Raw genomic sequence first — 144,179 nt, forward strand, 5'->3', positions numbered from 1 at the left:
CAGGTTTGAGCACCCTGCGATCTTCAATGTGCTCAGAGATCTCAACACACGCGTGTTTTCTCTTTTCGCCTCCATCCGAGAAGCAGCCACAGCGGACGGGATTGAACCCGCGTCTTCAAGCTCTACAGCCCAACGCCTTTGCCACTGAGCCACCACATCGGCTAGTGCTAAAAAACAGTAGAGGACAAGAAGTTCGACACAGATGCGTCACTCGCAACTATTTATTCCAAGGAAAAGACGGATTTTTAAACCTGCCTTCTTCGAATAAGCACAAAAATTCAACTTCACCATAAAATGTTTTATTTTTGTCATTTTTTATGATTTTGGGTTAACTTTGTTTACTACAAACGAACCTCCTTCCTTTACTGTATACAAAGAAACGGGCGGTACTTACGGCGGAAAGAGGGACAGCGACGTCTCACTCACGCAGCTGGCGCGGTTTCTTGGAATAATATACGCTTCACGCAAAGTTAGGCTCCACTCTGTCACGACTTTTTGAACGACATTTGTTTCACTCAGCTTCGGGAGGCAAACACTTTGGAGGCAGGGAAATGGCACCTCCCCCCCGATGCCATTTTTCGTAAAAATATTGTCCTCTCTTGGGTGGTCAGTTAAACATCGCCCACTTTGTCCGATGTACACTTTTCCAAGAACTAAGCCGGTTCCTTCAAAAGCATTTGCAAATGTTAAGTACAGACGGCCCGTTTGCTGTCAAGAATTCGTCTCAGGTTACAACAATAATACGTCTTTCGAAGAGGCTTTTTTTTTGTTTTCGTTGACGAAGACGTTTTATTCCTTTGCACTCCGCACGATGAATTCCTGTTATGTGTCCAAATGTTTATTGATGTGAACCTCCAATGCTTCGAAGTGCGACATGAAGCTATGTAGACGCCTTTTTTGTATCTTCTGTAATTTTACCCTAGCACTGCGGTTGTGACGTATGCTGGGGAACTATACGCCCAGAAAAAAGTAATCAATATGTGTGTGGCTCCCACTCTGTCCTCTATTTTTCTCCGGTTTTTACGGAACGTTGCACGACGAGGTGTGCTATGACATATTTATGCAGCTGTTTCGATACTTCGATGACTCTCTTAGTTTCAAGGAGGCAGAAATCTGCATGCTCCCTTTAAAGTGCGCAGCGGGTTTTAGGGTCTGTTATGACAGTGCAAGGCCATCTGAATTATGCAACGAACTTCAAACAGGGCCCAATCTTAGATTTTTGGAACTTTCCCTCTGCATACAAAAAAGCATGTTTGTTAGATGTGCTATCCACGTGCAACAAAATGGCACCTACCCCTACCCTTTGAATCCGCTCATTCGAAAACTATGAAGCGAGCGAGAGCCATCGTTTTGCTAATATTCTGTTGTCAAAAAAATTTCTCCGTCGCATGCATGCCAGTCTCGATGTGAAGAACAGACACGACATGAGAAACCCTACCATCGGCCTTTTTTGGGTCGCTATCCAGAAAACTAGGCGTTGGCGGGTAATCTTCTGGCGACCATTGAAAAAAGAGTACCGAGCTCGAAGGGGTTACCTTGTTTACACAAAGTAGCTCCTAATCTAAAGCGTGTGGCACCCCCAATTTTAACGTGCCAATTGTTTTTTCACATCATGGGAGTTCATGGGCCTATATGCCAGCGAATCAATTGGAAAATAATGGTCCTTGAGATAAAAAGCACGGTATGCAACAAGTGGACTGCCAAGTTGACGCCATTTACCAGGTGCCGCTTTCATGCGGAAAAGTGCACATCAGATAAGTGGCCGATGTGTAAATTAGCGCCTATAGGAGCAGAATATTTTTTATTATGAATAGAGCCAAGTCTCACTGGCCCTTCCCTGGCTCCAATGTAGTTGCTTCCCGCCGTTGAAGGAAGCAATTACTTTCGAAAAAAGTCGAGCCGAAGCAGCCATGTTCCGTAGAAGTAGCCAACAGCAAAATTGACACCAACAGCTGCGTATATCTGCCCACCTCAAGACGTGGAGGAAGAGAAATGAGGAAAAATAAACGTTTATTGGGAGCAGTCAAAGTGGTTTGGTTGACAAAGGGGGCCCTCTATAGGCAATTTAAAAATAACACGCGGATAAAGATAAAAAAACTATTAGAGGAAATACAACCCGATGCTGCCTATCTACAGCCCACACACCTGTCGAAATCGTTAGTAACGTTACTACAGTCACTCATTCCAGGCCATGCGTTTAGGCGTTGGGCAACGGCTTTTGGGGTTTTCTCATTTACAGGGGTTCCGTTAGCATTGAAGGGACACATTTTATTTACTTCATCGTGTGAATTTTTCCACTGCACAAGAACTACTTGCAAGACTATTGCTCTTGGCGCGTCAACACGCGGTCATATTCACTCACCAGACATTCTCGCTCGAAGGGTTCCGCACTGCTGCTAGCGATAGATTTATAATCGAGGAACAGTAAGTAGAGTTACACTGATAAAGCAGTTGGCTTCATTCAAACAAATCCAAGGTTCATTCCTTAACGCAAGAAGTGCAATGCAGGATGTTATGACCAAGACAAAATGATCTTCCCCAAGAACGTTTACTCTTTCGGCATAAGCAACCTTTATTAACAACCGTTGTAGGAGCGAAATGCTACGAAACTCTGTTACGTTTCTTGAGCTTAACCGTTGTGCCACCAAATAAAGGTGTACCTAACAAAAAAAGGCTAAGGTGGGGAAACTTTCGCATGAAGAAATGCTTCGGTGGAGCCCAGTACACATGACAGGCGGTGTAAAAACAACCATCTAATTTTTTCTGTACCAGGATCAATAAGCAGTGGCAGTAGAAAGCTGCCTCGTATGCCCCATTCATCCCTACAACTATGAACAGTTGGGTTCAGCTTGATTGATTGATTGATTGATTGATTGATTGATTGATTGATTGATTGATTGATTGATTGATTGATTGATTGATTGATTGATTGATTGATTGATTGATTGATTGATTGATTGATTGATTGATTGATTCTGGGGTTTAACGCACCGAAGCTACATTTTGGCTATGGACGCGCCGGATAGGAGGGCTCCGGATTAACTTCGACAGCCTTGGCATCTTTAATGTGCGCCGAAATATCGACACAGACGTTTTCGCATTTCGCCTCCATCTGAGCAGCAGCCACCGCGGCCGGGATCGAAACCGCGTCCTTGGGCTCACCAGCTAAACTCCTTAGCCACTGAGCCACCAAGACGAGTGGGCTCAACTTTATGCTCACGGCCTTTCACACAATGCAGTAAGCATCAGTTTATTTACAACACCAACTGTTGCTAGTGCCAGAAAACTACAGCTACCATATGTCTGCTAACTAACCTAGCATGCCCAATTGCAAAACTAGGTGTACTTGTTCTGACGTTATTCAGAACAGTTTAAGATTCGGCAAGATTGTAAGAGATATTTAGCCCCAAGTGTCGTCTTGTTCTTCTGGGCTTTGTCTTAGGGGTTTGACCGATGCTGCTAAGGTCTAGGGATATCTCGCTGTTGTCCCTGGCCCTGAGCAATGCAGACGCCGTTGTTTCCTCTGCGGTTACGTCGGTCTCGCCGGAGCGAACAGATACCTGCGCAAAGGAAAAACGGACGCAATTCAATAGGTAGAACCCAAGCAGGATTTCATATGTATACCCAACAATAATTATTTCCGGATTTATGCTTCTCTTGGCGTGTTCTGCTAAACCTATACCTTAAAGGGACCCTGCAACACTTTTTTCAGCTTGTTTTTAAAATCTTAAGTGCTAGCATAATGTAGTCCCCCAACACACCGTTACGTAGATTAGGGGGGTCGCAGAGTACTCCAGCCAAAAAATTACTGCTCTTCCCGTCAGATAACTTGGAAACTCGCTCAAAAAAGTTTTTCCCTCTTTCCCGGTATTGACGTTCTTCGACGGCTCGAATTACGTCATTAAGGTCATGTAGCAGCTGTTGGCCGGTTCTCCTTCAGTTTCAGCAATAAATTCTTTTCGATAGCAACTTTAAAAATAAAGCCACTAAAACAAAGCAGAAACGGAAAGCGTATCTGCTGCGGCGAGAAACTCACGCAGTGCCGCTCCGTGCTGGCGATAACTATAGCTTTCGTAGTGCATCCACGCACGAAGGAAAGAGTGAAAGCGGTTTTCGAAAGTGTTTCAGGGTTCCTTTAAGTTCATGCTTCTCAACCTTTTGTTATCGACAACAGCATTTTCGTGGCGAGTAGCTTTGCGACGTGACAAATTCAGAATGGTGTATGTGGAGTAGGATATGAAATACAAAGCAATATGACTTGTCAACGCCCGAAAAACACTAATTATATATTTTAAAGAAGCTTAAACATCCGTTTACCAGGAAGACTACTTTACGGAAGCAAGTTCTTGAATCAGCAGTTGAGACCCACTGGCAGTCACCGACAGTGTCTCGCGGTACGTAAGATGTCCAATTCACCAGACGATCAAATACTTCAAAGACTGCAATATTATAGGAAAATGATAGTCAAGGTGTTATACTTTCCGTTTTACCAGCAGTGCGTGGCACCCATTCCCAGAACTTCTTAACTAAAAAGGGCATTTCTTTTTAGATTCTTTGGGTACTTTCGTCAGTAACTTGGGGTTTAAGGATGTTCGGAGAAACTTTTTACCACTGCCTTCAATGCTGCAGTGATTTTTCGTAGAGTGAGAACCATTAGAGCCGCCTATGTTCTCTAAATAATGTTGCGTCTGAAGACGAAATTGCCCCAAAACTCGATCGCGAACTACTTTCAATTAGCTCGGCTTTCCCCTGTGTGGAAGACGATGTATATATAGTCAGAACATCTCCAAGCTACTACCTTTGGTAGTGCGGTTAATGCCTGTCCACACTACTTAGCGCGAAGGTATACCTGTGCGGATATCTAAGGCAATAGATAAGTATATAAACAAAACTTGCACTAATATTTCAAATAACAAGGCACAGTGCATTATTCCTAACAAAACCACATAAAGAGTACGCGTCAAAAATCGGTGGTCCAATACAGGAGAGATGAAGATTGTAAAAGAAACAAAAGACCAAACTATTCCATTTGCGCTGTCACGAGCAGTGCCGAACGCAACAAAAAAAACTGAATAAAAACGCTTCCTTGTGTTGAAAAACGACCTCGAAGAGAGGCAAGATAAATACAACAAAAACAAGTGTTCAAGAAAAGATTCTGTCGTGCGCAGTCTCAAGTGGGGCTGGACACAACGAAAACAAAACAAAATACGCTCTGTGGGTTTTAAAAACGGCGTAGGAGAAAGGCGAGAGATAACCAAAACAAGAAAGAGGTAAAGCACGTTCTGGGCTGCGCTGTCACGACAGGCGAAAAAGCCAACCCAAACTAAGAAACTTCACTTCGCCTGGCTGAAAAATTGTTTTGGGGGGCCCTACATCACACAGATCTTTACCTCGCCCGGACGACTGAAAAGAATCCGCAGAGCAGATGACTCATCTATAAATACTCCGCACTATACAGGGTGTCCCAGCTGTCATGCACCAAGATTAAAGAAAAAAGAGCAATGGCGCTACTTGAAGAAAACCTTGTGCATAATGCTTGCAGTACTGTAAAGAAGCGGGCAGTATTTTTTCGTTAATGAGGCCTAATTAATTAATTAGTAAATAATTATCTAACTCGAGAAGTACTCCCCTAATCATTAAAACGTGCCCATTAGGCACCTGTAGGTATTCACAAGAAGCATCTAACGGCGGCGTTTTCAGCGACGAACTAATTGCATACTCATTTATTCTGACTGATAAAGAAACCCCGTGAAATACGAAAAATGTCGTGTGACGGCGCTCCCGCCCGCATCATAAAGCAGTGACCTCAAACGGGCTGCCTCTGAGTTAGCCAGAATGAAATAAAGAAAAGAAAGAAAGAAGAAATCGTGACCAACTCTGTGCCTTATCTGCCACATGTGCCCCGCGAAACTTGCTGTTGCTGCTCAAAGGGACCCCTTGGCTGCTTCTTCCATGCATGCCATGATCAAGGTGATGCGCTGTCTCTTCGGGCGGGTGACAGGCGAGGCAGTTGCTTTCAATAAGCTTTTTTGAGCGCGCTGCTTTTTGAGGCGGGCAGGACAGCCGTCACATGGTATTTTTCATATTTCGCGGAGGTACTTTATCAGTCAGAATAAACGAGTACGAAATTAGCTCGTCGATTTCATGGGTGCCTACAAGGGCCTCATTGACACTTTAATGATTAAGAGAGTATTTGTAAATTTAGGTAATTAATTACAATGAATTAATTAAGTCTCAATAACGAGAAAATTTCTGTCCGCTTCTAAACAATACTGCAAAATTTATGCACTAGGTTTTCTTCGAGTAACACCATTGCTCTTTTTTTTTTAAATCTTAGTGCATGATAGCTGCGACACTTGGTATAATAATTCCCCATTAGGGATTTCTGGAAGAAATTCTGTGCAGATCTGCGCTCCATAGCGCCGATAGGGAGTGATACAAGAGACGTTCACACAATAACAGACTCACGGCTATTGTCACACATCGATAAAAGGGGCCCCCTTTAATAAACCTCCGGCAGTTGCCGCTGTAATTGACGCGGACACTGTAGGTCGCTTTTGAGAAACCGATATTAAGTAAAATATGCGGCGTGTATAAATTAATGGCGCCGTCTTCGTCATACACTGCTTGTTGCAAGCCCACTGAGTGTACGTCGGAGAAAACCCGGCATTGATCCGCACGAATATTCTTCAGCACTACGTGGACCCGGGGAATTAAATACTGCAATTAAGACCTGGATGGGAGTCCTGCGGGCAATAACTTTCGTTTTCTCTCTCTCTCTCTTTCCTACTCCTTCTCTCCCTCTCACTCTGTACGTGCGGCTAAACGTACAAGGGCGTGATCATACATACGCACAAGGCCAATTGCCGCAGGCAGGCTACCAACTTCCTCTACGCGCTTCGCTACGTCCAGGTGCGTACCTTGAAGACACGGACAGTGTAATGGGTAGGCGCCACCCTTCACTTGGCCGTCAGTGCAGACTTCGCCAATCAACGCCATAGGCTGGCACGTCGGGCGTCGGTCCTTGCCCACCTGGCAGCAGAGACCTTGTTCGCAGTGACCACTGTTGCGGCATGGTCCACCGATGGGGTTCCTCTGTAATCACAAGGAGCTTCTTTTTAGTTTTAGTGCGCAACCACTAACTGGGTGAACCACAACAAATTTGTGCTCACACTGTGGAGCCTGGCTCCCTGCAACACTTTTGTCAACCTTTTTTCGACATCTTTATTGCTTGCAGAACATAACCCACCAACATACCCAGTACTTAGATTAGGGGGGTCGAAAAGTACCTCAGCCAGAAATTACTGCTCTATGCCCATCAGATAACTTGGAAGCTTGCTCAAAAGCTTTTTTCTCTCTTCCCCGGTCTTCGTGTTCTCCTACCGGTTGAATTACATCAAGTGGCTATTGGCCGCCTTTCCTTCAAATGCAGCAATGAGCGCACTCTTGAACAGCCAAAAGAAGGCCACATACGCGAAGCAGAAACGGATGACCGAACTGCTGCCACGATCAAATTAGGCAGTGCCCCGCCGTGCTGGCGATACCAATAGCTTTCGCAGTGCTTCCAGACGCGAAGGAAATAGTGAAAGCGTTTATCGGTAATGCTACAGTCCCTTTAAGCCAATAGCATATTGCTACATAGCCACAAAGTAGCATAGGTGTGTGGGGAAGCGCTTCATAAAAAGGCTAATCAACTAAATCATCCCTGTCAGCACAGATCTATCAACTAATCAATCAATGAATCAATCAATGAATCAATCAATGAATCAATCAATCAATCAATAACTATCAATCAATCAATAACTTAAATAATTGATGGACAAGCTTTATGAGGATCGATCGTGGTGGTTAAAAGGCCTCTTAATTCAAGATACAACTTTGTTTTATTCAATACATGTGGTGCTTTATAATACTTTCGGCACAGGCACGGCAGAGAACGATGCATTATTAACTAAGGACTTTAGCATTACAGACAGCATTTTAACTATATCTTTGCCTTGCATGTTTCATGGCACCTCAGTGATGTCATAGAACGTAGTACTTAGAATGAATAGTTAGTACGTTGACTCCTTATAGCATCCGAACGCTCAAATTCGACATGAACCAAGAACAGAGGCAACTAGAAGTGCCTGTTGGTTGGCGTTGGCTTTATGGGGGACGCAGAAATTCCTGTGGCCCACTGCTCCCGTTTTCCGTTTACTTCTGATCGGATCTGTACTTGCCGTATTTTGTTACGGCTCACAGCAATCGTTTCGTGAAACATTCGGACATGACTCAATAAACACAGTCACGTTAGGGGCAGTGTCGTTTAGTTGGCCGTTGTCGTGTCAGAAACATCCTGCACCACGGAGCAATTTCTCAGTGTCGGCCGGCCGTTGTTCCGTACACGGTACGGCGGAGTAAACATATACGTTTTCACTTTAAACTTCTATTTCTTACCCCCCCCCTTCTACTGTTTAGAATGCGCACTCACTTTCAAAAGCTAAAACCTCGTTGTGCATGTTTATAAGTCCTACTTAATTTGCGTTTCAGTTTGTAGGCCTCAGCCAATCGCAGAAGCGTGCCGTAATGCGTCACAATTCTGGTGTGGCTAAGTATAGGTGGCCATGGTCGCCTGCCATCCTCTGCTCAGCTCATTATATTTATCATTTCAGTTTAGTTTGAGTTCAATGTAATATGACTATTATTCTAACTAAACATGCTTTTTAATGAACCAGTCTTGTACTTTGTAATCTGAAGCGTCACTTGCCTACTTTTGGATACCCTCGTCCTGCTCCCCCTCTATAGTGCACTTTTAACATTGAAGGTGGTTCCTATTCGCTATGTGCGATGTACGATTTTGCATCACGCAAAAATGACAGGTGAACAAGATAAAGGACGCGTAAAGATGGCAGGTAAAAAAATAAAGGCTCGGAAACGTTAGCTTGTATTATTTATTTATAATCAAACAATGCATCGTTTTCCGCCCAACAAAAGCCGCAGCAGCTTTGATAGACGTGATTTTCTAGTTAAAAGAAAAAAGGTCATTCTGCCTCAAGCCTACCAACAAAAAACCCTATGCGCGAGCAGCAAAGGGTTGAGAATTTTGGTACTTACACAATCTGGAGACCCAGAGCTCTTTCTTAGTTTCAGAAATAAATGAAATAAATACACTTTAGGGTCTATAGAGGGCGCAGCTAAGGCTGGTGTTACGTTGTACGAGACTTCTACGTATGTGTTACAAGTAATGATGACAATTGGTATCTGTTAAATTATTCCGAAGTTTGGTTGCAAAACTGTTACTGTTTTAAGTGATAGCAAAAAATACTTTTTATTTTAATCGATCAGCTGCGACGACTGAAACGTCTGAGTGAATCAGGTGCAGCGTAAGGCAAGTACATTACAGTAGCTTACAGACAGCAACACTGGTCATTCACTTTCCCCTCGCCTAGCCACACAGACAGAGCACTGTACTCCTGCGTGTTAAAATTCTCTCATGCTAGCAGCACTTTGTTTGCTTTGCTACTTATTTCCGCAAAACTGTCATAGAAAACTTCTTGCTTTCACTGCATAGCAACCATCACTGGAGACAGCAGGCAAGGCTACTGCCACCAAACATAAAGCTCCTCACATTAACTTAACAAAAGGAAAGGAGGTGGTCGATTGGGCCTCCAATCACGGCATAATTACTGGCTGTCGGATAACCTCCTTGCAGTAACTTCAAAAATTCTATGAACATGTAATGAGTAATTTTGTCTAAAAGCTGTGCCGCTATCTCCTAGCCGCAACTAGGCATTACAAAGACCGTCACTGTCTTCTTCAGCTCCGTACAAACGATGGAGGATCGCTCCGTCTTTAGGCTCAAGGCGGCGCATTGACCCCACCCCGTCTCCTGGCCCGCCTCGGCCGTGTCAACATCGCATCTAGACAAGTCTTCGCCACCACGTGACTGCTGCTTCCCTCCTCTCGCCAATTACTGCGGCGCGCCGACTAACCCACGAGCGTGTGTCCACATCCTGTCTTGCCTATTGCTGCTGTATCCTACGCTGCAATTATGTGATGACGCAAGACATACGTGCTACACTATGGCGTTCGCCGTTTGAAACCAAAAAGTTGATTTCTGGCACTTACAATGGGCTGAGCAGCTCAAAATAGTGGTACGCTTCGCCTCGTGAGAACTTTCCCAAGTAAGGCTGTCCACTCACACCCCCAAAAATTCAGGAAAAATTCCGATTTAAGTTCTAATCATTTCCGACCCACTTCGGAAATAGATGACATAGCAAGTAGTATTGCCAAGCTGCCTTTATTTTAGCGACGTCCTCAAAGTTATATACTACTTTTTTAGTCTGTCAGCTGCACTGGCAGAAACGTGAGTGTAAAGGTAATTTGTAACGCGTACATCGTGCCTAACAGTCACGCCAGGCGTCACTTTAGAAGCGCTTATTACTCACCCCAGCTCATTTTCTCGAGACGAGCGTTCTCGCTTTCATGCTGCGCGTAAATCTATGTAACGACGACGTGGCGAACCAAATCAGCTACAAACGTAATTTTTAACCATTGTAATTTCCTTGTAACGTTCTTCAAAATTTGATTTTAGCCTGCATGGATGAAAATATAGGTTTTTCGCCACTCCTGCCTCAACATTTGTTTATGTCAACAACCATTGACTGACACGGCCATACATTTTGTTCTGGTAGTTTTAGGGGTGCGTTTATGAAACTATCAGCTTCATTTGGCTTTTTAGAACTCCTAAAAATCCCCATTGTATCAAGTACAGGCTCGGGTTAATCAACTTATGGCTGTTAGCTCGCCATCCCCTTAACTCGCTTTCAGGCAACGCCTTGCTCCGACGATGACGAAAACTCAAATACACCTACCTGTCGTGCGTCCTGAGTAAAAAGAATGTCGTGCTGCTCCACAGGGGCATTCACGGTGCCAGTCGACTTCTCAGCGAAGACAGTAAAGGTAGCACAAATAAGGCACAAGAAGCTTACGCTCCACATCGTCGCCATCACTCGAGGCTGGCTGTGGCTTGACGGCTGAAAGATCACTGCACAGACTACCCGATACACAATAACGCTTGAACGGACCAGAGCCAATAAACGGTCAAAACAATTTGAGTCACCAAGTGGCTTAGTACAATGGGTACGCAGTGTGTACGTCGCTGTGGAAAAACACGACGTAGTGTGGGTGCTTGAAAGCGGCGGTGTTGCGTTTCGCCGTGCCAAGACCGAGGGAGGGGGGACGCTGTCTCGCCTCGGGGCGTCCCTCCAATCCTTTCCCGCCCGCCCCTCTTTCAACTCACCGAGCTTAAAAAGGACGCACCAGGAAGAAGGAGCAGGCGGAGCGAGATACGTAATTCCCGAGTAAACGATCCGGCCTTTTACGCGGATCGCCTTGGCACGAACAGGCTTTGGAGGCGTTGATAAAAAGTACTCATAAGAAGCAAGCTGTTTCCGGACAAGACCTCCTGACTATTGTGAAAGAGGCAATTCAACGTTTAATGGGTGTTCTTTATAGATCACACGTGTGAAATTAAGAGCCCGTACAAACAAAGCTGTTACATTCTGTTTATACATACGGATCTTTTCCTCTCTAAAGCGTGCTGCGATGCTGGTGTCCAACGCAAAAGTACAAAAAAGAAGAAATCACTTTAGTAAAATCCGTTTCCTGGCGGAGAACCAAACTGTGTACAAACAAACGCACATACACAAACACACCCACACATCAACACAGATACACACACACACATACACAGAGAAAGAGAGAGACAGAGACAATATATATATATATTGTAAGGGATATAGTTGACCCTCCGGTAGTAGACCGAACGTTGTTTATTGGCAGGAGCAGAAGCAAGGCGAGCGCAGGTACAAGCGTACTGACGATGGCCGAACACACGCGCCAAGCACCTTCAGCTGTACTTCTTCTTCCACCGCTACCAGCGTGCGCGCATACCGTCGTGCATAGATTGGCCACGATCGCATGGCACTCTTTCTTGATGTGGCGCATACCCGGATAAGCTGATGGCGTTAAGAGCTGCTCGTTATCCTTGCTACAATCGCCCCCGGTGAAAAGGAGCCATCCTGGCGACTTAGGGTGAGGACGACACCAGGGGGTCATAGTAGGGCTTCAATCGTTGAACGTGGACTGTTTCACGCCCCCGGCGGCGAAGATCAGAGGAGGGGGTGACTGGTTCCACAATGTAGTTCACGGGCGAAGTGCGGGCGATGACTTTGTAAGGGCCATGATATTTGGCGACAAGTTTAGAGGAGAGACCCGGTGTCGGGCAGGGCACCCAAAGCCAGACATGTGAGCCGGGTTCAAATGTGGGAGGGGTGGTGAAATCGTCACGGCGATGCTTCTGGCGCTGTTGGTCTGCAGTTGTAAAGGAACGGGCGAGTTGGCGACACTCTTCGGCTTGCTGCGCTAGTTGCGAAACCGGTTTAAATTCTGTGGCGTCAGGGTTGTAAGGCAGAATGGTATCCAGTGTACAGGTCGGCTCGCGTCCATAAAGTAGGAAAAACGGAGAGAATCCTGTCGTTGTCTGCGTAGCCGTGTTGTATGCATACGTTATGAACGGAAGTACGAGGTCCCAATTGGAGTGATCCGACGACACGTACATTGATAGCATATCTCCCAGGGTGCGGTTGAAGCGCTCTGTGAGCCCATTGGTTTGCGGGTGGTACGAGGAGGTCGTGCGGTGAACTACGTGACATTCGGCGAGTAGAGCTTTCACAACGTCCGATAGGAAAACGCGGCCACGATCACTCAGAAGTTCCCGAGGCGCTCCGTGACGAAGTACAAAGTGACGCAAAAGAAAACTAGCGACGTCACGAGCCGTGGATGCCGGCAAGGCAGCTGTTTCGGCGTACCTTGTGAGGTGGTCGACCGCTACAATTATCCACCGGTTACCGGCAGCCGTTAAAGGCAGGGGCCCGTACAGATCGATTCCAACGCGATCAAAGGGTTTCGAGGGGCACGGTAGTGGTTGCAACGGGGCTGTAGAGCGAATAGGCGGTGATTTGCGACGCTGACACTCCGGACATGAGCGCACGTACTTCCGCACGTAGGTATACATGCCCCTCCAATAGTAACGTAGGCGTAGTCGCTCGTACGTTTTGAGGACGCCAGCGTGCGCGCAACTCGGGTCGGCATGAAAGGCGGAGCAGATGTCGGCACGCAGATGGCGTGGGATAACCAATAGCCACTTCCGACCGTCCGAGTTGTAATTCCGACGATAAAGGAGCTCTTCACGCAGTTGGTAGTGAGAGGCTTGTCGCCGCAGTGCTCTGGGTGCGCCGGTAGCTGAAGGACCAGACAGGACGCCGATGATGGAAGCTATCCATGGGTCCTTACGCTGCTCAGCAGTCATGTTGGTGACACTGAGCGACGACAAGCTACAGTCCGCTGTGGCAAGGTGAGACACGTCAGCCGGGATTGGAGAGCGGGAGAGTGCGTCAGCATCCGAATGCTTACGGCCGGAACGGTAAACCACGCGGATATCATATTCTTGCAGGCGAAGAGCCCACCGCCCAAGACGACCTGAAGGATCCTTCAGGGAGGCGAGCCAACAAAGCGCGTGGTGATCGGTCACCACGTCAAATGGGCGGCCATACAAGTACGGGCGGAACTTCCCAAGCGCCCATATTATGGCCAAACATTCCTTCTCTGTGACGGAGTAATTTGTTTCTGCTTTCGTCAGTGCCCGACTTGCGTACGCAACAACATACTCCTCACAGCCGGATTTCCGCTGAGCGAGCACGGCACCGAGGCCAATCCCACTCGCATCAGTGTGCACTTCCGTGGGGGCCGACGGGTCGAAATGCCGTAATATAGGCGGGGATGTCAACAAACGACGCAGTGTCGCAAACGCCTCGTCGCAGGATGGTGACCAAGCAGAAATGCCGCTGTCGTTACCGAGGAGCTTGGTAAGAGGCGAAATGATGGTCGCGAAGTTGCGAACAAACCGTCGAAAATACGAACAGAGGCCAATGAAGCTCCGAAGCGCCTTCAGTGTGGTCGGCTTCGGGAACTCTGCAACGGCTCGAAGCTTTGTTGCGTCGGGGCTGATGCCGTCTTTGGAAACGACATGACCCAGGATGGTAAGCTTGCGTGCGGCGAAGCGGCATTTTTTGAGGTTTAGCTGCAGCCCAGCGTTCGCAAGGCAAGTCAGGACTTGTTCTAGGCGAATCAGGTGTGTCTCGAAATCGGGGGAGAAAACGACTACGTCGTCCAGGTAACAGAGGCACGTCTTCCACTTGAGGCCACGGAGGAGACTGTCCATCATTCTTTCGAACGTGGCGGGGGCGTTGCAAAGCCCAAACGGCATAACGTTAAATTCGTAAAGGCCGTCTGGGGTTACAAATGCCGTCTTTGCGCGATCAGCCTCGGCCATGGGAACTTGCCAGTACCCGGAGCGTAAGTCGAGTGACGAGAAAAATTCCGCTCCCTGCAGACAGTCCAGCGCATCGTCGATACGCGGAAGAGGGTACACGTCTTTTCTTGTGATAGTATTCAAGCGGCGATAATCAACGCAAAACCGAATAGAGCCGTCTTTCTTCTTAACCAGAACCACTGGTGAAGCCCACGGACTCTTCGAGGGGCGAATAACACCTCGTTGAAGCATATCTGTGACGTGGTCTTCAATGGTTCGCCGCTCTGTCGGAGACACACGATATGGGCGCTGTCGAAGTGGAGCATGTGATCCTGTGTCGACTGAGTGCGTAACAGTAGACGTGCGGCCCAGCGAGGTTTGCGTGCAATCAAAGGAGGAACGAAACTTCGAAAGCAATGAAGTAATACGTTCTCGCTGGGTTGCATCCAGATTGGCGTCGATGCAGTGGGCAAAGGCATCGGATGGCAATAGCCCGGGCGAACATGGAGAAGCACTCAGTTCACTGATCTCAACATGAGAAAGATCACCTGGTACGTCAACAACTAGACGAGCATCTACAAGCTCTGCGAAGCCAAGTGTTTCTCCCTGTAGAAGAACGCACGGGGTCGCTGACGGATTGGTCACCAACATAGTGGTGGCGCCATCACGCACAGCCAAAACGGCGGAAGGTGGTGGAAGGCATTTGCGGCGAAAGAAAATGACAGAAGGCGTAAACAAAACAGTGGCGTCGGGGACAGAGGTACAGCACAGGGGCACGATGACGGAGGAGCTGGGCGGGACGTCGGTGTCTTCAGCGACGAGTAATTTTGTAGCGGCATTACAGGAACCGTCGAAAAGAACAGAAGAAAGCTCGACTTCAGCACGGGAACAATTAATGATAGCGTTATTGTGGGCAAGGAAGTCCCACCCGAGGATGATGTCGTGAGAGCAAGCTGGCAGCACGATGAATTCAATGGTGTAGGAATTGTTCTGGATCACGACACGAACTGTGCAAGCGGCTAGCGGCTTAATGGGCTGTGAATTGGCGGTGCGTAACGAGAGTCCTGAAAGGGGCGTCATGACTTTTCGAATAGAGCGGCAGAGGTCGGCGTGGATGACCGAAACAGCGGCTCCAGTGTCGATGAGAGCAATGGTAGGGACACCTTCCACAATTACGTCGATAACATTTTTAGGCGAGAAATGAGGACTTCTAGGATTCGATGGCGACGCAGTTCTTGCCTCCGGAACTGCGGCTTTTAGTTTTCCTCTTCGGCATTAGTAGGGCGGAGACGCATGGGAGACACCGAACGGCGACGTGGAGAAGCTGAACGGCGGCCAGCGAAAGTTGGACGGTCAGTCGGCTCAGGGGGCAAATTGTACGGCGCTGGTTGAGCGGCATACGGCGAAAAGTAAGGGGTGGCGTAAAAAGGCGCCTGGGGATAGCAGGCGACGGGCGGCAATATGCGGCGGCGACAGTAGCGAGCGACATGCCCTGGCGTGCCACATGCAAAACAAATCGGACGATTGTCCTGCGTGCGCCACGCACCCGTTAGCTGGGGACTGCTCACCGGGCTTATCGGCGGTCGTGCTGGTAATGAAGCTGGAGCACGGGGTGCTGGTGGAAAGGAAGCGGCAGGAAAGGAAGCGGCAGGTGGACATACAACAGGTCGGCGAGAGAACGAAGCAGGCTGGTGCGATAGCCGTCCTGCTACCGAGGCGTAAGTCAGGGGCGCAGCTACGGGCAGGTTATGCTGAGCCGATGGTAGTGCCTCAGCGACCTCTTCCTTGATGACATTCTGAAGCGAAGGCGCCAGGGTGGAAGGCGGGTCTGAGATGTAGGGCAGGAGGGAGACTTGGCGGGCCACCTCTTCACGAATGAAATCTTTGATTCGCGCAAACAGCGCAGGGTCCCCTTCATATACTGCCTCCACACTTGATACGGGCTGCTCCCGACCACAAGCCTGCCGTGCGAGGGCTCGCTGCTTGCGCAGCTCGTCGAAACTCTGGCAAAGGCGGACGACGTCAACGACAGTTCGGGGGTCCTTGGATAGTAACATCTGGAAGGCGTCGTCATCGACTCCCTTTAAGATGTGTCGGACCTTCTCTGTTTCTGCCATGGAGGGGTCGACGCGTTTGCACAGGTCGATGACATCCTCTATATAGCTAGTGAACGTCTCCCCAGCCTGCTGTCCTCGCACACGTAAGCGCTGCTCGGCTTGAAGCTTCCTCAACGAAGGGCGCCCGAAGACTTCCATGAAGTTACAGCGGAAGGAGGACCACGTCTTGTTGCGGGATTCGTTATTATTCCACCACGTCTCCGCGAGGCCGGTGAGAGAGAAAGGGACATTGATCAATTTGTTCTTGTCATCCCATCGGTTGTGGTTACTCACACGTTCGAACATGGAAAGCCAGTCCTCAGCATCATTTCCGTCGGTGCCGTTGAACTTGGGTGGATCCCGCTCGCGCAGTGCGCCCGAGCAGATGACGGTTGGTGCCGCCGACGAAGGCTGCTGGACGGATTCGTGGTTCATCGTGGACAGCGTTCGGTTGCGTAGCTCCAGGATGGGACCGAAACACCTGACCTCCACCACTTGTAAGGGATATAGTTGACCCTCCGGTAGTAGACCGAACGTTGTTTATTGGCAGGAGCAGAAGCAAGGCGAGCGCAGGTACAAGCGTACCGACGATGGCCGAACACACGCGCCAAGCACCTTCAGCTGTACTTCTTCTTCCACCGCTACCAGCGTGCGCGCATACCGTCGTGCATAGATTGGCCACGATCGCATGGCACTCTTTCTTGATGTGGCGCATACCCGGATAAGCTGATGGCGTTAAGAGCTGCTCGTTATCCTTGCTACAATATATATATATATATATATATATATATATATATATATATATTCTCTCTGTCTCTCTCTTTCTCTGTATATGTGTATATGTGTATTTGTGGGATTGTCCCTGAGGAAGGAAGTTCCACTTCCGAAACTGTCGGACTAATTTATAATAAACAAGTTAACCGCAAAGTTGTTCTTATCTTTTACCTGACTGTATATATATATATATATATATATATATGTGTGTGTGTGTGTGTGTGTGTGTGTGTGTGTGTGTGTGTGTGTGTGTGTGTGTGTGTGTGTGTGTGTGTGTGTGTGTGTGTGTGTGTGTGTGTGTGTGTGTGTGTGTGTGTGTGCGTGTGTGTGTGTGTGTGTGTGTGTGTGTGTGTGTGTGTGTGTGTGTGTGTGTGTGTGTGTGTGTGTGTGTGTGTGTGTGTGTGTGTGTGTGTGTGTGTGTGTGTGTTTCTGTTAGCCTGGAAGCAAAAAAACCCACAAAGAGCTCGAGAAAATAAGGTAAGTAAAGACAGAGACACACGAGAAAAAGATTTAAAAAACAAAAGTTCGACGATGTTTCAGGAAGAGGACTCTCTTTCTTCAGAATGCCAGTCCTTCAAAGATCTCTTGATTTACGCCGCGCATTAGGTGCCGTAATTTCTTGTCATCGGTTATGGACGGATCGGAGGGGTGATATAAGCGGGCCATGTCCTATATTCAGGGCAATACTCTTGGTCGGACCTCGGTTTCTCGCTTGCAGCGTAGCCTCTGCCCTTTCCTTTCGATAGATACTGCATAGATGCTGCATAGATGCTGCATGTAGCTGCTGGCTAAAGTCCTCCCAAAAAAGCATTGAAACCTCGTGGTTTTCAAGGCACATTTGCGCGGATTCCTCCAGGGCGAAGTAGGAGTTGTGGAGATTACGTTGGTCATTCCACCCGTTGAAGTTGGCGACGAGCTCAAACTAGTTGAGCCAGTCCTCTGCGCCCTCAAAGGAGTCGACGTTGAAGGACCTTGGTACTCGTGGCTGCTGAACAATGTACCCAACAGGCATCGGAGCTGCGTGTGGGACGGGTGTACTGGTGTGCCGTCCCGTCATACCGGGTGTCCGATTAAGTAGTGGTCCCTACTCCAACGGCGGACCAAGTAGGCGGCGTCTAATCCGCTCGTGAACGGGGGCGGCCTCGGTGTCCTGACTCGCGCTAGAAGCCTTCCTCTAGCGTTCATCCAGTGGCTTTCTTCCTCTTGTATCCCGTCCTCGCGCTAGTACAATGTACATGGTAGCATCAAACCAACTAACCCAACTTTTCGTCCTTAATTCGTTGCCTTCCTAGGTGCGTGTATCATGTACCGCGCACCGTTCACCACTTCTGTGAAGCCCATGGTTCACATGGGCTGCACCACCACTTTGGTTGGCAATATTTACCAACCACATTGTTAGCATAAGGACATGTAGACAGGATTCAAAGCATCAAATGAACCAAAACTTTGCCTGCCTTTAATCACAACATAGTTCCGGCTGTAACTGTTGTAAGGTGTAGAGGGGAAGTGAAAGAATTTATGGTAAATGTCTCTTGAGGAGTTCTTGGTGCTGCCCAGAGCCGCGCGATGCGTTACGTTCAACCTGTCATCTGCTAACACCGTGTGTCGTCGGAATGTTACCAGATCACCTCTGCTGCAGAAGCACATTTGTTGGCTTGTTTAAATGCGGAAATGAGCGAAATGCTATTTTTTTCCTTATAGGCGGCCTATAGGCAGTGTGATACAACTTACATTCAATTACATACGTGACTCAATGGCAACATGGGCCCGCGAACCAGGGAGCACCCGTAGGTTGGGGCAAAGCAAAGGGGTGTTCTCTAGCGTGTGGCTTGCCTCCTGCGCAGAGGCTACGCGCTGCTGATGCTGAAGCTGCATCTGATCACAACCATGGAGGGGGCTTGCGGTTGACAAAGACACGGCTGCTACAATTATATTCATACATAGTTTGTCGTTACATCAAACACTGACCACTACTTCTTGCGTGGCCTGTAGCATTTCAGACGGTTCAGGCCGTCAGCCCTTAAAAAGTTGGAAGCATGAAAACAGAAACGTGGGGGCTCATGAACGCCTTACAATTCTGGCCATCAGAATTTTGGCGTCCTCGTGTATTGTTTTCGGCGCCCTTAGACGAGTTTGTAGCAGCAGGAGCTCTCGTTTTATCAGTTCATAATGGCATGCAATGCACCTGAAAATACGATAGTAGCAGATATATAAGGTTTAAATTAGTTTAGATACTCTGTGACCCTAATCAACATGGTGGCGCAGTGGTGAAGGCGTTGTGCTGCTGAACACAAATGGGTTTGATCACGGTCGGTGTTGTTGCTTTACAGATTAAAGCGAAAAGCGAACGCCATGTATATTTATCCGAACCTTCCATATACAGAGCACCTCATCTCCCAGTGGCAGCGTCTGCGCATTAAAACCTAAAATTTAAGATATACTTCTTTACCATACGTACCAGTCTTATCAATGATATACAAGCGCAACTAAACAAATCTGCTTAATCCCGGCACACAACATAACAGCTTGCATGGATTTCTATAGGCTGGTGCTTCGGTGCGTATAAAGTAAAAAAATTAAAAAAAACTGTGAAATTTGAGACGGCCACAAAAAAGGAAGGAACACAGGACTGCACCTGTCCTGTGTTCGCTCCCTTTTTGTGGACGTGTCAAATTTCGCAGTTTTTTTATGCAGCAACTCGCCCACCAAAAAGTTATTCTAAACTACAGGTGCGTAGATAATGTGTGATGTGCGCTTCTCAACGGCTATATCAAACCCGATCGGTGGCTGCACACTTGGGAATTTAGCACTTGTAGTAAAAAATGAGCCCACCGCCTTGGCCACAAAAAAATATTTGAAGTAAAAATAATAAACATTACAACGACTTTTGCGTGGGGCATATGCCCTTCATTTTCGTTTCGGTGTAGTATCTTCTTATTCCTGTAAAAGAGTCGAAAGTTGGGCGAGTTGGTATTGACGCATCTTAAAAATCAAACTGATGGTGTTATCGTCGCGGAATTATCTGTCATTCGTGTGCTTCTGAGTTTTTTATTTGTGTGTGCAGTCGATAGCGCTGAGAATGTGACGTATGTGGGGCGCCTGGGTATTTTATGTTCGAATTTTGTAACAATAAACCAGTTGTGAGTCTGCGCTTGTGGTGTCTTCAGAGTGTTCACGTCCTCGTTAATTTTGCGCGCAGTTTGATTTTTAAGATGCATCTTCTTATTCCGCAGCTGTTTCATATCTGGTCAAGTGGGGCCACTTAATCACTTTTGCGTATGACACCATAAAAGCACAGATCAGTATAGACTATGGCGTGCAACATTAGCGGCACAACCTGTGCCGGCTCGGACAGAGTCGAATTTGAAGGCGATGCATGATCAAGGAAGCCATTCATATGCGTAACTGGCGCTTATGAACTGCAAAATATAGCAGTCCATTAGTGGCTACGCTGTTTCGTGGCAACGCACGCTTGGTGGCGGACTTTGAGGGCCGCAATGCGTCGATCAAGTCAAGATGGCGTGCCTACAATCCACGAGAACAGCTACAACCCTAAGGCACCGAATGAGAGCTTTTCGCTTGACTGGCACTTTTCGGTGGCATGTTTCTAATCGTTGAATCCGATCCCCCTTAATTCACCGATTTCTTTATTTTAATATCCCCGATTTTACCTCAATCTAAGACTAGCCATGACTAGATCCCGAAGATAAGCAAGATGCATTTTTATATTTGTCCCTTGTGATTGCCCTTATCGAAACGTTCAGTTTGATACCCCACACGCCTTAGCGGTATCACTTTGAATTTTAACCCAATCTGCGCCTTACCATGACTATGCCATGATTATAACGAGGAAGCATTTTCGTTTGTTCCTCGTGATTCCCTCCATCGAGGCCTTAAATTTGATACACCACACATCCTGGCGGCATGGTTTTGAATTTTAACCAATGGATGATTCCCGATGACCATGTCAGGATTGTAACCAGAAAGAATATTTTTATTTGCCCCTCGTGATTCCCCTAATTGAGACCTTTAATTTGATACTACCCACCTGTTGTAGTCATTTCGACTTTTAATTCAATCTCTGACTCACCATGACCATGTCATAATTAAAACCAGGAAAAATGTATTTCTCCAGCGTAGTTCCCTCATCGAGGAGTTTAATTTGATACCCCACACACCGTGGCATTGCCATTTTGAATTTGACACAATCAATGACTCACCACCACCGTCATGATTATACCAAGGAAGCATTTTTTTTTAAATTGCCCCAAGTGATTCCCCTAATCGATTCCTCTAATTTCATGCCACACACAAACCCTGGCGTCATTAATTTGAATCTTCCTGCAATCTATGACTCACCCTGACTATACCATGATTATAATCAGGAGGCATTTCTTATTTCTCCAACGGGATTCCCCTCATCGAGACCTTTACTGTGATTCCACACACGTCCTTGCGGCATCTACTTCAATTTTCACTCAGTGTATTAATACTCACGATGCGACCTTTATTCGGGCTAAACTGGCGCCACCGACAACTTTTATTTAACACCTCATCTGCGTGTTGATAACTATTATTATGTGCAAATTGAGTTCGAGAAGTTTCACTTCTCCAAACTAAAGCTGATCAGCAGTGTGACTGATTCGTCCCACGTGGTGCCCCTTGCCGAGACCTGTAATTTGATAACCAACTCACCCAAACGATATCACTGCAAGGTTTAACTCAAGCTATGGCTTACCATGACTATTTTGCGAGGTCCTTAGGATAGCTAAACGCGTGCCTTCGTGTACTGTCGCTTGATGCCTCATTTGCAGGTGGGCGAACCGAAGCCTCACTGACCATGCCACAAGTACTGCGAAGCTCGAGAAAAACACACTTGGCCGACATCCCGTGCAGAACGTCGAATAAATCAACCACAACACCCGGCCATACCACTGTTCAGCGGAAGCGCACACGAGGATTTGAGGCCGAAATTGGGAACCGTACCATTCACTTGTTCACAGGTCACTCTCGCTGACAGCGCAACCGCTGCCAGACGTGTGGAAGGCGCAGCAAAATAGGAACAGCTCGATTATTGCCCGTAAGACAACAGCCTAAAGGCGCTGGCTCCCGTACCTGGAGCCCCAGCGCCATCTACAAGAAAGATTGGAAATGACGGTCTCGAGTAAGTCCACTAAAAGCAAAATTGATTTTAAAATTATGGAATGCAATTCGAATCGAACGCAAAATAGTGTGATTCGTATTTCAAATTTGTAGCGCACACACACCTCTATATTTTATCTTTTGCCAGAAGAACACAGGTGGTCCATTATAGCTTTCAATCACCCATTCATTTTTGTTCAAAAAAAAAAGAAAAAAAAGCACAAGTAAAACCTCAAGCACGTAACAACTTCGTGTTCAATAATAGTAACCATGATTTTTTCTCCTGCGGCATTGAGAAACGTACGGAATGTGCAGCATTTGCCGTTTCCAGCTTCGACAATGGCTCGATGCGCGGCCTAATTTACGCGTGGTGTGCCGGGAATTAAAAGAACACCGCATGCTCCGTGTCCGTCTTTCGCTTTCCGGCAGCTCATTCAGCCTTTCCGCTTGGCTTCAAGCACAGGCCCGCGGATGCGGTTAGGGTGAGTTGGAGATGGGAGAGTTGTAGATAACGTGAAAAATTGCCATAGATGCGTCGCTCTAATCATCTCTCACCCTCTCCACTGTCTCTGTCTCTCTTGCTTGTTTTTTTTACGTGTTGTGCACGTTGAATGATAAATGGCGCCACAATGTTATGAGAACTGAAGTAGGCATCCCGAAATTTAATCGAATGCTGTTTTCCGAAGAAAAGAGAAGCTTATTTCGCTCATGGGTTGAAATTTTCTTAAGCGGATATCGCCTATAAGGTTGGTTCCGTGCTTTTCTTTCACGTCACAAGGAAGTATTTGTGGTGTCTCCATTAGAAAACGCCAAGTTAAATCAAAGAAATCACTGGAACCGCCAGAAATTGAACCTGGACCCCAATACAGAAACGGAGCGGCAACCTGTTATCTCACCGACTAAGCTTCGCCCGCACGAGGAGGCGGGGAGACAGACGGTGTACTCAACGAGCGCAGAGGCGGGTCTACCACCTGCGCCCATTCAAAGCCCTAGAGTAAAGAGCAAACCGCATAATGTATAATAACGGCGTCTGCGAATAATGGGAAGAGCGTTCCTCCTCCCCACGTGTGTTTCACAGTAAAGATTACGGTTACGTAAGCTATATACTCAGAAGGCAAAAGTGCCAAACAGCATAGAAAACAGATAGTGCCGTCACCGCGCTTTTATGTATAAAAAGAGAGACCAGTATGGAAACTTATTCAGTTCATTCCAGGCTGCCATGTGTAGACCATCATGGGTGAATTCAAATGACGTCGCATGGATTATCGTTCTGGGTGTCGTTTACAGCTTCGCAGTCCAACCACCTTCCCAATGTGGATTAGAGTCAATTTTTTTTTTCATTTTTTTTTAAGTTTAGGTGTGCTCTTTCTTGACTTGAATTTTTTTCTTCTAGTATGATTAGCAATTTTTGTACCCCAAAAAAAGCGGCGCCTACAGATGCTTGGCGTATAAACTACTGCATACCTATAAAGTTCTGAATTATAATTATTGCTGAAAAGATGACGTGACTGACATTATACCAATTCCCTCAACACACGCAAGAAACCACAGATACCGCCATTGGTGCGGGTTGGTTCCTCATCAAAGAAACAGACAGAAAACACGCGTTCCATGTGCAAGCTTTGGGCGAGACTGGCCAGTCCTTGCTTGATGCTCCCGGGAATCTGCCAAAACAAACTTCATCAGAAGGAAAGTCATTCAGTGGATACACAAATAGTATCTGTTCCAAAAATTAAAGCCGTCCCACTGAACGTGAAAGCTGTCGGAAGTGCAAAACAGTGATTCGCCATAATGGGGCTGCAGCGCCGTTATCAGCTCACTGCTACCCCCCAATGCAATTCAAATTTCCCGCTTTCGCAGAGCTCGCGCGCCCCTTCCTGAAACTGCGCCAGCAGGAGTTCTGTTCTTTGAACTGCAGAACACTTCAGGGGCTTCCCTTGTCGTCGGAGCTCGCTCGCTGGACCAAGTAGAGCCACACGGCGTTCCCGTAGTAGCGGCTGTCGTCTCCGCGCAACCCGAAGGCTTAAAGACAAGCGGTTTCGACACTCGGGAACTACTGGCGCTTGTCATACATCTCCCCGTTATTTAGCGCAAAGAAAAAAACTGTAGGTACATTTCAGGTAAAATATGCGTAATTAACCGAAAGCGCCCGCGATCATTTAGTTACGAACGCTCGTTGGGTTGGTTTTTACGATATTAAGGGGGGGGGGGGGGGGGGGGAGTGGCAGTGCAACGCCGGCACGTGCGGGAGGAAAAGCAAGCACAAAAAGAGCAGAACTCCCGCTGGCGCTGTCTCAGGCAGGGGGCGCGCGAGCACTGCGAAGGCGGGAAATTTAAATTGCATGGGGTGGTGGCAGTAAGCGGATAACGGCAGTACAACCCATTACGGCGAATGACTGCTCTGCACTTCCGACAGCTTTCACATTGAGTGGAACGGCTGTAATTTTTGTGCTTGCTTTTTCATCTCGCACGTGCCGGCGTTGCACTGCCACTTTTTAAGCCTGCTATTGTAAAAACCAACCCAACGAGCGTTCCTAACTAAATAGACGCGGGCGCTGCCAGTAAATTACGTATATTTTGCCTAAGATGCACGTACCTAGTTTTTTTTTTTTCTTGCGCTAAACAACGGGAGCATGTATGACAAGCGTCAGAGGTTCACGAGTTTCGAATGCTTATGACTAGGTATATGAAGCGCTTGTCTTTCGAAGCCTGTGGGTTACGCCGCGACGACGGAACCCATGTGGCTCTACTTGGGTCAAGCGAGCCAGCTACGACGACAAGGCGCGCTCCTAAATCGGATGATTGGGTTCCTTATTAGCTTACCGTCTTCTTCACTGCACTCGTCCGCTGTCAAAAAAACCGTGAAGTGAAAAGGGTGCAGGGATGCTGAGGTTCATTGACTGTTCTCACACCGGTCGGGTATTCCGTTTCAACTTTTTTCCCCCCACATATTTCAGGAAAACGACTGTGGGAGTGTATTCTTCACTTTTTTATTGGTGCGGAGCCAATACAGGAGCCCTTCTTAGAATGAAAGTGAGGAGAATGTTTTATATTCTGAGGCTTTCATCCGAGATTCAGGAAACAAGCCTCGGGACTACTCTTCCTAACCCTCTTAGGAAGAATGACTCCTGGCGCCCAGCATCTATCGCGAGACATCGTAATCCCCACATTATCAGCGAGAAGGGGACGATAGGTGGAATCGTCATCCAGCTTCGTATCGGAGGAGTTCATGCGGGATGAGTTCACTGCAATGCCGTTGTACTTTTTACATGGACGGGACTTAATGGTTCCTGTCCTCCGGAGGGACCGCGAAGGTGAGCCAAGCAAGCAAGACAACGAAGGTCGACGCCCAAGCTACGGAACGCCCGCATTCTTAATTGTGTTCACGTAATTCCGACGTGAGATGCCCTCACAGAATACAAGTGTTATAGAAGCGGAGGGCTGACATAACATAAGAAAAAGTCCAGTGCTCTCTACAGGCACAATCAGTCGTCGAATTCTGAACCAAATATGAGTTGCAATATGCGCGTAATAAGCAACTGCAATTACAAAATGCGAAATGTTTACGGGTAATAACGACGCAAAATTCTACCGCAGCAGTTTAGGACATACATATGTCGAAGCTGTATTCATAGCCTCAGACACACGATATGTGTTTTTTTTTTTTTTTTTTTTTTTTTGTGGGTGACCATCCGAACTGGTACTCTCAGGGCCATTACAATTTTAATTCCCACTATTTTTGAAAACAATAAGCACAGCACATTACCAAAAAAACCTGTGACCATACGGCTGAAATAGGCGTTTAAACAGAAATATAAATAATGCGCCCAATGATTTTGTCTACTTGAGCTGATGGCTAGGTAGTCCTATTTTTTATACATTGCACGCCATTCCTCATGCACACATCTCGCTCCTCTAGCGTGCTCCGCCGAATCATTCGATGGGTGTGACGTCACGACTACGTCAAAGTGACGTCCAATTCCGAGGTGATGCGGCGAGCACTCTCCGCGATCAAGTCCAGCGCGAACTCTCTGGTTCTGGCGTAGTGCGGCATCTCTTCCAGCCAGAACAGGACGTCGTTCCACGCCCGCTGCTCAGCCTCGTCATCAGGGTCAGCGGGAAAGCGGCCCTCGTACTCTCGAACCAGCGTCCCCGTCAGCTCCTCCAGGTACGTCAGGTTGGTCCACGGGTAGAACGCCGAGGGCTCCTGGCTGAATGAGGGCATACAACGAAACTTGGGTGTACAGGCGACGTTCCGGACAATATTAATGCTTTTTTAAAGCAAAAGCTTTTTTTAGTAAGACCAATGGTGGCGTCCTGTCAAAAACTAATGCCTTTCCCCATAGACCGGTTAACGAACTAAAATCTCTCATAAGACCTGTGGACATGCAAGGCGCGTGCGTGAAACGGGGCGTCCATTGTGTCGAAGCGGTTACTTTAAAATTGCGAAAAAGGGGTGGCTCTAGATTAGACAATACAGGCATCGAGCATGTAAGAGGAGTAAATAGTATACCTCTATCTCATAAACCACGTACCGGTATACATTTACATCGTTCGCAGATGCGTTTACTTGGCGAGCGAAACATCGTCGCGTGCATTCGTTCTGCGTTTGCCATTTGGGCCTTCCAAGGTTTGACAATTGATTGGACGCACCTTTAGCTGTCGCGCTTCTCTCTACTTGATTTAGTAAGAGGGGATGGTTTTTTCTTTTCGTTTTTTTCGCTTACTGCAGGGCTATGTTCAGTGTTATTCGGGAGGGCGCAAGCTGTAATTAATCTACATATCCCCTGAGCAGAACCAAAAAGGTAATGGGGTAAATGCATCTCCGACCTTAAACTGAAAAAAAAACAATGAAGCGTTGGTCAAGTGTCCGCAACACACAAGCAGACGACCGAGAAAAATACTAAGGAGGTGCGTTTTGACAAACAGCGTAAATATTTAACGACAGCTTATGTTATATTCCCTGTAATTTATGACGTCTCTGGCACAAACGTAACTGGCGACTGGTTGATCACATGACTTAATTAGCTTTTCCCATAGCATTTATTATAATTGGTTAATTAATTTTACTTTGTTTAGCTTGATAAAATTTACATTGTTCAAGGTCACTAAACTCAGGCTAAAGGAAAACTGTTTGCAGTGTGGATTGAACATTGCTCTCATATTATTTCTATGCTCACTGAAAAAAAACTTACCTATTCGGTAAAGTTTCGCGCTCACACTACAGAGAGAGTACAAAATAACAGAAGAGAAACACGTTCAAGTAAAACGGAATGATGTCTCGCAACTGGGGACACTGCGGATGCCGTACAAGGGTATTCAAGCCACTCTGAGATTTACGCTAACCATGCTGTTAACGATAAGTGAACGTCGATTTGCTGACGTCAGCACTGATGACGCCCCAATAAGTCCATCGGAGCGACTGCTACCATGGATGCTTAACCTGTGCAACTTGTGCGTGAACCAACAGGAAGTTTATCTTAACAATGGCATGTGAAAATTAACATTTTAAGGCTGAGACGGCATGAACACTTCTCAACATATATGTGTGACCTCGTTGGGTTAGGTCCGGGTTACGGTCAAATTTCACGGCTTAAGCTGTGACATGTAACCAGAAATATGATTTGGCAAACTCAACTCAGTATACCAGTAACAGTAAGTATAAAAACAAAAATAATCTGTAAATTCAGTGTTACTCATTCTTACCAAAACTGCTCACCATTGTTAAGAGCACCTAAAAAGCTAAATTAATACTTTATGCATAAAGAAAGTTTCAACAAATATCCCTTTAAAAGGAAGGAACTCAATGATTTTTAATGGTTCATTGAACAACAACAGCCGATTATGCCTACAACAAATGCACTAGTATTTGGTCTGCTTCCGCATTATTTCCTTCGCGCGACGTATGCCCATGAAGAAAAACGTTTAACGCAGTATAACTCAACCGCTACTTATGATGTTCTGCTTACTTCTCCTCCAGTAATTAAAACAAACTACGTGTCGTACGAAGACGCTGATACAACGCAACGCACTGATTATTAGGCATATATTAGGCTGCCTGCCTAAAGGCAAACTACAAAGGATTACAAGGAACCACAGGAGAGTTACATAAAGATACCAGTGCATTTTCTTACCTCACCACCCTGCAGACGCTGGCGAAGGTGTCTTCAAAGGCGCCCATCTTCCTTCTTGGTATCTTCGCCATGTCTGCAAACACTGGCTCGGTGTCTGAACAAAGCGGTAAAATAGCGGACTAAATAACGAACACAACTGTTGCTACAAAAAGAAAGCAGTTGACATGAACGCCCACGTAATTAACAGCGCGTAGGGGAATGCGTACGTTACTTCAAAGGGCTATACAATTTTGAGCTCCGGTTATCAAACATTTGAGGTCTCACGGTGGACACCCCAGCTTCAAATTGGCTTGACTCGGTCGTATCAGACACTAAAAAGGGCCTGAAGCACCTTCACTGACGTATGGAGGGAATAGGGTACCGCACATCGCACTGACTAAATTATTCAAGCAAACATTTTGTACATTTACGGAGTTGTCGCATACCTATCGAGCGTATCTTTCTGCGCTTTCGTGTCCTCCTCCCACGAGCTGTTCTCTTTCCAACTAGCGTCAAGCCTGTGCACAACTAATCAAATATTTCGTGTCCTCCCACGAGCTGTTCTCTTTCCAACTAGCGTCAAGCCTGGGCACAACTGAGCAAATATTTCGATCTGATGTAAGTTTAGACAAGCCGGTTCTTAATTCTAAACATTCACTTGCGAAAAAATACAACACAACATATGGTACACAAGCCCCAAAATGCTTTTTGTCGTTCAACTTGACATCGGGTTTTTCTACGCAAGTGAACATTCAGTACGACTTGCACGCGCTACATTAGCAGCGGCGACTTCCAATGACCTGAATCTTGCACCAGGGTCGAATAGTTAGAACTCATGATTTCTGGCGCCATGTAGGGGCAACTTCTGCGCAGCTTTTGGGGGCGATGGAGGGCATAGCATAACTCACCTGGTCTTCCCGGAGGCAGCAGGCGAGCGGCTGAGAAGTCAACAACAGTGGCCTGCACACCGAACATGTCGACGAACAGAAGGTGGCCTTCGAGCCAGAAGGGCAGCACCTGGTCGTGGGTCTCCTTCACGAGCACGTGACCCGGAGTCAGCGCCCTGTGCTCAAATTGCAGCGCCGCTTCGGCCACTGCGAGCGTCAGCGTCACCTGCTGCACCAAAGAGCGGAGCTGGAGGGCGCTCTGAAACTGCGAGGTCATATGAGACGAGAAGCAGCGTGGAAAGTATTTTACGTTCTTCTAATGTAAAAAGTGTTTTACGTTCTTCTAATCAAATGCGAGTTATTCTGCGAAAGTGGACAAACACATTTTATAAAAAGAGGAACGGCACTACGCAGAGATGGACCAAGTGAGACCCAGACGTTTGTGCGAGTCGTATATGTATATGGCGCCCGCGTAGGTCAGTTTATGTCTGAGTTCAACCACGTTTGTTTAGCGCCGTATCTCTGGTCCTTATGTCATGAACCAATTAAGAACACAAAACCAATTATTTGGAAATCTGCCCCTCTCAGGATGATATTATTCTCAAATGAGCCTGCAAATTATCGAAGTCCCCAGCGTTATCTGTAACCCTTTGGACTAAACGCTTATCGACAAACATTAAAAACGAAGATTCCAAGCAAACTATCAGTAACAGTAAACTAAAAGAGAAATAGAAGGGTCTCATTACGACGCTAACCTGTGAGACTTCCAAGATCACAGGAGTGCACGCAAAATTTTCGTCGATAATGGCAGGCTGGCTGTCATTTTGTGGCAACCTGGCATCCATTCAATGAGAGTTTAATTAAGTTGTTAACCTTGCAGTTCGCTAAAATTCAGTGAGGTCGCCTGGAACAAGGCCAATTTTTCTTTTCAATCGCAGGTATAGTCAATAACTTTTCATGTGTGTATAGTCAAAGCACGTAAACAGTTTACCTATATTTATTGCCCTCTTGAAGCTACAAACTTACCTGAACCTTGTGTAGCGGCCTGCCAGCGAAAGACATGTACATCACCACGTACGGCTGAAAGCGTTCACGATCGGCTGCGAGAAGTAGCAAAACAACAATTTATCCCTGTGAAAGGCTAAAGACTGCAAAGGCAAGTCGCTTACTAAAGAACCCTGCAGCTAGTTCACTCTCTAACGTGGTACGTCATAATGCTTATCGACGCTGGAAAAATTTCCGCCATTTTAGCGGTCCATAACTTCAGTGTTATTAGTCAGTTATTCGAGCATTGGGGACACCCGATTTCTTCCTCCATGACCCTAGAAAGTTATAGAGCACGATTGACCACTCAACACGAGGAAGTCATAATCCACCCTTTTTTTAGAACTGGTCATTTCGCAAACCTGGGGTACACAAACCAGAGAAAACATGGACGAACACTCGTCTTACTTACATTGCACTTTCCTGCCGTTCAGCTTGGTCCTAGTAACCACCCCTTATAATGATGCATAGCAGCTTCCCGTACAGCATACCTAGCTGAGTCATAGTGTTTACGTCAGAGATGACAAGCTATCATTTTGTTATCGTGTTTGGGGAACAGAAGCATTGAGAGGGTGGAAGCATTTCAATGCTTACGGCATTTCTTAGTTGATATCAGCAGCTATCGCAAGGATTAAAAACGAATATCGTAAAAAATTCTCCAGAAGTTCGTGCACAGGAAGATACTGCCAGAAATCAACATTTCCTACCATCACTGAAGAGGGAAAACTTCTTCCGGCTGTAGTAGTTCATGCAGGCATTGGCCATCATGGGTGGGTATTTGTCCCACACGCAGTATATCCTGCATTTAGAAACAAAAAAATGTTGAAGTTTTTGTGTTTTCAACTCCACCTCTACTGTCAGACGTACCGTGTTGAAGGGCTATAAATTTATAGATTTAACCAAAGACCTTTGTGCTCTGAAATATCAACATATATGCATTTTCGTTTTGTACCTCCATTATACCCGTTGAACTAGTAGCGAAGATCGTAATCTTCGCAAGTATTGGTGCTTAGAGATCAGTACCACTTACGTTGTAAAGGTGCGTTCTTGCGTAGCTTAGTTCTTGTAAACCGCCTGCTGGTTTCTGATCGCTTTATGAAATTCAACACCTGACAGTGCTTCATTGTGCTACAATTCACAAATGGAAGACACAAACATAGTGGAAAAGCAATAAGACTGCCTACTTACGCTCGCACTTCCGCAAATCCTACGGTGCTGTTCTCGGGGTTCTTTGTAAGACCCTGCAGTGCCCTGGAAGTGAGAACAAGGAAATAGTTATGCAAAATACCAGTATTTCTTGCGTTATTTTTAAAGCTGCGGTGGTGATCATGTAGTCGCGTTTATTCCATCACGAATCCCTGATTTTAAACTGCCATTCTGCTGACCACACGGCTTCGACACAGCTGAACTCTAAACTTTCCCTAACATTAAGAACCTAAACTTTAGGCAGCCATGCATGCCTAAATTGACGTATATAAAGTAACCTTAAAGTGGCGTCTTTTGTCGTTTCATAATCTTTAGGCATTTGAGCGGTACTGTCAATGTCGATACTCCATTATTGGTGTTTTGCGGGTGCCTCCCAAGATCTCGTCGGAAGTTGGGATCATTATCACTTCATTTGTATCCTCATTCAGCACGAAAGTTCCATCGTTGAAACTTTTTTAGGGTAATTAAATTAAGACATCGATGCAGCGCTAAACCATCTGCGAAGTGGGCCAGCATTTAAGGATGCCTCAAAGGAGGGAAATTGTTATATTACATATCACGGATCAGCAACCGGTGTCAGCACATCGCACATAACGATTCTACAGTTCGTGCATCCGTCAGAAAGAAAGAGAGCTACCACATGAGGTGTCCTAGAGTGCAAGATTACCCTGAACCCGCTACAAATTCCAACAAAAACTGAAAGTGCGTGCAAATCGCTGCGAGAAATGTAAAGGCGGACTCGCAAGCGGCACTGGTCATTTTGGCAACAAGGGCTGCAGGGAAGGGTCACCCCTAATTGTTCTCCTCAAAGAGCCATAGCCCCTGCGAAGAGCATACGACCGCTATAATGACAATAGTGGAAATCCCACCCCGACTCTTTGCTCAGCCCCTTCATTCCTTGAGTAATAGCTCGTAATGGCGGATAATCGGACACGTCTTTCGTGGGCGTGGCTAGTTTCCACCGGCTCCCCCGAGGTGGCGGTAGTAGTCCACGCTGTAGCGCGACCTTGAGGCTATTGGAACTGGACACGCTCCATAGCGCAAGGCATTCGTATGTGTGCGGTTGTTGGTTTGTTATTCTTGTCTACTACTCGCGCCGTTTTTTACTTTCTTTTTTGTTATTTTCTTCCCGAGCCTTCCGAATGTGTGCGTTTGGTTTTTTTTGTACTACTTGCCCCTTTCTGATCCCTCTTTTGTTAATTTATTCCCGAGCCTAATCTCTTAGGTCCTTGTTACTGTTTACTATATCTAGGTAACAGTTTGACAGCGGTGACTCAGAACAACCGACGGGCAAAAGCGCTGCTGACTATGGCTCCGGCGCAATAAATTCCTATGTCATTACAAGAGGGCAACGCCACCCGTACCTGGCGATGCGCACTTCGGCGAGAACAAGGTCGAGATGACGGACCAGGTAGGCGAAGTGGAGGACTTTCAGCACGGCCACACCTCGAGAACCTCCCACGCGGAAGACCTCTGAGCTGGAGCTCTCGCAAAGCTTCGAGCAGCCATCCGCCCCGCTTAAGAAAAAGTGAAATAAACGCAATTATTTGGCGAAATCACTTCAAGTGCACTTAAAAATGTAATAAATAAACTATGTCCCCTGCTGTTCAGTAGCTGACAAGCGAATATCGGAATTTACTGCTTATGCAAACAAAGAAAATGTGCCCGCAATAGATCTTTTGCAGACGTTTTCTTACTGAAGGTACAAGTGGTGTTCGGTTGGAGTCAACGAGACCTTAAACAACTGGAAGATTTCTGACGCATAGATCCTCGATGTGACCAGTCCCCATTCGAGATTACGGACATACACAAAATAGAAATGAAAGTTTGGGTGACATCCGGCTTCGCGTCATTTGTATGTTTTAAGTGTCTTCGCTTACTTCCAATAGCCCATCAACTCGCTTATCCTGTGTGCGTACAGGGAAGACTGCAGTTGTTGTGACATGATTTAAAATCTTTAGACTGGATACGCCTGCTTTTAAAGATTCCGGCATTGCGTTTCCCTTTCATTTGACACAGATGAAAGGATGAGTTACGTGCCACCGTTTTGTCGTATTTTATTCTGTCCCTGTTGGTGAGGAGCAGTCAAAAGTTAAGGGAGCACAAGTTGGATAATTTAAGAGAAAATCTTTACCATTGCCTAGCCAGCAGCCTCAAAGTGACTTCTTAAGAAAGTCCTGCTAACTAAAACCGCCGACACAAACACAATTTACGCGGAGAGTTACATGGAAGAGAAATTATCTCAAAATTGCGAACCCGTGCTCTGTTTACTTTTCGTTGCACCTGTACATTCTAATTTAATCCTCCACCTAGTGGAAGTCCCTTAAAGCCATTATTACGATATGGCGCATGCTATCTGACCTCACTTACGTGGGCTGGCTTTACCGCAGTGCCTTTAAAACGACGGTGCTGTCTGGGAGTGTTTCTCTAGCATTCCCATGGCGGTATTAAAGAGGCCGTTGCGCATGATACTAGATGGAATTGAGGATGAGGGCCCATCTTAGGCGGGTTCGTTTGGTCGCGTGATGCGTCCGTCCTGGCATCAAATCTCAGCCAGGTGGCGTTTTTCGCGAACATTAGTGACTTATAAGCTTGCGTGCCTTTGAGGAGTGCAAACAACCTGGTGCGCTGCACTGCCCGGTACAAGTTCTCTTGCCGCCGGTCCTAGCTGTCCTGTCGTGGATACGTCGGTCTCCTGCTGAGCGGGTGCTGGGGGCTTTGGGCTTTGACGTTGCCGTTCATAGGCTACGGCTCTGCCAACGTAAGCGCCCTGCTCACTGGACTACGACGCACATTGTCATCATCGTGACCCCTTCTTAACCGGGCGTTCAGAGACTCTTCCAATTAACTGGCTAAGAATGAAATAAAGAATTAGCCCGTCACAGGCAGTGATGCCTTTGCTTGCATTAATCAATCACACGGCATTCTCTAAGTTTCGGTAGTGGCATCGGGACAGACATTATGTGTAATCCTGTAATCATCTTTTAATGGTAGTCAAAATGTGTAATACGGCCGCGTGAAAATACGATCCATGATCTGTCCTTAGTAGGGCTAAGCGATGTTGCCATTTACACCCCTTAGCGACTAGCTTTCCGACGAAAGACGCGCCTGTGTTTCCTTGAGAATTAATACACTAATCACCTGATATTATATTTTTTTTGTATTACAAATTGTAGCAATATCGGGAACTAGCCCTGCATTTTTTTTTACTTTATGAACCCCCAAATGGAGTCCAGAATGAAATCGGAACGGAGATAAGGCTGGACATCAGCATAATCATGATCCCATAATTGTCACTTCAGTGAGCCGAACCAGCAACCCCCTTTCAATGATACGGGATTATGGGAACAACGATGATGATGAGTAGATACTACACATAATAATATAGTGTCCCGGAGTGGTGATAGTCTAAAAAGGGATATTCTCTCACATCTCCTCAAGCATCGCGCCGAAAGAAACAGGCAGCCTTTGTTGGGTCTCCTGCAGCAGCTCCCCAAACACCAGCGCCGAGGCCCGGCCAGGACGGCACTGGTGCCAGGCGAGCGTCCGCGAGTCAGGGAGTCTCGCCGTGACCAGTCGCTCGTGCTGCTGGTGCTGCTGTCGCGACAGAGCTGGTGCGGGCGACGGCAGGGGATCGGTCTCCTCCGGCTGCGGCTTCCCACTGAGGGGAAAGGAAGCCCGAGCAGCGGGAGGACGTGACCGAAAAGAGGATGCAGAGGAGGGAGAGCTGGCATCGGTCTCTCGACTTTGTACTGTGAGGACACGAAGAACAAACACGAGAAAGGCGTATGTGAAGAAAGATATAGACTCCGATAGACTCCCAAGAGCAAATGACTAGGTGCCAGCCTATAAACAGAGCGGCAGCTCACGAAAGTGCCTAGCCAGGCGGCGAGGTTTTGGGCTTACGCTGTAGCACCTGAGTGCAGCATGTCAGCTTCGTGAGTACTGATAATCAGGCGCCGAAGATGCGCCGGTGGCTATCGTAAGCTGCCGCTCTGAGCAAAGGCTGACATCCGATTTTTTGTGGTTGTTGACACTTGTGGTTACTGTAAATAAATCCAGCGCGAAAATGAACGCAACGAGGAATGAAACTTGGAAATAAATACACAAATGCACGGGTAAGAGGTCATCATCATCATCATCATCAGCCTGTCTACGCCAAGTGCAGGACAAAGGCTTCTCGTATAGATCTCCAAATATATCGGTCTTGTGCTAACAGCGACCAATTTATCCCCACGAACTTGTTGATCTCACCTGCCCATTATAACTTTCTCCCGCCCCAGCTACGCTTGCTTCCTCTAGGGATCCTCTATGTTACCTTTAATGACCAACGGTTATCTTGCCTCCACATTACATGCCCTGCCCATACCCATTTCTTCTTCTTAATTTCTACTAATATGTACTTAATACGCGTTTGTTCCCTTACCCACTCCGCTCTCTTCTCTTTCCTTAACGTTACACCTGCGTTTTCCGTTCCATTGCTGGCTGAGTCGTCCTCAATTTAAGTGGAACCCCTTTAGTGTGCTTCGAAGTTTATGCCCCGCTGCCATACACTTTCTTCTTCAGGGAGTCTGGTAGGCTGCCATTCATTATCTCAGAATGCCTGCCGAATGCACTTACCCCATTGGTTGTGAATACTTATTTATCTTTCAATACGCTCATAAATAAAGGAACGAAATCGCCACAACCTAGCAGTTCCCAGAGATGAACTTATAATTCATATGTTACAACACAATAAGTACAGAACTGGAGTTGAACATAAAGCTGGCAATCACAAGCCACGCTCACAAACTGAATTGTAGGTTGGAGGTGTTGCCAAGTGTAACCAATGTAACCTGTTGTCAGCTAATACAGATGATGTGTACTACAAACGGGGGTATCCTTCTCGGCTGTTGACTCATTAATTCGGATTAATTCGGGTAACTTTATAATACAAAAAAGAACTTAGTGTGATATCCGCACCAAGAAACGTTTTTCAACTTATCTCTCCACAGATGTACAACCACCAAAGCCAATGTGCCCGCCCCAAAAACAGTACGGGACATTTGTTACCGAGCCTACCTGAATCTTTTGAAGGAAAGTAGCGCTTCGTATGTTCACAGAGACGGACACAGGAAATACGTACACTTTCACAAGAAGACGACGCTGTTTCAGTCTATTTCTAGTATATATGTTTTCGCCTTGTTCAGAATAAATCCGCTGTTAGTGCGCAGTCTTCTAGTGAAAGAGTGCGTTTTTTTCCTGCGTACGTCTCTGTGAACATACGAAGCGCAACTTCCCTACGAGAGCATTTTAAAGCGTTACATCAAGCTTTGCTGAACTACCTGAATCGTCGGGACTCCAGGCAAATGTGCCCTCGGGGCCCGTGGTACCATCCCCCTTCTCATCAAGATTGCGGTGACGAATCGGAACACTGCCTTCGCCGTCACTGTTGGCTGTAACAATGGGTCCCTCGCGGTTCGTGGACACGTAGCTCAGGGCAGCGCGATCTATCGGCACGATTCCTCCGACGGCGCTGCCTCCGGACCTTGCGGGCTGGGGGGCAGCCACGTCATCAGCGTCATCCCGTCTCCAGTCGTACAGGCTCTTCCGGCACTCAGCGTTGCGGGTGCGCTTCAAGCGTGCGAGCCACAGCTTAAACCTGCTTCGCACCCAACGCTGGATGACAGTCGTCGCGCATAGCTTGGTGTCCAGATTGTTAACAGGTGCCCCTGCGACAGTCACACATATTTAAGGAGCGTTAATTGATGCGTGCAAAGTGCTCAAAAACATTTCATCTTGATTAAGTTTATTCTGAACATTCAACAGTTACTGCTAAGGAAACAGCGACAACATTGTAGCTTTGTTAAATCCCTACCTTATTAGTTCCAAGAGGTCGTTCTACCTTCCGGGGTGCAAACTTTCAATGAGCTGAAGGGACGTCTAGGCTGCACAGGACGACTCGTAGACGGAACTGGCCTTACAGACGGAACCTCACTATCGCCATCTAATAGTTTACTTTGGAATATTCCCTCTATTCTCATGAGCAACTGTTACTGCGGCTTCTCTGATGAGCCTCAGAGGCCTATGGGTAGAGAATGGGTTTTAAAGCTGCCATTTTTGCTCAAACGCCAACAATTTTATCTGCGGCAGATAGTTCCCCTAGGTCAATTGTACGCATTCTTTTTGAAAATATAAGTGTGGTTTGTTACCTTTTAGATCGGCTTAGCCTGCCAGCACGTTTATTAGTTCGGCGATTTTGCTAACATGACGCAAAAAATAGGCACACGCCATGTGCGTCCATGTTGCTAGGTCAGTCAATTACGTGGTCCACCCCGCCGGGCTGCTACGAGGCCGGAGAATCAATGCAGCTGCACTCCGTGCTTTTCTCCCTTAAAGTCCCTTCGTCAAAGCCGCTCGAGTAACTTTATTCTCACTGTGTGGCAGCGTTCGCGTGCTTATATTGTGGCCTTCGGCAACTTTGAAGAGAAAAGGCTTTTCAGGTTCCTAAACCCTCTACTTATCCACCCGAGTAGCCAGTGGGCTTGGGTTGAATTTACCGCTCACTCACTCTGCTGGCTCTGATGTCATTTCGGCATGAACGTAATGGCCGCCCTCTCCTTAAAGGAGCCATGAAGAGAAACCAAAAGTTTGTTTTATTAGAAAGATTAGGTGTTTCATAGTACCCCAAGCGCTTTCCCGGAAGCAAATGATGCTTTATTCACTGAGAAATAAGGCAATTTAAGCCAAAATTTTAAATCTCCCGCTAAAATTGCACTTTTGGTGATGTGAACAATGGCGGCATACGAGCCGGTCCATGAAACAGATACTTAGTATGTCGACTCCATATAGCACCCACACGCGGGAATCAAACAGGAACCGAGACGGCGGCCATTTTAAAAATAGTAGTAAAACCTAGTGCACCCGCAGCCCTAGTCATGGAATCGCCTGATATGGAGAACAAAACTCTCGCCGAGAAGCTCGGGCTTGCATTTAACAACCTCACACCACTTGAACGCTCAATGCTTCTAAGTGCACGAGCGGCAGGAGTTGTGGGATACGCGGTGGACGGGAAAGCGACCATTCCGCGATAGCTACAACAGACGAACGCCCTGCCGTCGGCACCGCTGCCTCGTCAGCCCCGTCGCGACGGACGAATACAGACTGGTATGTATGTGCCGTATTTTTATTACGGTTAATAATAGTTCAATTTCAGTAGCAGTATCGCTTATGCCAGTTGGCCGGTGTCGTGTATGGAAAGCCGTTCGCGCGAGCTCTCTGCTCCGACCAGAAAGATACGAGCGTCAATGCGCGCTGTGTACATTTTTTCCCCCAAGGTCAGAGCGCTTTGACGGCGATTTGACGAAGTCGGCGACGAGCGCCAGCATGTCCCAGGAGTGAGCTAACGTAAGGGTCCCTGCCGTAATCACTTCGTCGGAAATTAAGCGAGCACACTCGTACTTCCTTTAGCTCCCTTTCCCCTCCGTTTGCAAAGTTCACAAAACGTAGCCACTTGCTTCGCCGCGGTACGTCGTTTGGCAGCACATGAAAGGAGATCTCTTCACCGGCGGGGATGTCACACTCCCTCGACGATTTGCCCGTACTACATGGGCATTTCAAACCGCAGCAACGAAATTTCATTGTAAAGTACTCGAACAAACTGAAGTTTTCAGTGGTTGTAAACTAGAAACGAGCTCGTAACGACAGCAGCAAGCCAACACCATTCGAAACTTATGCGATTACTGGTACTATCTCGTCGCTTCTTGCTGTTCCTTACTCCCCTCGTTTCTATTTTTACCTTTGCTGGTTGGCGATATGACGGCCAACCTCCTGTCAAGGGATTACGATACCAAGCAAGGTCGCGGCTGTACGTGCTGGAACGGTTCGTTGGCCCCTAAGAGCCTCGAACCCGAAAATTCGTCTGCACGACGGCGAGATGTCGAGCTCGGCCGGCGGTAGTTTCGTACGCATTGGCGCACACGCTTGCGTATTCGTTCGGGATTCAACCGTTTACTGCACCGTTCTTTGTCATAAAAAGAATGTGCAGTATGTTTCACGGGCATATAGCTCGCTATGCAAACTGTAAGCCCTGCCTAACATGCATTTGATTTTGCCGGCCTCCGCCAATTGCAGAGCATTCTCGAGTGACATCATAGGTTCTGTTGCGGAAAATGAGCTGGGGGTCGCAATGTCATTTCCTTTTTTCCTAATTATGTAGCTTATTTGAGCGAAGTTTGCGTTATAAGTGGTGTCGTTATGGTTCTAACGAGGCAACCTTTCGAATGAACCAAACTTGTGTTTTCTCTTCATGGCTCCTTTAATTTCCGCTTCAAAATCGATTATTGTCTCTTGTCGCTGTGGGCACGCTCGCGATTATTTCAGGTGTCGTAATTGAGAACTTCCAATCATTTTATTCAGAATACACAAAAGTAGCGTTTTCAAGAGGTCGAAATTTCCCCTCCAGATGAGATTTTATATTAAGAACCTCTCAGCGAGCAGCAGCATGATGCGGATTTAAGACCCCGGCAACAGTTTTCGGGCTGTTTCCGCAGGTCTGAAAACGCGACAGGGCATGAGAACTGGTAACCGATAATGCACTAAATGCATTCAATCATTGTTAGAGACTGAAAACTGCGCTCGCGGTAATAAAACCGCGCCTGCGCTTCTCGCTACGACACTGTATGCGACACGATAGTTTGATACCTTTAAGTTTTTGCTACCCTACGCTTACATTCCATGGATTCGTTATTCTGTGCTGCACTACCCTCCTCTTCACTGTTGGGGCCTCCCGGCCAACAGTGTGCCTACATAAAAATAAAATTCGGTATACAAACTACTGCGTTCATACATCGGCCGTATGCATAATGCGCACGGTGAACGCCATGGGAACTGCAGGAGAAACTTTGGATATTTGATGGACAAAAACAGACGCACAGGGCAGTAGGGAAACGAAGAGAAAACAGACGCACAGGGCAGTAGGGAAACGAAGAGGACACAACTTATACGGAGCTGGCCATTGCGTTGACGCGGGTTAAAAGCTGCCACGAGCAAATGTAAGAGAGCGTTGCCTTGCCGTGGACCACACGCCAACTAGAATAACGGCGATGATCACGATTAGGGTGGCGACAAAGGCAATTATCCCAGCGTACACAGATGATGCGTATGCACGTAATTACCGAAACCTCCAACAACTGATACGATAATGATTGGAAAGTGCTGGTGGCGATGATAGTGGCCGGTCGGCCATATCTCTTCACCCGCTTCCGTACTTACCGGTCGGCGAGAGGACGTCGCTGTCATGCCAAGTACTCATGGCACCTTCGCACGAAGAGGGGGTCAAGCTGAATGACCACTCTTTGGACGCAGGACGGCTAAGACCGCATGCTCGAAGCAAGACGCCCATTCCGTCATACTTCTTCCGTTTTCCGGCAAGCCGATTGCACAGCCTGCATTTCGCAGAATCAGTGGTCAAGGTGATGTGGTGCATTCGAACGCAAATACGCTGGTCTGGCGCGAACTACGGTACAGCCAGTAGAAGGCAAAATCTTCTAACCATTATTATTTGAACGTTGTAAAGGCAAAGCCCCTTATAGGCTTGGGCGGTCGGCGTCTCATGTCATCGTATTCTTATGTGGTCATGGTACGAAAACAGCGGGACACTCGTTTTCCAACGCGCTAAAACGTTTTATCTCCGGAGGGGGGAGGCGGAGGACGCGTACTAAAAAAACACGCCGGGACACTCGCTTTCCAACGCGTCGCTCTAGAATGCTTCGTGCTTCAAAGCCAGGAGGCTTACAGCAAAGCTGTATACCTCTACCACCCAATAGTTTCATATCCGTGGGCAACAACGCCAAGGCGGTAAGAATGCACTTATACACCGAATGCTTCGCCCATCATCATGTTTCACGTTAGTGCAGATGACCCGGTATTTTTGTGAGGCATTTAGTTCCCATGGTTATATTTAAATAGCACTTCGATTGAGATACTTGTGTTTTTACCGTATAGCTGTGGCCTGTTTTTCTTAAACATTAAGGGTAGTTAATTACAGATAGACAGTAAAATTTGTAGTAGAGATATCTGTGTTATTTGCGAAAAATATATGCTTAGACTATATGAATTTAGGCCTGAAGTCCACCCTGCGCTTCATACCGGCACGTTAAAAGCCAGCGAAAGGGGACTTGCGAATTAATGATTTTGTGAAGACCTTGCATAAATACCACTCTTTATTTGAGCTTCAGTGAGAAAATTGATCAAAAGTGTCATCAGCCTTTGTTACCGAACGGCTTTTCGGGGACGGAAAAACGTTAAAAACTGTTATTCAAGCCACCGCCATCAGGACTAGCACTGGATAATACACCCACCGTATCAGTATCGGTACCAGGATCAGCATCAGTACTAGCACCGTATCAGTATCAGTTTGCACGAGCTGCAGCAAAACCAAAGAAAACGTTGCCCCGTGTTTTTAGGAAAGTTAATGAAATAAGCTCTCCTGGCTTTTTGATAAATGACTGTCCTAGACCGGATGTAGTCCCGAGTTCAGACCACATGCAAGCCTAACTTGTTCTTTAACTGCGAAGTTAGTTTTTCTTGTCAACAGTGAGGCTGCATTTAGGCGTAACTTGTCATGAATTTCAGGTGCACGATGATACAATGCGTGTCGCATACGTCGTGGACTGCATGCAACCAGTTTGCGTTGAAACGCCTAAACAGAGACGAAGGGAAGGGAAATCCGCCGCGGCCCGCGAAAATGTTAAGACAACGGGTAAGTGGGGAAACATAGGCAAACCACAGTTATACAAAAAAATGAAAATACGAAGGTCCTGGTGATGGAGAATAAATCGGAATGTTTTCTTTACATGTCCTACTAAATGAAGAAAATAAATCGCTACCTTTCTTGTAAATGTGGCGCAGGTATCCGCTACTTATTGAACAGGAGGGGGTTCGAAAAGAGCGCAATTGTCTACATCAATACACCCCTCGGCCAGAATATTTTGCTACACCGGCAAACACTGGAATGATGAACAAGGACTGGTACCAGAAATGTCCTACCGGTACTCACCTATCGGGAAGAATTTTGGAGGCTCACTAAGAGGGTTCAACTTAAATTGAGGACGTCTCAGCGGGCAATGGATCGGAATATGATAGGTGTAACATTAAGGGACAAGAAGAGAGCGGAGTGGGTCAGGGAGCAAACACGTGTTAAGGACATAATTAGTGGAAATTTAGAACAAGAAATGGACGTGGACAGGGCATGTAATGCAAAGGCAAGATAACCGTTGGTCATTAAGGGTAACAGAATGGATCCCTAGAGAAGGCAAGCGTTGCAGAGGACGGCAGAAAGTTAGATGGGCAGATGAGATCAAGAAGTTTGCGGGGATAAATTGGTCGCAGTTGGCACAGGACCGGGGTAAATGGAGAATAATGGGAGAGGCCTTTGCCCTGCAGTGGGCGTAGATAGACTGGTGATGATGATGACTTCAGTAATTGTTACGGTCAACGTGGCAATCTACTGGGAAATTTCCACACTGCCGCCCTGTTTTCAAGCGAACTGTTTCATCTCACCTAAGGCCATTTCCCTTACCCATCAGCACTCATTTCCGAAGCGCCATTCATGTAAGATCCATCCACTAACGAAGCTAAGAACATTCATAGTCCTCGTCAGGAACGTAATTTTTCGTGTCAAAGTTCTCTTGTGGTTAAGTCTTCTATCTCAGGGCTTACATGCATAGAAATACGTAAAAAAAACTCCGGTCGTTTTCGATGCACGTAAATAACCTTGTGCGGACCTCAACTGCCAGGGAACGTTTCTTTGTTTTTTATAACTACTACTGAAATTCAACACAGCTGGCAGCGACCATTAACTACAAATTTTTGAATGCGGGGGCCCCTTCTGTTCTACGTCTTGGGGCTCATTGTCTCCTTTACTGGAATGCAAACATGTTCGGTTCATCCATGTGAACCAGACACCATGCCATACCTTGCGCATATACAGCCTAGTGACGACAGCAGCAACAGCAGCAGCAGCAACACAGGCGTGAAAATCTCCGCCGAGCTGACCTCGCAAAACAACGCAGTCAATGGCCGGCAAACGTTGTCTACGGTGACCATAGCTCGAACAGTGGACCCATAAATGGTCACGGCACATGATCGTACGGCCACTGCACAAGGCAAAATACGTATTTGCTGAAATTAGTTCATTATATTTGTACCCATAACACTTACAGCCCTTGAAACCACATGGATAAAATACATAGGTCGTATTCCCTGGCGAGATACGTATGCGGGCAACCATGTGAGTTGCCCGATGGATGTACTTGTCCGTTCTAAGCACAGTACGTGTGAAGGACGTTCCCAACTCTACCCCACCGAACGCAAAGTAATGCCTCGAGTCCAATGTGAGTGTGAATAATAACATCTGTGTTGACACCAGCGTTGAAACGGAGCAGACGACGCACGCCGGCGTTTTTTTTTTTTTTTCTTATGCGTGTGGGCGCGGTGGCACAAGCCGCGCCATGTACGTGGCGCATCAGCCATGTCCTAGGCCGTTTCCAGTGTTGCCAAGCAAAGAAATTGACAGCTAAAATGTTCAGTAAATACATCTATACGTTGTTGACTGTCAGGTATTCAAACTCTAACGCGTAGCTTTGGGCCTTAGGGCTGTTTCTTGTTCCAGCTGCGAATGTGCACCTTTCATGCAGTTTATTTGTGGTCTACCAGAAGTTTCTTCGAGGCGTATATAACGTTTGCCTTTCGGGAATGGTATTGCCCCAAACCCACAGAAAGACACATCAGCTCGTTTTCCCGCTCTCTAACGATTCACACCGAGCTAACGTTTGGTTTAAGATTCCAGTGCCTGGATGTCCGACAAACTGCGCTTTAATTCATTTCTGCCCTAAACATCGCCACTATAACGGGTGCAACAATTTTCCCATATGATCTTGATAACCATATCTGTACAACCGGCAGGTGTCTCCCAATCCTTCCGGGCCTTGACTGAATCAGAAATAAATTAGGCTTATCTATAGCAATCGAAATGTCTGTTAGTCGTGTCCTGTGGAAAAGCGTTAACTGTGTAAACTTGCGCCCCGCACCACTCATGTAAGACACTCATTTCGGACACAAAAATCAATGCTATGTGTATGATTCAGGAACAGACTCATACCATCGGTCTAACCCACCCACTCAAACTGTTCGGTCACTGAAGTAGTCCACCAGCACGCAAAACTCTGTTAAAATCAGTTCGCGAGAGTTGCTTTTAATACGAATATTATAGCGGCGTTCGTTTCGACGAGGACACTGGCTTGCGACGAACACCGAGCTCTTTATAACTACATGGCCATGCAGAAAAAGAAGTCTGGTCGCGAAACACGCGGTCGTAGACTGGTGCTGATTACACAGTACTAATCTGCTTGTTTTGACTCAAAAGGAGACATTGAAATTTTGAAATAAATTATACACTTGCCAAAATTTAGTAAATACTCGGCTTCCTCGAGCAATATTCGGAACTATCTGGTATTGTTTTCAGATATATACTTAGGAGATAAAATTGAGGATGGTAAGGGAATCTATATGCTTTAAGCTACCTGGGCGGCCCACATCTCATGCGAATACAACTCATGCGGTACAAAACGACTCACATGGGAAGCTTTTGCTTTTTACCGCGCTTTCGTCGAGCCCGCTGTTGTTGTTTCCGAAGCTGTGGTTGCCTCGTAGTCGGCTTGCGTTGAGTGCGGTTTCAGACCTCGCCCCGTCGTCTGGGCCAGTGAGCAGTAGCGGCGTGGCGGTTCCATCGCGGAAGCCGATGCGAGGCAGTATCTTCCCGATTGTAGGCCCGGCGTACCAGCCCAAGAAGAAAAGGCCACACAGGGCAACGGTGAGGCGAACGAGTTGGGCGAGCATGGCGTCTCACACGTTGCCTTTCTTGTCAACAAGCCGTTCGCAAATCGAGGGCGCGGGATAAAGACGGGGCGTTGAAAAGAATGAAGAGAATGGCATGTACCGAGACATTAAGTTCATGATGATGCTGATGATTATAATTATGAGGAAAGTGGTGCTAATTATCAAATGGTGCATGCTCAACAACAGGATCAGCCAATCAGGAGACTGATTGGTTTGTGGTTGGAGCGGCGTACTGACGAAGGTTGGCTGCCTCCGCCCTAGTGACAGAAACATTTGAAATAAATATTTTTATTGCAGTCGCAGTCAGCTTTGTCAACGAGGTCATAGCCCAAACATCACCATGACTGCCAACAGTTGTAGCCACGTCGGCGTCAATGGACCACCGCCCTCGTTGTGTAATGCGCACGCTTTTCCCAAGATCAATACTTTCCCTAAAGCTCCCACCTAAAGTTTCTAGTGGATCACGAAATATTTGGGGTAGGCGCTTGCTAGGTTCATGCGTCGAATTCCTCAAAGGCACAACGGCGATTGGGCCTTTACTTGGTCCGACAACCGATGATTAAATTCAAAATGGCGGCGGTCGGGACCCGCGTTGGTACCACGCAACGAAAAAATGACAGGCGAAGAATTCGAACAGTTCATAAGACGGCATGAAAAACCGGGTGATTAGGCACGGCTAATCATCGTTGTTGAATTCGTCGAAAGACTTCCCAGTCGGAACGCTCGCCTGCAAGAGCGGTGGTATCAGGCACCGATGTTGATTCCACAACCACTAGGTGTTGATAGGGTGCTTGCTTCGTCCTCACTGCCATTCAGCCGCAGCCGTTGAAGGATGTGCATTGAAGCTTGCGCTGTTTTTACGAAGATTCGACATGTCAAGAAAAAAAATTGGCCCAGATTGCACTAGTGGGGCAAGGCTGGAGAAACTGCAGAGCTGGCCGTTTCTCTTTCTTCGTCGGAGACCCGACTGTTGCATCTTACATTTATTCCCGAACTTGAAGCTGTAATTTCTCAATGACTGCCGCTGGTCGTGGTGGTGGTGGTGGTGAAACATTTATTCAAGCGAAAGAGGTTCGCGCTTGAAAGCGGGAGAAGCTCTCGGTCCAGGACCCCTGCGGCGGCTGCGGTCCTGCATGCCTGTTCCACCAACTGTCGCTGGTCCTCAGGGTCCGAACTGTACAGCGCGGCCTTTCACGTGTCTCCAAAAGCGAACTGTTTTAGCACGCGCTAGAACTCGCGGCAACCACCTTCGCGAACTCGGCGTATGTAGTGCGAGCTCGGAATAAATTCTTCCAGTTCAGGCAAGAACGCCCGTGAACTGGCGAGGAAAAATCTCGCCAGGAACGCTGGGCAGAGTGTTCTCGAAGGTTGAGCTGGCCAACGCCTGGCGCTCCTCACCAGGCGCGCGCTCAGAATTTTAAAACAAAGCTTTCTGCCTCTACCAGCCAACGGTTCTTTCGTGGCGTGCGGGACAAGAAATTTCCAACGCGGCTGCGGAGGTGGAGGGCGGTTTTCATTCATGGAGCACAGTGTAGATGGCGCGGCGAATTTACCCAGCGTTCCCCGCGCGCCCACGCAGGCGAGCGCATCGGCGCGACCCGCCTTTGTCGCCTGCTTTAGCGACGGGTGTTGTGGGGCTGTTTAGGCGCAGCTTCGCGTCCATTTCGCGCTTCCTTCGCACGGCTTGAATAAATTGTTCTACACCACCTTCTGGGTAACCCGGATACGACGGAATTATGTGGTCGTAAGGCAAAGATACGTTAAATATTAGTTTGCAGGGCGGGAAAACAAAATGTAGAGACCACATGCAGATATCTGGTCGCTAGACAAACACTGCATTTCGCGCACTGCTTGCCACGAATGAGACAGGTATTACAAAAGGCGAAAGAAACAACTGGTTCTGATAAAAAGTGATTATGAGAGTTCCTAAGCTTTCTCGCAATTCTCAAACTTACTAAACTAGTTTAAATAGTTATAAATGGGAATCACTAAGCTGACATGCCGAATTGCTTCGGTGTCCGCGTTTGTGTGGCACGGTGGTGTAGCCCCGAGCTAGCACATCGGGATGGCTAGGTACCTCTGTCTCACCTTCGAATGACACTCCTCGCCGTTTTCTTTCTGTGGACACACGCTCGGCCTGCAGCGGCGGCGTCCGCCGCTCTAGCCCGGCCGTGGCCGACGCTTCTGCGTTCGGGACGCCGTCCCCGCGAATTCCAGTCCGGCTGGCAGAATCACTCATTTCACTCTCTGTATAGAGCCACGTGTGGGAATTCAAGTGACGTCGCATGGGCAATTGTTGTGGGTGTCGTTTACAACTATGCTTTCCAACCCCCTTCAGAGCGTGAATTGGAGCCAATTTTTGGGGGGTATTTTGTGTGAGCTGTTCAAGTGGCGCAAGCCAACGGCAAGCCGGTACGACACCGAGCGCTACTCACGAGGCGCACGCTCGTGTGCGCTTGGCTGGGCTGAGTTTTCTGCGATAGCTGCGAAGTGGAACTAACTCAAAGCTTGAACAGCCTTGCTGTTAGAATTAGGGGGGGGGGGGGGGGGGTTGGACCTGGATATACCACACAGCCCAGTCATCTGCCACCGCGCATGCTCTCCAATGATAGTTCTTCTGAAATAAACCTTGGTCCTGCCATTTCCCCACAGAAAAAAACAAGAAGGCTCTCTCTCCCGCAGAGCCGCAGATGCAATAAAAGAGAAGGGACCTAAATCGAAATCTAAAAAAGACAGAGGACGGACCTTAAATTCAGGAGACATCTTGAGACAGGCAATCGCTTCGGCAGAGCTTGAGTAGCCATAAGGCGGATCCGAGTTCTGCAGCGGAACTGTCGTTCCCCGATATCTGCGTCTCCAGATATTTCCTACCAAATTTTTGAGCTATCCCCGGATTTAATTCCGCTTCGGAAAACGTGGCTTTCTCCCGTGGCTTTACACCGCCCATGAATTTCCTCACTTCGGAACATTTCCGTAGATTAGGCCTCCTACAATGCATGGCTGAATCTTCGTACGTGGGTTCAGAGCTTAAGCATCTCCCGTACACATGAAAGTGCAGGATCAGACAATCACCGGCATACAGGGTGGTACGATGATAATTCGAACACTTTAAACTTTTTTTCTGAGCAAACCGCCGCTCCGTAACGCTCAAACTTCACACGAAGGTCGCATCTTATGGTCTAAATTGTTTGACACCGGGAACAACGACGGCACTTACCTGTTTATTCTGAAAATAAATAAAAACGATTTTCGCCTATGGGAAAATGGCGGCCGATTTGGACGTGTGAGCCAGTGGAAGCTCGTCTTGGAACGACGGCGCCACCTGGGGTATGCAGAGCGAAACGGACGATGCGGATTCACGCTTCTTTCATGGCAGCAAATAGCCAAGTGCGGTGGCATACGATTAGAAATCAGAGTTACTTTCAGGAGCTCTGCAGAAAATGTGAACGCAGGTGACGAAACAAATTATACGCGACGATGACCGGTGGGAATATTTTATTGTGATTGGTATCAGCTGTTATGCAACCATTTGTGATCATCGTAACCTATTGGCGAGAGATTTTCTGATCGCCTGCTACCTGACTTGGCTCCTTCCTACCGTGAATCCCCATAATCCGTTTCGCTCTGCATGCCCCAGGTGGCACCGCTGTTCCAAGATCAGCTGGCACTGGCTCGCTCGTTGAAATCTGTCGCCATTTTTCCGTAGGCGAAAATGGTTTTTATTTATTTTCAGAATAAACAAGTAAGCACCGCAATTGTTCCCGGTGCCAAAAAATAGACCACAAAATGCGATCTTCGTGTGAAGTTTGAGCGCGAAAAGAGCAGCGGTTCGCTCGGGAAAAATTTGTAAAGTGTTACAATTATCATCGTACCACCCTCTATGAAATTGGCCTTAGTAACTTTCGCTGTTGCGTACGAAATTTAAATTAATATTTGCACCGCTGTCATCTGCCCCCCCCCCCCTCTTGCCGTTGTACATCTTGTAATGAATTAGATTCAATAGAACATTTGTAAAGATGGTAGTCTTCCATGGGCTACTTAAACGCAGAAATTTTGGCCTGTCTGTCTGTCTGTCTGTCTGTCTGTCTGTCTGTCTGTCTGTCTGTCTGTCTGTCTGTCTGTCTGTCTGTCTGTCTGGCTGGCTGGCTGGCTGGCTGGCTGTGTCTGTCTGTCTGTCTGTCTGTCTGTCTGTCTGTCTGTCTGTCTGTGCCTGTCTGTCTGTCTGTCTGTCTGTGCCTGTCTGTCTGTGCCTGTCTGTCTGTCTGTCTCTGTCTGTCTGCCTGTCTGTCTGTCTGTGTTTGTCTGTCTGTGCCTGTCTGTCTGCCTGTCTGTCTGTCTGTGCCTGTCTTTCCTCTACTTTGTTTCCTCTGATCCTGATGGTTCCCCTCTATACGGAAAAGATACTTTGAAAACAGAGTGGCCCAGCCAATGAAGTCCTGGGTTTTTGCTGCGAGGATCTTTGCTGCGATGTATACTGGCAGTGGCAACAAGCAATTGTTTTATGTACAAGGGTTACAAAGACACCATATTACGCTTTAGCGAATTTTGGTGTCTAGAGGAGAGGTTTAGGTAATGGGAACTGGGATAAAATTTCGGTACATCCAATGGGGTTCGAAAGTAAACGAAATGGTGAGGCCAGATGTATCGAGGAAATTTCGCAAAGCGATGAGCAGATTCGGTTCTTCGCTATCGTTGAGAATAGCTGGTTAAAGCCTAAGGCTTAGTGGGCTCGCCCACGGTACGTTTTTGAAGGCTTGTTGTCGACAATGGGCAAAGCGACGGCAGTCCCAAAGAATATGTGCAGTGTGGTTATTGGCTGAGCAACGTGAACATTCACCGCCATGTAGACTGCCGTACCTTGAAGCACGAAAATGTGGTGTTCCGGCCGACCCAGTCCTAACCCTGTGAGTGATAGTGTGCCTGGGCCAATGCTGAGGAATATCTGGACGCTTCACACCTGTATAGACGCTCCTAGCTGCGACTTCCTTTCCCCCTGGCGGCGTGTACAGAATTTTGAGATCGAAAAAGGTAAATGTGCCTCCTAGTTCCCATCCGTCTGCTCGTCCTAAGGTCCAGATGACGGCGCTATGACCGAAGGAATCTCAGGGGGATGTCCATGCTCAGACGGGAGCGGTAAGCCCGGGTGACGCAGCTGTGCCCAGTTGAGTCCCTTGCGGATTGTTGCGCAAGTGCGTGGGCCCTGCCATTGCCTGAGAATCCCGCGTGATGAACCGTGGCTGTAGACTTCCGTCAGGTGGAGAAATAACCTTTATTGCAATAGAGCAAAAGTTTGTTTACTGAGATGGTGGCGCCCTCAGTCGAAGGCACCAGAGTCTTGCGCTCTAACCCGAGCCTTGGTGATCAGCATAACCTAGTCGTTCAGGTCCGGGCTGGACAGGACGACTTTCCGTTCGCTCAAGAAGTGGGCTGATAATTTCAAGGACGAATTCCGCATTGTTGCAGGTATATGTGATACAGTAGGGGAATCCGCATTCGCCGGGGCAGTGGAGACATTTGTTTGACCTGAACTGGCAAATGGCGTGCAATAAATAAGCTTAATAACTTAATAATAAGCTTAATAAATAAGCTTAATAACTCCAAAGAATTCTTCTCAACGCTTCTTTAGGTAAAAAACGATCATAAAGAGAGGTGGTTGTGTTAGTTGTAAACAACACAAAGAAGGCGGCAACTTACTGAATCCTAACGATCTATTGAAATTCAAAAAGGTTCATTGAGCTACTGGGAAATAAATAATGTTTGGTGACTATCTTAGGTCAGCGCGCAACGGTCATTTATCTTTTATGCCGTTTTTTCCATTTTTTACTCCAAAGTTGGTAATGACGCCCCGGCCACAATTTTTCCGGTCCGTCACCCTCGTCGTCAATGTAGACAAATGCAGCCAGAAATGTTCACTCTTCCATAAATATTGACTCCTATCATGTGAGTGAAGAGTGAAGAATTAAAGTATGATTATGGACTATGCCTTGCATCAGGAGGAGGAGAGAGTGGTGTTAGCAATGGATCCATGACTGTCACCGTATTCTATAACTTGCAGGTTCATTATATCCTAATACGTGGCACCGCTTAGATGATTTATGGCTAGAACAGCGTTCCTCATGTGAAGTGGCGTCCAGGTTAGTCCCCTCCATAGCACAGGGGGGAATGAGTATGAGGAGAAAATCAAGCGCCCCAAGAGTGTGATTCGCCCATTATCGAACAATTGGTATCCACTCCGCTGGACCATCATCTCATTCGTTTGACCACCATTTTTCCACTATGAAGGGCGAAGGAAGCACAGCCAGACATGTTCATGTGCAAACTGGGTAATGGGTTCACAGAATCCCAACGTAGGATCGCCTCAAGAAATGCCAGAGTTATATAATGGAAGAGGTAACAGAGTCCAGTCATTTCCCCGCGGAAAACGAGTTATCGCATTCAGGAAGAAATATGGGTTGCCAAAAACAAATGTGGAGAAAGTAATTACAACTACAAAAAGCGAAACATTATAACAGTAACATTGACAAACAACGTTACTGCAAGAGATACCAAGACGTACATATATGAAAGCTTTATACAGATAGCCTCAAATCCACAGGTAAGCTTTTGTATCCAAGCAAACTGCACCACCACTCTCAATACCATCATAATTTTAATTGTCACCATCTTCGAGAAAAATAAGCACACCACACCGAAAAAAAGCCTAGGAACTTACGGCCGAAATATAAACTTAGAAATAGATATAAACAATTCACCGCGTGATTTTGTCTACTCGAGTTCGTCGCTTGATAATTGTGCTTTGTATGGATATTTGCGTCCTTTCCTATATACACAATTCTCTGGCATGCTCGCGTATTTTCATTTGATGAGTATGTCGCCACGCCTACATCGTAGTGACGTCGTATCCTGAGGCCGTGCGGCGAGCACTGTGCGCGACCACGTCCACCGCGAAGTCTCTGGTACTGGCGTACTGCGGCATCTCTTCCAGCCATAACAGGACGTCGTTCCACGCCCGCTGCTCAGCCGCGTCATCCGGGTCCGCAGGAAGGTGGCCCTCGTACCGCTGAACCAGCGTCCCGGTCAGTTCCTCCAGGTACGCCAGGTTGGTCCACGGATAGAACGCCGAGGGCTCCTGGCTGATTGGGAGCATACAACGAAACTTGGGTGCACACGCTACGTTGTGAACAACAATAAACTTATTATCTATTTTCTTTTCTTGCTTATTGCAGGGCTATTTTCATTGTAATTCGGCAGTGGGGAAGCCGCCATTAGGCTAGACTACACCTGAGCAGGGGAAACGTTTGCAAAACAGTGACGTTGATGTAAAGGAACAATCTGGTGAACGCATCTCCGGCCTTGAACTGAAAGAACAACAAAAAAGCACTGGCCTAATGTCATGTGTCAATACCACGCAAGCATACGACCAAAAAAAAAACGAAATAGATATGGTTTTAGACAAATAGCGTAATTTTTAACAAGTACTTATACTCATTGTAATTTATGATGTCGCTTTCAGAAACGGAGCAATCACTAGTAGATTTATTAGATTTGCCGTAGCAATTAGTATAATCGGTTAATTATTTTAACTTTGTTTATCTTGCTAAAAGTTTCGTTGTTTAAAGTTACTAAACTCCGGTCAACAGAAACCTGCTGCACATTACTCATATTATTTATGTCTGATCACTGGAAAAAGCTTGGCTCTTTGGTAAAGGTCACACTGTAGCCGAAGTACGAAATAATAGAAGACACAAACGTTCTAGTAAAACGGAATGCTTCCTCGCGACTACAATCACTACGGATGTCGTACAAGGGTATTCAAGTCACTCTCTGATATCTACGATAACCATACTGTAAACGACCACGGAATACCGATTTGCCGTTGTTAGTAATGACGTCACCGCGGCATGTCCACCGGAGCGGCTTGATACCACTATTATTTGTAAAACTTGTGCGTTAAGAGACAGAAGTCTATCTCAACCATGATGCAAATTAACATTATTAAGACTGAGATGGAATGAAAGCTACGCGAGCCATGGGTGACGTCATTACGTTAGCTCCGGGTTACACAAAAACTACAATTCTAGACTTCTGCTGAATAGTCATAATACGTGTTAAACTGCAAAATATAACAAAACGTCACACTTGACTAACATAATTCACGGTACCAATAAGTATAAAAACCATAAATAGTCTTAAAGTTTAGTCTTAAACAGTTTGTCCATAGGGCTCGCCATTATACAGAGCCCCTACAGAGCTAACGAACAAAATTATTGATTATATAGCCGTGTAAGGGAAAGGAACTCGTGAATGATTTTGATGGTTTGCGTGAAGAGCGACAGGCTATTATGACAAAAATAATTACTGTTGTGTTACGTTTTTGTCGGTAACTCGCCGACTGATGCATTGTGCTACTGAACCAAAGAACGCGGGTTTGATTGCTGCCCACAGCAGCTGCTTTTATGATGGAGGCGAAAAGATCAAACGTCTCTGTGTTCGAAATTACGGTACACGTTAAAGATCCCCAGGCGGTAAAAATTAATCTGGAGCCGTCCGCGGCAGCGCGCCTCATCGCCTGTCGACCTCATGATAAACCAATGCAATTTTTCATTTCATTTCATTTCATTCCCGTTTTCTTCGGCAATGTTGTCCTTTCTGAGATGTATTTCTATGACGAAAAAGTTTAATGCAATGTAAACCAACCGCTACTTTCAATGTTCTGCAAGCTTTTTCTTTTGAAACCTGACTTAATAAAGCTGCATGTTGTAAGACGCCCCGATACGAATACAACGCACTATATATAGTTGTACCAGTGCGTCTATAGCTGCCTGCCAAAAGGCAAAACTACAGATTATCCCAAGGAGCCACAGTATAGCTACATAAACGCAGTACTATATTTTCTTACCTCACCACTCTGTAGACACTGGCGAAGGTGTCTCCAAGGTCGTCCATCTTCCTTCTTGGTATCTTCGTCATGTCGGCGAACACAGGCTCGGTGCCTGAACACAGCGGTCAAACAGCAGAGTAAATCATGCACTCAACTACTGCTACAAAAACGCCAGCAGCTGCTGATATGAAAGCCAAATTTACTGCTTTGACAGCGCGTGGTAGAAGGCGTAAGGTGCGTCACAGCGTCTTTACAATTTTGAGCTTCGGTTATCACGCATTTGAGCTCTCACGGGGGACAAGCCAGCTTCTAATTTGCATGACTGCATTGTATCGAACACAATTAAAAAGGTCCTGAAGTAATGTTACACAGCGTTGACTAATCTTGGTATACCAGTATTAAGGGAGTTACCGCATATACAACGAGCGTATCATTCTGCGTTCAAATAGGGTCAAGCCAGCCGCAACAACTGAGCAATATTCATTCATTCAGAGATGCAGCGATGGCGTAGAGGTAGAACACCCGCCTCGCGTGCAGAAGGACCGTGGCTCGAATCCCGGTGCCGGACAATTCCCACCGGATAAAAAGAAAAAAAAAATCCGCGTATTGATGGAATTGCACAAAGGGGCTTGGGGTGCGGCCTGGCCCCGGCGACCATTGCCGGTAATGCACCCCCTCACCAGAGCAGGATTGGCCACCCTGGTGTAGTAACGGCCACAACCTCCCATGAATACGCCAACTAACCCTCGGCCCTCAGTCCCCAGCGGCTGAGAAGCAACTGACCACGGCGGCGGTCAGACCTGTGACTCAGCAGAGGGTGCTAAGAATCCCTGGATCCGGACAGGCCGCCAATGGAATCTGAACCTGGCAACGTTTAACGCGCGAACCTTATCTAGCAAAGCAAGTCTAGAGGTGTTGTTCGAGGAATTAGAGGGCATTAAATGGGATGTAATAGGGCTTAGCGAGGTTAGGAGGGCAGGCGGAGCCTTTACGGTGCTGAAAAATGGACACGCCCTATGTTACCGTGGTCTAGAGGACAGAAGAGAACTGGGAGTGGGATTTCTAGTCAATAAAAGTATAGCTGGCAACATAGACGAATACTATAGCATTAACGAAAGAGCAGCAGGTCTTGTAATTAGGCTCAATAAGAGGTACAAGCTCAAGGTGGTGCAGGGCTACGCTCCCACATCCAGCCACGACGACCAAGTAGTGGAACGCTTCTATGAAGATGTGGAATCGGCAATGGCTAAAGTAAAAACACAGTATACCGTAGTTATGGGGGACTGCAATGCTAAAGTAGGCAAGAATCAGGCTGGAGAGAAGGCAGTTGGGAACTATGGTCTGGGCTGTAGAAATAGCAGGGGGGACCTACTAGTTGAGTTTGCAGAACGGAATAACCTACGCATAATGAATACCTTCTTCTGTAAACGGGAGAGTCGGAAGTAGACCTGGAGGAGCCCGAATGGGGAGCACAAAAATGAAATAGACTTCATATTATGCGATAACCCTGGCGTCGTGAAGGATGTGGAAGTGCTCGGAAGGGTAAGGTGTAGTGACCACCGTATGGTAAGATCTCGAATTAGGCTAGATTTGAGGAGGGACCCCAACAAGCTAGTACGAAAGAAGCCGATAAATGAGCTAACAGTAAGACGTAAAGTAGAAGAATTCAGGATCTCACTGCAGAACCGATATTCCGCCCTTAACGAGGAAGCCGAGCTTACGACACCAGAAGCCAGCGACAACCATACACGCATTATCACGGAGTGTGCAGTAGAAGTCGGGGGCACTATGGCTAGACAGGATACTGGTAAACTCTCACAGGAGACGAAAGATCTAATCAGGAAACGGCAAACCATGAGAATCTCCACCGCAGCTGACAGAATAGAACTAGCCGAGCTTTCGAAGTTAATCAATAAGCGTAAGACAGCTGACATACGGAAGTATAATATGGAGAGGATCGAATACGCTGTAAAGAACGGAAGTAGCCTGAAAGCAGTGAAGAGACGTCTTGGCGTAGGGAAAAATCAGATGTATGCACTTAAGGATAAGCAAGGCAATGTCATCACAAATAAGGACAAAATAGTCACAGTGGCCGAGGAGTTCTATAGGGATCTGTACAGTAGCCGGGACATACAGGATAATGCCGAACGAGACAGTAGTTCAGAGGAGATAGACATCCCACCAGTAACGACCGAAGAAGTAAGGAAAGCCTTGAAAGAAATGAAAGGGGGCAAAGCACCTGGTGAGGATCAGATAACAGCAGACCTCTTGAAGGATGGCGGAGAAATTGTACTTGAAAAACTGACAAACCTGTATACGCAATGCCTAATGACCGCAATGGTACCGGAATCTTGGAAGAACGCGAACATCATCCTAATCCATAAGAAAGGCGACATGAAGGACTTGAAAAATTACAGGCCGATCAGCTTACTGTCAGTCGTCTACAAGGTATTTACCAAGGTAATCGCTAACCGAATCTCTGCAACCTTAGATTTCAGTCAACCTAAAGAACAAGCAGGGTTCCGTAAACGTTATTCAACAATAGACCATATTCACACGATCAATCAGGTGATAGAGAAGTGCGCAGAGTATACTGAACCCCTATATATAGCCTTCATAGATTATGAGAAAGCATTTGACTCGGTCGAAACCCTAGCAGTCATTCAGGCATTACGGAATCAGGGGGTAGATGAACATTATGTAAGAATACTAGAGGATATCTACAATGGGTCTACAGCTACCATCATCCTCCATAGGGAGAGCAGTAAAATACCTATAAGGAAGGGTGTTAGACAAGGAGACACAATCTCTCCAATGTTATTCACAGCATGCTTACAAGAAGTATTCAGAACGTTGGATTGGGAACAGGTGGGAGTAAGGGTTAATGGAGAATACCTCAGTAACCTCAGATTTGCTGATGACGTTGCCTTGCTAAGTAACTCGGGGGACGAATTGCAAAGCATGCTTTCCGCACTGGGCGAACAGAGTAGAACCGTGGGCCTAAAAATTAATATGCAGAAAACTAAAGTAACGATCAATAACCTCGGGACAGCACAGCAGTTTGAGATAGGTGGCGAGGCAGTGGAAGTGGTAAGCGAATATATCTACTTAGGCCAAGTTGTGACCCCAAATCCCAACCATGAGGCAGAGATAATTAGGAGGATCAGAATGGGGTGGAGTGCATATGGCAGACATTCTCAGATAATGAATAGCAGCCTACCATTGTCGCTGAAGAAGAAAGTGTATGACAGCTGCATCTTACCGGTACTCACCTACGGGGCAGAAACTTGGAGGCTCACTAAGAAGGTTCAACTTAAATTGAGAACGACTCAACGGGCAATGGAGCGGAAAATGATAGGTGTAACATTAAGGGACAAGAAGAGAGCGGAGTGGGTCAGGGAGCAAACTGGTGTTAAAGACATATTAGTAGAAATTAAGAAGAAGAAATGGACGTGGGCAGGGCATGTAATGCGAAGGCAAGATAACCGCTGGTCAGTAAGGGTAACAGAGTGGATCCCTAGAGAAGGCAAGCGTTGCAGGGGGCGGCAGAAAGTTAGATGGGCAGATGAGATAAAAAAGTTTGCGGGGATAAATTGGTCACAGTTGGCTCAGGACCGAGGTAATTGGAGAATAATGGGAGAGGCCTTTGCCCTGCAGTGGGCGTAGATAGGCTGGTGATGATGATGATGATGATGATTCATTCATTTGGTAAGGCTTTGACTATTAGGTACCAAATTCTATACGTTCACCTGCGCATAAAGATACAACACAGCAGACGATACCCAATCCACAAAACGATTGTGTCGTGAATCTTCTCGTCGTGTCTTTCTGCGCAAGGGAACCTTCAATACGAGCTACACGAGCCTTGCACGCCATATATCATCAGCAGCCAATTCCTATGACCTGAATATTGCACCGTAGTGCATAGATTAGAACTCATGATTTTTGGCGCCACCTAGGAGCAAGTTCTGAACAGCTTTTGGAGGCGCAGGAGGGCATAACGAAACTAACCCGGTCCTCCTCGAGGCAGCAGTCGAGCGGCTGAGAAGTCAACAACAGTGACCTGTACGCCGAACATGTCGACGAACAGAACGTGGCTGTCCAGCCAGAAGGGAAGCACCTGGTCGTGGGCCTCCTTCACGAGCACGTGACCCGGAGTCAGCGCCCTGTGCTCAAAGTGCAGCGCCGCTTCGGCCACTGCGAGCGTCAGCGCCACCTGCTCCACCACAGAGCGGAGCTGGAGGGCGCTCTGAAACTGCGAAGTCACATGAGACGGGAAGCAGAAACGAAAAGTGTTTTACGTTTCTCTAATCTAAAAACATTACCATCCCTTCCTGAAGAAACTTGGGGGAAGCGCGAAAGCTTTATAACATCGCCACTGCGTCAAAAGTGCGTCGAAACCTTCGCTGAAAGTGCTTCCAAGTTTCGGTGAAAGTTGCTGCCCAGTCGGTCGTGAAACCTTCAAGAACCCGAATCGGAAACGAAGAACGAATCCATCAGACGATTTTTCGCGCACTAAGAAAACGGATCTACAAACGATCTAACTGCATACCGATACGACTGATGCCGATACCGATATGTGGTTTATAACATAACGGCATACTATTGTACTTGTGATCGATGCCTGCACTGTGTAATCTAGAACCATTCCTTTTATCTAGAACCGTTTCTTTATCGCGATTTTCAAATAACTCTTTTTATATAACCGAAGCCCGGTTCAACACAAGCGCGGTGTGTCCAGAGATCTTATGATTTTTCGGTGGACCAACCGGTCAATGAGGAAACGCATTATTTTTTGGCGGGACGCCATCGGTCCCACCAAGACAGCTTTCGCTTTAAAATGCCGAAAATTCTTAGAAAGGGGGAAAACGTATTTGAAGAGATAAGGTACGGCGTTTGATAGACATGGACAAAGTGAGACGCAGACATTTACACGCGACATACCCACAGCACCCACATCTGTCATTTTGTGTCTCACTGTGTCAACGTCGGTTTAGCTTCGTGCCTTTTGTTTTAAATCATAACCCAAATTACATCATAAAAGAAATAACACGAATATCTGGCTTCTGTCAGTATGCTATTGCGCTCAAATTAGAGTGCAAATTATTGAAGTCGCCAGCATTACCCGTAACCCATTTAACTAAACGGTTATCAACAAACATTCTGAACGAAGATTCCCTGCCAGCACTATTATCAATAACAGTAAAATTAAAGAGAAATAGAGGGGGCCCATGACCGAACCCTGGGGAACAACTAATTGCGGTCGATAATGACGGACTGGCTGTTTATTTCGGGGTTACTTGATATTCATTCAATAGCAGAATAATTCAATTTATAGCCTTTTAATTTGCTAACAAGTCCGTGAGGTTGGTAGGAACCACTCAAAAGTTTTTTTTTGAAATCTAGAAAATATAAGTGACAACTTTTCCCGTGTCTATTGGCAAAGCACGTAAACAGATAACCTCTATCCCCTGCAATCTTGAAGCGACAATCTTACCTGAAACTCGTTTAGCGGCCAGCCAGCGAAAGACATGTACATCACCACGTAAGGCTGAAAGCGCTCCTGATCGGCTGCAAGAAATAGCAAAACAAAAATTCACCCTTCTAAAAATGCCAAAGTCTGAAAAGGCAATTCGGTTACTGAATAAACCTGTAGCTAGTTCACTCTCTAACGTGGTACGTCATAATTTTCATCAACGCTGGAAACCTAGCTTTCCGCCATTTTAGCGATCGATATCTTCAGTATTACTAGTGTCAGTTATTAGAGCACTGGGGACTGTCCATTACTTCCTTCATGAACTTACGAAATTATAAAGCACTACTCAGCCCCGAACACCGAGGCGTCATAATTCCACTAATTTTAACCACCCTTTTTTAAAACGGGTCATTTCGCAATCCTTGGGAATACAGAGATGGCAAACAGGGAACAGTACTCATCGTATCAACATTAAATTTTTCTAAAGTTCAGCTCAGTGAAATCATCCACTCCTGAGAACGATGCCTAATCAGTTGCCGGCACAGTCAACTTAGCTAATTTATAGTGATTACGTCATAGACGGCAAGCTGTCAATTTATTATGGCGTTTAGGGAAGAGTGAAGCATTGACAGGGTAGCAGCCATACCATGCTCACGGAATTTTTTAGCTCGTATGGGAATCTATCGCAAGGCTTAAAAAACGAACATCCTAACAAAATCTTCTGAAGTCCGCGCGGAAGAGGATATTGCCAGAAATCAAAATTTCCTACCATTACCGACGACGGAGAACTTCTTCCGCCTGTGGTAGTTCATGCGGGCATTGGCCATCGTAATTGGGTATTTGTCCCACACGCAGTATGTCCTGCGTTTACAAACAAAGCAGGGTGTCGAAGCGGAACGGAACCGGTATTTTTTCCGCAGCTGAACCCGAACCCGAAGCGTTATTTTTTGAGCCCGCTGAACCCGAAGCGCAACTCAACCAAAATATGAAAACACGGTTATCGGTTCGCTGCAAAAACTTTCGACCGCCCGTTGTTGTCGATAACATGTAGTCAATGTCGTTCTACACTTATCTCTTAAAGGAACCCTGCAACACTTTTTTTAACTTTTTTTCAAATCTTAAATGCTTGCACAACGTAGTCACCCAACACACCCAGTCCTTAGAATAAGGGATCGCAAAGCACCTCAGCCAAAAATTACTGCTCTATGCCCATCGATAACTTTTAAACTCGCTCAAAGGATTTTAGGTGCGGGGTACCGTAGGATCGCACAATGTCTCCGTCCGCGTCCGTGCGCATAGCATTTACAATCGCAAAATTCACACAGGCGCTGGTAGGATTCGAGCCTGCGTCTGGTAAACCAGACAGAGTTAGTGCGAGTCGTCTTACCCATTGGGCTTCGACTGTGAGTTAGTAACCGAGAGTCAAACGGCTTACTCCCTCGCCTGTAACGGTGCGGAGTACTTAAGGACCTCCCAATGTCCGTCCGCGTCCATCCGTGCACACACCACCATAAAACGAAAATCAAGGAAAATTCTATTTGAGCCGTGAGTTGCAGTTTCGTTTAGGGAATAATGAAGGTGCAACTCACAGCTCAAATCGAATGACGGTAGGGGCGCAAATCGGATGTCACTCGGGGCGCAACTTGGATGTCATTTCGAGTACCCGAACTCCGCACCCTCGCTATCATCGACGGAGTGGAGATGCTGCCATTTTCCTCTCTTTCCCGGTTTTGAAGTTCTTCGACAGCTGGAATTATGTCACTAAGCCTATGTAGCGAATGTTGGCCGGTTTTCCTTCAGTTGCAGCAATGAACGCCTTTCGATAGCAACTTTAAAAATACAGCCACAGAAACAAAGCATAAATGGAAGCCGTAATCTGGTGCGACGAGCAAATCACGCAGTGCCGCTCTGTGCTGGCGATAACTATAGCTTTCGCAGTGGTTCCAGACGCGAAGGAAAGAGTGATGTCGCTTATCGGAAGGGTTGCCGGGTCCATTTAACGAAGAATGAACTTTGCAATTTTTCGCCACTTTTGCCCTTCTATTTAATAAAAAGGCTTTAAGCTCATTCTTCGTGGCCGCGACCTTAGGAAAATATTGTGCACCAATATTGCCACGCTATGTTGCTGCCGGTCGGGGAAGCTGGGTGCAAGGCTAAGAAAAAGAAATGGCCCTCTTGGCGCAGCTTCCGGGATGGTCAAAGCAGTGAAATTGCCTTTCCCTCGCTGAGCCTGGGCAGGGGCAACCAGGCCGGGAAATTGCTGTACTGTTCACAGACGATTGTTGAAATCCTACATGTGCCTACTTGTAGAAGCCCAAAAGTGCTAAGATTCTGGTTGCTTGGAACATTACCGTAAGAATGTAAACAACACATCGACGGACGGTACACAGGAATAAAGGGGAGCACACTTGCCTTGACTATAGCAATCATATGTCTATATTACTTAGGGCATAGGTTCTGCACAGTTGAGGGGAACACTACGAAACCAGAAGGAAAAAAATACAGGGTCAAGTGGGCAGCGCAAATAGCTTTCTGAAACGCACAACAGTGGAACACGTCACGAGCCTGGTCATGCCAATACAATAAATATTATGACAACAAAATACTTTTTAACCACTAAAACGTTATCTACTGGTTGTCTATCTACAGGAAAACCAACTTTTGTGGAAGTGCGCCTGCAGACGGACTGCGAACTGCTCGACGCGGCTCAAACTTTATGCCGCGTAACAAACGGTTATACTCAGTGCTATTATAGAGCACTGATTTCTTCACTACCGGATCGAACCAAGGCCATCAGTAAGGCACGACGGAAACGTTAATGTGACGTCCGGCCAGGGCCCGGGTGAAACGTAAGTTGGGTGACCGGAGCTCGGCCCGCGGGCCGCACCTGGCCCGGGCTTTCAGGTGGGGTTGAGCCCGCGCACACTTCCATATTGCACCTGTTTTCGTCGCATTTCACCACGTGTTCTCTCCATGCACGCGCTGAGCTCCACGTGGCCTTTTAGTACCATACAGTGAGGACAGTCAATGCTGGCTTCCAACGCGAAACACTTGAGTGTTTCATTGTGCGGAAAATACACGAAATTGAAGACACGTGCCAATGTAAAACTTCGAGTGTCAATTGGAAATTCGAGAGGCAACCTGTCGAATGACCAAACTCGTCTTTTGTCTGCATGGCTTTGCCTTTTAAAGATCATTACAAGTTACGTTACAAAAGTAAGTTCTTGCGAAGTTTAGTTTTTGTAAACCGCCGGCTGATTTCTGACCTCTCTATGTAGTTCAACATGCGACAGTGAATCATTGTGCTGTCATTCACAAATGCAAGGTTCAAATATAGTGTGAAAGCAATAAGCCTGCCTACTTACGTCCGCAGTTCCGCAAATCCTACGGTGCTGTTTTCGGGGTTCTTCGTAAGACCCTGCAGTGCCCTGGAAGTGAGAAGAGGAAAATAGTTATGCAGAAGACCATTATTTCTTGCATAATTTTTTAAAGCTGCTCTGATGCTCATATAGTAGTGTTCATTCCATCACAAATCCACGTTTTTAAACTACCATTCCGCTGACTACCAGGCTTTAACAGCGTTCAATTGTAAACTTTTACTTATTATCGGAAATCTAAGCTTTAGGCTGCCATGTGTGCTTAAATTGGCTTATATAAAGTAGCTTTAACGTGGCATTGCTTGCCCCCTCTTAAAGCTAGCGGGGCGAAAATAAGGCACAAAATATTGAGAAGGCAAACATGATATTGGTGACGAGTACTTTTATGATTTTTCTGCCTCTTCGCGGGCGATAGGCCTCTCGGATGGAGATTACAGAGTTATGCCACAAAACCGACCTTTCGCTCCATACAAGTAAAAAGTAGCTCTAGCATGAACAAGACCATGCCTAACCAACTGTTGTCCCTGAGTCATTGGGATCTTTCCTCGTGTCATATTCTTTACGCCTCTGAGCGTTACTGCCAAATGTGGATACTTCATTATTAAGAAGCTTCGCGAGTGTCTCCCCAGATATCCTCGGAATTTGTGATCAATATCGAAAGCACACTGCATCTGTATCCTCATTCAGTGTGAAAGTTCTGTGGGGAAATTTTTTGAAGGTAATTAACTTAACCAATCGATGCAGCACAGACCATTCACTGCGAAGTGTGCGGGCAATGAAGGATGCTCAGGGGAGGGCTGTTGTTTAATACAAATCATGGATCATCAACCGGTGTAAACACATCACCCATGCCGACGCTACGGCTCCTGCATCCGTAGCGTCCGTAGAAAGAAAGAAAGAAAGAAAGAAAGAAAGAAAGAAAGAAAGAAAGAAAGAAAGAAAGAAAGAAAGAAAGAAAGAAAGAAAGAAAGAAAGAAAGAACACTACCACATGAGGTGTCCTAGAGGGCAAGATCAACCTGAACCCTCTACAAATTCCAACACAAACCGAAAGTGCGTGCAAGTCGCTGCGAAAAATGTAAAGGCAGACTCGAATGGGGAACTGGTCATTGTGGCAACAAGGGCTGCAAGGACGGGTGACCCCTACGGATGCTCTTCACACAGCCGTAGCCCCTTCGAAAAGCATATTCCCGTTATAACGGCAACGGTGGTCATGCCACCCGAGATTTTCGCTCAGCCCCACCATTCCTCGGGTAATGGGCGGTAATGGCGGATAACCGGACCCGTCTTTAGCGTGCGTGGCTAGTTTCCGCGAAACCTGGAGGTGGCGGTGCTTCTTCATGCTGTAGCACGTCCTCGAGGCTACACCTGTATTTGGAGCGGGAGGCTTTCACTAGGACATGGCATTCCTATGTGGAGCTTTGTTTGTTTGCTTGTTTTTCTTTCATACTACTTACGCTCTTTCTGACTCCCTCTTTTGTGATTTTACTCCCAAGCCTATTCACTTAAGTCTTTGTTACTATTCCCTATATCTAGGTAACAAGCCGACCGCGGTGACTGAACAACCGACCGGCAAAAGCGGGGCTGTCTATGGTAGTGCCTCAATAACTTTCCGTGCAATTATAAGAAGACACTCCACCCGTACCTGGCGATCCGCACATCGGCGAGGACAAGCTTGAGATGACGGACCAGGTAGGCGAAGTGGAGGACCTTGAGCACGGCCACACCTCGAGAACCTTCCACGCGGAAGACTTCCGAGCTGGAGCTCTCGTGCAGCTTCCACCAGCCATCCACCCCGCTGAAGCAAGGAAAAATAAACGTAATTATTCGTCGAAATCACTCCGAGTACAGTTCAAAATGGAATAAATGAAGTAAGTCCCCTGCTGTTAAGTAGATGACAAGCGAATAGGTGATTTGGCTCCTTATGCAAACAAAGAAAAGTTGCCCCCCATAGCTTTTTTTTTCTTTCAGATGCTCTTTACTGGAGGCACAAGTGGAGTCAGCGAGAGGTTAAACAACTAGAAAATTGCAGAAGCAAAGATCCTCGATTTGACCAGTGTCTATTCAATATGACGGACGCACACAAAATATGATGAAAGTTTGGGCGACACCCGGAGTCGCGTCATTTGTATGTTTTAAGTGTTTTTCTTTACTTCCAAGTACCCATGCAATCGCCCATCCTGTGCATGTTAAGAGAGGTAGCGTGCAAGTGTTGGGACATGATTTAAAATACTGACAATGGTTATAACTGTCATTTAAAATTGCGAACTAGGCTTGTTGGTATAGGTTCATGATGGGCACAGCGCACACAAATCTTAGACAAGGAAGAACAGATGACAGAGATGACAATCGTAAACACACATACACATATACATACAATCAAAGCCACCCTCATCACACATTGTATGCAGATCCCCAGGTGGTCAAAACTAATCCGGAGCCCCCGCTACGGCGCGCCTCATCGCCTGCCCTGCGTCGGCGCGTTAAACCATACAATCATCACCATCACACATTGTCCGTAACAATCTATCACCCGTGATGACGGCTGGTAAATGTGATGACGGTGCATTTGATTGTATGTGTACATGTATGCGTGATCGCCATTAAACTTTTCAGATGCTAGTAGCGCTGAGTCCTGTGTTTTTACTTGGCCCAGATTTGTTTGGGCTGTACCCATCATGAGGTTATAAATGCTTTTAAAGTACCGAGCATTGCGTACCACCCTCTATTTGATGCACATGAAAAGATAAGTTACTTCCATCTTCTTGTCGTCATGCAGGTGTAGTCAAAAGTTCACGGAGCATGGGTCTGAGAATTTAAGAGAATTTCTCTGCCATTGCCTAGCCAGCAGCCTTCAAGTCACTTATAAAAGTCGTCTGGAGCTAAAATCCTCCCGTACAAATGGAATTTCTGCTGAGTCACACGGAAGAGCAAATAACACATTCGCGAACCCGTGCTCTCTTTACTTTTGGTTCCACCTGCACGATCTAATTTTATCATGCACCTTGCAGAAATCGCTGAAAGCCTTTCTCCCGATACGGCTCACGCTATCTGGCCTCATTTAAGTGAACTAGCTATCCCACAACGAGGATGGCGCTGTCTGAGGGTTTTTAGAGAGAGAACAATCTTTAATGAGACTGGCGATGTCAGCCGAGATAAGCTGCCCGGCTTGCCACGCCAGATGAATGCGTTGACAACGATTATTATAATGATGAAGAGGAACACGCGACTTCAACTATTTACAAAGTCTGATCAAGACTGCTGTCTTTTAGGTAGGCCAATAAGGATCTTGTGGCACGATCGAGAGGCACATTTGGAAGAATTCCAGGGACCTAATACATCCCTTAGTTCTAGTCGTGCGGAGAGCTGCCGGCCCAGCGCCACTGTGAGAGACGCTCTTTGTGTACTAAATCGCGCACAATCACAAATTAGGTGTTGCAGATCATCACGCACGTCACACTGTGGGCACAGTGGCGAAGTGGACTGGTCGGTTTTGTAACAGCAGTATCGCATGTAGGCGACAGTCAACCGCATAAGGTGGAGTGCTGCTTCATCAGCCTTGGATATTCCAGGTGGCATGCTAAAATTACAATTCGGGTCGATAGAGTAAAAGAGCGCGGAATGATAGGAATATTATCCTTGCGTGTAATTCCGGGCACTGTTTTCACTATTTCCATGTCCGGGAACATCCAGTGTGAATAAAAAGGAAGTGCTGGTGGCTGGTAATGCTGCGGCAGGAAATCACACACTTCGGTGACCAAATTTGGCGCTACATGGTGATCACATTGCCTCGCAACAATCCGCAGTCGCTCGCGAAGAAGCTCCTGCGTGCCGAGATCCAAGAATGACAGGCATCGGCATTCCGTCAGTGTTGGAACAGTAGAGGTAGTTTTCAGGGCACCAATGCAGGTCCTCATCATCTGTGCTTGCATGGTCTCAAGAGCCTTGATCCATCCTTTAGAAACAGAAACCAATACAGCGATGCTGTAGCGTATGAGGCCAACGCACAGCGATTCGTAGAGCCGAAAAAAATAGTTAACCGAGCGACCTCCGGAGTTAATGTAGAGCACACGGAATAGGCGGGAGATTGATGTGAGCTTCTCCGTGAGATGGCGGACATGAGGTCACCAGGTGAGCGACCTGTCGAATGTCACCCACAGAAACCTATGGTTGGAAACGTATGCCTAGAGTTCCAATATTGGGGTTGTATACAAAGGCCATCGCGCTTGACACTGGCTAGGACGGGTGCGGAGGGCCGATGTAAGGCGGGTTCGTTTTGTTCGCGTGATGTGTCCCTTTCTTATCTTCCAATCTCATCCAGGTGGCGTTCATCGCGGAAGTTTGTGAGTTCTAAGCTTGCATGAGTTTTAGGATTGTAAGCAATGGAGTGCGCTGCATTTCCCCGCATCAGCCACCCATCGTGACTGTCCACCGGTGGACACGTCGGTCACTTCATGAGCGCGTGGTGCGGGGTGTAACATTGCGGTCGTAAGGGCCCTGCTTAATGGACTACAACGCACGACGTCATCATCGTGACCTGGCGTTGGGCGACTCTTCCAATTGATTGACTAGGAATGAAATGAAGAATTAGCCCATCCAGCTTCCCGTCAGAGGCAGCGATGCCCCCGCTCCATTAATCGATGGCATGACATTCTTGAAGTTTGAGAAGTGGCATCGTGACAGACAGGATGTGTAATCCTGTAATAATCTTTTAACGATAGTAAGAATGTGTAATCTAGAAAGAGGGAAAACACGAGTCATGATCTGTCCTTTGTAGGGCTATAAGATGCCAACTGTTACACCCTTTAGCGGCTAGCTGACCGACGAAGGACGTGTCCGTGTTTCCGTGAGAATAAATACACTAATCACCTGACATACTTTTTGTTACTACAAATTCCAGTGATATCGGAAACTAGCCCTGCAATTTTTTACAATCTGTAGACCCCCAGAATGAAGTCAGGAAGGAAATCCGAACAGAGATGTAAGGCTTCAAATCAGCACAATCATGGTCTCATAATTGTCACTTCAGTCAGTCGAACCAGCCACACCCTTCCAATGATAAATAATTATGGGAACTACGATGATTGTGACTTGCTACTAGAAATAAAAATTAAGTGTCCCGGGGTGATAATAGTATGACAGTAAGGAATATTCCCTCACATCTCCTCAAGCATGGCGCCGAAAGAAACCGGCAGCCTTTGTTGGGATTCCTGCAGCAGCTCCCCAAACACCAGCGTCGAGGCCCGACAGGGACGGCGCTGTTGCCAGGCGACCGTCCGCAAGTCTGGCAGTCTCGCTGTGACCAGTCGCTCGTGCTGGTGCTGCTGTCGCGACACAGCTGGTGCGGGCGACGGCAGGGGATCGGTCTCCTCCGGCTGCGGCTTCCCACCGAGGGGAAAGGAAGCACGAGCAGCGGGAAGACGTGACCGAAAAGAGGATGCAGAGGAGGGAGAGCTGGCATTGGTCTCTCGCCTTCGTACTGTAAAGAAATGAAAATCAAACACGAGAAAGGCGTACACGAAGAAAGATATAGGCTCCGATTTTCGGCTGACATGGTTTTACGAACGTACATGGACACAAAACACAAATTGCGCAATTTATTTCCATTCCAGTCAGATTTTCGCGTGTCTTTATTACAGTAACAAAGTTTGGAAACCTGTCTTTCCAAATTTACCCCTAGTGGGGCGCTATTTGTTCCCCACTATCCATATTCATTGGTTTTGTTGTTCATATTTTCGTGCTCACACTTCATTTGTCAATGACTGTAGAACCATCACACGTCTTAAAGTGACCCTGAAACAGTTTAGATTAGCACTTTCACTCTTTCCTTGGCGTCTAGAACCACTACGAAAACTGTAGTTATCCACAGCACGGACTGGCACTTCGTGATTTGCTCGTTGCACCAGATACGCCTTCCATTTCTGCTCTGTTTTTGTGGCTTTATCATCATGTATTCACCCTTAAAAGCCCTGTCTCGGGCATTACATAGGGGGAGGGGGGGGGGGAGGGGGCAGAAACGAGGGCTTGCGATGGCCGTGATAACTAAGGGGAAGGCATGACAGCAATAACAAGACTACGTAAACACGACAAACAACAGCAAGAACAAGAAGATTGCGTAAACATAACAACAGCAATAACAAGAATATTGCACAAATGGCGAACGCGAAAAACATGACAGGGTATAAATGTTCGGAGAAACAAACGAAAACCTAGACAGGTGGAAAAAGAAATGGAACACCAAAGAGAAAAACATCAGCCAACATGTAAAGCAGGTAGAGACGTTTTTGGTGAGCAACAAGAAAGAACTCATCCCAACAGCCGTTTGACCGCATGGGGTAACAAGGGCTTTAAAAACCGAAGGAGAAAATGCAACAGATTTAACACCATCCATAAAAAGGTAAGCCTGTAGTATGGAGGGTACACAAGCAAAGTTGGCGGACAACAGGGTTGTACTCATCCCTGCAACAGTTTGAGCGGATGTTATCCCGAGAAAAAATAAGGAGTAAACATCACATGGGGCGCCAATAGGAGGAAGATGTGTCAACAGGAATCAGATTAGCGCATGGGGTTACAGCGAATAAAAAGAGAAAGGAGAACAAGAGATATGATACATGGAAACTATACACAAACATCTGGGTTTGGTTGTACTACACGCTGTTCGGTCATGGGGTCTGGTTGTATACGTGTACTGTTAATGACATCTTGGATTTATTAGGGTCGCGTTGAGTTGCTATAGATTCAAGCAGGTTATTCCACTCCTCTATGGCAATAGGAAGAAAATATTTGTTGAATGCATTTATGCAGCCATGCAGACGCTGCTTGCTCATTGAGTTATGTAGGCGGCGTGAGGAGCGCAATAGGGGTAGCAATAATGAGGTCTGTATTTGGGGAAATGTATAATATAGTTTATGAAAAAGACAGCGTCTAGCAATTTTCCGCCTAGAAACAAAAGTGGGGAGACCGAGGGACGACATTATAGCTGACATGCTCGGAGAAAGCCGTATGTCGAAGAAATAAAACGGGCGGCACAATTTTGAACAGGCTCAAGAGAATTAATCAAATAAGTTTGGTGGGGGTACCAAATTGCTGAAGCGTAATCAAACTTAGCGCGTAGAAAGGTGGTGTATGCCAATTGGCGGACTCTAGCAGGTGAGCATGATAGTGACCTTCGGATGTACCCGAGGATTTTAGAGGCATCGGCTGCAAGTTTTTGGGTCTGGACAGACCACGTTAGTTTGCTGTTTATAAGGACACCGAGGTACCAGTAGCTGATCATTTTTACTGGACATTTTTCTGTGCAGAACACAGTCGTCTGTGTTCTTTATGCAGACCGCTGTGCTTTATGCAGACCGCTGCTGCCACAGCCGAGAAAGAATAAGCGGCAGCACTGTGCGTAATTCACCCGTTTGTGGTTATTATGGTTTGTTATAAATCACTCTGGTTTTTCAATGCGTTTAAAATCTAAAGGAAATGTATCGCCATAACCTAGCACATTTGAGTGATGAACTTGTAATTGATACGAAACAACGCAATCATTACCTAACTGGAACGGTGCATGGCCGTGTCGTTTACAGGCCCTGTAGAGACTGAACCGACTCTGAAAGGTAGGTAGCAGGCGTAACTAATGTAACCGATTGATTGATTGATTGATTGATTGATTGATTGATTGATTGATTGATTGATTGATTGATTGATTGATTGATTGATTGATTGATTGATTGATTGATTGATTGATTGATTGATTGATTGATCGATTGTAGGGCTTAGCACGCCGACGCAACGCAGGCGATGAAGCGCGCCATAGTGGAGGGCTCCGGATTAATTTTGGCCACATGGGGATCTTTAACATGCGCCGAAATCTCGTACACACGGTCGTTTTTGCTTTTCGCCTTCATCAGGAAAACGGCCGCCACGGACGGGAATCGAACCCGCGACCAACTAATGTAACCTCATGTCAGCAAATTTGCCTGATGTGTAATACAAACTGCTGTATCGTTCTCCTCTATTTGCTCTTTAATTCAGGTGACTACATCCAACGATCCGCCGCGGTGGCTCAGTGGCTAAGGCGTTGCGCTGCTGAGCACGAGGTCGCGGGTTCGGTTCCCGGCCGTGGCGGCCGCTTTTCTGATGGAGGCGGAAAGCAAGAATGCCCGTATGTACGAGATTTCGGCGCACGTTAAAGATCCCCAGGTGGCCAAAATTAATCCGGAGCCCTCCACTGCGGCGCGCCTCATCACCTGCGTTGCGTTGGCGCGTTAAACCCTACAATCGACTGCAGCCAATGCTTCATTTCTAATACGGAGGTAGCTGCTTTCTAATACCATCAGAAAAAAAGAATTTGGTGTGATATTCGTACGAGGGAACATTTTTCAGCTCATCTCTCCGCAGCTCTACAGCCAACAACAATGTGCCTGCCACAGAAATTGTACGGACCATTTCCCATCGAGCCTACCTGAATCGTCCGGACTCCAGGCGAATTTCCGCTCGGCGCCCCTGGTCACATCCCCGTCAAGATTGCGGTGCCATCTACGCGCACCACCTTCGCCTCCACTGTTGCCTGTAGCAATGGGCTCCTCGCGTTCCGTGGATACGTAGCTCAGGGCAGCGCGATTTACCCGCAGGATTCTTCTGGCGGCACCGCTTCCGGAACTTGCGTGATGGGAAAAAGCCACGTCACCAGCACCGTCCTGTCTGCGGTCAGGCTGCGCCGGCGCTCAGCGTTGCGGTTGCGGTTCGAACGTGCGAGCCAGGGCTTCAACCTAGTTCGCACCCAACGCTGGATGGCTGTCGTCGCGGCTAGCTTTGTGTCCAGATTATTAACACGTGGCTCTGCGACAGTCACCGAAATTTAAAGAGCGTTAATTGATGCGTGAAACGGGCTTCAATGCCAACTGCAACAACATATCATATTGATGAAATATATTCTTAACGTGTAATAGTTACTGTTGAGGAAACAGCAATACGAGTGTAGCTTTGTGAAATGCCTGGTTTATTGGTTACTCGAGGACGTTCCACCTGCCGGCGTAGCGCGCGAACGTTCAATTAGCGGAAGTGACGTCTCAACATCACTTCTTCCAAAAGAACGTTACGAACAGGGGTCCCGCAGGGATCTGTCCTTGGTCCTTTGTTTTTTTTATTTTATACGTAAATGACCTACCGCTGGCTATCAACTCTGCTGAGATGCTAATGTATGCGGATGGTGCAGCATTGATAGTTACTGGGGAAAGTATGCAAGAAATCGAGATAAAAACAAATGCTGAACTAGCAAATATATCGAATTGGTTCATGTCAAATAAACTCACTGTAAACGTGAAAAAAACGAAATACATGATAATACATTCACGACACAAGGCGATAAATTTAGACAGTATTCAAGTAAAAATAAATAATTTTGCACTCGAAAGTACCACCTCATTCAAATACCTTGGTGTAGTTATTGACAACTATTTGCACTGGCAAGTTAATATAAACTCAGTTTGCTCCAGGTTATCTTCCGGCTGCCATGCATTGCGACAAACAAGAGATTATTTTGACCAGGAAATATTGAGAATTTTGTACTTTTCACTCATCCACTGTCATTTATCATACTGCATAGATTCATGGGGTTGGACATACACCCCCATACCTTGAGCCATTACGGAAATTACAGAAGCGGTCGATAAGAATAATAACACACTCTAGCCATGATCAACCGAGTGCACCGTTGTTTCACAAACTTCAGATTTTACCCATTGACAGTTTGCGTCAGCACAAAACAGCCATTGCCATGAATAATGTATTAAGGTATAATCGCCCGGTTAATGCATCCATACTGTGTTCCTCATCCCGCCCTACCAGAAATGCCCTAGCCGGTAAATACAACCTACCCCCGACCAATAACGTATATGGAGAACGTCGACTACAGTTCATCGGTGCCAAAATATGGAATAATTTGCCCCAGGAAATAAAATCGGCTTTCGATTTTCCCCACCAAATTAAAAAACATTTTCTCTCTCTTCTTAATGGATCCTCCGTAACCGGTAAAAGCTCTAGAATATAGGATCTGCACTTGGAAGTCCTTTATATCGTGGTTAACAGGTCTTGGGAAATACTTCAAACTGCTTGTGTATCACAGTTGTATATTCACTGTTGTATTCTTACATGTGTATAAGTATGCAAGTGTATTAATCCGAGATCACACGTGATTGCACATATCCATAAATATATGCGTATATTATAGTGTGCAAACCAAATATGCCAGTGTAATGCCCTAATTGTTTTTGTACACAGTGTTCTTTACCACATTTATTTTGTCCTTAGATTTTGTTTGAATGCCCTGTACTCCTAGTTTACCACTTTTATTTTGAGCTTTGATTTTGTTTTAGTGCCTTGTACTCCTAGATTGGACCCTATACTAGCCTCTGGCTACGAGTCCAAGCAGTTTTTTGGGCTTTCATGTATGAAGTCTAAATGAAGTGAAAAAATGAAATGAAATGAAAACCGGCCCGGACCACCGGCCCGCTATGCTACCGGATAACCCATCCAGCTGTCCTTAGCGCTCTTCTCCTTGTGCGGCAGCGTTCGCGTGCTTAGAATGCGCACTTCTGCAACTCAAAGGCTTTTCTGGTTCCCTGTAAACCCTTTACTTGTCCGCACGAGTAGCCCACGGGTTGGGCTTGCTTCCGCCGCTCACTCGCTCTGCCGGCTCCGACTTCCCTTCCGAAAACGAAACGACCGTCCTATAATCAATATCGGCTTCAAACTCGGCTATTGTCTCCGGTACCCGTATACGGTCCCCGTATTTCGTAGTATTTCATAACTTGTAGTCAAATTACACAAAAAATAAATTGTGGTTGGTCCCTCTTTCATAAGAATCGGTAAAACGCGAAAGTGAAAGGGGCCTTCACGGGAGTAGTTGAATGTTAAAGGAACCTTCTTCATGGGCGAAGGGTTCGCTAGCCTGAGCCCGCCAGACGAAGTGACGCCGACACGCAAGAAACAAAAATATAGCCGGTTTATTCCGGGACAACAAAACATGACGTGCACAGAAACAGCAGCTTGAAACACATAACGGTATGGGAACAACGCGACGGTGGGGGTGCCTCACTTCACGCGCGACCCCCGTACACGAAGGCGTTGGCATCGAGGCGCCAACTGTCGGCACTCATTAGAGTCATGATGCCCTACTTTGCTTCGCCTCCCCTAGACAGCAGCAACATCTGAATGAGTCATAGGGAAGGACATAAGGCGCTTTCGTAGAGCTGCTCACGTCTCTGTTCATAGCGCAGTTCCCGGCAACAGTTTTCGGTCTGTTGCCGCTGGTCTGAAAACGCGACAGGGCATGCACACTGGTATCTGGTAATGTAATTAACGCACTGAGTCATTATGAAAAACTGCAGTCGCGGTAATAAAACCACAACTACATCTCTCGCTACGACACTGTATGTGACACAATTGTTTGATGCCACCAAGTTGTTGCTAACCGAGAGAGAAGTAGGGAACCAAAGGAGCCAGAAAGCTCGCACGGATCTAGGCATAGCTTTGACGCGGATTAAAATCCCCAAGGATTAAATGGCAGCAAACGTTGCCTTGCCGTGGACCACCCGATAATTAGCATAACAACGAGGATCACCATTATTCTGGCGACAAAGGCAACTATCTCAGCGTACATAGACGATGAGTATGCAAGGAATCGCAGACAGACACCTCGGACAACTGATGCGATCATGTTTGTTCACCGCTAGTGGTGATTAAAGTTGCTGGTCAGAGTATCCCTTAATCCGCTTCTGTACTTACCAACTAGCGAGCAGACGTCGCTGTCATGCCAAATGATCGTGGCACTTTCACTTGAAGAATGGTTCAAGCTGAACGACAATTCCTCGGGGGACGCAGGGGGGCAATGATCGCACGCTGGACCCAGGACGACCCCTCCATCCTTCTTCCGTTCGCCGACAAGCCGATTGCACAAACTGCATTTCGCGAAGTTCGTGGTCAAGACGATGTGGTGTTCATTCGAACACAAATAGGCTAATCGGGGCGCGAGCTATAGTATTGCCTTGTCAATCCAAAAATTTATGTAAATTATAATTTCAAAGTTTTCCCGGGGCATTTTAGTTCTTATTGGCTACAGTTTCATAACAATTAGATTGAGATGCATGCGTCCTTACCGCGTAGCTGTGCCTTCGTTTTCTTAAATATTCGGGGTAGTTAATTACCGATAGGCAGTAAAATTCGTAGTAGAGATTTCTATTTTGTTTGCCAAAAAAAGTTTGTTCGGATTATATGAATTGAGGCTTGAAGTACACCCTTCGCTTCATACCGGAACGTTAAAAGCCAACAAAAGGGGACTTGCGAAGTAGTGATTTCATAAAGACCTTGCATAAATAGCACTGTTTAGTTGAGCTTCAGTGAGAAAATTGATGGAAAATGTTATCAGCCTTCATTACCGAGCGGCTTTTCAGGGAGTTTGAAACCACTCTACCAAGCGCTCATTCAAGAAGCCAATCATCAAAACTAACACTGGAACGTTACACCTTATCAGTTTTGACGAGCTATCGTACAATCGAAGAAAGCCTTATGCCGTCGTTCGTTGTAACAGCAACTTTTTGCCATCTGATATTACTCCACACGCACGTTTCTACTCCGGCTATCGCTCGAGAGGGCCAATAATCTCTCCCGATATTTACAACATAACTGTCCTAGACTGGAAGTAGTCCCGGATTCAGACCCAATGCAAAACTAACTTGTTCTCCAAATGCAAAGTTTTAAAAAGCAATACAGCTTTTCTTGGAAACAGTAAGACTGCATTTGGCGTAACCATCAAATCCAGGCACCATGATAATACGACGAGTGTTTTACATTTAGTGGACAGCAAGCAACCAGGTTGCGTAGAAACGCCTAAGCAGACGGGTGCGACAAAGGGAGTGAGAATCCGCAGCGGCAAGCGAATACATTAGAACATCGGGCAAGTGTGGAAACTAAGGCAAACCACAGGTACACAGAACAAAAATGAAAATACGCGGGCCCTTGTGATGTAAAAGAAATCGAATGTTTTCTTCACATGTCCGACTAAATAAGACAATTAATTGCAACGGTTCTTTTAAATGTAGCGCTGGTATTTGCTACTTATTTAGGAACGAGGGGGGGTTGGAAAAGAGCGCACCATCGATGCACCCCTCAACCAGAATAATTTGCTACACCGGAAAACAAGCTGGTACACGCATTGTTGCGTTCTGCGTGGCAATCTACTGTGAAAATTGCACACTGCTGGCCTAAACACTATCAATGCATACGAACTGTTTCAGCTCCTCCAAGGCTATTTCCCTTACCCATCAGCACTCATTCTCGAAGCGCCATTTATTTAAAATCCATCCACTCTTCCTCTATAATGAAAACAATCATAGTGCTCTTAGGGGACACCATTTTTCGGATCAACGTTAGCTGGTCCCGACCTTTCCAGCTCAGTACTTGCATTCAAAGAAATACGTAAAATCTCCAGTATTTATTGAAGAGTGCAATATGAAGTTCTCATCTCAACTGGCAGGAAATGTTTCTCCATTCTTTATTACATCGCCATAATTTCAACACTACTGCCAGACCCCGTTAACTAAGAACTTCTGAAAACGCACCGAGCCTGTCTTTTCTACGTCTTGCGGTTTATTAGCTCCCTTACTGGATCATAAACACGTTCGGTTTATTCTTGTGAACCAGACACCACGCCATACCTTACGCATATGACGGCCAGTGGTGACACCAGAAACAGCAGTAGCAGAAGCACAGGCTCGAGAATCTCCGATGCGCTGGCCTCGTAAAACCACGCAGTCAACGGCCGGCAAATGTTGTCTACGGCAGCCACCGCTCGAACAGTGGAGCCATAAACTGCCATGGCACATGAACGCACGACCACTGCAGAAGGCAAAATAAATTTTCGCTTCAATTCGTCTGATGAATTCACATTCCCAACATTTTTCGGCCTTGAAACCTCCATGAGTAAAAGGTTTACGTTGCGAACTCTGAAGGGCTAAAGTTCTAATACGCTGCTTTGGGCCTTCAGGTTGTTCGTTGGTCCGGGTGCCAATATTTGTCCTTCATGGAATTTGCTTGTGGTCTACGAGAAGCTACTTCGTGGCGTATACAATATTATTCGTCTCTCAGGAATTGCATGGCTCCAAACCGACAGAAAAACACATCAGCTCTTTGTCACGCCATCCAACATTCGAGTTCCTCCCTGTCTGAGAAAATGTATTTTAATTCATTTCTGTCATCAACATCGCCTCCATATCCGATGCTTCAGATTAGCTACAGATCAGCAGAGCGGATTTCCCATCTACTCTGGATGAATATATCTGTACAATCGTCAATTCTATCCCAATGCTTTCGGGCCTTGACAGCATCAGAAATGAATGAATTAGGCTTATCTATAGATTGTTAGTATGATCCTGTGAGAAAAGCGTCGGCAGTGTGTAAACGACTTGCGCCCGCACTACTCCGTCCAAGACAACATTTAGGACATAGGAATCAATGCTCTGCGTGATTGAGGATTAGATTCATGCCCTCCGTACTGATTCGCCCACTCAAACAAATTGCGCCATGTTTGGCCGCTAAAATAGTCCACCAGCAGGAAAAACTCTATTAAGAAAGAGTTGCTTTTAATACGAGTTTTAAAGCGACGTTCGCTTCGGCGAGGACACTTGCATCGCGACAACCACCGATGTCTTTCTAAGGACATGACCCTGCACAAAAACAAGTGAGCTGGCGAGACACGCGGTCGTAGACTGGTGCAAACTGTGCTATTGTCGGCTTGTTTCGAGTCAAGAGAAAGCGTTGTAAGCCTGAAATAGATCGTACACTTCGCCAAAGTTAATAAATCCACAGCATCCCTGAGCCACCCTCGGGACAATCTCGTTCTGTTTTCGAATATGTATGAACTTGTGAGGTAGAAGTGAGGAGGTAAAAGCTATTTTCTTTAATTAAGTGACCTGACAGGCCCATATCTTTCCCATGCTTGGGAACAACTCACTTGCGAAGCTCTTATTTTGTGCCACGCTGTCGCTGCCTTGTAGTGGCCTTGCGTTGATTGCGCTTTCAGACGTCGCCCCGCCGTCGGTGCCAGTGAGTAGTAGCGGCGCGGGGGTCCCGTCGCGGAAGCCGATGCGGGGCAGTATCTTCCCAATTATAGGCCCGGCGTACCAGCCCACGAACAAGAGGCCACACAGGACCACGACGACGTGAGCGAGTTGGACCGGCATGGCGCCTAACACGTTGTCTTTCTCCTGTGCGAACTGGTCGCAATTCAAATGCGCGTGATAAAAACGGGACGTCGAAAAGAATAAAGACAATGATGCGTACCGAGGCATTGATGATGATGATTATGATGATGATAGCGATGCTCTTCATCAAATGGCGCATATTTGCTTCAAAGTATGCCTGATTCTGCTTACAAAGACTCGGAGCTCGAGCACCTCCGGTACTCATGGAAGTGCAGTATAAGCCAGTCGCGAGCTTGCGAAGTCCCCCTCACTAGCTTTCGTTGTCGTGTGCCAAATTTAAATTATTACTTTCACCGCTCTAATCTGGCCCCGTCGCTGCTATGCGCTTTCTGCGATGAACCAGCAACAATAGACCATTCCTTCTTCTCCTGCCGACGGTTATCCTCTATAAGACGAAGATACTTAGGACGCCCGTGCAGCCGGCTAAACCTTCCGCCGTCTGCTACACTGATTTCGTTATTTGGGGCGAAGGAACTGGGATTCTGCAATGGGATTCTTTGCCGTACGTTGCACTCATTCCTCCTGGAATTAGGCCGTCTGCCGTGTTAGACATCATTTGGCCCTGCTAGATTCCCCTGTAACACCCCTGCTGGATATGCGCGCCTAGCTCAGTGCTTCGTCTGTACCACATTCTTTCTTCGTGATTCTTACTTCCAATGTTCCTTCAACGGTGCTCCTTTTACCTTTTTTATCTCTTTCTCTAATCTCCTCACTTTTATTTCTCTAGTCATCTACTGCTAATCCATTCTAATATTTAAATATTTTTCTTTCCCTACAAAAATTACATAATTTCTTTCGGTAAGCCGCCCATTTTCTAGACAATCCCCCTGAGTGGGCATGAGCCATTTCACTGGTACCACCACCCCCACAGGATCAGCCAATCAGAAGTCTGACTGGCTGGTGGTTCGAGCGCTGTACTGGGGACGTTTGGCTCTTTTCGTCCTAGGACATAAACACTCGAAATAAAGATATTTCCTTCGCCTGCGCACCTAGCGGGACGTGCTCGGTCAATGCAGAGGCGAAAGACGGAAGTACCCTGCAGCCGACCCCTTGCTGAGCAAAAAACAAGAAGTTGAATGAAAACGCCTCTAGACTAATACATATCCGAACCTAAGTCTCTGCGGCACTTCCACCCACAAATTCGTGACGGTAAATGTAAACACTCACCCCATCTTGCTCTGGGAATGCCCTGCTATACAAAGATAAGACTTCAGCAATACAAAAGGAACATTTAGTATCAATGGCAAAGAGGGAGACCGCGCTGCTATTTAAGGGCCTGCCATCCAGCAGTGGGCCTCCTGAGGTCCGAAGACGCCACTAGGAGCCAAGACATCCTGGCCGTCGTCTGAAGCACACCGGCCCTAACTAGGCCTTTCCTCTGGACAAAATAAAGTTACTTCCTCAATACTTCCTCCTCCTTATTGCAGTCGCACGTTGGTACAACGAGGTAAGTGCTCAAAAATCATCATGGTTGCCAACAGTTATTACCACGTAGGCATCATGATTTCATCGATCGCCTTCCGGGATGCATCCCCTGACCGCCTTAGTTAAGATGATTACCATAAAGCGCCCACCTAAAGTCTGTAGTGTATCACGAAATATTGTGCGTGGGCGCTTGCGATGCCCAGGCGTGGAATTCCAGAACGGGCACACAGCTGATCGGGCCCTTACTTGGACCGACGACCGGTGACTAAATTCAAGATGGCGGCCATCAGGACAGGGGCCAGGCACCACGTGATAACAGAAAAAAAATGTCAGGCAAAGAATTCGAACAGTTTATAACATAGAGTTTCATACTAATGTATTGTATACTAGAGGGAAATCTGGCGCTGCAGTCGCGGGCCGTAATGGGCGCCGCCATTGAAGCTAACGACGTCCCTCGCCTTCTTGGCTTGGTTAGCCACATGGCTCCTCTTTTGTCTCGAAGCCAAAATTTTTATCAAAAGCCAACATTTTTTTTGTTTCTCAGTAATCACTGGCAAATAAATGTTTTTGAAGCTTCATTTTTATAACAACAAAACAAATTTGAATAATCTTTTACAGTAATATTGTTGCTTTTCTGAAGCCAGAGGCAACTTACCCTTCTCGTGAGCCATGCCAAGGACAAGTGAAACGTGCCTGCCCGGTACACGACGCAACGCTCGCTGAAGCACGGCTACCCTAGACGGTGGCGAAAGATTTCCGTCTAGTATATATTAGTATGAAACTATGGTTTATAAGACGGCATAAAAACTGAGTGATTAGAGCCCGACTAATCATCGATGCTTCCGAGTCGCAACACTCGTTAGCAAGAGCCGTGCTATTCTCAGGCACCGATGTCGTTCCCACTAGCGCTGGGCATTGATAGAGTGTTCCGTCCTCGCTGCCACCCAGCCAAGTAGTGATTCCGCAGTCCAGGAAGGATTCGCATTGGCGGCAGTGCAGTTTTTGGAAATTTCGAAATGTCAATATAGGTGGGTGGACCTTTTCTGACCCACGGCGGGTTAATAAGCTCCTTCCTATAAGGGTGAGTTAAATTGAATGAATTTATTAAAAAGAATTACCATCCTTTTCTAAGGAAAGTCGAGAGAAACGCGAAAGCTGTCTACATCAAAAGTGCGTCAAACGTGCGTTAAAACCATCACTGAAAGTGCGTCAAATCGATCGTCACACCTTCAAAGACACACATGGGAAACAAAGAAGGAACCCATGCGACGATTTTTCGCGCACTACGTAACGCGTCCACGAATGATCTAAATGTATAACGACACGTGGTGTGTAGATAATCCATGCGTGTATTGCCCAGCTATTAACACCACGCCCCCCCCCCCCCTTCCTACCCCTCCCACCCCCATACCAGCTCACAACCGCGCACACATTAAAGTTCGCTCTCTCCCTGACACATGCACCCCACATACCATGCAGCTCGCCGGCATGCCCGAGCAGTCGCCCACTCCCACAAATACCCCTCAGCGTCACACAGCCTCTACACCGACGCCGCTCCATTCCCCATCCACCCCGCGCACTACGTTGCAGTCATCGGGCATCACTCCCCTCACAGTAAAGCCACTGCCACTATTCCAACCTCGCCCTCTCGCTGTCCCAGCGCCCCATCCCCACCTACGTCCTCTCCGACTCGCAGACAGCCATCCGGCATTTTCTCCGGAGCAAAATCTCCCCACAAGACCTGAAAATTCTGACCACCCATCCCCCAACCGACATTGTGGACTCCAGCCCACACAGGCGTAGGCGCTAATGAGGTGGCGAACGTGCGCGCTCGCGAACTAGTAGACCGAGCCACCGCTTCATCTACGCCCACACGCGGTGCCCCTGCCGGTAGCCCCGCCGGGCTCCTGCATTACAGGGACATCACCCTTCACTACCGCCTCCTCCGCCTCCAGTACCCTCCACCACATCCCCAACTCACCCTAGACGCAGCTCACTGCCTGCGCGTCCTCCAGACCCACACCTTCCCCCACCGCACTCATCACATTCACACCCACCTACACCTTTTTGACTATTCAACATGCCTTGCCTGCGGGGCCCTCGACACGCACTGTCATTCTCTGTGCGAGTGCGCAGCAGACCCCTTTCCCCCTTTCTTCCCCTTCCTTCCCCCTCCCTCTGGGAGCAGGCGCTGCGCGACCCGGAGGCATCCAGTCAAGACTTGGTGACCACCCGGGCCCTGGCGGTCGCGGCGGCCCTCTGGACCACCCCCTACCCCTCCCCTGATCCCTGCGTATCAATAAAGTTATCTCTCTCTCTCTCTCTCTCTCTCTCTCTCTCTCTCTCTCTCTCTCTCTCTCTCTCTCTCTCTCTCTCTCTCTCTCTCTCTCTCTCTCTCTCTCTCTCTCTCTCTCTCTCTCTCTCTCTCTCTCTATCTTCAAGCAACCACTTCGACACAATGAACACCGGCTTCACGCATGCACCGTCTGTCCAAAGGTCTTATCAGAGCTTTTCGGTCCATCAACCGGTATACGGGGAAATGCATTAGTTTCTTAACAGGACGCCATCGGTCCCACTAATAAAGCTTTCGCTTCAAAACAGAATGGTCCATGGCCTACGTGGGCAAAAAAAGACGAGTGGTGTTAGAATGTGACCACATGTGGCGGGCTGCACGGGTATACTGAAAACTGAAACAACAACCGCTACAGGACCTTGTAGCAATTTCACATGTGCATAAAGGTCAACCTCTCGACTTCACGTGCCATTCTACGGGACTGTCATTGTTACTTCGTTAGGCGGCAGCTAAAACGGCGCGAGATTAGAGCACCTGTGACAGAAGAAGAAGCGTAACTGCAGGCAGGCAACCCGCGGCGAACATGTCTTCGAGCCAGCAAGAGGGCAGTGGTGAGTCTACAAAATTATCAAGCGTTGCGGATTAGGCACCCTTCCACACGCTACGGAGTATTTTTGACAAAGCGCACTCTCAAGTTACGCAATAATTAGAGCGCTCGAATATCCACAGGGTGCTTGGCTATCTATGATAAATTGAGCACGCCATATCAACTCTTGCAATCTACTTCCGTTTGTCGATAGACATTATACTCGTTCATGGTTTCTGTCCAGATACACGTGTACCGGCAATTTTTGACGGCTCGTATCAGCGCTTCAAACGCCCTTAAACTTAAAAATCCAGCGCAAAGGCGTTGTAAGCGAAAATCTGTGTTTTGGTTGACTGCAGCGAAATACGTACACTTCCAAGATGTAATCAGGTGTATGTAGTGTCGCGACGGGGACGGCTCCGAAGGGCAAAACAGAGAGACCTGCGCTCACATTGAAAGGGTAAATCAAAACAGGGTTCATTCAAAATTGCGCCACCTTTTAAAACCCGGTGGCTTACCACCGGGGGCTTCAGGCCCTAGGTGGTAAGCTACCGAAGAGATGAGATCCAAAAGCCCCGATACTGCAGTGCACGATCGCATTGAATGAATTGCGTCCTCCTCACAGACCTAACTGTGGCGGACATGCGAAGAACTTTAAATGTAAGGTTGTCGCAGGTGTCTCAAGGCAGACTGTTACTGGCCACACAGTTAAGCTAACATTGCGGTATAGTTTTTGTGGCGGTTTTGACTTATTCATTATAAAAAATGCTGGCGTTTTTCTTCTATTCGTTCTATTTGAAATTTTAATTAAGCAATGCTGCCGTCGTTGTCTTGTATAACTTCTAATTCCCCCTTTTTTTGCTAGTGCTATTGGTAAAAAACACTCAATGTGCTCGTCACGTAAAGTGTAAAAGCAGCGCAAAAAGCCTAGATATTTCGTTGCAAGTTCTCCTTGATAACTAAATGATTTTCTTATAGTTGCTTGTCGGAAAAATGCTTCCCTATCAGCACTACTGATTCCAATCGTGGTAATCTGCGAAGAGTTGGTGCCACGTATTTGATGCCACCTCTTCGATATCGATTACTAACGTCTGTTTCAGGGTTTAAATGAAAAACATCTACAAAGGTCTTGGCGAAGTCAACACGTACTTCCAAAATAAAAACTACGCGATAAGTAACAAGGAATTGTCACAAAAAGGAAGCGAAGTGAGCAGGAGTAAGTAGGTTTCACTGTACGACACATCAAGTGGGAAAGCCAGCTTTCCAAGACCAACCTTACAGGAAAATCCTTAATTAAAGGGGCCATGAAGGCAAAACACAAGTTCGTTTTATTCGAAAGATTCCGTGTCCTATAATGCCCCCAGCGCGTGTCCAGAGGCAAAACGGTGCTTTATTCACAGCTAAATTAATCAATTTAAGCTGAAATTTTGATTCTCGCGCTAAAACATGTTTGAACGACGTTTGCAGTGACATCATAAGCTAAACTTGGTGCGGAGCGGAGACTTGTTTACTGTTAGTCAACTTATGTGCCGCCACCAAACCGTGGCAAGCCGTTTTCTGCCTTCGGTTTGTTTGTGACCGCATTTTAACCTGGCTTGTTTTTGTTCATGGAGAAAATAATGGTTTCGTGGAACATCGTGCTCGCTCGACAAATATGGTCACGTAAGACAGCGTCGCTTGCGCCAATCGGCCAGTGTCGTCTGAGACAACCCCAAACCCCCGCAGTGCTGTGCATCTAAATGAAGCATAGTGCACGCAGTACCAACAGTAGTACTCATCGGTACTTCTATGTTTACGTATGACTTCGTAACTACCACTGTTTGTCTCACCATTCTTACTGCTACAAAAACAATGTGCCCTTAATTTAAGTGCAAATAGTTTTTTCGGCAAGCTTATAAGCCCTGCCTACTTTGCGTTTGCTTTTGCCAGCCGCCGGCTGGTATGACATCATAGGTTCTGTAAAATGAGGTAATGGGTCTCATGGCCATTCCCTTTTTTCCTAGTTATATAGCTCATTTCAGCGAAGTTTACGTTAAAAGTAGTGTCAGCGTGATTCTAACGAGGCATTCATTTGAATGAACCAAACTTACATTTTGTCTTCATCGCCTTTTTAAAGTCTGCTTTGTCTAAACACGAATGCATTGCTGGGAATACAGTTTTCAGAGGCAATATGTGCCATCCTACATCAAAATATAAATCGCCGTAGGCGAACAGGTGGCTGAAGGGAGAAGGTTACCGAAATAAAGAGGAGGGAAGCGGTTTTTCTCGTCCTACGGACAAAAAACCATGGGAAAATTGCCTATGCCAGCTCAACGTAAAACTGAGTCATCAGAATACTGCTAACCCGCTTTCATGCCGATCATGATCAAAATTCGTCAACTTTCTGTCTGCACGGTTCTCACGGCCCGAATAAGCCAGACAGCGTGCACAGATCTCGTCATGCTAGCTCGCGACTTCATCTCAGTGCGTGTTCTCTGTGCAATTTTTGGGGGGGCATTCAACCATTATCTTTTAAATAACGATCATTCCTACAACTCGGACAGTCACGTGTCGCACAGTATTTGGAACACCAGCTTTTGTTGGCTGTGACGCCAAACAATTGTCAGTAAGTACTATCTCATAACACTTCGTATCATGAAGAGACCCTTTCTTTTTCTTGCCAGCTTTCATAGGCCACAATATTAGAGTCCATAGGTCTATGTCTGCACTGCCGCCTTTCTTCCGCAGAAAATTCGTTCCTCAGTTGCTTCGAAATTTCCAAATCCAACATATTATGCCACATGGAAGTACGGCTGTTTCTCATATTTGTTTAGAAAACAAAATTGTGAAACATAGTATCTTCCTGGTGGCGTTTCGGGTAAGCCGGTACACAAAACATTTTACAGTGACAGCTGACAGTAGTTTTTTATAGTCGGTGTTTTGTTATAAGGGTACTTATCGCCGCAAGTTCATCGCCGTATGGGCGTCACCACGCCCACGGCCAAAATCGCCACGCATGCCCGACTAAGAACAAACCTGAAAAACTACATGCTTTAGCCGGACTGGAAGCTTTAGACAAAGACATAGACATAGACATGGACATAGACATTTATTTTCATGTCTAAAAAAACCCTGACGAGGTAAACTCGGTCCCTTCTGCTTCATGACGCTCCAATCACGCCACTCACTTTCGAGTCTTCGCTGACAATTAGTTACATTCACGAATATTTTATTCACGGTTTGTAACTTGTTTTAATTAAAATTGCGGAGTCGAATCCAAACCCAAAATAATGGTTGACGTATCCGCCGTGAGTTGCGTCCGCTATGCTTGGCCGCCTGGCGGAGAGTCCCGTGTGTTAAGGCGCCAACTTCATAGGATGTGCCCTTTGAAATATTGTCCTTGGAGATTCATCGTAACCGCAGAGCCTTACATCAACAGCTGTCGCATTAGGCCGTATCACCTTAATGTGATCGTCTAAAGGTATTGTATTGCTTCTTCACGTGACTTTGTAGTATTTCTGCAAGATTTATAATGCCTTTTCTTGTGATTTTCAGATGAGCAACCCGAGTAAGGCCACGAACAGTGCATTTCTTCGTCTTCGCAAAAACTACATCTCTCTCTAAATACATAAAAATAAAAAGAAAGAATATAAAGATAAAATAGGCATAAAAATCTTCGATTTATTAAAGTTTTGCAACAATAAATACGCTTTTTTAAAAAGCATCTTCGAAATACGGCTGGCTTAATTCCGCGCAAGTTTGTCAGAGAGGTCACCTTTTCTCGTGCATTCCTTGCAAGAAATGCAGAGGCAACAGCAATACCTTGTCTTTTTTGTGTTCTTTTTCGATAAGGGAAAAAACGAAATCCTTATACAACTTTTTTTAGATGTACCAGCAAAGACAAACATTAATCCAGCTAGCTTTTGTTTGATAGCCAAAAACTCGTTATTAGTTCATTGCTACAACCAGTGCTCCGCTGCCTTCTCGGGTACTTTAAAGAACAAAAAATCAAATAGGCTACATTGTTGCCTCCGCACAAAATGTTAGTGCTTTGAAGCCACTGGTTTATAAATGAAACTTGTTTATAGACGGTCATTTATTGTTGTATTGTACCCTGTATATAAAATGTCCTCAGGTGTACTTATGCAACACAATGTTGCACCTGGCTGCGATAACGTAGAGGGCTGCGTCAACTCCAAATATCTGGAAAACGGCCGCTTGAAATGCCGTCTGCAATCATCTTTTTTTTTTTTTAACTCCTTCAGAGCAAGGTAAATAAGCGCGACCTGTTACTTATATTTTCCAGCGCCGAAATAACCGACCCAAGTATTTCTGCTCTACGCACATAGATAATTTAAAAACTACATCAAAAAAATTCTGCAGAAATTCAGAGAATTATCTACTTATGCGTAGCATTCTTATGCCGCTTGTCTTGAGTGTGAGTTTTTTCCAGCCAATTTTTTTTTTCCAAATCCTGTCCGACCAATTATCGCCCATTACGCCATTATAAGGATTACAGGTGAAACTTTCACGAAATCGTCAATACTGTGGAAATGCAATTTTCCGTGTTTTTTAATATTTTTGTTATCTTTCAGTTTTTCAAAATTTCGCCAAAGCAATTACCTCAATTTAAGTTCTATAAGGACTACATTTGGAACTTTCACGAAATCTGCATTATTATGGGAATGCAGGACGAAAACGGCCGCTTTAAATGCTGTCTGAAACCCTCTTTTTTTAACATCTAAAACTTCTTCAGAACAAGGCAAATAAGCACGACCTGTTACATAGATATTGCAGCGCCGAAATACCCGAGCCAAATATTTCTGCTCTACGCGCATAAGATTATTTAAAAACTATCTAAAAAACTTTTACTCCGTTCCGTGTTCTTCTTAACTGTGGGTATTGCTCGTCTGCTTATGTGGCGTCACACAAGAACATAACCAAATGGTCGGCTCCGTGTCACTATAGCAGCATGAATGAAAAATACCGCATGGTTTCTTTCCTCCATGACTAGTTGTTCAAAGTTCAAAGTTCATTTATTCAGCATTGTAATCTTGTATAAAGTTGAAATAATGAGAGCAAAAACAAAAAGCTGCTAAGAAGCAGCTTGACAGGATTTCTGCCCCGTTTTTTGACAGCGAAAACAACAGCAGAAAAATGAATACAAAATGGTTGAACCTTTACAAAAATTGGATAAAAACAGCATACACAAAAGAATAATGTACACCGTATTCATCTGAATACAAGTGAAAATGCACAAAAGCTATCTATGTACACTCGGATATACATTTATAACAAGAAAGTAGATACACACACATATTATATATACATACGCCTAATTAAAATATTACACGTATTCGTTTAATGTACCTAAGCACTCTATAACCGGTGCAGTGGTAAGTAAAAATGCACATCAATAAAATCGGCTATATTAAAGTAAAAAATGTCATTCATAAATTAAAGGCCATTTCATTTTGTGAAGGTGAATGACCAGTTAAGCTTTTGGTTTTGCAGAAGAAATAGAAGTAACGCAGTATTTAGGTGAAATGTATGCGAACATTTCATTTCTGTGGCGCACTGACGGAGGTCATTCCTAAGAAAAATTTTTGCGTCGCAGACACGATACATACATGAAACGGAAGCCACAAATTTTACCGTGGTTGAATTCGGTTAAACCAAATTATCGAGAGAAAGCTCGGTTTTCGAGGCTACGTTATTATTTGCGGAAAACGTGGTAGACAGCTTACCAAGCAGTCTAATTTGACGTTTGAAGAACCTAGAACCTAGTGTCCCCACCGCAGACTAAAACCTCGTAGCAGACGTGTTAACAAACTCAAGCCATACTTTCGTAAAAAAATTGTAGCATTTTCATTATCCACATCGCGTAGTTTAAAAATGGCCTCTTCACCAGTAGTAAATTATACGAAATATTTAAATAAAAGAAGAAGTTAGTTTGTTACAACACTACTGTATAAAAGGGTGGTGCCGGCGTCGTTTTTCAGTTTAGACATGCAGATAGCCTGCATTGTTTTTGACTTCGATGCTGCCTCCGCAAAGCAGTCTTCAATGACGGCTTCGTTCGGATTGGAATGGCTTCGTTCGGATTGGAATGGCACCCCTAGAGGGAGAGCGCAGTGAACGCGCACACAATTGCACCTCAAGACAAAACACAGACGCTGCTCGGTGCAGTAGCCGATCTAGGGCGAACACGCAGTGAACATGGATACAGCCAACGCCTCCTTGTATCATTTTCTGATGGAACGCGCCGTTGCTTTTAGGGGCGAAGCTCCTTAAGGTGTGGGTCTGTCCGTCCTCGACGTATGTATGTAGCCACCTCTAGTTTAGTTCTTGGATTGTTTACTATATGGCGGTACTTGTATATGATGAAAAGATGCGCTTGGATTGTTTACTAGATGGCGTGGCTACCTCTAGTTTAGTTCTTGGATTGTTTACTAGATGGCGGGGAGCGTTGTAATAAAATCCGTTCGCTGTTGGCGCGCGCTCGGAGTCGCCCGATGGATAAGGCTGCAAATGTGCGAGCCCGCAAGGCAGAAGCGCTCCGTGAAGCTGCGCGACGCCGCCGCCAAGATCCTGCCGTACGAGAGCGGGAGGCCGAAGCGTGTCGTCTGGCTGCGCGACGACGCCGCCAAGATCCCAGCGTTCGAGAACGAGAGGCCCAAGCGTCACGGCAACGGCGCGAGGACCCTGCCATACGCGAAGCGGCACGGCTGCAGCGCGAAGAGGATCTCCAAAACGTCAGAGAACGGGAAGCGGCGAGAAAGCGCGCGTATCGGCAGGCAGACCCCGATGCAGTGAGAGCTCGTGAGGCGTCTGCAAAACGCATCAGGCGAGCTCAGCCCCAAGGTGCCGACGCGCGGTTTAAGCGAGACTTTCTAGACGTTACGTTCGGACACAGATGTAGTGGGCGAACTTTCACTGAAGAGTCACGGTTTTACCGATGATTTCCCCTCAGGAGCTTCGCCCACTCATCATCATTCACCCCGTGGATATGCTGTGAATTTTTTTCTCCCATCCACACCCTCCCCTTCGAACGAACGAGAGATTCGACGCTTTCACTGCGCAACTGCACGAGCCGCTGGGCTGATCTTGGCTGATCTCGAAGGTCAGATGGCCGCTACTAAGCGTCTTCTTGATTCGTACGTGGAGTAACAGAGCTTTCGCTCTAAAATCGCCATAAAAGCATAGCAAGGACGAAAAAAATGTTTGTTTCGTGAAGCAAATCACAGTTTTCGTTCTTTCCTGGTGAAAACACATTCCAGCTTTTATACCTTCCAGGCACAGAGGAAAGATTGGACGCGTTTGTCAGGAAGCCTCGTGGAAGATGAGAACAGAACTTCAACGAACGGGGAAGTGCAGGAGAAGGAGGAAGAATAAACGTGTCTCTAAAGTAGTCAGCCCTGGGGAAGAGTACTTATTCCAGGACCTTTTTAGTCCGTCCGGCTTCTTGGGCTCGCTCTACCGGCCAAAGCTGGTCATCAGGGTCCGAGCTGGACGAGGAATTGTGTCCTCTCGTCACTGACGCCCTCTTTTTTGGCACGCGTGCAGCGAAAGCGTTCAGTACAGCGGTGGCGGCGGCGGTAAGCGTAGGGCCCGAGTGTTCCTCGTCGTCAGCGTGGTGTCTATCGTGGTCGTCGTGGTCGTATTCCTACTCGTACGGCTCGTCGAACACAGGACAAAGGCCAACGACCAGGGTAAGCAAAATCAATACTCTACGGAAACCTCTAGCCAAGGTTAAAGGCATTTTTCGAGGGGCTACAGTTGCGTATGTATCATCCTCATTATCACCAGCCTATCTACGCCCACTGCCGGGAAAAGGCCTCTCCCATTATTCTCCAATTGCCCCGGTCCTGTGCTAACTGCGACCAATTTATTCCCGCAAACTTCTTCATCTCATCTGCCCACCTAACTTTCTGCCGCCCCCTGCAACGCTTGCCTTCTCTAGGGATCCACTCTGTTACCCTTAAGGACCAACGGTTATCTTGCCTTCGCATTAAATGCCCTGTCCACGTCCATTTCTTCTTCTAATTTCTACTAATATGTCCTTAACACGCGTTTTTTCTCTGACCCACTCTGCTCTCTTCTTGTCTCTTAATGTTACACCTATCAACTTCCGTTCCATTGCGCGCTGAGTCGTCCTCAATTTAAGTTGAACCCTCTTAGTGAGCCTCCAAGTTTCTGCTCCGTAGGTACCTACTGGAGGTCGTAAAATCAGGGAAATATTTCGAGATAAGCGGATTTTCGAGGTAAACAAAGTTGCGCGAATTGCCATGAAATATCGAGTTTTTTTGCAGTAAAGGCGCTACTACTGACCAAAAGGGACCCGCGCTTTCCATTGGGCTTTTCCCCGCGCGACATTCCTCTATCTTCTAGTACACTACCTCTGCGCATGTCTCTACCGTCACATGACGTGCCACAGGGTTGCTTGACGAAGGTGATATGCCTCTAGCCTTGCTTCACGTTATGGGAAAACATCGGCTTGGTGGTAGGCGAGGTTAAACGAGAAAAAAAAAATCGAGGGACTTAGGCGCGGCAGCATCACGCGAACCATGTGAAACTGTCCGCGGAGGCTAAATTTTCGTTCCACTCTCAGTCAAGATTGCGAGATATCCGCAGTATGGCCCAAAAAAACTTCGAAATAAAGGGCAACAAATACATGGGACGTATCGGAAAGGGTTCGGTGCCGCGGAACATTTTGACTTGGCCGATTTTTCGAGATATGCGAGTTTGAGTTAACAAAATAAATCTGTCTATATATATATATATATATATATACTCGCATAGATGGGGTACAGTAATTGCGAGTGAAAAGTTGTTGGACACACGTGAAAACCAAGAACAGTGAAGGTTACTTACGTTTCGGCAAGTGAGCTTCCCTTCATCAGAGTAGAATGCACACACGTGAAGCAGGGTATATGCATTTGTGTGCTTGCACGCGCGCGTGCGTGTGTATTGCTCACTTGTAAACTGCCCCTATCAGGCAGGTGCATGTGAGAAGTTCTAAAATCTCCTTACAGTTATGCCATCATGGCACAGGCAATTTGTCCAGAAGCTGTCATCGTCTTCAAAGACCTGCCATAGTGGTGGGGTGGCCCACCGTGGTCTCTTTACTAACGGGCTCCCTCGCTGGTTGCCCTCCCGCAGCTGCGCACGTGCCAGCGAGAGAAGCTCGTTCCGACGAGTGCGTGAACCAGTGCCGGAACCCGCACTTCGCCTGCCACCCGGCCTCTCCCAGGGACGAGAGAGGCTGCTTCGAGCCCGGCTGCGCCTGCTGTGCGTATACATCATTTTTTTTAAAAACGATACTGTTGATGATGATGGTTAGATTTTTATGGCGCAAGGCCAGCTGGGACAAACAGCTCCAACAAGTGACTAAACAATACAGGTGAAAAGTACCTACTATAACCGGTAAGCAAGAATCAGTGCAAAATATTATAAAAAGCAATGAAAAGCCTAGTGTACAGGGCCAGTCTGCGATTATGCATGATTTGAAATCAGGTGTAAAAAGTTTATCTCGGACAAGTACTCACTAACCCACTTTAAAGATACCATGGGATCGTCAGACAAGGAAAATGCTTGGCGGAGTGGGATATGGTGTGTGTAGAGTTGGGCGAAGTGTTGGTGTCGTGTAGTGTCAATGGCCGTACATTGAATTAGAATGTGAATTACGTATAGGTGTTCTTCACACCTGTTGCACAATGACCGTAAAGAACCAGTGAGCAGGTGTGTTTTCCATGTGTGTGGCCTATCTGTAACCTCGCTGACGTAACTTCTGTGTGTCTGTTGTATGAGTCAGTCATGTATCGTCCCAAGTGTGGTTTGTGTAGCTTGTTATCTGTTCGTGGATGATAGTGTTTCTTGGGCTACTTAAACGCAAAAGTTTGTCTGTCTGCCTGCAATATGTATGTCCCTCGCGAGATTCAGCTGCCTGGCCAAAAGTTAAAATGAATTATTGAACGAGAATTTTATAGGCGTATCTGAATCAAACCACTAAATCTGTAAACACACCAGACACTTGTCAACATTGATCAGCAAAACTAAAACGGGCATATTTGATGCAAAACATCAATACATGTGTCATATTTGGAGTGTTCTTTTAATTAAAAATACATGGCTGGTTTATCTTAGCCATGGAGGAAGAAAAATGTTAGGAGGGAGCATGACGTCAGGCGGCACAGCTTTGGCAAGCCAACCTCCTCTGACGCCGCATTCTCCTCTCCTCGGGCTCCTCCCGCGCAATGCATTATGGAAGATGCACCACTCTCAGGCCCGCGGTAGCATTTAGTGGCTCCGGCTGGCTGCCGGTGGAGGAGGAGGCGAGTGGCGTTGCCGAAGGCGCCGCACGCGATTTTTGCCAGCGTTGCGCTCCCACCCTCGTATATACAGGGTGTTGCGACGATAACTGGAACACTTTAAAAATTTTTCCTGAGCGATCCGCCGCTGTGTTCGCGCTCAAACTTCACACAAAGGTCGCATTTTGTGGTCTATTTTGTTTGACACCGGGAACAACAACGGTACTTACCTGTTTATTATGAAAATAAATAAAAACGATTTTCGCCTATGGGAAAATGGCCGCTGATTTGGACGTGCGAGCCAGCGCAAGTTGATGTTGGAACGGCGGAACCACCTGCAGAGTGAAACGCATGTTTGGGATTCACGTACCTAGCCAAATGGTGCAGCACACGATCAGAAAATGCACCTAGAAATGAGCTAACAGACGATCAGAAAACCCGGTTTTCGGGCTCGCACGTCCAAATCGCCGCCATTTTCCCATAGGCGAAAATCGTTTTTATTTATTTTCAGAATAAACAGGTAACTACCGTTGTTGTTCCCGGTGTCAAACAAAATAGACCACAAAATGCGACCTTTGTGTGAAGTTTGAGCGTGAACAGAGCGGCGGATCGCTCAGGAAAATTTTTTAAAGTGTTCCAGTTATCGTCGCAACACACTGTATATCCCTCGTATCGTGGAAGTACTGTCGCTGTTCAAAGCGACACGATACGTAGATCCCATGCTCACGGAGCACCTTCACGAGCTGCGAGCCGAATTTGACGCTTACCGCTGGAACCACGACCGGCTTTGCTCGAACGCGCCGCTGTAAACATTCACAAGCACGGAGCGGCCTACGGGTGCGTGGTGTTTGCCAGGTGTGCTTTGACGATTGCGTTTCCAATTTTGCTGGGAGTTATCGCGCCACCTTTCCTTTGCATCATAGCGCTGTAACGAGTGTCCCATCAGCTGAGAGGTTGTGCGAGAAGCTTTGGTTTCGCTCGCGTGCGCATTTGCATACATTCGCCTTATCGGTGCTCCGGCATGGTGGCACGTTGTACATGCCACAATTGTCGTGACGATGTCTGTTTTGCGTTGCTGTCTCCTCCAGTGCATTAGAAAAGAAAAGGTGCAGAACTACTGACGTTGGGTGCGGGCGCGGGAAGAACAAATCATTTTCCGCCTCGCGTCGCAGGCAGAATGCGGGCTGGTTGTCCGAGTACTGCTCAATCCGTGCGATAGGTATATGGGTAACGAACGCTAAATTACGCCTGGGAGGTGAGAATATAAAATTACCAGAATCAAGCAAGTGAGGTGTGTTTGTGAAATAAAATGTGAGGCACAGATGTCGTACTCTGACATCTCCGCTTTTGCACTGCGGCGGAACACGACACTTCGACTGCGGCGCACTTCGACGGATCCCAGAGCTCAATAAATAAAGATGTTTTCTGTCTCTCCCGTCCGAACACTTTGCCTGCACGATCAGCCCGCTGCGCGTTTAGGGTTGCAGGCAGCGCTGCGCGCAACGCCCGGACGGGGACTCGTCGCCGAAACCCGAATACCCGGACGGCCCGGCAACCAAACGGAACGACGCAGCATAGCGCGGGCAGGCGGGCGGCCCCGTGAGGCGCAAAGAACTACCGCTTGCCTATCACGTGAGGCAGGGCATCTCCCATCAGTCTTTCCTTTTTATTTTTTATTACTAGGCTTCACAATAGTCACATGACGCTCCCTCCTAAACTTTTCTTTCCTCCATGATCTTAGCGATAGGAAATTAAAAAAATACGGGCTGCAAACAATGCTTTCACCCAAAAATACAAAAAAAGCGCTCGCGCCCAACCCTACACCTTGTGGCGGCATTCCAAGAACCCAACGGTAACGAAGAGTAAAATTAGTATTAACACAAAATTTTCATGTTACGTTATTTTTTGCGGCTATAGCTGCCTACGAGCCCACTAATCATAAAATGGCAAGTTAGATTGTCGAACGCAGCATAAATAATTACTTACAGCTCCGTTTATTCGTGTCAGTTTCGGTTTCAGTGAAGCGAACACAGAGGCAGCCACCATGACAGGGCAGGCGCATTTGACGTCGCTGTTCTGTCGCACCACAGCCGATGCCGGTCTGGGTGCGCGCGCGCGCCAGACGGGCCGATCAACCGTAGTCGCGCGTGACATCAGTCCAAAAAACTGTGACGTCATGCACAAGGCGGAGAAGCGCGTGCCAACAGCACCGCGCCGGCCTCTACACGTCACGGGAGCCCCGACGTCGGCCGTTTGGGTGGAAGCGCCGATGACGTCATAAGTTTGGTCGATGGTGCGAATGAGCTTCCTCGTGCGCGCACATATTGAAACTAATTTAAAATATGTTCTAGTGAACGGTTACGGTTTCAACTTTCGCGGGAGTATCTCCATATACAAAGGAAGCTTTTTACATTTATTGGTAGTACAAGCAATCACGCGCGGTACAGCGGGAAGACAGAGTAAAGCTGCCCCCCTTGGACGACCGTGTAAGGATACCGCAAGCGCTGTACAACCTTCGAGATGGGACAGATGTGATTTTCGGGCGGGAATGTTCCGGTGAGTCCTGCTGTAAGCAGTCACCACTCTGCAACAGCATGGGGAAGCCATTAGAAACCTTGTCTCTCCGTTCGGATAGAAAGGGGCTTAAAGAGACTCTGCAACACTTCCGATAAACGCTTTCACCCTTTCCTTCATGTCTGGAAGCACTGCGAAGGCTACAGTTATCGTCAGCACGGAGCGGCACTGCGTGATTTGCTCGTCGCACGAGATAAGCCTTCCGTTTCTGCTTTGCTCTTGTGGTTTTATTTGAGTGCGCAACCCTCAAGCGTCGTCTTCGGTGGTTTGACTGCGTCGCCGGACTCCTAACCTAACGAACGAGGGGGAAACCGAAGACAGAAGGCAAACGAGGGGCCAAGTGTGGCTAAAGTGCGAGGGGGAGGGCGGTATGCTGAGGCGGCGAGAGACACTCCCCGGTAGCGACGCGCTACGAGAGAACCGAGAGCACGAAGACGCCACCGAATATGGGCCCGCAGGAAAGCAGAGGATGAAAGAATGGCGAAAGTGTGAAGGGGATGGCAGCACGCCGAGGTCGCGTCACAGGAGCCCAGCACGCGCTGCGTGCTGCACGTACATTGGGCCTTCGGCGTCTGCAAGCATGTAAGAGCTCAAAAAATTTGAAAAACTGTTGCAGGGTCCCTAGAAGGCACTCGGTGCGGTGGTTGAGCCGTGGCGCACCTACAGTGTCTGGTGACCCGGACCAAGGAGGCCAGGATTCGGGATCTTTGAGGGGCTAATGTGCGCGTTTCACAAACTACACAAAAATATGGATTTGAAACGCGAATGTTGTGACGACACGTGTGTAGAACAAGTGCACACCAGCCGCGCAGAGCGCTCACTCAAGGACTCTGTGGCGTGTGCCAGTCTGCTCCCTGGCGTAATTCGAGAGAAATTAATCAATTTAGGTTGCAATTTCGAATCTCGCGCCAAATCATGCGTTTTCGATACCCCAGCAGTGAAGTCATCAGTGCACGTATTCAAACGAACTTCCACTGCGTCATTCGGTTCTGGTGCCTTGCTTGCCGTCAGTCCTCCCAGATGGCGCTACCATGCTCACCCACATCTACGGACCGTTGTCCATTGTTGCTTCCCTTTTGACCGTATTTGCACCAGGCTTGTTCTTGTAAGAAAGTAATCGTTTCGTGAAAAATGGAATGAAACAACGTCGCTTACGCCAATCGGTACTTCTATGCTTGCCTGTATTTTCGTAACTTTCGTTGTTTGCCGCACCATTCTTACTGCTGTAAAATAAGTATACATTACATTTAAGCGCAAATATATAGCTCGTTCGCTAAGCCATGCCCAATTTGCGTTTGCTTTTGCCGGCCTCTGCCAATCGCAAAGTTGGGCACATATCACATCATAGGTTCTGTTGCGGCAATTGAGCAAGTGGGTCTCATGATCATTCCGTTTTTTTCTTAAGTACCAGGGGCGAAGCCAGTGAGGGGGGGGGGGGGGGGGGCGTAGACACCGGGCCCGTGCCCCCCACCCCGAAATGTTTCGTGCCATACTACGGTGCGGTTTAAGTAGCCTGAAGAACCGCCTGAAGTCGCCTGCAGGCGCTGAACCTGGAGTTTTAAGGACATTCTTGCTCATATAAATCTGAAAACAAGGGCTACGTCAACGTCTGATCTCTGTGCCCGCTCCAGATGCTGCACATATCAACATATACAGCCAGGGTGCGTTTCGCGCCGGATACACCGAGCAGCGCCGGTAACCTGTCGCGAGCCGATCCAAACAGTCCCGCTGTTTCGCCTGCGGAACAGCACGGCCGGGAAATTGCGGAACAGCAGGAAAAGCCTCATATAGGCATGCATGTGGTCTGGACTTTAGCGTGTCATTCCTTGTCTTTACACTGGTACAAAGTATAATCACATGACACAGCATGTCGCTGTATTTTGTTCAGTCAACTATCAATTCTTGATATGTTTATTTTTCTACCGACATCGCACTTCATTGACTATTGCAGTTCCATAATTTCCGCTGCATGAAAAGCATTGCTCTGTCCATCTTGTATTTCCTCCACATCAACAAAACTACACAATTCTCTTTATTGCGGAGCTTTGTCTTTTTGGCACTATTCCATTGTTTCCTTGACCTCCCTCTTGGTTAGAATCAGCATTCTGTATTTTCTTAACCGGAATTTCGCTGAAGCCATGCCTGCTTCGATTTAACGGATAGAAATAATGAAATTTAAGAAACGTGCAACAAGCTCAACATTCAACAGCACTGTAATGAAGTGTTCCGCTAAGCGCAAGTTTACTACTCACGTTACTAGCTCAAAAAATAACAAAAGGCGATTACTTAAGGACGAAGACGCACTTTTTATAGCCTTACCGCCACGTGCGCCGCATTCGTGCGCCATACGAATGCGGCGCACGTACAGTCCACCGCGATTTAAATGTTATCGGGGGAAAGCTACTCTTTCAAACGAAGCAGAGAGAACACCAGCTTTAGCAAATATTCCATGCCAGTTTCGTTATCGTCGGCGTAGATAAAGGGCAACCAAGTCCAAGTCTGTGCTTGATGACAACGAATGTACAGCTTGAAACCCAAGGTGTGGCAAGTCAGTCGTGCGGGCCATTGTTGTATCATGGAACAGCCAACAAGGCAAAGAAGGGTGTGAAATCTTGATTTTCATTGTTCCGAAACGAAACCATAGGACGGTGGTACGTGTGGCCACTCGATGCTGGCGCGATAACCTTCAAATCATGCTCGACTGTACTTCATAGCTGATAAGAAAACTTATTAGTCCCGTTTCTTAAGTAAAATCTTAAAGACGCGAATCTTGATAGTAAACACCCAGTGTTGGCCTCCACTTCCACCAGACGAACTTCGGGGACCGCCCGTCACTCACGAGTACACTCATGATCACTCTCACGAGCGCGTGCCCGCATAACCAACGTTTATAGTGCATAACCGCTTGCTCTACGGACGACCGAATCGCCCGTGGCCTACCCATAGACCAGCGAACGGGAATTTAGGTGATCATCATTATCACGATCATCATCTAAGCTTCTTAAGGTGGGCTTTACTGTCAGCCTTCAGCATACACAAATCGCACGTTAAAGTCAGTTATTTCAACCTTTGAAAAACAACGCGCAAGAAGCATTGCGTATACGTATTTCCCCGTCCCATATTTTGCTTGACCGCCCCCCCCCCTCCCCCCTCGAAAAAAATTCCTGGCTACGCGCCTGCTAAGTACAAACCTTATCTGAGCGAAGCGTGCGTTAAAAGTGGTGTCAGAATGATTCTAACGAGGCAATCTTTCGAATTAACCAAACTTGTGTTTTGGCTGCACTGCCCCTTCAAACGAGACTAACGATATGTCACGACAAGCGTCTTCGATTGAATAATTATATGCTGCGCCTCCCTTGAGCAAATATGAAGGGGCCTCCTGTATTTTTTTTTTTTATTTAACCCCAGTTCCCGACAACTGCCCGAAACAATGTCCACCCGACCATGAATGCGTCCTGGGTTCGAGGGTAGACAGCAGAGGTTGTTTCCGGCCATACTGCAAATGCGGTGAGTACCTAGGAGCATTTTATTTACATTACTTGAAGTTTCATGGTAGCAAACGCGCAATAGAAGACGGAAGATGAAGTAACATGGGGGAATGGACCCCTTTTACTTAGTATCATCTTATTATGGGCCGTTTGGTACCTTAAAGCACTGTCAGGGCACACAAACCTTAGGACTTAAAAATGCAGGTAGTTTGCCTTAAATCATGGAAGAGATCAACTGGGCATTAAGGTATATTTGCAGAGATAATATGCAGGCCGGGTCATATGTGCACAGGCAATGTTTAGTTAGGGTGTGTGGGTTAATTATAAGCTTTTTCAGGCGTTGTTAATGCGAGCGCTTAAAATTGTTATGTCATTATATGCATGTTTTCCCCAGTGTGCTTGAATACATAAATGTGCTTAGCACTGAATACTTCGCGAATAGTGTTTGTTATTCTGATTCGATTCGCGGCTCAGTTATGCCTTTCGAAGAGTTCAAATATTCAAAGTTAAGAAATTATGGAGCAGTAAAAGTTGGCTCTGCCGCAACTCTTGCCAACTTTTAGGCTTCACCGCAAGGCACGCCTTTTTTGTGTTTGCTTACTTGCACGACCTTAAATCTTCGCAAAGAAGCTTAACGCAAGTAAGCCTTCCACAACACAATTGTATGCAGCCTGAAGTGGGACGCTAGTGATAAAAAATTTATCAGTGGAAGCTTTCTTTAAAAAACAGCCTGAGTGAGGAATCAACAGTTATTACTCATCTGGCTGCGATGAGGTCATACCGCCTCCTAGGATGCCTAGTCTTTTCAATCACCGCAGGGATGAGTCAAATGCATACTTGCCCCAGTCACAGCCTGTTGAGTAACCGTCATTTCTCCAAAGCAATGTGTTTCAAGTTTATGTTCCACTGCTTTGTCATCTTGCCTTAATCTCTCATTTTCAATTTCTTGTACCAGTTGCTCATCAAGCAATAGTGCCTGAACTTTCAGGTGTGTTAAGTCTTCACGACTTAAGGTATACCAATTTTGTAGCTGTTTTAGAAGCTTTATGTGCACTGAACCAAAGATGTTCGTATTAGAAAATATTCGATTGGATTCGCACTCAGCCTGACTGCGAATACAATCTAATATTTTCTATCGGATACGAAAAGTAAAAAGATTTTACTTTTCGTATTCGAGTTACAGCGCTACATTTTATATTTGCACACCTCCACTTTGCACAGGATGTGGCGAGGGCGGCGGGTGGCACGAATTGTGCTTGGTGTTTGTTTGGACCCGTTTCCCAGAAATCGCAAGAAGCTCGAAGCAGTGACAGCTTAAAGGGACCCTGCAACACTTGCCATCGACTACTAGTAATGTATTTTGAGATAAAGTCTATTGTCCCAGAAATCTCCTCCCTCAAGAATTATGAAAATCCGTTCACAATTAACGAAAGTACGCGCGATGAGAAATCGCGCATAATCGTTCCCTCTAAACTCGACCGCGGACAACGCGACGAAAGCTGCGCGCTCTCCCCCGGAGAGGGGGGCGGCTCGCGGCGTTCTCTTCGGCGGCCTTCCATATATCACATGCCGGGTAGTTTTCTCCTTTTCTCCGCAACGCGGAGGGGCCTATTTCCGGTCTGGTGCCACAAAAAAGCAGGCATGGGTGCCTGCTCGCAAGTGCGCGCTTGGGCTGGTAGGGCGTTTTTGAAGCAGTAAACGTTTGTAGTCGAGTGGTCCCGTTGAAAGGGAAGTATTGAGCTCATCACTCAAGCTCCACGCGCTCTCAAAACACAAAAGAAACGGCAAAACTGTGCCTACAGGTTCAGGCATAGAAGAGGTTCGTACACAGCGATGGCGACGACGGAAATGGGAGAATCTAGCCGCGAAGTTGACCAGTGACAGCCGATCGGGCAGTCATGGCCTATGTGACGTCCCTTAGGCCATACCAGGGGTTGCATAATGAGGACAACTGAAGAGAGAGCGGTTGGTTTTTCCGCGTCTTTCACATCGATTTGCGCGCTCACCGCTTCACGTGCACGTGTAATATTTGGCTCAGGTATTCCTGGCAGTGTAATCTAAACGTCGCGCAGGTTTACTTGCACTGCTCAAAGATTGTTGCAGGGTCCCTTTAAGTCTGCTTAGACTTTTCGCATTTTTTGGGTTTCCCACTCTGGTGTGGCTCTCATGCACCGTGGTTGGCATTGTCTGCTGCGTAAAAGGCTGCTTGCGTTGTAGCACACTTCGGAACTGTGATGAGACCCACGTCTGGTTTATGTTATGCAACATTTAAGGTGAGTCTTGATGAATATTAATCACAGTTTTGCCAGATCTGTTTGAACTCGTGAGACGGCGGCTCCAAAAGCCAACCATTGCATCTTTTTAATCATCTTGTACAGCCATGCAAACATCGTATTTTTGGTGGAGCTGGTTCACTGGAAGTTCTTGCCATTTCTAGATCTTGCTTGTCCGAAGCCGCCTTCGTAAGTCCTTTTCTGACACTGTAATTGCACTTGCCCCATTAGCCCCCATCAGCTCGAAGGCGCCGGGACACAACTGCACCTCCTACTGCCCTCCGGGAGAGAAGTGTCACGCGGACGCGGCCCTCGATGCCCAGGGATGCCCGTTGCCTGGTTGTGTTTGCGGTGAGTGATTTCGTGAAAATTCCTGAGTACTGAAGCTTCACTTCTTAATGCAGAGGTCTCCGGATTTAGTGTACTAACATCAAGGCTTTTAAAGCGCAAATATTTGGACGAAGGACGTGAAGGACATGTGCCCGGACATGCGCTTCCCGTCCTTCATCCAAAAATTTTAGCGCTTAAAAGTCTTGATCATGGAATACCAACTAGCTCATATAACACACATTGTTGAGTCTTTTCTAGCCACGCGAATATTTTGCTGACTGAAAAGCAACAAATTGAGTTAGTGCCTGAGGTACGCCACAGCAACCTAAAGGTTGATTGATTGTGGGGTGTAACGTGCCGAAATTAACACTTTGGTTGACATGACGAGGGAACCAATGTTGTTTTGAAAACATTCTAGGTTAGTTATTTATCACTTCTTTATTGTAACGAAACAAATTCAAAAGCTAAGAAGTGTTTTATTGCTGAGAAAAAAGTGGGATTCGTATGTCCCATTGTCCAGCTAGTTGGGTCCCTTTGCTCTAGTGGGACCCATTTGTCCCGCTCTCTACTTGGTGCGGGTTTCTCTTATGCTGAAATGGTGCGAATAAATTCGCACGCAGTGGGGCATTACATATATTTAATGTGTAGTTTAGCTTGGACTTTTTTTCTGGTTGAGCCCAAGCGGCAACAGCAGAAGATGAAGCTCTGATTCGACGTATCCCAGTGAAGTTCTTCCTGCTAATGTGCTTCTTCAGCCGGGAGATATTTATTCTTAGCTTTATACAAAAATAACATCGCTTCGGTGCATTTGCTCTGTCGCGGAGCGAATCACACTCCTCGTAAAGTTATATTCGTTTATCTCTATACGCTCAGAAATCCCAAAATATAGCTATTGGTGGTTCGCAAGTAGTTACTGTAGTGCAAAAATGACAATATTTGCTTTCCAGAATTTTTTTCTGCTTAATCGTAGCGCAAAGAAACGCAAAAATAGAAAAACAGGCACGAAAAAAGAACGAATTCTGTTTGTCTTGCAGCGCGCTTCCATTCAGCGGCAAAGTTACGAAAGCGCATGTGGAATGCTCTGCTATAGTTCTTAGGTGTAGTTAGTGACCTGTACGCAATGACGCGAGCTTTGTCACGGAGCAACAGTGCCGAGAAAGTGAAATAGAAAGTGGGACGTATGTGTCCCGCTATCCAACAAAGGGTTGAGCCACACCTGGACTATGAGGTGCGCCGTAGTGGAGGTCTGCGGCTTAATTTCGACCCCCTGGGTATTTAACGTGCGCCGAAATCTCGGCACACGGGTGCTTTCGCTTCTCACCTCTATCCGAAAAACAGCCGCTGTGGCCGGCATCGAACCCGCGTCCTTGGGCTCAGCAGCACGACGACTTACGCACTGAGCCACCGCGGCGGATGCACGTTAATTAACGGACATCACGTGTTTTAATGTGACAGGAATAAGCTCTAGTCACCATGCAATCGTAACGGGTCCCGTTAGAGTTCTGGCATTGATCTGCCTCTCTTGAGCGCTTTGATAAAAACACTTATTTTGTGCGTTTGAGCCAATAAATGATGGAAGTATACCTTCAAATAAAATGAAGGCTTCAGTTGAACAGCACATCTGCAGTGGAATCACCATCTGAAGTTAACACCAACTGTTGCCCCTGCGTCAAACAATATTGAAGGGTTGAGAAAAGGCCGGCATACAGTCATAACAAGTGAAAGTTAATTATATTCATGGCTTTTCAAGGACTGATAATAATTATACCGCATACCGGGATTGAGACAAAGTTCAATGATTATAAATATATATATAAAAGTAATTAAACATATCCAAACTTTTATCCGATCGTGTGTTTCAGTTCACAGCTGTTGATTCCTGGATCTATCTAAGTTGTCTTTAACTTGTTCTTGTCTTTATTTTTCGTAGAGTTTGGAAACGCTCAATGGAGGTTGAGTATTTGCTACACGCTAGAAATCAGCCGAAAGAAGGCTTTGCGACAAGGCACCGGGGGAAAATATCAGGTATTTTCGCCCGTCGTCTTGTTGAGGGCAGCTGTTTTCATTAATTCTCAAACGTACAAGTGAGTCGAGCTATTTATCTTCAAAATTGCCAATGAATGCAAATTTTGGTTTGGCCAATTTCTGGCAGCAGCATCAACCTCGTGTGAACTATGCATAGCATGCTATAAATCTGAGGTGTCATGAGGCAGTGAAAAGGTACTGACCAGTGTTTTCTGAGAATACGCGTTCGTTTGCTTTTTTTAGGAATTTGTCCTTTGTAATTTTAGCTGTATGCTCTATTTCCTTTAGCTTTTCCCAACTAAACAGGTATGTTAAAGCAGCAGTAGAATTGAGTGGCAAGCTTGTTACTTAAAATAAATCACGGAATATAAACCTCGGCTTGTCCGTGTTTCTACGTCATGCTTCAGTTTCTGTGACACACATATAAGTAACAGCTGCCTTGTTCCCATGTCGTCTGCAGAGCCCGAGTGCGTGTCGCATTGCCCTCTGGGCCAGAGATGCAAGCCAAGGTCTCCTGTCGATGTGAGAGGCTGCTTCAAGCCGGGTTGCAGATGTGGTAAGCCGATTTTGGCGAACGCCGCTACCTCTATACGAAGATTTCAGCACGGAACGTCGGCTTCTTCTCTGTTACTAAGCCTCATTTAAATCTATCAGCTTTTAAAAGGGTAGGTCACATCAATTTCCACGGAACAGCGCCACCGACAGTGCCGTTGTAGTGCCCTTAAACGTATTGGCTCACTGAATTAACAGCTTCTTTGCACAGTAGACAAATATCCTGCACACTCGTTCCCCAAGTCACCCCTATCTTTGCGGCACTCCTAATGAAGTAGTGAAACTGAACAAATTTATGCGTGCACGTAGCCTTCGAATCCTCTGCGAACACAGGGTATATCAGAGCTAAATAAAATATTCATGACTGTCTCTGCAGCTTACTGAGGTATTTAGTTACGTGCATATACAGTCAAATCTCGATATAACGAATCACGTGGGGCCGCCCAAAATCGTTCGTTATTTTGAAATATCGTTGTATTGGAAAACTTACGGTTATAAGCCAGTGCTCATGCCTAGGAGCGAAAATGACGTACCTCGGGAGTATACGCGTGCGCAGACAAGCAAACGCTCAAATCAAAGCGTTGCACCCACTGCAAAGCAGCTTTATTTGAAGAGATCAGTTATTTTATTATGGAGATTGCAGCAATTTGTACGAACTTCGCAGCAAGATCACTCACAACAAATAAATGCCGGTTCGCACACGTAAATAGTGTGCATAACAACCGAACCACCGACCGGCCACCGACTGACACCCAAAGCACCCAAAGAACCGAGAGAAAAAAGGTTCAATGGCGGCTAGGCTGGCTAGGCTACTGCACGTTAAACTACAGATTTGTGGTGGCGCTAGCAATTGGCACTGAGCATGGTCATTATGATAGCTACTCCACTTGTGGGAACACGCAAACAAACGGCGGTGTCTGTTTCACGCGAGATTTGCGATGCCGTTACTTTACCCGAATTCGTAATATTGATGTTCCTCGACTGTAAAGGAGAAAATAAATTGCGTGCGTTACTCTGAAACATACGCTGTGCTAAAATTCCTAGTTCTGAAATATTTTTACATTGATAATATAGGCAATCAGGCGGGGCTTTTGAAAGTGTTCATAAATGTGAGAAATTCGTTATTAATGTAGGGTTCGTAGTAACGAGATTTGACTGTATAACGAATCTGTATACCAAACTGTATACCAAACCTGAGTTTAGAATACTTTCCTATAGGAAAGTATTCTAAACTTATGCTAAAACTCATTCTAAAAGTATTCTAAACTATTGCTTATAAGCAACAGCCAGCTTAGGGGTATGCCTTAGCAGTGAACTGAATAAAAAGTTGATCAGTGCTAGATTTTTATAACGTTATTGAAGAAGGCCTCGTGCCCTACTGAAAAAAAAAACAGAATAAGCTACATCTTCGGCGAGTATTCCATACACATTAAAAATGCACCGACCGTCTGCGGCAGTGTACCCGGTCCAAATTGTATACGACACTGAAATGTGGGCAAAAGGATGCTGTATTGAACAAACGGTGAAACTAGTCGACACAGCCCCTCATGACTTCTGACTTCACACTTTAACTGGAACACGCAGAGCCAGACTGCATTCGCCGCTGTCCCGATGGCCTGGACTGCACGCCATTCTCTCCGAGGGACCAAAACGGTTGCTTTCTACCTGGCTGCACGTGTGGTAAGGAGTTACGCGTTGTTTTTAAAGCGAAAGCTTTCTTAGCGGGACCGATGGCGTCCTGTTAAAAAACTAATGCATTTCCCCATAGACCAGTTGGTCGATCAAAAAGCTCTGATAAGATCTTTGGACACACAACGCATGCGTGAAACCGAGCTTCCGTTGTGTCAAAACGGTTACTTGAAAATCACGAAGAAGGAATGGTTCCATATGAGACAGTAAACGCATCGATCATGAAGGAGTACAATAGAATATAGCCTGTATTCAATAGCGAGGCACGCATGCAGGCAACCATGTGAGTGCATCGTCACTGGTTACGTTGGGCTCCGCGGGATGGCGGTACTTGTCCGGGCTAAGCGCACGACATGGGTTGGACATTCCAAGCTCTAGCCCGCCGAACGCAAAGTAATGCCTCGACTCCAATGGGAGTGCGAATAATAACACCTCTGTTGACACCACCGTTGAGAATCGGGTTGAAACGGAGCAGACGATCGACGCCGGTGTTATATTTTTTTTCGCTATGCGGCCGCAGAGGCACAAGCCGCGCCATGTCCGTGGCGCTTCGGCCATGTCTGTGGCCATTTCAGCGTTTCCAAACGAAGAAATTGATAGCTAAAGTTTTCAATGAATACTGGCTATACCTTTATCTCATAAACCACGTATTGGTGTGCACTTAGATATTGTTCGTAGATGTGTTAGTGCGCATAAAATCGTCGCATGATATCGTTCTTCGCTTGCAGTTAGGGTTTTTGGTTGGACGCACTTTAAACCAGTGCTGGGCAGTATCAGGATACTAGGACATCGCCATACTATCTCGAAAATAGTTTTGATTATCTGAATTCCAGTATTTGTATCTCAGTAGTGAAATAATTTTGCGATGTATCGAATATATCGCGATACTCTGGCTCGCATGAGTATCTCTCTGCAGTTATTTTCGTGGCGGAAAAGACGTCCGCACAGATGAGCCTCGCGCTCAGACCTAATACGCTGCCCAGGAGACAACTTTTTTCAGAAGCTGCATTTCCTTAAGCGCCACTAATGTTATTTTCCCGTGCGGCGAGTGACGCTATGTAATTCTTTTCAAGCTTCATTTGTATCGGTGATTCAATCTGGTGCATTTATTGGTTTCAAAATCCATAACGCTTCATAAAAATGTACGTTAAAGCAATCAGGTCACCGAAATATAAAAATAGTATTTCAGTACCTGTATCTTTATCTGTATTCCGGAATACTTTTTTTTTCTGTGCCTGCAAAAGTATCTCTGGAATATTCCGTTACGTCAAACTTAACTGTATCTTAGTATCTGCATTTTAGGCGCCCAAAGCATGTATCACGATATTTGTACTCCAGAATACACTTTGAATTATCACTGCCCAGCCCTGCTTTAAACGAAGGTTGAAGGAACTTTTACCTTTCGCGCTTTTCTCAACTTTCTTTATGGAGGGTTAGTAAATTGTTTCGTCTCTGCGGAAAGTTTTTGTAAATGTGTTTCTGTTATTTTAATTCTATCGCAACGTCATTTCTGGACTCATTGTGAGTTAACCTTTAAAAATGAGGCCTTAAAACAGCAGCCATATCTGCTGATATATCTTTCGCTCATTAGCAACTTTCCGTAACAAATGGAGGAAAGGAGTGATAACATTTATCTCTGCGATATTTTTAGCTTCAGACTAAGTCGAATGTAGACGTCAAGCACATAGTTACTGACCCCCATAACCATAGGCGTGCGCAGAGTTCTCGATTAGGGGGGAAAAGTCTTACCGCTGCGACCCCCCCCCCCTTCCCTTCCAGCAACTCCCGACCTCTTACCACTAAAGGCCTAGCGGTCCGAACGCAGCACAAAGAGGGATGGTTATAAAATTTTTATTTCAATGCGATGGAATTGCAACACATACAAAATATTTCTGAGCAGAAATTTTTACTTCAATGTGTTACATTGGCAAAATATGGGCCAATTTGGCGCCCCCTTCAGATGATTAGGGGGGGCGGCCGCACCCCCTGCCCCCTCCCCCCCCCCCCCCTGTGCGCACGCCTATGCCAATAACGATTGTGCGGTCTAGATGGCCATACTCACGGTGCTTCAAACAGGAAGAAAACGGCGCAAAGAACGGGACAAGACTAAAACGTCAAGGATTGGTGCTTACTTACGACTAAATTTTGTTGCGAGAAAACGCGAAGTATAAAAAAGAAGTACAAGAGTACAAACAATGTAAAAACAAGGAAGAAAACAAACATGGTAGGATAAAACTTAGTCCCAAGTCAGCGCTTGTCCTGCTCCTTGCGCTGTTTTCTTTGGGGATCTGTTCCGACTCGTCTAGCTTTGCACGCTGCTTCAAAAATGCTTGGCAAAGCTTTGAGAGGCGTCCAGAGTACTTTTTACACGTTTTAAGTCACCTGTGGCCACCGGTCACCGGTACTTGCTGTAAAGCTTCTAAACTGTTGTCTGCCGCACAAAAATTACCACACAAAAAAACCGATTTAAACAGGCACTTAAAACGGCTCGACACGGCTTCAAACAGGCTACGCCCTCTTTCCTCAGCGATAAGAGACACTGGGGCCACTCCCGTCTTCTCTTCCAGCTCATGAAAGGCGTAGCCTGCTATATCAAACCCATGTTAGAGGTACCTCATACAAACGTTAAGGGTTCGACAGCATCTGCATCACTCTTATGATGATGGTGCACTAAGTTCAGCACTTTGCGCTTTCCTATTACCTTTAGGACTGAGATGTTTATGAAACTTGTGGATAAATGTACGTGAGTTTCTCCTCTTAAATCTTTCATCCCTCCTCCTCCCCCTCCCCCCGCACTGGGTTGTATGCAGGCGAGCCCTCAGATGGGCTCAATAGTATCCCCAGTGCACTTCCTTTCCTTTTCACCCGAATTACCATCTCTCTCTCTCTCTCTCTCTCTCTCTCTCTCTTTCTAGCATTCCCCTCACTTCGTCAAGAATCAATCGAAATTGGTTTGGTTATGCTGAAACTTCTTGTGTCCACACCAAATTTCACAAGCTGTAAATGTGTGAACACAGTTATAGCGCTAAGTATCCGCACTGCTTAACCTTCATCGATATTGTGTTTTCTTGTCTTTGTTAATTTAATCAGGCTGGCATATCTTTACGTTTTAGTCTGCGTTCAGCTTATATTACTGGTGCATAAGGATCACTTCGAAGTTTTCATAGCCTAACAGTTGGCTGTCATCCTTTCATTCCCTTTAGAAATTGCAATCCACGGAGCTGACGACCATCACGCCCCAAGTAAGCACTTACGCGTCTAACCTTCAGGTATGATAATTGATTTGAGTGCTAAAATCAAGCTCTGTTAAGTTATGAGACTTTGTTGATGCCATTTTTTGTTTCTGCCTTAGATACGTCTCTTTTTATCTGTTGAAACCTGTCTCTCTGCTGAGAGAGTTTCTAGACATGCAGTCGTGAACACCACTAAGCCTCCAGCACGCTTGGTTCTCAGATATAATTTTAGAGAGTCGGTTCAAACATCAAGGTCTGTATGACCATGAATCAAATTCGCCTACAGCTACACATTACATTCGTCTAAGGCTGTTAATGATGTAACTCGATAAGCAAAGACGGAGCAGAAGAATTAAAAACATAATGCGCAAGTTTTGTTCTCCGCTCTATCTACGTTTCCTGAAATTCTGGTGTTTGCTTGGAAGGAAAGTTTCTCTGCTACTGAGTACTCTTGTACGTTTGACAAAAGAAAACCTTTCTGGTTTGGCGCATGTTTGTTGGCTTACTCGGAATTTGTTCTCCTCCAAGCCAGTTTAATTGTTCAGCTTTAACTTTTCTTCACAGAATGCAAGTCCCCATGCCCTCTCGGCAAGCGGTGCATCGAAAATTCGACCAGGGATGAGAAAGGATGCTTCATGAGGGGCTGCACATGCGGTAAGCATTCCTATGAATTTCAAAAAAGCACAAAAACGTCATATGCGAACAAACTTTACTGTACGCACGTGCAGCGAACTTGTCTTTTTTCTGCTGAATGTTGAATGCGTTCATACTCCCGTATACATTTGTATGACGCACCGAAGGAAAAGAACGATACACTAACCATAAACCATATTTCATACACAGTGTCGCGATACTACCACAAAACTCGTCCATACATTCCTTGGCAAAAACATCTCACAGCAGCCAAGAATCAACACAACTGGCGTTTTTTTTTTAATTTATTTATTACAGTTGTACCTACATCGCCCATTGGGCATTGTTGTAGGGGGTTACAGTAGCAAATAGAATACAAACATCAAATTATAACCACTAAAATCATACATAACATTATACAAGAGAAATCTAAACACTTACAGCACAGCATTGTAACATTAGTACAAAACACAAGAGTATAACGAAAGCAGTAATTATACATATCCAAAATAAACAACCAAAAGAAGTACAAAGCAAACTTTAAATATATGGGCTATTTCATCAACTCTAAATGCTGTTTGAATGGCTGTTAGAAAATTAGAATCGGAGAATATTGGTATTTTAGCGCGTTCCAGTCGCTAATAAATTTTGGGAAGAAAGAGTATTGAAAGACATTCAGCCTGCAGGTATATTCTCCAATTTTGTATACGTGATCTTTCCCTTCGGACATATAAGTAGGTGTCTTTAAATACCGTTCTTTATTTAGTTTAGTCTTACTTTTTGGTGCCCTTGTATTAATGCATAAAATTCCTATTGTTAATGTTGTGACATATTTGCGCATTCAAATTCGCACATTCCATGTTGCTGCAATTAGCCGTGATATTTTCCCATAAGCGTCTGCCCAGGTTTTATTGCTTCCTTGTACACGCCCCTAATGCGGGAATTCAAATTCATTCCGCCATAAACTGGAGTTAATGACGCCTATGTAAGTTTATTCATTCTTTTTTTTTTAATTTTTCGCCCGTACAGAAATCGATTGCCCAGTGCGGTGTCCCATAGGGCTTCGATGCCGACCGACGTCACCGAAGGACATCGATGGCTGCTTTCTCGCTGGGTGTGAATGCAGTAAGTCAACAATACGGAAGCAGTGGAACGATACGCACTAATTTCACCACTCGCTTCAGAGCAGGTTTTCTTGCTTTCAGTCTGAAAAAAGAACTATTGACACGGTCTTTCTTTTCCGAAGAAGGAATACCTGCTCCGAAGTGACCAGTGGCATTCAGAGTAAGCTACAGAAGAAATCAGCACTTATTGCAATCATAATCACTGTTAATAAAAACGATCATGTTAAATCATTTTTGCAGTACTAACTATAACGAAAAACAGATTCATACGGGTAGCCTTAGACCGAGAAATGTCTACCAGGTACCCCGGTGTTCTACAAGGTGCGATCAAGAATGCGGCTCTGCTGTGTACGCGCGTCCTTTTAATAAATTGCCACCCAGTGTATCGGAAGTGAGGTATTACTGTAAACTGAAAAACACACGTGCCTTTTGTTCTGCAGTTGTTTGACTCTGTGCTTGCCACCAATGTCCACTACTGTTGCCTTGTTTGTTGTTCCCGTCGTTCTGTATAGCATATGTAACATTTTTTTTAAAGTTTACCTTGTTAGTTTCACTCACGGTTATGTTGTGCCATTTTAAAGATTGTTCTGTTTGTTACTCTTTGGTATTCGGCCGTGTGCACACATTTTCACCGCCTACCAGGCACTGCCCTTCAAGCCCGCTACGGCTTTGGAAGTTTTTCGTTCAGTGTAATAAAGTATTATTACACTGAATGATACCCCGCACCTGAACCGAACATCTTTGGTAGTGATGCGAGATATCAATTCCCGTACCTCTCGCATGTTAAGGGGCGACAGGACACGGGACATGAACTATCGGGTATGCGAACGACGTATTTACACCATTTACATGGCGACCATCCCAGAACCAGTGCAGGCTGCACGCGTACCGCTTCTTCGTCGTCAGTAGTTGAGACCACAGCAGTATGCTCTATTGCCCTCTTTTTCGACTTCTAGGGACAATACATGTGGTTATATGTCTATATGTTTGCTGAAGTAAAATGGACAAACGAGCTAGCGGTGAAGCTACATCCTTGCAATTTAAGCGCAAACATAACCGGGACAAGAAAAATAACGACATCAGCATGTCGTTCCCTCTCTTGTTCCTGCTGTGTTAGCGCTTAAAATTTCAACAATATATGCGGCGTTTTTTTTTTTTTTAGATGAGCCAGATATAGAAACCGAAAGTAAGTAGGATAACACTGTAGTGACAAGGAAAACTCGGCAACTTTCCCCTAAAAGTCGGGTGGCAAGAAAATAATTAAGATAACGCCCTCGTCTAAGTTCGTATGAAAAATGAGCCAGATCCTGGCGTTTCACTGATCAAAATGGGCCAAGTCCATTTTTATAATGGGAGTGTGCTTTTGGCTTGACTGTTCGGACCGTTTCGTAGGTGTTTTCAAAAGTCTTGTTTTTTTTTTTTGCTTTTCGAAGCTGGCTTATTATTAATTCAGGCGGCAATTAAGAGATCGGACCCCAGATGTCAACGACGAAGTGGACGGAAGAAGTGAACAAAATAAAACTGCGATATGTGAAACAGATTTTATTTCATCGTACCCGTCCCTACAAAATAACGCTGGTTATATCTTTTTTTTACTCCTACAATTACCATTGTAGTACTTAACTAAATAGCCGCCGCTTACAAGCCCTGTCCCCCCTCTGAGAGAACAAAACCACAAAGAAGAAGATATGAGCAGCCTTCTTGCAAAGCGCTTTGGAAATTCATGGCAAAGCAATGAAGAGCTTGCTCACTGCGTGGGTGCCTGCAGGCATGCCCACGAAACTTATCCTAGGGAAGAATTCGAAGAGCTGCTAATGGAGCCAAGAGGACTCACCTGCTCTCCATGTTCTTGAAGCCTTGTTGCATATTTTTTATGCCTTTTCCACAAAAACTCAATCATACCATGGTTGAAAGTCAATTTAAATAAAGTTTTGATAAGAATGCCACATCAACTTGAGCGTTTCAATCCAATATGATCCAAACCCAAACTTATCACCCCAATAGTGGTCAAATTCGCGGCGTAATTTTTAATTACTTGTGTCCATAAACTTCCAAACATAATAGCTTTGACGGCGTTGCATGTAGGTCCGGTAAAAAACTTCCGCGTGTTCCTCTAATTCGCATTGTGTAAATCTGGCTCATTTCGAAAACAAAACGAATTCGCTAGCGGTGAAAGTGCGTGGCTCAAAACAGATAAACCTGATTTGCCGGTCCCACTTGTTTCTTTGTACACTTTAGGCATTGCGCAGAAACGTAAATATTTCTGTAGCTTTATTTTTCAAAAACTTGTAAGTGCTTGCTTAGGGTTGCCACCTGGGCGGCTTTTGACCGCCCGACCAGTTTTTTTTTTTTTTAGACAGCGGTCCGGTTGCCGGTCCATACCTAAAACCAGCCGTCATTTGCCGGTTTTTTGGCCATCGCGGGCCACGGTTATGATCGTTTTGGCGTTTGATAAGCGTCAATGTAGCAAACTACGATGATAACTATGTGCCGACAAGCTGCGAAAAGACACGTGAGCAAAGAAAATACGTAACGCGTTTCCACAAAATCACGTTCACATTTCATTTTTAGGTACTCTTAGTCACTTTCTGCACAAATTTTATGCTGATTTCTCATTAGGAAAACGCTACCCGGCATTGCATGGCAAAAAAGAAAAAAAGAGCGCGTGGCGTCTGTTTATCAACACAAAATCAACCTTCTATATACCTCCCCCCCCACCCCGCCCTAGGTGGCAACCTGGCCCCATCTTGCTCTTCAATGGTGCTTAGGTGCATCTTTGTGTTTGTTTATTTAACAGCTAGGTGCGCAGTTTGTCGCAAGGAGATAGCCGTGGTGCTATAGAAAGATTTTACAGCGAATTAAGCTGCCTTAGTGGGACTGATAATGTCCTGTCAAAAAAACTAATGCATTTCCCCATAGACCGGTTGGTAGACCGAAAAGCTCTGATAAGATCTCTGGACACACGGAGCGCGCGCATGAAACCGCGCTTCCATTGTGCCAAAACAGTTACTTGAAGGTCGCGAAAAAGAAACATACGGTTCAAGATGAGACAATACACGCATCGATCAGAAAGAAGTACGTACAATAGTACACCTTTATCTCACAAACCACGTGTCGGTATACATTTAAATAGTTCATAGGTGAGTTTACTTCGTGCGCGAAAAATCGTCACATGGGTGCGTTCTTTTAGATGCGAAGCATCTCATGCTCGGGGCTGTGTCCCTCCCTCTCTTGTTGTCGTTGTCCGCACTCTACTGCGCATGCGCGTCTCTTCAGCCTCGTCAGCGTTTGGGCTGACGTCAGCGCAGTCCACTATAAAAAGAAATAGTTAGGCGGCGCCCGGTTTCGATCCCACCACTCTCTGGCCGCAACGGGAGGCACGCGGCACTCTTCCCACTGCGCTACAAACCGAGACGGGAGCATGTGCTACGAACGCGCCTTATGTCCTTCACTCATTCAAACTACGTGAAGAAGCTACTGATACAACGAAGGCACGCGAAGCTGAACGTCAACGGAAACGACGCACTGCAAGCTAATGGGAACTTCAGTCAACCCCTTAGCTGCTTCGCATACTACTCAGGGTTCCCCTACGGGAAGATGGTGTAATTTTGTTTGCGATTTGGGTCTTTGAAAGTTTGACGATCAGTTGGGCGCTTTCAGCGAAGGTTGAACGCCCTTTTAGCGATCGTTTTGACGCACTTTTGACGCAGTGCTGATGAGAGGAAGCTTTCGCGCTTCTCTCAACTTTATTCAGGAAGGGATGGTAAAGTTTTGTTTTTGTTTTTACCCCATGCAGGAGCCCGTTGGCCATCGGGAGATGACAAAAAGGTTCCCGTCGTCGTCGACACTGGTTCAAGGGTAGCTCAAGACAACATCTTAGCACTGGGTAAATCAAAGATCAATCTAGGCCATGTAGGCGCTTTGAAACGTCAATCAATTCATATCCGTCTTGTGACACGATCCTACCTTGAGGATGCCGGTAGTGGTGAAGGTGACGAGGTGACATTAAAGCTTCTTCTATTAAAGTTTGTGCAGCTGTTTAAAACGCCATTTCATGGTGAAATCAGTGCGCTAATTGATTAAGAACATTGAGGGTGGCCACTTTATGCACTTCACTGACTTCTTGCAGCAATAGTAATGTATCCTAAGTATCAGATAAGGCCATTTCAACCTGTGGTAAAACAAAGTAAATCTCTACTAAGATGGAAGGTCTTTCGAGTTCAAATGGAAACTTCATTTCGCAGGTGGTGATAGAGACAAGAGCCAACATGTTTCTCCCCCAGCTTTTGCCCAACAACCAACAGTTGACACAAAACACAAGGCTAGCCCCAGCGACAATGCATCAATCTCTGAGGCCCCATTTTCTTCAAATGCCTCATCAGCTCAAGATAAGCAGGGCTACAATGTTAGTGGTATCGAGGGAGCCAGGAACGAATCTAAAAGCGGCAACGAACGCTACTCCAACAATGCTTCTTCGACAATTACTCACGAGCCTGGGGGACTCCAAGAGAAAGACCACGGAAACAATGAGTCCACATTGTCTTCTCCAGAAGCGCAGAAAAAAGACCACACTGTGTCCTCTACGAAGATAGCTACCACAGTAGTCAATTCGGCAACACCATCGAACAATAGGACCAAGCGCCTCAACTTCGAGAATGATGACAATGACGAAGACGACGACTCGGATAATTCTAGGCCTTCATCTTCGGCAAACAAGACTATGGTGCACGCGGTGCATACAGCCTCAGAGGTGCCAGAAAGTTCGAATCTGCCCAATGACGCGCCTACATTGAGTGTGGGAGCTGCTGACGCAACAGCATCAACGGCATTGCAGAGCAGCACGGCATCCAACCCAAAAAATGAGACACAACCTGACGCTGTCATGGCTGCAGAGAACCCAGCGATAGAAGGTACGTGTGAGTTTTGGCAAAGTGAAGGTTATTCTTTAGAAGACGCATTAGCTAAGGCATCTTACATCATATACGCAGAACCCTTACTACAGAAGTTTTGTAGGTCTATGTTCAACATACACCAATGTAAAGTCCCATGCCAATGCTATGGCGTGTTCTGCTTAAGCCACTAAGCAAAGAAAAAGCATGTTCTTGTCTCATACCAAAGTGACAATCAGTAAGCTTAATGTACAAAGCAAAATTAAACACTGCCAGCTTTCCTTGCCAGTTCACAGCCTTCACTATAAAATATAGGTGTTAAAACTCTGTTCCTGAGGTCATTACACGTCTCTGAACTTCTTACATACTCCCTTTATCGTTCCAAAATAGTGGCTCAGGCATCAAGCAGTAGCAGGTCAGCGCTATTTCAGAAATATTAATTCGATATCAAGTTCAGCTCTTATCTTTAGAGTGGTTCAAACGCCCATAGGGCCCATGTATTAAAAGTGAGGCAAAAAAAGGGGTCGAACCGTTTAGGGGCGCTGCGAGCGTTACCCCTCCATCGTGGCGCAACGGATGCAGTACACGACTCCTACGCGAAATACCTCGGTTCAATCCCCCTCAAGGACAGTCTTTTAGGGGCGAAGCTCCTAAAGCCATGGGTCTGTCCATCCCTTGTGTCTCGTGGTACGTGACCGCCGCATGCTTTCGGAGATGTCGCAAAGTGGGCCGCGTTGCACGCGCAAGACCGGCTGCAACCGACAGCGCAATCTCGGCACCGGGAGCGCGAGCTTGTCTGTGTTCGCCAACGGAGGCGCGAGCGCACGTGCACTGCGAGGGGGAGATCACGCAAGAGATCACGCCACAAACGCAGGTAGTCGTTCTCGGAGATCGAACGAGACGCAAGGACCTTTGCTCGTTTCCTCTCGTCTTGTTCGGGCACAAGTTCGCCCTAAATAAAAGTTCTTTCTTTACCGTTCTGTCCCATCCTACGTGACAAATTGTGGTGGAGGTGCGGGGTAGTCCTCGATGGCGCGGGGTCTTTCACCAGGTCTGGGCCTGGGAGCATTGACTCCAAAAATAAAAGTTGATTTGTACAATGTACGAACACAGTCTTACGTCTTTCTGAATGATGTAATGGGCGAACTTTCACGGGAGAGTTACGGTTACCGATGATCTCCCCCTCTCGAGCTTCGCCCCACTTATCATCATTCATTCCGTGGATATGGCGTGATTTTTTCTTTTTTAGTCGGCTAAACATAGCCAGTGCTTTTTTATTTTACTATGGACAAAAGATAACCTAAGCTCACCCCATATGCAAATCAAAATTTGGCCTTTCGCATTCTGTCTTCTGCCCCTCTACACAAAAGACATAAACATAACCTTTAGCGTGTGCCGTGATTGCGGTGCTCATGCAACTGGTGTTGTGTTGCAAAACAGTTACACTTAATGCCCTTTTGAAAGGTATAATAAAGCTGAATTCATGCACGGCACTTACAAACGAATTTCACGGTACACATTTAATTAATGATGAAGCCGTTTCTGTGAAACAATATCTGTCACTGTTATCTGTATGTGCCTGATTAAGCTGCGTCTCTATACGCACCAAAAAAGCATGCGTAAACTTTTGAAATTGCACAAACTCGAACAGAGACAGCACGTACATTTAGTTTCTAAACGGGACCACTGGCATCGACACAGAAAAATTCGCGATTCGTGCAAGCTAGCTTAATGAAAAGTTACTTAATGTAGCGGCGCCGAGTTACTTATACAACGTACACGGTGATCACAACCCTCAACAAGGGCATTCTCTTTTATCTAGAGTTACAATGACAAGATTGCTTCTTGCAATCTTGTCAGTCATGCAGTTGCAAAGGCGATATGTGAAATGAACAGACTGCCGTGGGCACGGCTTGCGCAGCCGTGCAGACAAAGCAGACGATCATTACCGAGTACAGATGAGCTAATCTTTAATTTGTTATTCATTTAGCGAATTCTAATGCAATTAGCTCTTTGTATTAAATAATTTGGCCACACAAACACAAATTGTGCATTTCTGTTTTCTTTGTTATTGCCGAGAACATGTGTTGTCTGCATTAGCGCGCATACAAAGGCAGACGACGAGTTGATGGCTGAGGCACAATATCAAACGTTAAAGCGTAACAAGACCTGTTTCGGTTAATTTAATCACATCATTTACTTGACAAATATTTCACACAGAGTTCTTTAAAGCAATGATGAACAATTACCGTTTATTTATTAGTTGCAGCTTTCTTCGCGCTAGATGTAGCAGCAGAAGTATGCGATATTGCTTGGGTCTTTAGCCTTTTATTCGTGGTGATAAAACTTTAATGGCATGCCCTCGTCTATATCTTCCGTTTATGCTGCATGTCTTCCTTACAGCTTTTTTCGCTTTATAGCAACAGGTGAAAAGCAACGCGTAACCTATGCGGCTGCGCCGATGGTTCCCTGAACTATAAAAGTCTGGTTATGTACGCGTTTGCAGTAGGCAGGGTAGCTACAGAAGTAATTTCAGCCAGTTCATGGCCAATGTGTTAGTACGTGTTCTTGCTATTTTTAAAGTTTTAGTATCTGCTGGTTGTTTTAAGTGGCCACCCCCTCAACTAACACTCAACCAATATAAACAAGCCAATGAGTTAGTGCACATCAACAATATACGGTACAGTTTAGGCGCTTTTGTATGCATTATGAAGTATTACGAAAAAAACATCAGACAACCCTGCCGCGATTTGAACCCAGGTTCTTTGCGTAGGAGCCCAGTACTGTATCCGCTGCGCTACGACGGAGGGGTAACGTTCGCAGCGCCCCTAAACGGTTCTACCCCTTTTTTGGCCTCACATTTTGGGGCCCGTTTGAACCACTCTATACTTCTAGTTCACTCTATTTAGAGGGTCTTCCAGACATTTTTTGCTCCTCAACAAACTTAATGAAGCTTCACAGCATTACTCAGCTTTTTGTCCTTATTTCAAATGAGTAATTACTTTTGCGGATAATCAATTAGGCACCAAAACAAATAAAAATAATATATGGTTTGCCAACAGTAAAAAACAAACAGAAAAATTATGCTTGCAAGGTTGCGCGCCTCATACATTGGGCTTAATTTTTCAAATAAAATAGCAACTCCAGCTATCGTAGGTCTTGAGACAATGGCACGATAAAGGTTGCCGGGTGGCCAAGAGTTTTTGAGAAAACAAAAGAATTTTAGGAATCTAGACGAAAGCCCCTACTAGGCAAAAAACCTTACACTTAAATGAACATTCAAGCGAGCCACTTTCTTTGTGAAGACATAATGCTACTTTCTACCATGTGATAGACAATATCAGTCTCAAAAACATGCACTCACAAATTTTCAACGCTGTAAGGTGCAAAGAGTTTTAAGACTTGGAGAACGCACGATGTGGAGATTACTTTAAAGGGACCCCGAAAAGCTTTGTGAAGGTGGCAATCAAATGCATTCAGGTGGTAGAACACATAACGGGGGATTTTTGAGCCAAGTGTAAGCCCCATACGTTGTACAGATAATTTGTAAACAATTTTTGAAGATCGCCTTTCTCAGACGATGAGCGCGACGCCGCAGCGAGCCGACCGCGGGTGACGCAACGGCGATCGCTGCTGACGCAACGGCGAAGGCGCCCCCTGATTCGCCCAATCGCCGGCAAGGTTGGCCGCCGGCGGCGTCACTGCCATTGGCTTCCGGCTGCTCTTCCTCCTTCCTGCGCTATCCCGAGGCAAAGGCGGCAAAGGCGGGTCCGCAGTGATTGACGCGAGCCTAGGCGCAGGAAGGTAGCTAGCTGCTTTGAAGGAGGCAGAGAGGGAGGAGGAGTCGATCAGCAAGTGGGGAGAGGTGCATTTAATTGCTTCTGGCGCAGCTAATACTGAATGTAGATCAATAATTCCAACGGCATTGCATCGCTATATTGGTGCTACGTGACAATACAGGCCTTTTGTAACTTTTACAGAAGGCTTTTCTGGGTCCCTTTAAACTCTGCTTAAACTTGCCACTTGTGGCTCATCTGCTGTTCAATGAAAACAACCTGTCGCTCTCTGTCGTATAACACCTGCCCAGCACGACATACTTATGGTGAATTTAGTACCCATCAACAGCACTCATTTCTTGGAGAAATCAGACGGTCGGGAAAACACATGACAACAATAACTGGCACCGACCAAGAATGTTTAAAATCCAAAAAAGACGTTTCGGCTCCCGAGCGTTCCATCGACTCCCATCCCATTTCATGAAGGATGAAGCGAGCAGCTTTTAGACATTCAATAATTTAGAGACAATAAAATATGGAAAAATATTTCAAGGTAATCGGCAGGAAAATATCAATTTCGGAGAAATGTAAACACCAGTTTACAACATTCTGATAAAAACAAGCTCATAAAAAACGTCAGTACAACTGCTGAAAAATAGCCGGCATAATGAAGTCAGTCTTGCACCATTTTGGTTTGTTTGTTAAAAGATTTATTTTTAGGTTTGATGCCCCAAAGAGTTGCAGGTCTTCTCACCACTGCATTCTAAAACAGTAAACATAGTGTTTTGTTTGTACATTCATTTATAAAATTCAGGAGTTTAAAGATATCTCGTTGAAAGAAATTGGGATAAGAAGTGCAGGGAGATAAATGCGACAGGCTGTAATCTTGCAGTTCAAACACGCAATGCCTGACAACCATCACAATGACGGTAATGGTGACCAATAGCATTAGTTAACATAGATGGGTCAACAAGATAACGGGAAAACAAGTGTTCTAAGTGTACAACATTGCCAGATCAGATAGTTTCTGGCCGAAAGGTGGGATGGAGGTTTGAGTGCTCATGATGATTTTTATCTAGTTTAGGGGGCACACTGGTCTTCGAAACCTTTTTTTCTTTCCAACCAACCTTCATGAAACTTTATGGGCTTGTTCAGTTTTTTAGCTGATTTCCAATATCCAATTAGTTTTAATGCAAGTCCTTTAACAGGGCGTCTGTAGGGGCTAGTTGGTGCTGCATAGATTAAGTGGAAAGTGCTTAAACTTTGACTAGTAGAACAAGGACGATAAACACTACAAAACAGGACGAGGCGTAACTAACAACTGATTTATTAACGCAGATCGAACACACATATACACGTGCTTGTATGAAAAAAGGTACAAAAAAATGGCTGCGGCTTAGCTCCGCTAACCTTGGATATGCAGAGCAAAAGCTTGGCTTAGTCTGGTTGAGTCTTGGTTTCGCTTGGTTAACCTTTGATTTAGCTGCATTGCTGACCACATCTCAAAGCCGTTCGGTTCCGTGCAACGCTCACAGGAGGCCGGGCAAACGCGGCGTTCATTCATGGCGAACGCACCGTTCCTCTTCGCCAGGCACGAGACGAGTCACGTTGCCCGAAACGACCCAGCGTCGCATGCATGGGAGGCTGCGGGGGTTGTTGGCTGCCGCGGCCGCAGCGGCGGTGGCGACTGCTGTCGGCGCCCGCAGGCGCCAACAGCAGGCCTGGCGAATCACGCGATGCGCTTCGAGGGGTGTGTTGCCTGGGGTGTGTCTCCGGTCAAAAGGCCATTGGTGCATCCTCCACAAAATCGCTGGACGAAAATAGTAAAGCTTTGCTTTAAAAAGAAGCCTGAACATATGTGATTACAACTGCACGCGGTTTAACATGGAGCGCATGCTCAGTTCTTAGTGCGACAATAGGGAAATAGGAAGATAGGCAAAAGGGAATAGGCTTCCTGTCGCAGTTAAAAACTGAGCATGCGGTCCGTGTAAAACCGTGTGTATAGTTGTAATCACATATGGTCAGCTTCTTTTTTGTACCTTTTTTTCATACAAGAACGTGTATATATATGTTCAATGTGCGTTAATAAATCAGTTGTTAGTTGAGCTTCGTCCTGTTTAGTAGTCTTTCTCGTCCTTGTTCCACTAGTCAAAGTTTAAGCGCTTTCCTCTCAAACAAAGTCATTTAGTTTCCAAGATAATTTCCCGATTGTTTTTGGAACGAAAAAAAACTAATCAACGAAAAATTACCAGCAAAGCATGAATAGATACCAGAAGTTGTGGAGAATGAAATGTGGGAAGCAGTTTTTTTTGTTTTGCAATCACATACAAGTTTACATAAATTCTAACTTGTAGGTCTGAAGTACTTCTCCTAACCAATAATGCTAATTATAAAACTACTGAAACGCAAAATGCGAAATCTGCTTCCCATGTTGGATGGTTTAAACATTCAGCTTTACACTGCAAAAAAAAAACTGGTTGCTCTACATGCTGGGATGTAACTCTTGAGAATCTCCCATTGCTGCAATACCGCTCGTGTTGAAAAAGGAAGTTATGGAAAAATTGTTTTTTCCTCAAAAATGAGGCCTGCGCGGTTCCTATAAGTACCTGGTGCAGTTCAAGTACCAACTTTTAGGGGACAAACTGCAAAGTAAGGGAAAAGTGACACCTAAAAAGTGCTTTTTTGGCGATTTTTTGACCCCAAGGACCTATGTTCCCCCTTAACTTGTACCTTGTTTTTGTTGCATTAAGCAGTAAACAAAAATTTTGCCTGCTTTGTATTTTGCAGCACCAGGGCTGCCAAACACTGCAGCTGAAGTAGCCAACATAACGGAGACCCCCAAAGCTGACTAAGCCACAACCATGTTGCCATGACCACAGTTCATCTCTATGTTTCAGCGGGCCTGAATAAAGACACTACGCCCCGCCGGCGCTCCATAACTATCTATCGTTGGCAGTTCATGCACACAGGACCACACAATGACAGAAAAAAAATGTGGCCAAAGTACGGGACATGTTTATTCTAACCTTGTTTCAACAACACATCCCATATCACAAATTACGCACGTAATCTTTTTCATCTAACTAGAGCACACATATTTAACACTAAAAAAATAGCGCAAAGACGAGGACTGAAGAAGTGACAAACTAGAGCGCTGACGAAAAACTAGAGAACGATTTATTACAAAACATTAAATACATGGAAAAACAAATGATGCAAGCATGCGTCTTTTCAAGGATAAGATATCACTCCAGATATACAACGTAAGCTTACATCAATGATAAAACAGTCGAACAGAATGTGTCAAGATTGCTATCTAGTACAAGACAGATTCAACTGGCTAGATATGCTAACTCATTCTAAAAGTGCAATCGATGGCATGCTCACGCATTGTAAACCCTAAATGCCAATCACTGAGGCCTCCACTATTTCCCGGGGGGGCGAGTGTCTCGACAGAGTTTCAAAATGCGCTGTCCGTTAACCTTTGGGTAGCAATCCTAACCGAACCTATAACTAACTTGGAGCACACCCTGTTCGTAGGACTATGTGATATTCCCGTATCGTGGCAGTACAACAAAACATGTTCCATACCGCAGGACCATGAAAATATTCCAACACAAAATTATGAAATGCAGTTGTATCTCATGACTAAGGTGTATAGAGGGATCCCCACCGTACAAAACATATTTTTACTGCAGAAATATGGAAGATATTTGTCTGAGGCGCCACAGACAAACCAGCTTGTGTTCTATGGGCCATAGGCATGAAACCACGTTGTTCAAGTAGGAAGACCAGCAGAAAAATATGTTTTCCCTTTTTTGCAAAATTTCGCGTTTAGTGTTGCACAATAGCGCCTTTGCTGCGTATCCTGGCCGTGTCAGCAAAGAGGTCCCTGATTGCCTTTTTTCCAATGGCAACCCGCTTTGCTGCTGGAACCTCTGTCGGGTTGTCGTTCACCACCTTCCTAACAACATCTGTAACAAAAAGACAATGTTGGCGAAACAATGCTTATTACCATGTAGTACACAAAACCGCAACATGCGCAACTTTACCACAGAGGTACAGTGGTCGTCAAATGAAACGCACACACGAAACTACGAACCAAAACGTGCAAAATTTAAAAATACTGTTCGTAGAGTTCATATAATGGCATGGTATTGGTATATTTGTAAATCCGCATTTCCCAACGTTGTTTTTGTAACTAAGCCACGCGTCATTTTGGTTTCCATGGAAAGAAATTGCGCTTATTGCATGTTCAGCTTCATATTTTCATGTCCGCGTTTCATTACATGCTCAAGTACGGGCTACTTAGTGCAATCACAGGAATAGGTCGTCTCGGTTATAACTGCCTGCACTAGTTATATGACAGTGTTGCTTCAGCTGTTGATTAATTACTGGATGTAGCAGCTTTTCGGATCTAAGTGTTATTGAAATGCCTTAAATGGCTTCCGAACCCCTCAAAATTAAGACTCTAAACACATGGAAGGAACACCTTGAAGAAGCAGTCAGCAATGTGAGTGCGCAGGGGGCATTGGCAAAAATTAATGGAACGGCATTCGCCCGACGAGCATTTATCTTTCCGCGTAATATTTTCTGGAGCCATCAGCAATGTGAGTGCACAGGGGGCATTGGCAAAAATGAATGGAGCGGCATTCGCCCGACGAGCATTTACCTTTCCGCGTAATATTTTCTGGAGCCATCAGCAATGTGAGTGCACAGGGGGGCATTGGCAAAATGAATGGAGCGGCATTCGCCCGACGAGCATTTATCTTTCCGCGTAATATTTTCTGGAGCCATCAGCAATGTGAGTGCACAGGGGGGCATTGGCAAAAATTAATGGAGCGGCATTCGCCCGACGAGCATTTATCTTTCCGCGTAATATTTTCTGGAGCCATCAGCAATGTGAGTGCACAGGGGGGCATTGGCAAAAATTAATGGAGCGGCATTCGCCCGACGAGCATTTATCTTTCCGCGTAATATTTTCTGGAGCCATCAGCAATGTGAGTGCACAGGGGGGCATTGGCAAAAATTAATGGAGCGGCATTCGCCCGACGAGCATTTACCTTTCCGCGTAATATTTTCTGGAGCCATCAGCAATGTGAGTGCACAGGGGGGCATTGGCAAAATGAATGGAGCGGCATTCGCCCGACGAGCATTTATCTTTCCGCGTAATATTTTCTGGAGCCATCAGCAATGTGAGTGCACAGGGGGGCATTGGCAAAAATTAATGGAGCGGCATTCGCCCGACGAGCATTTATCTTTCCGCGTAATATTTTCTGCAGCCATCAGCAATGTGAGTGCACAGGGGGGCATTGGCAAAAATTAATGGAGCGGCATTCGCCCGACGAGCATTTATCTTTCCGCGTAATATTTTCTGGAGCCATCAGCAATGTGAGTGCACAGGGGGGCATTGGCAAAAATTAATGGAGCGGCATTCGCCCGACGAGCATTTATCTTTCCGCGTAATATTTTCTGGAGCCATCAGCAATGTGAGTGCACAGGGGGCATTGGTTGGCAAAAATTAATGGAGCGGCATTCGCCCGACGAGCATTTATCTTTCCGCGTAATATTTTCTGGAGCCATCAGCAATGTGAGTGCACAGGGGGGCATTGGCAAAAATTAATGGAGCGGCATTCGCCCGACGAGCATTTACCTTTCCGCGTAATATTTTCTGGAGCCATCAGCAATGTGAGTGCACAGGGGGGCATTGGCAAAATGAATGGAGCGGCATTCGCCCGACGAGCATTTATCTTTCCGCGTAATATTTTCTGGAGCCATCAGCAATGTGAGTGCACAGGGGGGCATTGGCAAAAATTAATGGAGCGGCATTCGCCCGACGAGCATTTATCTTTCCGCGTAATATTTTCTGGAGCCATCAGCAATGTGAGTGCACAGGGGGGCATTGGCAAAAATTAATGGAGCGGCATTCGCCCGACGAGCATTTATCTTTCCGCGTAATATTTTCTGGAGCCATCAGCAATGTGAGTGCACAGGGGGGCATTGGCAAAAATTAATGGAGCGGCATTCGCCCGACGAGCATTTATCTTTCCGCGTAATATTTTCTGGAGCCATCAGCAATGTGAGTGCACAGGGGGCATTGGCAAAAATTAATGGAGCGGCATTCGCCCGACGAGCATTTACCTTTCCGCGTAATATTTTCTGGAGCCATCAGCAATGTGAGTGCACAGGGGGGCATTGGCAAAATGAATGGAGCGGCATTCGCCCGACGAGCATTTATCTTTCCGCGTAATATTTTCTGGAGCCATCAGCAATGTGAATGCACAAGGGGGCATTGGCAAAATGAATGGAGCGGCATTCGCCCGACGTGCATTTATCTTTCCACGTAATATTTTCTGGAGCCATCATCTATGTGAGTGCACAGGGGGGGCATTGGCAAAAATGAATGGAGCGGCATTCGCCCGACGAGCATTTACCTTTCCGCGTAATATTTTCTGGAGCCATCAGCAATGTGAGTGCACAGGGGGGCATTGGCAAAAATTAATGGAGCGGCATTCGCCCGACGAGCATTTATCTTTCCGCGTAATATTTTCTGGAGCCATCAGCAATGTGAGTGCACAGGGGGGCATTGGCAAAAATTAATGGAGCGGCATTCGCCCGACGAGCATTTATCTTTCCGCGTAATATTTTCTGGAGCCATCAGCAATGTGAGTGCACAGGGGGGCATTGGCAAAAATTAATGGAGCGGCATTCGCCCGACGAGCATTTACCTTTCCGCGTAATATTTTCTGGAGCCATCAGCAATGTGAGTGCACAGGGGGGCATTGGCAAAAATTAATGGAGCGGCATTCGCCCGACGAGCATTTATCTTTCCGCGTAATATTTTCTGGAGCCATCAGCAATGTGAGTGCACAGGGGGGCATTGGCAAAAATGAATGAAGCGGCATTCGCCCGACGAGCATTTATCTTTCGGCGTAATATTTTCTGGAGCCATCAGCAATGTGAGTGCACAGGGGGGCATTGGCAAAAATTAATGGAGCGGCATTCGCCCGACGAGCATTTATCTTTCCGCGTAATATTTTCTGGAGCCATCAGCAATGTGAGTGCACAGGGGGGCATTGGCAAAAATTAATGGAGCGGCATTCGCCCGACGAGCATTTATCTTTCCGCGTAATATTTTCTGGAGCCATCAGCAATGTGAGTGCACAGGGGGGCATTGGCAAAAATTAATGGAGCGGCATTCGCCCGACGAGCATTTACCTTTCCGCGTAATATTTTCTGGAGCCATCAGCAATGTGAGTGCACAGGGGGGCATTGGCAAAAATTAATGGAGCGGCATTCGCCCGACGAGCATTTATCTTTCCGCGTAATATTTTCTGGAGCCATCAGCAATGTGAGTGCACAGGGGGCATTGGTTGGCAAAAATTAATGGAGCGGCATTCGCCCGACGAGCATTTATCTTTCCGCGTAATATTTTCTGGAGCCATCAGCAATGTGAGTGCACAGGGGGGCATTGGCAAAAATTAATGGAGCGGCATTCGCCCGACGAGCATTTACCTTTCCGCGTAATATTTTCTGGAGCCATCAGCAATGTGAGTGCACAGGGGGGCATTGGCAAAAATTAATGGAGCGGCATTCGCCCGACGAGCATTTATCTTTCCGCGTAATATTTTCTGGAGCCATCAGCAATGTGAGTGCACAGGGGGGCATTGGCAAAAATGAATGAAGCGGCATTCGCCCGACGAGCATTTATCTTTCCGCGTAATATTTTCTGGAGACATCAGCAATGTGAGTGCACAGGGGGGCATTGGCAAAAATTAATGGAGCGGCATTCGCCCGACGAGCATTTATCTTTCCGCGTAATATTTTCTGGAGCCATCAGCAATGTGAGTGCACAGGGGGGCATTGGCAAAAATGAATGAAGCGGCATTCGCCCGACGAGCATTTATCTTTCCGCGTAATATTTTCTGGAGCCATCAGCAATGGGAGTGCACAGGGGGGCATTGGCAAAAATTAATGGAGCGGCATTCGCCCGACGAGCATTTACCTTTCCGCGTAATATTTTCTGGAGCCATCAGCAATGTGAGTGCACAGGGGGGCATTGGCAAAAATTAATGGAGCGGCATTCGCCCGACGAGCATTTACCTTTCCGCGTAATATTTTCTGGAGCCATCAGCAATGTGAGTGCACAGGGGGGCATTGGCAAAAATTAATGGAGCGGCATTCGCCCGACGAGCATTTATCTTTCCGCGTAATATTTTCTGGAGCCATCAGCAATGTGAGTGCACAGGGGGGCATTGGCAAAAATGAATGAAGCGGCATTCGCCCGACGAGCATTTATCTTTCCGCGTAATATTTTCTGGAGCCATCAGCAATGTGAGTGCACAGGGGGGCATTGGCAAAAATTAATGGAGCGGCATTCGCCCGACGAGCATTTATCTTTCCGCGTAATATTTTCTGGAGCCATCAGCAATGTGAGTGCACAGGGGGGCATTGGCAAAAATTAATGGAGCGGCATTCGCCCGACGAGCATTTACCTTTCCGCGTAATATTTTCTGGAGCCATCAGCAATGTGAGTGCACAGGGGGGCATTGGCAAAAATTAATGGAGCGGCATTCGCCCGACGAGCATTTATCTTTCCGCGTAATATTTTCTGGAGCCATCAGCAATGTGAGTGCACAGGGGGGCATTGGCAAAAATGAATGAAGCGGCATTCGCCCGACGAGCATTTATCTTTCCGCGTAATATTTTCTGGAGCCATCAGCAATGTGAGTGCACAGGGGGGCATTGGCAAAAATTAATGGAGCGGCATTCGCCCGACGAGCATTTATCTTTCCGCGTAATATTTTCTGGAGCCATCAGCAATGTGAGTGCACAGGGGGGCATTGGCAAAAATGAATGGAGCGGCATTCGCCCGACGAGCATTTATCTTTCCGCGTAATATTTTCTGGAGCCATCAGCAATGTGAGTGCACAGGGGGCATTGGCAAAAATTAATGGAGCGGCATTCGCCCGACGAGCATTTATCTTTCTGCGTAATATTTTCTGGAGCCATCAGCAATGTGAGTGCACAGGGGGCATTGGTTGGCAAAAATTAATGGAGCGGCATTCGTCCGACGAGCATTTATCTTTCCGCGTAATATTTTCTGGAGCTATCAGCAATGTGAGTGCACAGGGGGCATTGGTTGGCAAAAATTAATGGAGCGGCATTCGCCCGACGAGCATTTATCTTTCCGCGTAATATTTTCTGGAGCCATCAGCAATGTGAGTGCACAGGGGGCATTGGTTGGCAAAAATGAATGGAGCGGCATTCGCCCGACGAGCATTTATCTTTCCGCGTAATATTTTCTGGAGCCATCAGCAATGTGAGTGCACAGGGGGCATTGGTTGGCAAAAATGAATGGAGCGGCATTCGCCCGACGAGCATTTATCTTTCCGCGTAATATTTTCTGGAGCCATCAGCAATGTGAGTGCACAGGGGGCATTGGTTGGCAAAAATGAATGGAGCGGCATTCGCCCGACGAGCATTTATCTTTCCGCGTAATATTTTCTGGAGCCATCAGCAATGTGAGTGCACAGGGGGCATTGGTTGGCAAAAATTAATGGAGCGGCATTCGCCCGACGAGCATTTATCTTTCCGCGTAATATTTTCTGGAGCCATCAGCAATGTGAGTGCACAGGGGGCATTGGCAAAAATGAATGGAGCGGCATTCGCCCGACGAGCATTTATCTTTCCGCGTAATATTTTCTGGAGCCATCAGCAATGTGAGTGCACAGGGGGCATTGGCAAAAATTAATGGAGCGGCATTCGCCCGACGAGCATTTATCTTTCCGCGTAATATTTTCTGGAGCCATCAGCAATGTGAGTGCACAGGGGGCATTGGCAAAAATGAATGGAGCGGCATTCGCCCGACGAGCATTTATCTTTCCGCGTAATATTTTCTGGAGACATCAGCAATGTGAGTGCACAGGGGGCATTGGCAAAAATGAATGGAGCGGCATTCGCCCGACGAGCATTTACCTTTCCGCGTAGTATTTTCTGGAGCCATCAGCAATGTGAGTGCACAGGGGGGCATTGGCAAAATGAATGGAGCGGCATTCGCCCGACGAGCATTTATCTTTACGCGTAATATTTTCTGGAGCCATCAGCAATGTGAGTGCACAGGGGGCATTGGTTGGCAAAAATGAATGGAGCGGCATTCGCCCGACGAGCATTTATCTTTCCGCGTAGTATTTTCTGGAGCTATCAGCAATGTGAGTGCACAGGGGGCATTGGTTGGCAAAAATTAATGGAGCGGCATTCGCCCGACGAGCATTTATCTTTCCGCGTAATATTTTCTGGAGCCATCAGCAATGTGAGTGCACAGGGGGCATTGGCAAAAATTAATGGAGCGGCATTCACCCGACGAGCATTTATCTTTCCGCGTAGTATTTTCTGGAGCTATCAGCAATGTGAGTGCACAGGGGGCATTGGTTGGCAAAAATTAATGGAGCGGCATTCGCCCGACGAGCATTTATCTTTCCGCGTAATATTTTCTGGAGCCATCAGCAATGTGAGTGCACAGGGGGCATTGGTTGGCAAAAATGAATGGAGCGGCATTCGCCCGACGAGCATTTATCTTTCCGCGTAATATTTTCTGGAGCCATCAGCAATGTGAGTGCACAGGGGGCATTGGCAAAAATTAATGGAGCGGCATTCACCCGACGAGCATTTATCTTTCCGCGTAGTATTTTCTGGAGCTATCAGCAATGTGAGTGCACAGGGGGCATTGTTTGGCAAAAATTAATGGAGCGGCATTCGCCCGACGAGCATTTATCTTTCCGCGTAATATTTTCTGGAGCCATCAGCAATGTGAGTGCACAGGGGGCATTGGTTGGCAAAAATTAATGGAGCGGCATTCGCCCGACGAGCATTTATCTTTCCGCGTAATATTTTCTGGAGCCATCAGCAATGTGAGTGCACAGGGGGCATTGGCAAAAATTAATGGAGCGGCATTCGCCCGACGAGCATTTATCTTTCCGCGTAATATTTTCTGGAGCCATCAGCAATGTGAGTGCACAGGGGGCATTGGTTGGCAAAAATGAATGGAGCGGCATTCGCCCAACGAGCGTTTATCTTTCCGCGTAATATTTTCTGGAGCCATCAGCAATGTGAGTGCACAGGGGGCATTGGCAAAAATGAATGGAGTGGCATTCGCCCGATGAGCATTTATCTTTCCGCGTAATATTTTCTGGAGACATCAGCAATGTGAGTGCACAGGGGGCATTGGCAAAAATGAATGGAGCGGCATTCGCCCGACGAGCATTTACCTTTCCGCGTAGTATTTTCTGGAGCCATCAGCAATGTGAGTGCACAGGGGGGCATTGGCAAAATGAATGGAGCGGCATTCGCCCGACGAGCATTTATCTTTACGCGTAATATTTTCTGGTGCCATAAAATTAGATAGTTCTCAGAATACTGGCAGTAAAAAACAAATATTCTAGCCTAGTGACGACCGGGCAAAGCACTCTCCCTATCAAATACGATAGTTGTGCAGCATACAAAAGAAAGGGAAGCAAACATGCGCTTTTCTTCTGCATGTGGCCAGATTCTGGTAACAAAACACATAAGTAAACAAAACAGAAGGCAAGGTGGTGGACTGGAGTATGCCATTTACGGTTTATTTTAATGATGTCTAGTGACACAATGTTCATTTGGCAGAGAGCCAGGTGTGCCCGTGGCTGCCACAAATAAGGGAGCCGGCACGTACGGGTTGCGAGTTGAGGACACAGTTTCACAGTGGACACAAGTGCAGCTAATCGTGAACTTTAACTTTTTTTCGCACCTCAAACAAAATTTACTCGAAAGAAATTTTCTAAATTAGAAGCAGAAGTGCTGATGCGTATAATGAGCCGTACCATGTAATTTTACCTCGAGGGCCTTGGTGCTTTTTTTACGTTTGAAGTCTGGCAAAAAAAGCCTTTTTTGCATCTTTGTAAGCCAGTTGCCCCTGTAGTTGATCTAAATTATTTTAGTAGATGCTCAAAGACCAGATCAGCGCATGATGGAAATATCACAGCTGAAGCTTTTAAGATGCCTTCACAAAAAAATCCTGAAAACATGCTATTTGTTGCGTTTTCACTTAGTTAATACAACACCAAAAATTCTTACACGGCTTCAATATTTTCAGTCCCACATCACAGAACAATACAAGCAGAATGTTCTAAAATAATATTTGTCATTCTATATAGTTTCACTCTTATTGCGCAAGTGCGAGGCAGAAGGAGCCGAATCTTCCGTCGAGGCCGAGAACAGTAGTCGAAGACCGTATGCACAGTGGGCCAGAGAACAAAGGCCGCACTCGATAGGTTCACGCAGACCGTCGCCACGATGGCAAAGACGCCATTCGTTGACGCCAAGCTCGCACTCATGTGGGTGGCTCGACACTCCCTGAAGCGGAAGTGGAAACAGCAGAGAAGGAACACAAGGCTGTCCAAGCGCGTAACCTCGCTAAACAAGCAGATCTCTGAGTACGCCACCAAGCTGTGCCAGGAGAACTAGACGAGCACGTACAACGGCCTGCAGAGCACGCCGTCCGCGCGGAAGACCTGGTGCCTCCTGCGACACCGGGTTGACCCGATGAACGGTAGGGCGGCCACAAACCGAAACCTCACCAAGGTCCTCAACGCCTACGGTGGGGACGGCAAGAGGCTCATTGAAGACCTGAAGGCAAAGGATTTCAAGACGGAGCACGGGCTGTTCCCGCTGCCAGAGGAATACGGGGGACCCGAAAATCCGGAGCTGGATGAGCCTTTTACCACCACGGGACTACTGACTGCCATCGACGGGAGTAACAAGAGCGCACCCGGCATGGACGCCATTCCCTACAGACTCCTGAACAACATGAGTGACACGGCGAAGGCCGAGCTCCAGGACCACATCAACCTGGCCTGGGAACACTTGGAACTACCCGCGGAGTGGAAGGAAGCAGAAGTGAGGTTCAGCCGGGCAAACCACTGACAATCGAGAACAGGCGCCCGATTTCACTCACCTTGTAGGTGGGCAAGGTCGTGGAACGCATGGTTCTCCGGAGACTTCAAGGGTTCCTGGACGAGACGAACCACACGGATGCTGGCTACTATGTACGGGTTCCACCAGCACCTGTGCACCCAAGACGACATCGTCCAGCTAAAAGAACTGGTGTTTTCAAGAAGGCCACGAGACACTCACACCACGGGATACTTGCGTTGGACCTCAAGGGGGTCTTCGACAATGTGCCCCACGGAAGCGTGCTCGAGAACCTCCGCAAGATGGGCTGCGGCCGTAGGACGTACGGCTACGTCGAGAACTTTCTAACCAAGTGCTCGGCGATCATAAGGGTAGGAGAGGTACGGTCAGACCCAATCGAGCTCGGAGACAGGGGCGCTCCGCAAGGGTCGGTGTTGTCGCCGCTGCTCTTTAACCTGGCCCTCCTGCCCCTGCTCAAGTTACTCCAAGAGATCGAAGGCATGTACCACACGTTGTACACCTATGACATAACAGTGTGGACGTTCCGAGCGGGTTCCAACACCTGGGTGGAGGAAGGCTTGCAGAGGGTGGCAACGACCGTCCACGAGTACGCTAAAACCTGTAGGCTGAGCTGTGCCCCGCAGAAGTCGGAGCGTTAATGGTGCAGCCAAGTAGGCCCAAAAAGGAACCGCTGCCGAACGTGGTCGTCACGATCTACGGCATGAAGATGGAGCCCACGCGGCAGGTCCGCATCCTGGACCTGTTGCTGCGAGACGACGGCAAGGCCACCGCGGCCACGCACAAGATCAAGACCATCTCCGAGCAGATCTCGAGCATGAGCAGGAGGATCACCAACAGGAACCGAGGAATCAAGGAAGACGACGCCCTGAAGTTGGTGCAGGCGTTCATGTCCCGCATCACTTACTCCGCCCCGTACCTCGAGCTGATGAAGGCGGACTGTGAGGCCCTGGACACGGTGAACAGAAAGGCGACCAAGCTCACCGTGGGAGTACCCGTTCACTCGTCCATGCAGAAACTTCTGGGCATGGGCAGGCACAACACGGTGGGCGAGATGGCGGAGGCCCCCCTCTCTAACCAAAGGATCAGACTGAGTCAGACCGGACATGGACGGGCCGTCCTGCGCAAGGTGAGAGGAGCATCGAACAGCAACCAGACACTGAGACGTTACTTCCCAAGTGGAGGTGCGTCGTAAAGACCAAGCCCCTTCCCAGGAAAATGCAGCACGGGAAAAACAAAGGGATGCGGTCCCCAAGGGCCAGGGCGCTGGCCCGCCAGCTCGAAGAGGACCCCAACGTCCTCTTTGCAGACGCGGCGCTTCTCAAGTACGGAACCAAGGCTACAGCGGCAGTCACCACCATAGACACCCTGGTGACCTGCGCATCGGTCCGCACGATCCAATCAGTCGAAGCGGAGAAAGTTGCCGTGGTCCTCACGCTAACACATCCGAGGGCCGGCACTATAATCACGGACTCCAAGAAGGCGTACGCCAACTTCCGAAAAGAAAAGGTGTCCCCCGGAGTTCGTGCGATACTGTCCAAGCAAAGGCCCCCGAGGAGAGCCTTGGAGCTTGTGTGGGCGCCGGCTCACTCGAAGGTAGAAGGAAACGAACTCGCCGACAGCCATGCCCAAAAGTTGTCTGTCCGGGCCGAGGAGAAGCCGGCGCTGCTGCGCCTTGTCACGAGGTACGCAGAATTAACCGAAATGTACAGAGAGCGCAGGTGCAGGTTCCCCGGGCCTCACTTGCAGTTCAGCCGAAAACAGCAGACCGCTATCCGAAGGATGCAGCCGGGGTCGCTAGAGCATCCCACACTCCTAAACAAGATGTACCCTGACAGGTACGAGAGAGACTGAGACAGAGAGGGCACTCTGGCACACATCCTGGCCAAGTGCGAGTCTCTTGAGATCTGACCGCCCCCCACCCTTATTCCCACACCCGATTCCCGAGAGCGACGGGAGACCTTGTTGTCTAGCCCCGACCTGGCAATCCAGCTCGCGCTGGCAGGCAGGAGCCAGGAGCTGCTAGACGCATATGGGACCCGTGAAGAGGGTTCCACCCCATCCGAACCTGCGTGCACTAATCAATAGCTTTATTGGGCTCAATAAAAGTTTACTCTCTCTCTCTATTTAAAATGTATTATCTCCAGCCACATTTTGCGTGTTCGCAAAAATTTCAAGGAGCGCTCACACAACAATTTTTTTTCAGCGAAAATACTCCTTGCAGATCTCCTACACTTAATCAGCAAATAGCACAAAGTTTTTCAACGAAATGGGCGATGGTCAATTTTTGGGCTGGGACGTTTCGCGTGGAATGACCCTATTCAGAAATTTTAAATTTTCAAGAATTGAACACTTCGAACAGTAAAACTTCATTGCGGATCGAATCGAATAGTAACCACTATTCCCAAAGTATTCAGTGCTTCGAATATTCGCCGTCAAGTTCAAAAATGACCTTAGCTTATTTTCGAAACCGCAGTATTTTTTAAATATTTTGCAACAGTTGTGATGCCCCACTGACATTGCAATTCTGGCACTGCTGACTCCCATTCAATAATAAAGACAAACATGCAAACTTACTCATCACGGCTGCCACTTTTTCTGGTGTGGCGACCTGTTTGGCCACGCTGTCAGAAATACTCCTACAGGGCTGCCCAGTCAAGCTCCTTATCTTCATCTCCCCTTTACTCCAAAAGTGACGGGCTGTGTCCCTTGCGGCTCTCAGTTCACTCTTGGATTTCAAGATGCGAGTCAGTTTTGCCTCTGGCATGTACAGTCCTTCGCCGAGGTAGACCTAAAGTAAGATAAGGTGTACAAAACAGTAAAAACTTATTACTCCCCTCAAAAACGCACTTATAATCTGGAAAATTGGGGACCTTATTTACTATAAAATCTCAGGGGAAAATGGTTATCTGGCCTTGTTTCAAAGTCAGTCCTTGTCAGATTCCGGAGGAGAAATTCTTTGCTCCAGTTTGAAATGCGTGTAAAAGCCAATAACTGACAGGTATGCACTTTTCACTGCTCGGCTTCAAGAGGCATTCTGGACAGATGAAAGCGGTCCCTCTAGAATTTGAGCCCTGTTTGGCTGTTTCTAGACTTAGAGAGTAAAAAAATTACTTATAGTAAGAACGGACTCATTTCACAGGTTTAATAACTAGAATTAAAGCATTTGAGCTAAAACTGCAAGTTCTTTGCTGCTTGTAGTTTTCATAGTTGGATTAAGAATTCCCATTTAAGCAAATTAACGAGTCCCTTCACAATAAAGAGGACCTATTCTCCGGGCTTTATATGGGCATGCTTCGAATTGTATGTTGCTTATTACTCTTTTAATTCCATCCATCCAGCAGATGAAGTGTCGATTATTTCTTTCTGGACTTACTTCTCCATTGCTTGCAGTGAACAACTTGGGAGTTTGCTGGCCAACCACGTTCCTTGCAGTGGACAACTCAGGAGTCTGCTGGCCAACCACGTTGCTTGCAGTGGACGACTTGGCAGTTTGCTGGCCAACCACGTTGCTTGCAATGATCAATTCGGGAGTTTGCTGGCCAACCGCACTTTCACTGCTAGCAGAGGTTACAGGACCTGAAAATGCAACAGAAAAAAAGAATTGCCGCAGTTTCCACTGGTGGCGCAAGGCTGGAAAAACTGCAAAGCTGGCGGCCCCTTTGTCGGAGACCCGGCTGTTTCATCATCATCATCATCATCCTATTCAGGCCCACCGAAGGACAAAGGCCTCCCTTATCGACCTCCAACACGCTCCTGTCCCGTGCCACCGCTGGAGTCCATTCTTTGCCTCTGAGCTTCTTTATTTCGTCCCTCCATCGACTAATTGGCCTTCCTCTTTTTGTAGGCCTATCTCTCGGTGTCCACTCTGTCACCCTGGTAGTCCACTGATAGTTCTTTCACATAATTACATTGCTAGCCCAAGTACATTTCTTTTTCACTTGAACTATGATATCTTCTACTCTAGCTTGTTCTCTAATCCAGCAAGCTCGTTTCCTGTCTCTCAGTGTTACACCGACCATTATTTGTTCCGTGGCCCGTTGAGCTGACCTGAATTTGCCTTCACGTTGTTTAGCAAGCCACCAAGTTTCCGCTCCATATGTCATCAGCTCACATTTCTTTCTGAACTTCTTGCTAAAAGTTCTCCATGACTGGCAGACCCGGATCATTTCGTCCGCTTTCACATTTTCTCCCAAAGTGGACTGCGTTAGAACACGGTAGAACCCGTGGCCACACTCAAATAAAACGCCCGCGCTACAAACCCAAAGGAAATGCTGCGCGCCCAGAATGCGATGATACCTCAATCGGGTAGATGTCGGATTCAAAACGCGAGAAACCCAGATTCGATTCTGACCACAAGAAGTGCTTTCTTTCTTTCTAACTGGCTGCACGTGTTATTGTTATCCCCCCCCCCCCCCACAGCTAGCCCGTAGCCCTCGAGCCTTTACTCAAGCCTCGAGTAAAGGTCCCACATTCAATTCCCGGGACCTCCCTAGCCACAGATTTTTCTTGAGGGCTTTGGGTTTTCTGTCTACGCCGGACGGATTTGTATTGGCCCAAACAGCTCTGTTGTTAAAAAAGTAACTGAAGCTGAGTGGCAATTACATGACAGCACCGCCTTACTTGCTCTGCAAAGCAAGTCAAGAGCTGTCCCTTCCCTGAATAAGTCACCAAGCCCAGATGACACTTGCAAAGCATAGTAAGATAACAAAAAGGACAAATGAACACATAACAGCAGCCGACTTCAAACAGATCCAAATGACAATTTTGACTGCATATACATTACTAGTTCTTCCCTAAGTAGGAAAGGCGTTGCGCTGCTGAGCACGAGGATGAGGGTTCGATTCCCGCTGTGGCAGCCGCTTTTCTGATGGAGGCGAAAAGCGAAAATGCCCCCTGTGTACGGGATTTCGGGGCACGTTAAAAATCCCCAGGTGGTCAAAATTAATCCCAAGCTCTCTCCTATGGCACGGCTCATCGCCTGCATTGGGTCAGCACGTTAAGCCCCACAATCAATCAATCAATGAATCAAGGAACCACAAAAGCCCACAAAATTTCGCGCTGCTGTGACGTAATATCGGCAGCAGTGATGTAGTTTAGGCCAGCACTAAGACGTAGTTATGAGTTTGTTAGCAGCACGTTAAAATTCACATGATAGGATCAATTGAACTAGAGGCCCTTCAACAATCACGCGATCATGTTTTTTGGCGGTGGTTTAGGTCATTGGGCGCCAATCGTACCAACAGGATCCTGTGACGTCATAGAGAAATTGCCAGAAAGTGACTGGGGATTTGCCACTGCTTCTTAGGTTTTCTTTAATATCCCTAGTATTCCTTTGAAGCTTGCAGTAAGATTGGTATCATTGCTATCCGGAAAATGGAGTCTATTCAATGAACCAACCATTTATTTTGTCTTAGCCTTTAGGGACACTTACAAACTACCGCGATTTTTGTTCTGTCGGGGGGCGGAGGGGGGGAAGGGGGGGGGGGCTTGAGAACAACTTTAACCACCCCCCCCCCCCCCAGAAAAAAAATTCTGGCTACGCGCCTGGTTGTAGGTTGTCCCAGCAGAATGGAAGATAGTGGTTCAGGTGCATGTCTCCAGGCTATCGCGACTTGTGCATGGGTGCTACAATTTAGTACTTTGCTCACATGCGCACTTCTCAAGGTAGAAACTTAGTGGGATCACAGAAAAATCTCTAGGCCCCCCAACATCCAATTTTTATCTTGAACTGCTCTTTTCTTAATTCTTTTTGCACCCGAACATATCTTTTCGTAATTGATTCGCTGTTATAACACAGCGAGATCAGCCGTGCAAATTTTGCTGGCAGTTGTTTAGCATAAGTGGCCTCATAAGTTGTTTGGTAATGCAGTCAGGCTATGCTTCACTTGTGCATCTGATTTCGAGTTAAACAGCAACAGCGATAGAACCTACCCTTCTAATATTACTTACTACTAGTAAAGCATGCATTCAGTGAAAAGCAAAGCCTTTCTAACTCAAACTGTGTAAAGTTTAATGTGTGGAATGCCAGGCAGCGCACCCTGTTAAAATCCATATTTGGCACAATTTAGTTTACATTTCCCTAATTATACTAACTGAGAGCATCCAATTTCTAACAGAACCTTCGCATACGGAACCATACAAAAGGCATACTGTAAAAGTATGCATTTATTCTGGTGTTGTTCAAAAATTACTCATACAGACACAGTTAAAGTATTATCAGTCTTATGTCACACAGTAAAACTTTGCTTTCACCTTATTTTAGAGATATATAATTTATATACCCACCCAGTCCACTGCAATCAGTATTCCAGTCAGTGTCAGTTACAATTGGCACACCCTTTCAGGAAAAGTCTACTGGAAAAGCATTGTCGGCAATGTCTTTCACTTCTATTACATCCAATGTCCTTTCCATGCCAAAATTGGTTTTGTACAGGTTTCCCACATGCCACAAACGATTTCTGCACAGTTGTGAGTGTACAAAACTTTTTGCAGATGTTACATATCTACAAAAAAAAAACAGCTCACGACTATGGCCCCTGATGTGATCCAGGAGGGCAGTTTCGGACTCCGCGATGAATGGGCACAGGTGGCAGTCCAACCGCGGGGGAGTCTTGCCAGTTTCGGAATGCTGCGGATCCACGGCCGTACCATCGCTCGGCTCAGATGGTTCGACCACTTCCGTTACCACGTCCTCTTCTTCTATCTTGATCACAACTGCGTGCAAAATGCGCGGCAAGTGAACTGAGTCACCAACTATCTTGTTTGGTTGACATAGACACAGAGTCGCTCAAATCTAAGAACTGTGGTTGCAAACATGGACATCAACATCAGTTTTTCTTTCTCTACACCATCATAGTTTGGCTAAATGCAAGTGCAACGAGCCAGTGTTTAACTGAAAGTCTGCTCATACAGATTAACCTCTGTATACCCCACGAAACCATGAACACACCCAAATCTGCTTAGAAACAAATGTCTCTTCTGTGCATTTTTTCTCAAATATGTATTGCAATGTCGACTTCATGCATGTAACTGACTTCAAGGTAACTATAGTGCATCCTAGTACCTAGAACTTTCACCAAAACATTAACATGTAGCTCTTCTGTTGCAGCCAGGAGTCAAGAGCATGCATTTGATTTGTTTTAAATTCTGATATGTAAAGGAAGTAGTTTGGCAGAAAGAAATAGCCTGCAATACTAATAGAAGAAATAAGCTCTGAAAAGCTTGCCTCATAGAGAAATATAGTTACGTCACTGAACACTGCTCTATCACACTGGCACAGACTTGGCTTAGGCGCCTTTACGGCTTCCCACGTTAGAATACAACCTACCAGTCAGGTTTTAACAGCGAAGTTGTTTAGCAAATCGCAATTTTTCGTGTCCGCAGTTAAAAATACCAATAAATTTGCAGAGCGTGCACACATGAGCACGGGCCTCACGGCGACCGCTTGGCAGTTAACAAAACCAAGAAAATTCCAAGAGCTCCTGCGTGCATGCCTCGCAACGACCTCCCAGCGTCCCCAGCACACGTTTGCAAGCCAAGCATACCTACTTAGGCTGATTGCCCAAGATTGTCCAAAGAGAAAAAAAGGAACTCCAGCGTTCGCCGTAATCGCAGCAACACTTGCTCGGAATGAGAAAGATATGTCATAGCATACACCCCTACAAGTTGATGTGCAATGATTGTCACGTCCCAAAAATGAAAGAAGCTCACACTTACACCAACAAATATGGAGTATAGTTCTTGTGGCAGCAAAGAAGAAGCAAATCGGCTGCAATCGTGGACTTAAACCGTCCTGATGGTTGTGTACAGATTTGCTACATTCAAGTTTTTTTTTCGCATTAGTGTAAGCTTCTTTCATTCTTTTACATTAAAAACAAACAACCAGCTGTGAGCAGTCAACTTGCCAGAGCTCTACTTTCATGAAACCAGACACTAATAATTTCAATGAGGCTTAAAACACAGATGCACATCAGACGGAAATCATCAAAAGTTGTTAAAGAACGCTTTTTCGTACTAGAAGTTATTTTGGAACACCACTGCAGTTTCCATTGGGATGCGCTCTTGCTTTATCAATAAAGTAAGCGAGTGCAGCAGAAAGACACAGTATTATTAGCCTGGGGGCTTTCAATCAATATTGAATGTTACAGGTAAATAAATGCTTCGGCTGATGCATTTAAACAACATTCAAAAAATTTCAGGAACAAAGATTGCATTACTTGGTTGCTGGATTTTGACTTACTGTTCGCATTTACATTCAGACGAGAGATAACACTCTAAAAAGATGTACATGTGCCAAGTAATTCAAAACTGAAGAAATAAACCCTTCACCACTAATGTCACTCATTGAGAGACTGCTCATTTTTAAGGTGTAGGCATGCGAACAACCAGGGCTGAAAAATCTACATTGTGCAAGAAATTCATGTTCACTTATTGTACTCAGACAACCTTGGTATTGGATTGGGAAAACTTCATTGGGGCCTGGGAATAAAGTCCTATTGCTAGGTCTCCATGACTTGGCCGGAGTCATCACCGCAGATGTAGCCAACCCGGCTAGGGGCCCCCTGCTCCCAATCACCGGGGTACCCCTGCCTGGCCAGCGCCATGATGACTCGCTGGACAGCCTGGAGTTGAAGATTTTGATCTTCAGTCCAGGCAGGCGGCATCCTTCGTGTGTTTGATTTATCCGGGTATGCGATGCAATCCCAGACGATGTGCTCGAGTCTTGCTGGGGCTTTGCGACGCACCCGACAGGTGGCATCAGGGTATGCCTCCGGGTACATCCTGTGCTTTAGGTAGAGGCTCAGGACCGTCTTTGTTTGGAGTTGCCTATAGATGATCGCCTGCTCCCTACTCAATCCTTTGCAGGGTGGCGAGAGCGTCCGTCTGGCAAGTCGATAGGCCTAAGTAATTTGTTTGTAGGTAGGTAGTCATTCGGCCTCGTGTGCTGTGGCACAAACACTCTCCGACACTTCGCTTGGCGCGGTTGGTGAGTTCGCGCGCACGAGCGTGTGCGGTTTCATTGTGGTTCTCAGCACGTGCCGACACCGTCCCTGCGTGTGCCGGGAACCACTTGATTCTTGTCTTCCCCATGAGGCTTGGTTGTCTTCGCAGTAGTTTCTCCGTTACGGGGGAAACGCTGCCTCTGGAGAAGCTTTTGACAGCTTGCCTAGAATCACTCAGCACCGTTGTGCAGCCTGGATCTTTGATGGCCAGCGCAATTACCACCTCTTCTGCTTCCTCGGGTCTGCCGCCTGCAACGCTCGCCACCGCCTCAGCAGCTTCTTTTACCGTCTGTCAGCACTTCACCCAAGACACTAACTGAAGGCATACAAGGCACTTATACAAAGTGAAAAGAAAAAAAATAATGCCGCAATGTCTGCTTTGAAAACAGGAAAATGTGCAGACACCACTGGTATCAGCACAACTGTATTAGGTTCAGGCGAGTAGCCCCGGGGCATGGGGTGTCGACAGTTCTTTTTGGTTCTTGCCACGAAAAGCATATTTTTCTGAAAGAGGCCAGCATCAAATTCCTGGAATAAAAGAGACAAGCTTAAGTTCAGTGTACAGCTCATCTAATGGTTAAACAGATGGGTCGAAGGCACTTACTACAAGGCTATTCTTCGGTTGCATAAGCCAGAAACATGATTAGTATCAGCATTACTGAGTTGTCTCTCAGTTACACAGCAGTGTTTCTATATCAGAAAGGAAGGTATGGGTGGAATTCAAGAGCTAAGCAATCATATCACGAACACTCCGGATGTATTAGAGGCCCGTTCATGTTATAAATAATGAACTATGTTCTTTACACGTTACCGCAGAGTCAAAGGATTGCGTGAGCACGTTTAGGGTTTGCGTTTGTTGGATTCCTCTTCACAAAGCACATCAATGTTTACACAGGGATAGTCATAGCTGAGCCAAAGGTTTAGCAGGACTCATGTACCACAGGTTCAAGGGTAATGGCCGTTGAGCTCATTTGTGATTCAGCATCCTCTGCATTAAAGGGGCACTGACACAAAAATTTAGCATCTTGTTTTTTTCGTTGCGATAAGTAGCTAGTGACCTACTTATAACCTGTAGAAACCTCATTTGCTTCAGCGTGCGACGGTTGTTTAATTAGAGGGATTTTAAATGCGGCCAGTCGCAGTTTCGGTTTCAGCGAGTGCCGCGAAACGATGGATTTTGTGGATTTTGTGTGAACAAAGCTGACCACGTGACCGTCGGAGGGATATCACAGAGCAGAGCCGCCGTAGCACTGTCGAATCCGCATCGACGGCAGTTTCTGCGAATGCCCCCACGTACTGATCTCGTGAGGCGCTTAATTAAAAAGCGACCGTGGATGTGACGCAGGCGCTGCGAGTGCAAATGCTGCCGCGGCTAAAGAACGACGCGCGACGCTCGAGGCGGTGGGTGGCAAGACGCGCGCTGGGAGCAGCCGGCCGGTCTGCCTACAGGTCCGCCTACAGATGTGTTCGGCTCAGCACTGCGGCGGATATTCGAGTGCCGCTCTCGTAAGCGGTGCAGATGACAATTTTTAATGCAACCCGCCATCGCATCATTAACTCCTTTCTCATTTAAGCCACTATGGTCGGGACTTGGGGACAATTTCGTGCAGCGGTAACAAGCTATCACTCGAGCTACCTGCGCCGGCCTGGGCCACTTCGCGGCCGTGGCCGCCGCCTGCACAGCGACCGTGCGGCTAGCTCAGTGGGCTTTTCGTGCCTCCGGCGCGTTTTCGCATCCAATCGTAATAAACAGTAATAGAAACAGAGTGCCTGGAATCGCTGTAGAACTTTGGTCGCGGCCAGCTTGCCCGATTAGCTGACGAAATCACGGCGCCTCCGCCGCCAACGATCGGGTCGTTCGTTCTCGAGAGCAGAAGCTCCGCCCTCCGGCCCTCCGATTGGAGCGGCGAGCCGGGCGAGCCCGCGTAAAACGCCGGTAGTGCGGAAGCGGCAAACACAAACTCGTGACGTGTTTGGATGTTGTTTATTTACAATTGTGCGTGGTCCTCTGCTGGCTGCTCGGTTGCGTTTCGCACACTTCAAAATTGATTTTAAATATGTTCTAGGCCGTATTCGCCGCTGATATTTTGCAGATGATGTATATGTGTTCCCACCAATCTATCTCCGACGTTATCTCGCCTTCAAAATTTTGTGTCAGTGCCCCTTTAAAAAGAATCATTACTCAATAGTAGGCATGCTTTTTCACACTTTCACATGCAGCAGGTCTTGTAGGTGCCTTAAAAGCTCTTTATGTTGTCCTTTAAGTGGCTTCCACTTGCAATAGTTGTTATCTCTGGAAACTTAGATAATGGTTGTGCAGCACTGTAAAAAAGTATTTCTGCTGTGCTCACAATTTTTTTGTTTGTGTATCGCATTGTTTGATATTCGTTTTTTTTATGCAGTTAGTTTGTCTTCCGTAAAACATTGCAATTACACTTCACTGACACAGTTCATTGATATTGACAAATGCCTAAACAATACCAGGAAAAAGTTACTGATGATTGCTATAAGGACATAGTAGTAGACATTAAGAAGAAGAAATGGACGTGGCAGGG

At 46.5% G+C, this 144,179-nt stretch overlaps 5 protein-coding genes across 5 annotated transcripts; 1 reads left to right on the forward strand and 4 right to left on the reverse strand.

Moving 5' to 3' along the window:
• Nucleotides 1-26,107: 26,107 nt before the first annotated feature.
• On the reverse strand, nucleotides 26,108-28,591 carry LOC144157987 (uncharacterized). The gene is made up of 2 exons (XM_077688686.1): nucleotides 28,503-28,591; nucleotides 26,108-26,579 (listed from the first exon to the last, which is right to left on the reverse strand). The coding sequence occupies exons 1-2, from the start codon at nucleotides 28,571-28,573 to the stop codon at nucleotides 26,327-26,329; spliced, it is 324 nt and encodes a 107-aa protein (XP_077544812.1). The 5' UTR covers nucleotides 28,574-28,591; the 3' UTR covers nucleotides 26,108-26,326.
• Nucleotides 28,592-52,183: 23,592 nt separating this feature from the next.
• On the reverse strand, nucleotides 52,184-59,336 carry LOC144160135 (uncharacterized). The gene is made up of 4 exons (XM_077691736.1): nucleotides 59,322-59,336; nucleotides 58,389-58,632; nucleotides 54,396-54,489; nucleotides 52,184-52,629 (listed from the first exon to the last, which is right to left on the reverse strand). Exons 1-4 carry the CDS (start codon nucleotides 59,334-59,336, stop codon nucleotides 52,377-52,379), a joined length of 606 nt encoding a protein of 201 aa, XP_077547862.1. The 3' UTR covers nucleotides 52,184-52,376.
• A 490-nt stretch (nucleotides 59,337-59,826) lies between these two features.
• Nucleotides 59,827-78,456, reverse strand: LOC144160136 (uncharacterized). Its single transcript, XM_077691737.1, has 7 exons — nucleotides 78,228-78,456; nucleotides 71,682-71,942; nucleotides 68,390-68,708; nucleotides 64,875-65,027; nucleotides 63,219-63,281; nucleotides 60,623-60,714; nucleotides 59,827-59,948 (listed from the first exon to the last, which is right to left on the reverse strand). Exons 1-7 carry the CDS (start codon nucleotides 78,454-78,456, stop codon nucleotides 59,842-59,844), a joined length of 1,224 nt encoding a protein of 407 aa, XP_077547863.1. The 3' UTR covers nucleotides 59,827-59,841.
• A 23,218-nt stretch (nucleotides 78,457-101,674) lies between these two features.
• On the forward strand, nucleotides 101,675-122,583 carry LOC144159551 (uncharacterized). Its single transcript, XM_077691116.1, has 9 exons — nucleotides 101,675-101,756; nucleotides 104,221-104,316; nucleotides 105,897-105,992; nucleotides 109,205-109,243; nucleotides 109,799-109,888; nucleotides 110,897-110,992; nucleotides 114,788-114,877; nucleotides 115,236-115,901; nucleotides 122,444-122,583. Exons 5-9 carry the CDS (start codon nucleotides 109,870-109,872, stop codon nucleotides 122,506-122,508), a joined length of 936 nt encoding a protein of 311 aa, XP_077547242.1. The 5' UTR covers nucleotides 101,675-101,756; nucleotides 104,221-104,316; nucleotides 105,897-105,992; nucleotides 109,205-109,243; nucleotides 109,799-109,869; the 3' UTR covers nucleotides 122,509-122,583.
• A 131-nt stretch (nucleotides 122,584-122,714) lies between these two features.
• Nucleotides 122,715-141,225, reverse strand: LOC144160137 (uncharacterized). The gene is made up of 5 exons (XM_077691738.1): nucleotides 141,198-141,225; nucleotides 139,148-139,336; nucleotides 135,996-136,198; nucleotides 135,197-135,410; nucleotides 122,715-123,630 (listed from the first exon to the last, which is right to left on the reverse strand). The coding sequence occupies exons 1-5, from the start codon at nucleotides 141,223-141,225 to the stop codon at nucleotides 123,491-123,493; spliced, it is 774 nt and encodes a 257-aa protein (XP_077547864.1). The 3' UTR covers nucleotides 122,715-123,490.
• Between the last annotated feature and the right edge of the window lie 2,954 nt (nucleotides 141,226-144,179).

The sequence above is a fragment of the Haemaphysalis longicornis genome, unplaced genomic scaffold (assembly GCF_048455015.1).
Source record: "Haemaphysalis longicornis isolate Haplotype H1 unplaced genomic scaffold, Haemaphysalis longicornis Haplotype H1 scaffold_10, whole genome shotgun sequence".
NCBI lineage: Eukaryota > Metazoa > Arthropoda > Arachnida > Ixodida > Ixodidae > Haemaphysalis > Haemaphysalis longicornis.

What these genes read in the sequence shown, in the direction of transcription:
- LOC144160137 (XM_077691738.1), bottom strand. Translation starts at nt 141,225, where the DNA reads ATGGCGCTGGCCAGGCAGGGGTACCCCG. An exon ending in TCACATCAGGGGCCATAGTC is followed by an intron (nt 136,199 to 139,147) that starts GTGAGCTGTTTT and finishes TTGCATTTTCAG; the next exon opens with GTCCTGTAACCTCTGCTAGC. An exon ending in TCACTGCAAGCAATGGAGAA is followed by an intron (nt 135,411 to 135,995) that starts GTAAGTCCAGAA and finishes ATCTTACTTTAG; the next exon opens with GTCTACCTCGGCGAAGGACT.
- LOC144160135 (XM_077691736.1), bottom strand. An exon ending in GCTGCCTCGAGGAGGACCGG is followed by an intron (nt 54,490 to 58,388) that starts GTTAGTTTCGTT and finishes CGCTGTGTTCAG; the next exon opens with GCACCGAGCCTGTGTTCGCC. An exon ending in AGTGTCTACAGAGTGGTGAG is followed by an intron (nt 52,630 to 54,395) that starts GTAAGAAAATAT and finishes GCTCCCAATCAG; the next exon opens with CCAGGAGCCCTCGGCGTTCT.
- LOC144159551 (XM_077691116.1), top strand. An exon ending in TCTCGCTGGGTGTGAATGCA is followed by an intron (nt 110,993 to 114,787) that starts GTAAGTCAACAA and finishes TACCCCATGCAG; the next exon opens with GAGCCCGTTGGCCATCGGGA. An exon ending in AGAGAACCCAGCGATAGAAG is followed by an intron (nt 115,902 to 122,443) that starts GTACGTGTGAGT and finishes TGTATTTTGCAG; the next exon opens with CACCAGGGCTGCCAAACACT.
- LOC144160136 (XM_077691737.1), bottom strand. Translation starts at nt 78,456, where the DNA reads ATGCCGGTCCAACTCGCTCACGTCGTCGTGGTCCTGTGTGGCCTCTTG. An exon ending in ACAAAATAAGAGCTTCGCAA is followed by an intron (nt 71,943 to 78,227) that starts GTGAGTTGTTCC and finishes CGCAACGCTGAG; the next exon opens with CGCCGGCGCAGCCTGACCGC. An exon ending in GGATTTGCGGAACTGCGGAC is followed by an intron (nt 60,715 to 63,218) that starts GTAAGTAGGCAG and finishes TTGTAAACGCAG; the next exon opens with GACATACTGCGTGTGGGACA.
- LOC144157987 (XM_077688686.1), bottom strand. Translation starts at nt 28,573, where the DNA reads ATGGCGAAGATACCAAGAAGGAAGATGGGCGCCTTTGAAGACACCTTC. An exon ending in AGCGTCTGCAGGGTGGTGAG is followed by an intron (nt 26,580 to 28,502) that starts GTAAGAAAATGC and finishes GCCCTCATTCAG; the next exon opens with CCAGGAGCCCTCGGCGTTCT.